Below are 144,179 nucleotides of genomic sequence, written 5' to 3'. Positions count from 1 at the left end.
CACACATTGATACGCCTTCTCATGTTTTTGTTTCCCTTTCCCTCCCCTAAGATTTTAACACTGATTTTTACATCATATTTCAAACATCCACCAGATAATTTTGTATGGCCCATCTAGAATGCTGGAGACTTTCTCTCATCTTCTGCAAATTTTCCCAGCACAAGTCCATGAACAAGGGAGACCACTATTTATAAAAAAAGAATGTCTCCCAAGCAGGGTGCCAGTGGCTCAGGCCTGTTATCCTAGCTACTCAGGAGACTGGGATCTGAGAGTCACAATTTGAAGCCAGCCCAGGCAGAAAAGTCCATGAAGACTCTTATCTCCAATTAACCACCAGAAGTGGCGCTGTGGCGCAAAGCCTTGAGGGGAAAAACGAACTCAGGGACAGTAACCAAACCCTGAGTTCAAGCTCCACAACTGACAAAAAAGGGGGAAAAAATGTCTCCCTTACCTCGGCATAGACATGCAAGCAGAGAGGAGGGAGACAGGCATGCAATTTAGGATTCTACATTTTTTTCTGTCTGAGATCAGGACTTGAGCTTGATAGCTGACATTTTCATTCATTGGCTGGCATTCTACCACCTGAGCCACACTTACTACCTTGAATGCCCTCTTTTTGTTATTTGTTTTTGTGTCAGTACTAGGGCTTTAACTCACAGCTTAGGTGCTATTCTTTAATGTTTTCACTCAAGACTGAAGTTATACAACACTTGGGATACAGCTCTACTTTCTGTATTTTGTTAGTTAATTGGAGTTAAGACTCTCAAGGACTTTCCTGCTCAGGCTAGTTTTTAACCATATTCCTTAGATCACAGTTTCCTGAGAAGCAAAAATTAAAAGTGTGAGCCACTGATACCTGGCTTTTAAATTTTTTTAATTTTTATTTTAAATTTCTAAATTTTTATAGACACTGGGCTTTGACGTAGGGCCTTGGGCTTGCTCAACTTGCTTGCTCAGCGGGGGCACTCCTACTTTAGTAATAGATCCAGCCCATCATTTTTGTTGGTTATTTTCGAGTTGAAGTCTCTGGAATTTTTCTGCCAAGACTGCGCTTGCATTGTAATCCTTCAGATGCCAGATTCCTAAGTAGCTAGGGTTCCAGGCATGAGCTAGTCTTCCTTCATTCTCTCTATGCTGTCTCTAGTTTCCAATCTGGCCTCATTCTGATGAGGGAATGAAGACTAAATCCTGGTCCTGTCTCTTTGGATGGCTCTGATCCTGGACCCAGAGCCTTTCCCCCTCTCTATTCTTCACCTCTTTTCTCCCCATTTCACAACCTTCCTTGCTCCTGGTGGAGGTAGGGGAGGTCTTGCAGCGCCAATCATGTGTCTGTGGGCAGTTGAGCCTGGAAGTTGCCTTTCACCATTTGGCTCCCTAAGAAAGAAGACCTGCAGAAGAAAACACCAGAGAGAACAGAACAGTGAGCCTCAGTAGGTGAGAGCTAATGGTAGGAGAGGTATGAGTCAGAGTCAGATCAAAAGAAGAAAGCACCTCCCAGGGTAAAAGAAAAAGATTGTCTTTCCTCCTCACTCCTAGTGGGAGAATTGATCCGATGTAATTGCTACTCACAAGAGGAACACATGAAGAGTTGTCCTTCTGCAGGGGCTCAAGGTTTGAGGGCATTGCACTGTGGAACCTGTACTCTGGGCAGAGGGCAGAAAAGGAGCGGTGGAAGAGGAGTAGAAGGGAGGAAGAAGATACTATTGGGTTTTATAGTGCTGCCTAGGCAATGAGCAGGTGGTTCAGCCTTAACAGGGTGTGAAGGATGAGGGGGTTTTGGTTCCATGAAGTTCTGGTGCTTCCTGTGCAAGGGTGTGGGAGCCATTTTGCTAGACAGATAGGAGGAGGGCCTACCTTTGTATTGTGGTTTCCTTCACACTTCTCAGTTACAGAGGCAAAGGCTATAAACATGAAATAGATTTAAATAAGATAAATGATTTTCTTTTTGTGTGTGTGGTACAGGGGATGAATACAGGGTCTCACACATACTATAAGAGCATTCTGCCACAAAGGACAACCTTTTGTCAACAGAACAGGTTAGTGGTGGCACATGGAGTGCCCTCAGCCCTGAAGTACTGTGGAATGGAACACAGTACAATAAAGATAGGGCCACTACTGGCAACGGAAGATCAAGTATTTATACTCTGCCATTTTCTTTCACTCCCATGTTACACTCCTTGAAGCAGGGCTGCAGTAGGCACGGTTGTATACTGTTTCACTCCCATAAGCATATTTGCCACCTGTGCAACTACCGAGGCAGTGCTACGTGAAGTCAGGGACCATGAGAAATCAGAACCAATCCAAATCTCTAAAACACTCGTTGTTTTGAGAGGAGCTAGTGACCATCTCACAAGGAGTAGGATGAATGCCATAACTGTGTCACATGACACAGCTGATGTAAGAGGAGTGGCCCTTCCAGTTACTCCCCAACTAGGAAGTACTTTCCCTTCAGGGAAAATGAACAAACTCAATCTTTCCAGAGAAATCTCAATTTCTCACATTTGAATTTTTTTTTAAATATCACTGAGAAGCAACTTAACCAGTATAATACACTGATGGAAAAATATTGTGTATTTGCATTCCCAAAGTATAAGTTATAGACCTAATTTTAGTCTAATGTGATTTGAAATGAGAAATCGTAGTTGCAAATAGCCCTGTGTGTGATTAAACCCCAATGGGGGTTGGGAGTAATGGAGACATGACAGACCCCCTTCACAATAGCTCACCCTGCACAACAGACTAATGAAATTATGTGCATGATGCACAGCGTTACATTGAAAATGCACTTAACATCTCTGCAGTTGATATGCCAGGTTTCTCCCTATGGAGATCATTAAAGTTTTAAACTATTATATGTATATGTGTGTTTATATATATATTTATATAGTATATATATAGATCCCCCCAGGGAAAACTCTGTGATTTACCAGTACTATTTGCTGAATAATATAGAGCTCTAACAAAGGTTTCCTTTCCTTCCCAGATTCATGTTTGGAAGGAAAAATGATCAATTGGCTGTGATGCTGGAAAGGAGAAATCTTGATATGGCTGGAGTCACAAATTGATGTCTTTAAGAGGAGCTGGACTTGGGCCGGGAATTTGGCCTAGTGGTTAAAGTGCTTGCCTAGCATGCATGAAGACCCGGGTTTGATTCCTCGGTACCACATACATAGAAAAAAGCCAGAAGTGGTGCTGAGGCTCGAGTGGTAGAGCTCTAGCCTTGAGAAAGTCCAAGGACAGTGCTCAGGCCCTGAGCTCAAGGCCAGGACTGGCAAAAAAAAAAAAAAAAAAATAGAGGAGCTGGGCTAAGAAATGTAAGATGGAGATTCTGTCAAGCCATAAGAACTCAATGGTGGACTTCATTTTGGTTCAGTCCTAGCATATTCCCTGTGGCTAGGGGAACGGAATGGAAGAGAGCTACTTGGTGTGAGCAGATGTATTTTGATGACAGTATTTTTCCCCTCCACAAAAGGTCTTTTGGTGGGTTGAGATGCACCTTAGTAGTAGAATGCCTGCCCAAGCACGTCCAAGGCTCAGAATTGGAGAAGAAATTCTTTCTTTGGGGGTGTGGTGGTGGTAGTAGGGGCTGAACCAAGTTCTCACATGTGTCAAACAAAACTTGATTTCTTGAGCCACATGTATACTGTTTTTATTTGTGCTTCTTTTTTGAGACAGGAGCTTGACACTGGCATTGGATTCTTTTCTTTTGTTTGTTTGTTTTAATCTTTTTTTTTCCAGTCCTGGGCTTGAGCTCAGGGCCTGAGCACTGTCCTTGGGTTTTCTCAAGGCTAGAGCTCTACCACTTGAGCCACAGCACCACTTCCAGCCTTTTTCTATGTATGTGGTACGAGGAATCGAACCTGGGTCTTCGTGCATGCTAGGCAAGCACTCTACCACTAGGCCAAACTCCCCGCCCTGGCATTGGATTCTTTTTTGCTCCAAATTGGCACTCTATCACTTAACCAGTGTCTTTGTTTATTTGTTTGTTTGTTTGTTTCTGGTCATGGAGCTTGAACTCTGGGCCCAGGTACTATCCTGAGATACTTTTGCTTAAGGCTAGTACTCTACCCCTTGAACCATAGAGTCACTTCTGGCCTTTTCTGCGATTAATTGGAGATAGGAGTCCCACAGATTTTCGTGGCCTAGCTGGCTCCAAATCACTATCCTCAGATCTTGGCCTCCTGAGTAACTAGGATTTATAGGCATGAGCCACTGGTGCCCAGCTAATCCATATCTCTTGTTCAGGCACTGAACTATTGCTCCTCTTGCCTCTGCCTTCCAAGTAGCTTAGATCACAGGCCTGCATGACCACACTTGGCTAAAAAGGAAAACAAAAACGAACAACAACAACAAACCCGTGTCATGGATCTGCTTTTAACACAAACCCCCAGAAATTCACTATTCCTGCATTCCAATTCAAGCTGTTACCTCCACTTCTGCACAGAAACCATACGTACCAAGATCATCAAAGGCTCATATGTGATAGAATTTGTAATTTTTCAGTCCTCTCTTGCTAGACCTATCGGCTGTGTTGTTGGGTCATGCTGTCTTCCTTGGAATACTTTACTCTAGGGTACCCTACTCTCCTAGTTTTCTTCTTGGGGTTGAAAGCCTCATAGGCATTTTTTTTTGCCAGTCCTGGAGCTTGAACTCAGGGCCTGAGCACCATTGTTGGGGTTTCCTCAAGGCCAGCGCTCTACCACTTGAGCCACAGCACCACTTCCGGCTTTTTTTTTTCAGTGTATGTGGTACTGAGGAATCGAACCTAGAGCGTCGTGCATGCTAAGCAAGCACTCTTCGACTAGGCCAAACTCCCGGCCCCTCATAGGCACGGTTAACTCTACCATCCAAATCTACCCTTTCCATGAGTGCTCAAGCCAAAAATCTTATACTCATTTTTTAAAAATTCTCTCACATTCTGAGTAATTATTTTTCAGCTCTTCCTATAACACATTTAATATTAGAATCTAATCTATGAGCAAATGTCTTTGGAAGATAATACCTGCACTGTTTTCAATTGTCCACTCCTGTCCCCTTGTTGAGTGCCAGAGCCTTCGAACTGCCCAAGTCCACCCGACTCTGCACTTCCTAGACAATTCTCAACATCTTAGTCAGACTTTGCATGTTACCACTGAAGTAGATCATACCATCCAGACTGGCTCTTTTTCTAATATCCTGCAGCTCCCTCCTTCTAAGGAAAGGATACCCACATGTAGGTGGGGTGGGGGGATGGGGTGCTAAGGGAGAAGCAGGAAGAATTAGGACTAGCTAAATCAAATTTGGTAGGATAGGCAAGGGAGAACTTTACACCCTGGGAGATGCTACAGAGAAGGTTCCCAAAGCAGCATGTCTCTTGATGTAAGGGTCTGGGATGTGGGGAGTGGGTCTCTTGGAAAGCTAGATGAGGGTCAGATGGTGGATGGTCAGCGCATGCCATGCTCAGGACTTTGGTCTTTATCCCGCATTTTCTAGTAGGCTTGGCCATGAGGGGAATGGGAACGAGTCTGAAATTCACTTAGCATAGTTATCTCAGCTGCCTGCCAAGTAGTCTATTTAGTCCAATTCACAGGCAGAGCTTTGTTGAGCATTGAGAAGTCACTTGCTCCATGTGAATCCAATCACCACGGCAGGCACACCTCAAAGAGGGAACACACAGCCGCCTCTGAAAAGCCTGCCCCACACTCTGGCAGCTCAATTCATGAATATGCTTTTCCAACGTCTGACGCTGCTGCTTAGCAAAGATATTATGGGACAAATCCTTGATTTGACCTTTTGTATCTCTATCCATCCCACTGTGCTAAAAGCAATTATGTGCATCTTGTGTGTGGCTGTCGGAATAGGGAGTCACTTAGCGACGGGTCCTTTTCACACTCCAACTGTCCTCTCCCCCATTCCTTTTCCTCTCTCACAACGGCCTGCACAGCAGGCTTCTGCCGCTGCTTGGCAGAGTCTAAAATGGCATTAGGAGGAGGCGAGCAGAGATGTAAACAGGTGGAAACAGTGCCTGTCATGGCGATTAGCATTCCCCTTGGGCAGGCACAGCTATGGATGAAAGAATGGGGCTATGAGGGGAGAGGAAGAAGAAAGCCGGCTAGGGAGCAGGAGGCAGAAGAGGGAATGCATTCATTGTTGAAGGCCAGGCAACTTTCTACAAAAACTTCCTGCCACACAAAGCAGCCCCAATGGTGTCAGAGTGGGTGGCAGCGATCTCTACCGGGGAGAGATGATTTATCAGGTCTTCTTTGCCTACAGTAGATTTATGTGTGCAAGGTCCACATGTGCACAAGTGGAATGTGGTTGTGTCTGTGTGTGACTGCACATTGACCACCCCAGAGTGCCTGGCTGGCAGTCTGCATATTGTCTATGTGGATATGCATTAAGATGTATGGATGCCACAGACAACTCATACTGATGTATTGTGTGCATGTGTACAGAGAGCATGGATGCATCCACAGCTGTGTGCATGTCATTTCTGAGGATGGGGTATTTCTCAGTCAGTGTACACGTGTGTGTGTGTGTGTGTGTGTGTGTGTGTGTGTGTGTGTGTGTGTGTGTGTGTGTAGGGGGGGTGCATAGTGGCACCCATAAGGAAAGGGATGAGTGCAAAGCAACTTCCTCCATCTGCTTTAATAGAGTATTTCAGCCTGACCATGGAGGCTGCTACATTCCTTGCCAGAGAGAGGACCTTTGGTCTTGCCAGAGACCTAGTAGGTTTAAGTTTAGAATACTGGAGGCAAGACCCAGGAGGAATTGGGAGGAGAGGATGGAGGATATTTTCCCCTAAGCTTTGGTATGTAAATAATTTACAATGAAAAAATGTGTCTTAGTGGTAGAGAGTTTGCCTAGCATGTATGAAGTTCTGGGTTCAATTTCTCAGTACCACATAAGCAGAAAATGCCAGAAGTGATGCTGTAGTTCAAGTGGTAGAGTGATAGCCTTGAGCAAAAAGAAGCTCAGGGACACTTCCTGGTTCCTGAGTTCAAGCCCCAGAGCTGGTAAAAAAAAAATCAGTTGGAATAAGTGCAGCACTATGTCGAAAATGAACTACAGAACTTGTGGGTGAGGACAGAGGTTTAAAAAAAAAAGCAAGCAAGCAAGCAAACAAACAAACATAAAAAACATGGGAGAGAGCAAGGGAAGAGGAGATATTGTCCAAAAAGAAATGTACTCTTTACTTGACTTATGTAACTGTAATCCCTCTGAACATCACCTTTACAATAACAGTAATAAAAGAAAAAGAAAACAATTAACTATAGATTAAGATTGAGCAGGAAGCAAATGTAAACAATGAAATAATAGTAACTGATCTGCTGTCAGACCAGGCTTGACTCTGATTGAGCAAAGACTTGGAAGAAGACAGGATGAGTTATCAGAAATGACTTTTCTGTGAGTCAACTTCCTATTTTGTGAGAAAATAAACTTACAGAGGAAGAAAAACTGATTCTGGCTCATGGTTTCAAAGATTTCAGCTCATGGTCACGTGGCGCCATTGTTTCTGGGTCTGTGATGAAGTAAAACATCATGGCAGGAGCATACAGCAAAGCTGCCCACTTATGATAGCCAGGATGAAGAGAGAGAAGGGGGGAGAGAGGGGAGGAAGCAGAGATGGGGTGGGGGGGAGAGAGAATGTGTCAGTCCCAAGGCTCATTAAACTATCTATCCATAAGTGGACTGACCTATGTATGAAATCAGAGCTCTGATGATTCAGTCACCTCTTACAGATCTCATCTCTCAACACTGCATTGGAGACCAAGCCCTGAACACATGAACTTGGAGAGATATTTCAAATGATGATTAAACCATCTCTGGCTGAAGAGCTGAAGTTGACTGGTCTCAGGTAAATTCATTTGATGAGGTAGCATTAACTCTGGAAACTATGCTAGAAAGGAGAAAAGGAACCATGTCTGAAATCAGTGCTATACCTCATTACCCCTAAATCTTCCCACACAGGGTGGATTTTGCTTCAAATGGCAGCTCACTGCTACACCAACTTCAAATTAACCACCTGTGACCTGGTGTGGTCTTCTTACCCTTTGCAGATCACCTTTGGGGCTCTGAGATGATTTTTAAGGTAAGAAGGAGGTGGTAAAACCCCAGGGTCAGGCCATATGCTTTTAAAATCATTTAAGAGATTCATTCAGGCAGACCTTTAATGATTACTGGTTGATTGCACATTGTATGCAAATTAATAGAGATAGAAAATAAAAATTACCTATGAGAATACAACTTAAAAATAACCAACATTTAACATTTTGTTATACATGTGTCCAGGCTTTAAAAAAATGTCTTCCCTGTCTCTGTATGTAACTATCCACACACTTGTAGATATCTGTAAGTTATCTTATAACTTAATTCTTTACCTATTACTATGTCTTACATGTCATTTCATCAGTGAAAATCTGCACTTTTTTCTCTTACTTTGTGGCAATGGCTAATATATTTATTGAATTCCATTGTGGTGATGCTATTAAAACATTAAAGGACATAAGGATACAATATGAGGTAGGAAAAGTTTCTTTTTGCTAGTCCTGGGCCTTGAACTCAGGGCCTAGGCACTGTCCTTGGGCTTTCTCAAGGCTACCATTCTACCACTTGAGCCACAGCACCACTTCGAGCTTTTTTTCTTCGCTATGTATGTGGTACTGAGGAATTGAACCTGGGTCTTTGTACATGCTAGGCAAGCATTCTACCACTAGGCCAAACTCTGGGCCTTAAAGATTTTTTTTTAAATCACACATAGAATAGACAATGAAGTAGTACCTAGAACAAAATAGAATTTCTACAGAACAATGAAAAGTCAACCTACCACCAGGAAGAACTTTGGGAATGAAGAGGATATCTAATAAGGGGTTAGGGACTCAACTCAGCATCCCAATAACCTCCCATCCAAGGTCCCCGAAACTCATGATGGGAAGCATTTTGAGGGTTTTCATCAAAAAGGAAGCTCACAAGGCAGAAAGTTAGCAAAGTAGAAATGTATTTAGCAAAGCCAGGAGGAATAGAAATGCAGAAGGTAGGAGCAAGAGGCTCCGAATGGCAGTTCTTGATCTAGGCTTGTCTATGCCTCCTGAGCCCTAGGGGTCTCCAACCTGAATCCTTGCCTGGAAGTGGGGTCTTCAGCCCTGACCATCTTTGCTAAGTTTCCAAGAATGGATGCACCATGCTCAGGTGAATCTGTTATGTCTCTAATCATGGAAATAATGTATGTACGCTTTGGGGGCATTCTTTTTCTGTCAAGGAATTCCATCAGATTTGCCAACCATTCTGTGTTCTCACTACTCATCCAAAGAGATTGAAATGTACAATGTTGAAAAGAAGGAAGAATGACAAAGAATACAGGCTTATGACTGCTTTAATTTCTCATGGTTCTTCATTCCTGATTCTATCTTCTAAGATTTTTTTTTTGATATTTTATAACTTTGTGGCACTTAATAGCTCTCTCTACACTGCTGTAAATTCAAATGGTATACACCAACAGAGGCCATCCAAATAGCCAACAAATGTGAGCAGTGAGCACAATCACTGAAGCTGCTATTTTATATGGCCACCAAATGCCCATTGCATGGCCATTATAATTTATTTAACTTTTTTGATGTTTAGAAGGTTTTTTCCTTTCTTTTCTTTTGGTCTTCATTTTTTAATTTGGAGGCTGGGATGTAGATCAGATGAGTGTTCCCCCAGCCTGGGAAATCCAACTGAAATCTACTCTACTCTTGTTTAACTTAGAGGACAGAATGCCTGAAGGTCCAAAGCCCCCTATTCAGGCTGGGCAAAACTGGTTGGGGCTAAGATGGCACCTTTAGTGCCAAGATAGTTGATAATTGCTATGGGAACAACTGGGAAAATGCATAAAAAGAGTAATGCTCAAATTCCTGGACAATCATCACCTATTCCCAGAAAAGACATGGATATCACTCCCCTTTCATAGCTTCTCCTTTCCTCTTTATTTTTATTCTATGTCTATAACCTTCTCACCTCCAAGTAGTGAGAAGTTGATTTGCATGTTTATCTTCCTCCCACTTCTACTTTTGGCCAAGAAAGAAATTCTGTTTCACTGCTCAATTTGTACCATCTTGTATAGATTTTGTGATTCTAAAAGAGGGGAAAAAAGAGCAAGAGCACATTTTAGAAAAACAACAACAACAACAAAGCAAAACAAACTAAACTGGTTAACAGTAGTTTGTATGAGGCCTTGAATTCAAAACCAGCACTGAAAAAAAATGAGAATAATGACCACAAATGAGCCCTTCCCCTCCCCTCACAACCCCTTCCTTCCTTTTCCCTTGGGGGAGATTGAGCTGGACTTGGGGACCAGGAGCAGAAGGCACAGATAGGAACTGTAGCTCCCAGGCCCTAATTCTAGGTTCTGCAGTCAGCTGGATTGGAAACAAAGCCCTCATGTCGCCTCTTACTGGTTAAATAAAATTACTTCCCTCCTCTGAGTCTCAGATCTCTTCAGCTTTAAACCAAGACTACAAAAAAATTCAACTAACTTGGGAAGCAATGGAGCCTAGACCCTAGGCTACAGAGGTTAAGTGCAAGGATTCAGGCAGCACTGGTCTCAGGTGACACTCAGCAAGTGCTGTGAACTAACCTCTGGTAAAGATTATTGTAGCTAACACAAGTGAAGGACACTCAGCTGGCCATAAGGTGGTTGAGTACATTGAGAGATTTCTCTGTTCTCTTACTGCTACAGGGTTCAAGTCTAGAGACTTTGCCCTGTTGCCCAGTAGGCACGCAGAGGCTGCCTTTAGCAAAGCACATGATCTCCCCTAAGATGAAGCAACACGGGAGCATCTGCCAAGCACCACAGATCTTCCAGAAGTAGACATCACAGCCAGAACATAGCCTTCAAGCTGATGTTTTAGTGCTACTATGAGTTTCAGGGAAGAGAACCAACTGGCCTAATGAAGCAGCAAGACAGGGGCTAAAGGTGAAGGCTTCTGTGAGGGTGTGTCTGAGCAATGCCAAGTAACGGGCAGAAATAGAGGAGTTTATACCCAGATTCATAAAGGTGTGTTGACCTAGAGGAGCCGAGAAATCAATATCAGTGTCTAGTGGAAAGTTTTCCTATGGATTAACATCTAAAGTGCAAAAGGGCTGGTTGATGTTTCCAATGACAAGACAGCCCATTGATGTGGAGGCTTAGTTCTAATTTTGTGTTGCCTCCTAGGGCAAAGATTATAACAAGGAAATTTGAAAGCAGAATCATGTTCTGTTTCCTAGGGGACTGCATTAAATCTGGCTAACTTAGAGAAAGGATGTCACATGGGAAATGGAAAACATAATCTCCCTCCCTCTGCCTCCCCCACTCCTAGTTGCAGTCCCAGCTCAGCCTCCCTCTTCGCTTTGCCTCATTCCCAGGCTGCACACCCCCCATTCTGGCTTCCTCTATTTCCTTAACTGCCAGCTTCCACCTCCTACCTGAAAAGAATCTCTTTCATTAACATATTTGTTTATCTTTGTTTGCTTTTATCCTAAATTGTTGTGTGCCTTCTAATGTGCCAATGTTATATCCACTTTTCACACTCTGCTGGGGAAGGCAAACACATGCAAGGTAATATTTACAAGTGATAATTGTTTTAGTAGAGAAATGCTCATAGAGTAACAAGGAGAGAAGAGGCTCCAATGAATAGTCCCACGTACAGTGCCAATACCCACTGCCTGTGTCTGTCCCGAAGCCAATACTGGAAGGCAAAGCAAGGGACGACACCGCCAACACATCCCTCCAGAAGGATTTCGGGGCACTGTGATCACCAGACTCAGTGACAAAGCCTAGTCTGAATGTCTCAATGAGGGTTAAGAAAACACGTAGGCTGCCCTTTAGGAGTTTATAATGTAACCAAGGAGGTAAAAGTTGACATTGGCTGGGCTGGGTGCTGTAATCATAGCTACTTAGGAAGCTGAGATCAGAGGATTGTGGTTTGAAGCAAGCTGGGACAGAAGACTCTTTTATCTCCAATACATTTTTTTAAAAGTCAGAAGGGGAGCTGTGGCTCAAATGGTAAAGCATTAGCAAAAAAGTTCAGGAGCATCTAGTCCCTGAGTTCAAGTCCCAGGACCAGCGCGCACGCGTGCACACACACACACACACACACCCCTAAGTACATATCATCTATGCATACTTCTTAATACAGCCTTTTTATGAAGGCTATACTGTTTACAAAAATTATCTTGTCTCCTTCTCACATGAAATACCAGAAGGAGTGGCAGAGAACGGCTGGGCCAGTGTCAGGAGGGTGTCCAGTGGCAGAGCCCTCTCACTGTACATCCCAAACTATTTCAGCACATCAAAGCTATCTCACACATGCAGGTGATGATGCAGTCTTCTAATTCTAACACTGGGCAGATTAAGGCATGAAGATTGCAATTTTGAGTTTGAGGCCAGCTGGGATACATAATCAGTTCAATACCAACGTGGACTAAATAGTAAGACTGTCTCAAAGAAAGAGAGAGGAAAACAGAGAAGGGGGGAAAGAAGACTGCAATTATATTCATGATATGAGTTGAATTCCCAATGCTACAAAAAAACCTATTTATAGTAAGATTTTCATCTGAATGAAATCATATTTATATGTATACACATATGAATGGAAAACGGGAAGGATCTAAAACATGGAAATGGATAAATGGGATGGGTGGATCATGTACAAGGACGTGGGTTCAATTCTTAGCACCTAAACGAACTAATAAGAGTTGAAAACAAAAAAAAAAATGAAAGCTGTATGTTTTTAGTCATAGTCAGAGGCTAAATGTGGATTTGTCGTAGGCTATAGAGCCATGTTTGCTTGGTGGTTGTGAATGCGTGTGCTTGCGTGTGTGTGTGTGTGTGTGTGTGTGTGTGTGTGTGTGTGTGTGTGGTGTGTGTATGTGTGTGTGTGTGAACTTTGCTCAGGAGTAGAATTGGAGGACTTTCACAAGGGACCATTTATTTGGTAATCCCATTCTTGCCTTTTGACCCTGATCCTTGCCCTGTGGAGGGAAGAGCCAAATTGCATCATGGCTCTTTGTTCCTGGCACATAGCATACCAAGTGTTTGCCTATATTTAGCTGACATGAAGTCACTGAGACTCAGGGCCTGCCAGACGCAATCCCTGCTTTGTTACTTGTCATTCACACAGCTGCTGCTGTGACTTCTCTGCAGCTTCTGTCCTTGGATGAATTTAAAAGGACTGAAAATGTTTTCTGATTGGGATAACTGTGCCTGGGGTAGAGAAACTGAAATCTCAGATCAATGAGTCGCAGGGACAGGGCCCTGAGGTGAACACTGGATGGCTCCTGCCAGCCTAGGAGACTTCAATTATCATCGCCTTTGATGGAAGGAGGAAGACCACAGTGGGCAGGCTGAGGAGGAGTGGGAGGTGGCCCATATTCTGCATCTGATTCCTGGGGCCCAAGTATGCTCTCAGCTCTTCTCCTTCTAACAACCTGATCTAACACTTGGTCACAGAAATCCAGGGACAGCAAGCAGGACCGGCATTTCCAAAACACAAGGGAGAATGGCACTGCGATTGAGATGCGGTTTCAGAAGTTCAACTTGTTGACCAGTGTTCTGAATTTTATACTTGAAGTCTCCTTCGTTTAGCTGAAGGATCTGGGGGTAGGAATATTGAGAGTACCAGCTGGGAGTCTCAGTTCTCCATTTTTTCATTTCTCACTTTGGATGGCAATCACAGTAGTGATTTATCCCTATCAGAGAAATCCAGTTTCGTTCAGTTTAACAAACAAAATAACTTTTAGGCTCTAGGCAAAGAATTAAGACAAATACTATTTCTGAAAATAATTTTGAAGTTGGTGTGGTTTAGCTTGTGGCTCATGCCTGTAAGCCTAGCTACTCAGGAGGCTGAGATCTGAGGAGGGAGGTTCAAAGCCAGCCTGGGCACTTAAGTCCATGACACTCTTTTTTTTTTTTTTTTTGCCAGTCCTGGGCTTGAGCTCAAGGCCTGAGCACTGTCTTTGGACTTGCATGCTAGGTAAGCACTTTAACCACTAGGCCAAACTCCCGGCCCCCCATGACACTCATCTCCAATTAACCACCAGAAAATCAGAAGTGGCACGGTGGCTCAAGTGGTAGAGTGCCAGCTTTGAACTGAAGAGCTCAGGGACAGCACCAGAGTGCCAGCTTTGAACTGAAGAGCTCAGGGACAGCACCCAGGGCCAGAGTTCAAGCCCACCTCCAAAAATGTTGGTATGGTTTGATAACAGAATTGTACATTCTATGTAAAATTTAAAGGATAGTTGAAGCTTTTTTTTTTTTTTTTTTTTTTTTTTTGCCAGTCCTGGGCTTGAGCTCAGGGCCTGAGCACTGACCTTGGACTTTCTCAAGGTTAGAACTCTACCACTTGAGGCTCAGCACCACTTGTGGCTTTTTTCTATGTATGTGGCACTAAGGAATTGAACCCAGGTCTTCATGCATGCTAGGCAAGCACTCTACCACTTGGCCAAACTTCCGGCCTAAACTTTTTTTTTGCCAATCCTGGGACTTGAACTCAGGGCCTGAGCACTGTCCTTGTGCTTTCTCAACGCTAGAGCTCTACCACTTGAGCCACAGCACCACTTCTGGCTTTTTCTATGTATGTGGTACCAGTTGCCACTTTTTCCGTCCCTCTAACATTATCATTAACTTGTTCTTCAGGCCACATTTTGTCACTATAACACATGTTCTCCTCCTAAGACTAATTTTATGATTAAAAGTAAAGATAACTTGGGCCAGGAGTTTGGCTTGGTGGTAGAGTGTACGCCTAGCATGCACAAAAACCCGGGTTTGACTCCTCGGTAGCAAAAGCTGAAGATGGTGCTGTGGCTCAAGTGGTAGAGCTGTAGCTTTGGAAAAAGCCCCAAGACATTGCCCAGGCCCTGAGTTCAAGCTCCAGGACTAGCAGCAAAAAAAAAAAATAGTAATAAAAAATAACGATAACTTAAAAATAATACTAGTTTATACCAGTAATTCCAGCTACTCAAGGAAGCAGAAATTGAGAGAACCATAGTTTGAACCAACATAGGCAAAAAAAAGTTTGCAGGACTTATCCCAATTAATAAACAGGGTGTGGTGGATTACATTTATAATCTCAATTACATGGGAGGCACAAGTAGAAGGATTGTGGCCCTGGGGAAGATTTGAGATTATGCCAGAAAAATAAATTAGAGCAAAAAGTGTTGGAGGTATGGATAAAGTGGTATAGCACCTACCTTAGTAAGTGCAAGGTCTTGAGTAATGTGAGGATTTATGAATACTATAGTACCCCAAATACTTCTTGAAGTAAGAACAATTAAAATGTACTCTCAGTACTTTCAATTCATTACAATTGTTGCAGTTTTACTACAAATGTGTTTCCAGCATCCCCTCTTTTTTTTCCCCCTCAGCAGCAATTTTTGCTGGTAGCAAGGTTTGAATTTAGAGCTTCATTTTTGCTAATCTTGCTTGAAGCAAGACTCATCCATACCTCCAGCCTGGATTTCTGCTTTTTATTTTATTTTTAAATTTTGAGATGTAGTATGAGCATTATAAGCATGAGCCAACAGTGTCTGGTTTGCAATGCAGATTTTTATTAAAAATGTATCCTTTGCCAGACACTGGTGGCTTGCTCCTGTAATCTGAACTGCTCAGAAGGCTGAGATCGGATGACTGAGGTTCAAAGGTAGCCCAGTCAGGAGAGTCTGTAAAACTTACTTTTAATTAACCACTAAAAACCCAAAAGTGAAGTTGTGGTTCAAGTGCTAGCTAATCTTGATAAAAAAAAAAATGTTCAGGGACAGCGCCCAGGCCCTGAGTTCAGGATTGGACACTTCTCTCCCCCCGCCCCTCTCTCTCTCATGAAAGCAACCCTATGAGTTACTTACCATGTGGTCCAAAGTGGCTCTGTCTTTTTCTCTCCCCCAAAAAACATGCAAATAAAAGTCAGGCAAATTGGTGGGCGTGGTGGCTCACGCCTGTAATCCTAGCTACTCAGGAGACTGATCTTTGAGGATCACCATTCAAAGCCAGTCCAGTCACTAAAGAATGTGAGACTTTTATCTCCAATTAATCACTAGAAAACGGGAAGTGGTTCTGTGGCTCCAGGGTAGACCCTTGAGCTGAGGAGCTCAGGGACAATGCCCAAGGCCGAGTTCAAGCCCCATGACTTACCCCGCCCCCCCCAAAATAAAAAGTTAGGTGAATTAATTTCAGGAGGAATACTGAGTTAACTCAGCTCTATGAAAAAGTAAGTTTGTTCCAACTTCACACTATTATTTGTAGCCAGGTAATTTCCATGTCTCTCACCCTCTAAGAAGGGCTGTATTGGACAGTAACCTGTCATCAATACCTCACTGTGAATGAATTGCAGGGAAGAAGCAATGAGACATGAAAGATGAGACAGGGAGGAGAAGGGAACAGTTAGTACTTGGCAAGGAGCCAACAACCTGGGGAAAATGTCTCTATCCTTTTCAGTGCAAGAACATTGATCACGGGAAGAAATTCCTTAGGTCCTTGTTCAATTTGCCTCAAAAATCACAGAAGTTAGTCAGAGCCTGGTGGCTCCTGCTTATAATTCTGACTGACTACCAAGGAAGCTGGGACATGGAGAATCATGGTTCAAAGCCATCCAGGCAGATAAGTTTGTTAGATTCAGCAAAAAGCTAGGCTGGAGGTTTTAAGTGGTAGGGCATCAGCTGGGTAAGTAAGCCAAGTGACTATGAGGCCCTGAGTTTAAACCCTAGTAATGGGATGCGGGAGTGGGGGGAGGAAATTACACAGTTCTTATAATGGTGATTCAATTCACAGTAAACATTGTATGGAAATTGGACTAAGCAATCACTTGTGGGCAACACTGGGGGAAAGCGAAGGAAGAAATGATATTGTCTTGACTTATGAAATGAAAGGGATGACACTGCCTGACTTATGAAATGGTAACCCCTCTAACATAACACACTAATAACAGTAAAATTATATTAAAATATCATTCATATTTTACTTCAACTAAATGCTAGGATTATCATGACTAATTATGATTGAAAGGGGAGGTCTGTTTTATCAGAAGCTTTTATATATTAATAATTATTACAATGGTCACTTTAATAGTTGTGATAAAATTGGGAATAAATATTCTCTCTACTTGTTTTAAGATATATATACAAAATGCTAATTCCATTAGTACAACAGGGAGAATATACAGCTCTATACCTTGTCAATAATTTTACCATGATAAATATATAACACGATGATTTAAAAAATTTCAAAGAGCTTGGAACCAGTAGCTCATACCTGCAATCCTAGCTATTCAAAAGGCTGACATCTGAAGATTATGGGTTCAAAGCCAGCCTAGGAAGGAGTCTTTGAGACTCCTATCTCTAATTAGCCACCAAAATTTGTCAGAAATAGAGATGTGGCTCAAGTCATAAGCACTAGCCTTAAGCAAAAAAGCTCAGGGACAGTGAGAGATAAACTGGAGGGATTATCCTGATTAAAGAAGTTAAAGTGTTTTGAGGATCATAAGAAGTCATTCAAAAAGATTTTGTTTGATTTTTTGTATGTGTCGATATCTTAATACCTAATGGTTTTTGTTGGTGCTCTATCACTTGAACCATACTTCTAACTTCTCTTCTTCCTCCTCTTCTTGTGTTGCTAGTTAATTGGAGATAACAGTGTTGCAGATGTCTGCTTGGCCTGACTTTGAAATGTGATTCTCATATCTCCTGAGTCCATAGGATATTAGGTTGTGACCCATGGGTATCAGTCTCAGTCAAGAATTTTGTGGAGGAAAATGTACCTTTGAATGGATAACTGCCAACTTTTAGCTTCACATGCTTTGCAAGTTGGATCTCTGGGTCATTATTGGCCCTGTGACATGCAGGGCCAGTACTATTAGATCTTCTACTCATGACCCTAAGACTTTGGTGAGAAATCAGTGAGGGAAACCTGGCAAATACCACTTCAGAATATTGACACTTTTTTTGTATGATGTGTGATATGGGGTTTGGTCTCAGGGCTCCATGCTTGCTAGCCCAGCATTGTACTGCTTGAGCCATTCTTCCAGCCTGTTATGTTACTACTCTAACAAGTAAAAGTTGTTCTCAGGTCTCTACTCCATGCCCTGGTATAGAATTATATATCCTTGGGGCCAGGAGCGTGGTCCAGTGGTAGAGTGTTTGCCTAGCATGCATGAAGTCCTGGGTTCGATTCACCGGAACCACATACACAGAAAAAGCTGGAAGTGACTCTGTGGCTCAAGTGGTAGAGTTCTAGCCTTGAGCAAAAAGTGTCCAAGGACAGTGCCCAGGCCCTGAGTTCAAGCCCCAGGACTGGCAAAAAAAAAGAAAGAAAGAAGGAAAGAAAGAAAGAAAGAAAAAAAGAAAGAAAGCAAGCAAGCAAGCAAGCAAGCAAGCATTATGCATCATTCTCTGCTGTGGAATTTTGTAATAGCTTTTGCTAGGCCAGGCAGAGAATATACCATTTCTCCCACCCTCAGTGAAATTGGGCTTGTGATTTGCCTTAGCCAGTGGAATGAATATTAGCCAATATGACACAAACAGAAGATTCTTGGCCCGGGTAGCCATTGTGCCTTTATGGCTTTTTTTTTTCCAGGCATGGAACTAGTTGGCATAGACCTGGGTCTGCAGTCTAGTCTAGCAGCCAGTCCATCAGAGTCCCCAGGAAGGTCAGGCCAAGGCCCACCTGCACAGGCCCACTGGCACAAAAGAAGAAATGTGGTACTCAGGCTCCGAGACTTTGAGTTTTTTGAGAAATGCTGAGAAAACTGACCGATGCAAAAGTCAGGTAGATTTTTTTGTTTATATAAGTTAGGAAAAAAAATCCTCCCTTCACTCTTATTTTATGGACCATCTATCTACTCAGGGCAAATCATGCATCGTTCACCTTCTCCTAGCCCAGGCACATTTCTGGGGCATTTCCCAGCATGTGGGTTGTGTAATGCAGAAAGCTGTGCAGCCTCACTCTCAAGTTAGCCTGACAGGAAAGTAAATTAGACCATGACTCGCCCTCCCCCAACCGGAGTCCCACTGAAGCCTGAAGCTGAACACAAAACTCGCCGGCCTTGGCTATTAGCCCAGCCAGGCCTCAGCTTCTCCTCTAGACTCTGGAATTGTTTGGAGGAAGGGATGGCCAGGCCTTGAGGATCCTATCTCCACCCAGTTTTCGCCAAAATGTTTTCCAACTAGAGTTCACGACTCCTTTTAGTAAAGGAATGTTCCCGGGAGGAGGCCAGCAGGGACAAGCCATCACATCCGATGGCCTGGATGACTGTGCTTTCCTCTAGCTGAGGTCACAGGGAAGTCTCTTTCTCCTGGGCTCTATCCTTCCCCCAGCCCCGTTCTGTCTTCTTTCCCTCACTTTTCCTAGTGCCTGCTCTTTCCTGCTTTCCCCTTCCAGCGCCCCTAAACTCCGTTTCCCGGCCCCACCGAGCCGCCGCATCATTGCGGACATTGTCCTCGAGGTGGCAGTAGAGAGCCGCTCCCTGTTCAGCACACTGACGTCATCTTGTTTACTGGGCTGCGGGTCATTTTTAGATCTAAGATCACAGGATGTATGTGAATTGGGCCAATGATTCCCCATTTGTTTGGCCAGAGGCCCTTCTGGTGGGCATCTGGACAAGTAGAATGTCCTTCTTGACAAAGAAATTTTACCGGGACAAGTATTTCCTTGCAACCACTTGGAATTTCGTCTTTAGGAAATGGGGAGGGAAGAGTAGAGTTCAGGCTGCAGACTTTGGGGGCCAACTTTAGTTTTAGAGCTCTCGTGAGAATGGTTTTGACTGCACAGAGAAGGTGTGGGGAGGGGAGTGCTAGACATATTTACCCTGGTTTCGTCCAGCCAGCTGAGAGTCCTCCCATTTATTTTATTTACAGAATAACTTCTTGTGGACTTGAACTTGGAAGGAAAAAAGAAACAGTTGATTTGGCTAGCTGTATCCAGAGTTGTTGAGGAGAGACACATTAAAACTTAGAGAGGCTGAGGAACCCCCGCTTTGCATGCTCTCATGCAGAAATTAGATTGGAACCTTTCAGAGTCATTAACTATCTGTTTTCCAACCCCCAAAATTCCTAGCCCAAAGCAGTTAAGCACTCACTCTTGATTCTTCATTACCCCAGCTCCCACAGCCACAGAGGATGGCAGGGGAGCCCCAGAGCTTACTGAGTGTCATTTGGTGTGGGGGGATGAAAGGGGTTTGGGAATTTGTCAAAATAAACAAATTTGCTTAGCTATTGCTGTCCTTTCAAGGAAAGGATAACACCATAGCATGATAAAAAGAAAAAAAAAACTATAGATGAATGTTAAAAATAAAGTAGCCTAGATGAACGAAGTACCTGATCCTCCCTCTTCACCTCCCATCTCACATGCAGACATACTGCTGCGCTGGTGCTGAGACCCCCAAGGAAAACCAACTTCCAGAGAGGACAAAGCCCCTCTCCTTCAAGTATATACTCCACTAGAATGATGTCATCAAGGAGAGGATGGACAAGGAAAGTTCAATCACAGGAGCCATTGCCCATTTCTTGAGCTCCTAATCTCTGTTAACTCCATGGTCAGACAATGTAGCTTATAAAAACAGGAGTTTTATGTATGTGGAGTTTATAAATACAAGATGTTTTCATTTCTTTTGTATGTACCAAATGAAAGAAGGGTCGGGGGGGACACTGCAACAGAAGGGGAGAATGTGGGGTAAATGGTTCAGAAAAGCATTCCTCCACTTTGCTTTTTGTGTCTGCCCAAGAGTTATGCTCTGGGTCAGGGCCTGGAAACACTGGCAGAACTGTTGGCAGGGAGCAAGAGCCCTGTACTGCAGGAAGCAGGCAATGGGGAGACTAAGAGAAGGTTGAAGGACAGAAGCCCCTTGCTTAAAGGTCACAACTATCCAGTGAAGAAAGAAGTTGAAATCTAGTCAACAAGGACTGCTGAACATTGCAAAGAAAGCACAGACCTGCATCAGGAATAGTCCTTCTAACTGTCCAAAGAGAAGTCTCTAGACCCTGCTTGAGTTATTTGCATCTGTGAATAGAAAGGCATACACAGTCATAGGTCTGATTATCAGTGGTAATCTTCACATGCCCGTGGTCAAGAACCTGCCAATACTTTCTTCTCATTTTCAGCACAAGAAAGAACAAAAGGAGAAAAGGCAAACAGTGAAAAAATATGTTTTATGTCTAATTTTTTCCCCTGAAAAACCTTTTTTTAATCTGTTGTGGTGCTTGAACTCAGAGCCTGGGTGTTATCTTTGAGCTTTTGTGTTCAAGACTAATTCTGTACCATTTTGAGCCACAGCACCACTTCCAGAATTGAAGGTAAGAGTTACATGGACTTTTTCCTGCCCTATCCTCCTAAGTAACTAGGATTACAGATGTGAGCTACTGGTACTCAGCTTCTGAAAAACTTAAATTGAGACATAGCTTAAGTTGAGTATAGCTAAGTGGTGAAGTGTATATTTATCTAGGTTTGATCTGTAGCTCCAGTAAACAAAACTCCCAATCAAAAACAGTACAATCTTTCTAAAATTGTTCAATATAATACAACAACAGGCAAGAAATATTTACTTAATAAAGCATTAAGGCAAGTACTCTAGCCACCTTGCACATAGCCATGACAGAACCATGCCAACAACCCAGCAAGAGCTTTCTTTTTTTTTTTTTTTTTTTTTTTTTTTTTTTTGCCAGTCCTGGGCTTGAGCTCAGGGCCTATAATTTTTTTATATATGTTTTATTTATTTATTTATTTATTTATTGCTAGTCCTGGGCTTAAGCTCAGGGCCTGAGCACTGTCCTTGGACTTTCTCAAGGCTAGAGCTCTACCACTTGAGCCTCAGCACCACTTCTGGCTTTTTTCTATGTATATGGTACCGAGGAATCGAACCCGGGTCTTCATGCATGCTAGGCAAGCACTTTAACCACTAGGCCAAACTCCCGGCCCTCAGCAAGAGCTTTCTAAACCGCAGTTAGTTTTGCAGGCTCCAAGGGTATACCAGATGTTCCAAATTCTCCAAGAAAGCAAAAGGCTCTCAACCACACACCAAGCAATATTAACCCAGTGTTTACAATAGTGTCAACTCTAAAACACAGCATTCCATCCCTAGAATATCAGCTAGACAGTACATTTCATCCTTCTAGATGCTCTCTCTCCTTCTTCATCCTGATGTAGGCCACAAATTATATCAGTGAACTCCGTTACTCCTTGACTTCTGTTTGGGTTTACTTGATGGAAATCCTAGGCAAGAGATAAGAGAAGCATGAGGGAAACCTAAGAGGTCACCTCTGGCCGTCTGCCTCTGTGGCTTGTGGTCACAGCACTTGGCAGGTAGCCTAAGCATTCAGGACACTGTTGGTTCTGGAGAGTGTGATCTCCTCACACTGGCAGGCTTAGGGTGGTCAGCAGCTGTTCCTATTGCACTATCCCTGTGGTTTCACTACATTCTGCCCACACCTTGAAAACCAGTCCTTTATTCAACTCTCCTCAAATTACCAAATTTGAGTGTGTGCCATCTGTTTCCTGCCCAGGTCTGAGTTGATATAAATAGAAAGTCAGGAAAGCAGGAGCTCAAAGGCCTTATTCCCTGTTTGCAGGGGTGAGGGAGATGAAGGGGGGAGTAACAGGAAGTCACAGGTGGATCAGGATGACCTCTTATTTGAAGGACTTCATGAAAACCCTTTGTGTGTGGTGTGTGTGTGTGTGTGTGTGTGTGTGTGTGAGAGAGAGAGAGAGAGAGAGAGAGAGAGAGAGAGAGAGAGAGAAGAATAAGTAACCCTCCTCAGATGTAAGGTTTCCTAAATTCAGCTACACCACAAATGCTTCTTTTATTGAACTTATCTAAGAAGACTTAAATGGAAAAAAAGTAGATAGACTGTGGGGGAGGTTCAATATATGGGCTCCAGACCCATTGCTTGGATTCAAATCCCTATCCCCTCACTTACCAGGTATACCATAGGACATTTAACCTTGTCGTACTTCAATTTCCTTATCTATAAGGTGGAGTGATGCCAATAAATGCAGTTCCTGGTCCATTCTGTGTATGAGGCTATACTAGGATTTGAACTCAGGCTCTTATACTTGATCTATCATTTAAGCCATGCCTCTAGAGCTTTTGCTTTATTTTTCAGGAAGGTTTAGTGGTTTTGGTCTGGCCCCAATCGTCTTTCCTCCTATGTTCCTCAGATATAGCTGTGAGTTATCATGACTGCCTTATTTGTTTCATTTTATTGTCTGAGCTGGTTTCAAATTGTAATCCGAATCTCCTTCTCCAGAGTAGCTTGGATAATAGGCCACCACAGTTGGCCCCAAGTGCTGTATTACTGAGAGAGCTCAGACACAATGTTTGACTTCTGAAAACCAAAGGGCAGATGAATCTTGGGAAATTGAGAAGCTCTTGGGAAATAAGGCATGTGCTGGTACAGATTTTACATAGCTTAGACAAGTATAGAAAGCTAAGGGAAACTCAAAGCATAGAATCTGGCTAGTACCACTGGGCCCCAGTGAGACCAAGTAGCCACTTGGGGACCAATGGAACAGATGTCTGTCTGAATATGAAATTAAATAAACTGTATGAAGAGTGCACATTGGGGGTTAGGGAAGTAGCCCAATGGCAGAGCACTTGCTTAGAACATATGATTTTCAGCACAAGAATGAAATATCCCTGTCCTCTCTCCCGAAGTCCCCCACCCATTCATAAATACTTTTCCCTTCAGCATGATCAATTTCTCCTTTTCTACAGGAATGGGTTCATCTACATCTAATGAGTCGTTAACATCTCCGATCTTTAATTCTCTGGCTCACTTATTTGTATTTCTCCAAACCCTGGCCTAGCAAGATTTCTTGAAAGAATTGTCTGTAAATGGTTCTTCCCTCTTATCTCTCCTCAACATTTCAGGCCCTACCACATCCCAGACCACTCTTTCACCATCACTGACATCTCCTTGTTACTTCATCTAGTGATCTTCTTCCTATCTGTCTCAACAGGATAGCTGCTTTGGGCTGAGTGTGTATTGGCATGTTTTCCTTCTTAGGCTTCTTATAGATCTCATGGACCCAGAATCTTGTGGATTCTCCCAGGTCTCCATCCTATTATTTCAGGCTTGTCAGCATGTCATTCTGGGGTAGGTAGAACACAGAAATGAGCTCACAGATAAGTTCTTCACAGTGTCTCAGGAAATGAAGAAACTTCTGTCTTTGGGTGACCAGTAGATATAGGAAGTTGATGGCTGGTGAAATGAGGGGCTGGATTCAGGGGGAAACACTGGAGCTGGTGCTAGCATGTTCTCTAGTCTGTCTCACCACATGATCCCAGATGCTCAGGGCAACCAGAAGCTACCATGCATCTCAGGCTTTTATGGTCAATAGTCCCTTAAACTTCTGTTTACAATAAGGGGAGAGCCTGGGGTTCATTTATTTCACTGCCTGGGGTCACCCAAGGACAGGCAATGTCTGGATGGGCACCTCCACCCTTTTCCATCTGTATCCCTCAGGGTCTCCAGAAAACACAACTCAGTCTCCAACACCTTCCATGACTTCACTAGAACCAGTTCTCTTTTAAGCAAAACAGAGTCCAAATGGTTCAGAGCTTATTCTCAAGAGATTATCTCTATTTTTATTCTCCCTCTTTACTAGTTGCCATGTTTTGTACTGGGAGGAGAAGTATTGGGAAGGCAGGTAGGGAGTGGGGAAGACACCAGCTAACACAGAAAGCCATGCTCTTTTTGATTTAGTCTGCAGAGACTCTTATGAATGTGCGAGTGAGGACTTCTCTGTCTTTGGCCTTAACAATTTTAAGATGCCATGAATAGGATTTTAGGAGCACCTAAAGTAAAAAAATGTCTAAAGGTATTTCCTACTACTGTCTGCATAGAAAAAGAATCCAGGATCTCTGTTAATGGCTGTTTTGGACTAAGACAATGGATTCATTGCCCAGTAGGCCATTTCACTGGATAGGAGTTTTGTTCCTTTATTCCCTTCATCCCACACCATCAACTCTAGATGCTACTTGACTAATGATGGGGTTTTGTTCCTAAAATTCAATGGAAATTGAAAATATTGTGAACTGAAAATGCACTTAATTCACCTAAAGTATGCAGCTGGATAACACAGTATAGCGTAGGCAGTTGTTTTCATGGAACTCACTGCCTGGTTAATAGACAGGATCTCCCAGCCATGGGGTGGGGTTGGGGGAGGAGAGGATGTGGCAATCAACAAGCTGAAGAGGTAAAGCAGGAGGACCTTGAGTTCAAGGATAGCTTGGACTGTACTCTGGGGTTGGAGGCTATGGTGGAACACCTACCTAATACCTGTGAAGTGCTTGGTTTGATGCTCAGCACTAGAGAAAGACAGAAAGAAGCACAGTGCCTATTACCAGCCTAGGGGAAAAAAATCAAAATTCAAAATTGAAGTAAAGAACCATTATAAAGTTAAAAAAGTCATTGATCAAATCATCATATACTAAAGACTGTCTTCCATTTTCCTCTTTAGACTTATCCTGTGTCTTCCATTATGTCCTTGGAAAGGTACTGGGCACTGTCCTTGGGCTTTCACAAGGCTAGCACTCTACCACTTGAGCCTCAGCACCATTTCTGCCTTTTTCTGTGAATGTGTTATGGAGGAATTGAACCCAGGGCTTCATGCATGCGAGGCAAGCCCTCTACCACTAGGCCAAACTCCTGGCTCCTGATTTATACAAATTTGTTTTTGTTCACAAAGCCTTAATTTCCCCACCTGTAAAATGCAAATAATGGATACCACTTTATAGTTATTGGGAGAATTAAAGTCAAAATTGAAAGTCAATATTTTTATGGTCCTGGAACATACATTAGGAATGCAGTAAGCAATAACTGTTAAAATATATTGTCCACTGAAGTCTTTTACTTGATTCCCTTATATACAAAGGAGTTATTAATTATTCAAATTAGAGTTATTTTAGCTATAAGAAACAGAAAATCCAACTGAGAATGGTTTTACAATAAGAAATTAACCAGGTGCTTGTGGCTCATGCCTGTAATCCTAGCTAACATGGAAGGCTATATTTTGAAAATTGAAATTCAAATCCAGTCTGGGCAAAAAAAAAGAGTCCATCAGACAGACACATCTCCAAATAACCAACAAAAAGCTACAAGTGGAGCTATGGTACAAATAGTAAAGAAGCAGCTTTGCACAACATAGCCAAGAGAGATCTCAAGTGCAAGGTGCAAGGTTCTCAATTTAAGCCCAGTGTCAGAGTGCACACACGTGCACCCCCCCCACACACACAGAAAAATGAGTATCAACTAGTTAGTAGTAAATCTGGAGATTCAGGATTGGCTGGCCTACAACTTAGCAATGTTGTGAAGGCTACACGTTGTCCCATCTCTCTGCCTGCATCCTCCTCTATCTGCTTTGCCACCAGGTAGTGTCTTATGGTGAGCTGTCTAGCTGGCATGTGGAAACACAGCATACAGTAGCAAAAGTGTGGGGCTTTTTGTTTGTTTGTACTAGTCCTGGTGTTAGAACTCAGAGGCCTGGGTATTGTCCCTGAGGTTTTTCACTCAGGGCTAGCACTCTATTTTGAGCCACAGCACCATCTCTAGCTTTTTGGTGATTAATTGGAGATAAGAGTCTCACAGACTTCCTTCCCAGGCTGGCTTTGAACTATGATCCTCAGACCTCAACCTCCTGAGTAACTAGAATTACAAACATGAGCCATTGACACCTAGCTTTATGTTTAGCTTACTTCTCTCCTTTCTTCCTTCTTTCCTTCCTTCCTTCCAGTTCTTCCTTCCTTTCCTGTTCATTCTGTGTGTGGGGGGGGGGGGGGTCCTGAGGCTTGAACTCAGGATCTGAACATTGCTTCTGAGCTTCTTTTGTTCAAGGCTAGCATTCTACCACTGGAGTCACAGCTCCACTTCTGGCTTTTTTTAGTAGTCTATTAGCAATAAGAGTCTTATGGACTTTCCTGCATGAGCTGGCCTTGACCAATGATCCTCAGATCTCAGTCTAGGATTACAGGGATTACAGGTGTAAGCCACCAGCACCTGGGCCTACCGTTTAAAGAAAGGAATCTTTCAGAGAATTATTCTAGTAATCCACACGAGAATAATTTTAAGGGCTTATGTTTAACTAAAACGGACTGTCTCAATCAAGTTTTATTCTGGAAGTGGGGAGGATTAGTTATTGAATAGGCAACCAACTAATGAGCTGCTCTACCATTTAGCCATATTCAGAAAGCATTATTGAACACTATTCTTTGTTTAAGCTTTTTAGGCACTGACACCAAATTTAGGACCTAAATATGGAACATCTTGACTTACAGCATGGTGCCCAGAAGTGTCCTCTGAAGCAAGGAATGCTAAGGGCAAGGCGAAGATACCTGGCCCAGGTTCAGAAGCATGCATGGCCAGGAAGCAGCAGTTTTAGAAGAAAAGTTGCCAAGAAGGTGAGAAGCTCCCCATATTTCAAGCTGGCACTCAGCTCCCAATTATGATTCCAGAATTATTAGCTTTGATTCTGTGAGAAAGGAACACATCAAAGCCAGAATCCTATGAATTAAAACGTTGACTAATAGAGCTAATTATAGTTCAGTCATCTGAATTTTCACACAATGAACTGGGTTCTCATGAAAGCCTTCTCTTGGGCAGGTGGCTTTGATGATGAAGCAGCTATTTATGTCCTAAACACAGTAGTTCTTACTCTGGCCAGGAATTCCTCACTGGAGTGCCTTCTACCCACTCAAACCCCTCATGCATTCAGCCTCAATTTCTTAAAAAGCTAACCCAAGCTCCATTGAGACACAGATTAAGAAGATATTGGGGGCAAAGTCCCCTCCTTAAAGGAAATACCTAACCAACATGTCAGGATGTCATGATGGAATTCTTCTCATTTTCCATTTTATTCTGGATTTTCAAATACTGAGGTAATTTACATAGCCTAATTATACTTTAGGGAGAACCTTCTCACTCAACATGTCTCAGTTATCAGATGCCAAGTGGTGTAATAAATTTTAATCACTGTTTAGATGTTCTTTGCTGCAGTTAGTAATGCAGATGAAGCCTACATTTTTTTTTGGCCAGTCCTGGGGCCTGAACTCAGGGCTTGAGCACTGTCCTTGGGCTTTCTCAAGGCTACAGCTCTACCACTTGAGCAACGACACCACTTACTGCTTTTTCTGTGTATGTGGTACTGAGGAATTGAACCCAGGTATCTGTGCATGCTAGGCAAGCACTCTACCACTAGGCTAAACTCCTGGCCCCAGGCATTTCTTTCAAGTGATAATTCGTTCTTTGTGTGTAGCAGTTGGCACCAGGAAATTGTTGTAATGGGGAATGGTTCTTAACTGGAGGGAATTCTTGCTCCCTCTCCCCCACCCTGCCAGCAACATTTGTAAGTGTTGTTTAGACTGTTTGGTTGCTACCACTGAAGAAGTAAAGACAGGCACTGCAGGCATCTGGTGTGTAGAGGGAGCGTGCTACTAAACATACTACAATGCCCAGTTCAGATCCCCACCAAAGGAAGTATTTAACCAATATGATAATGTCAAGGTTGAGGTGATAGAGTCTTTACTTAACAGGGTCACCTGCTACCAAAATACCTATTTGTGCAGACTCCTCATTTTGCATTTCTAAAAGAAGTAAGTAGAACAACGTAATTCACAGTCTCTAGGCTTGCTTTTCAGGCATTGGATGAACATAGTGATAGCTAGTAATGGATACACCGATGGCTATTTCTGGATACACAGGCCTACTAGTGAATAGTCATGGGTGGACAATTAAAAAAGTGGGTAGCTAGGGGAGTAGTTCGAGTAGTAGGTTGTCTGCCTAGTGTGTGACAGGAGCTGGGCTCAATTCTCAACACCACAAAGAAAAAAGAGAAGGAAGGAAGGAAGGAAGGGAGGGAGGGAGGGAGGGAGGGAAAGAGGATGGGAGGAACGGAGGGAGGGAAGGAGGGAGGGAGGGAAAAGAAAAGCTGGTATTGGTAGCTCATGCTTACAATTCTAGCTATGGAGGCTGAAATCTGAGAATCTTGTTTTGAAGCTAGCCTGGGCAGAAATGTCCATGAGACTCTTATCTCCAATTAACCAGCAAAAATCCAGAAATACAGGTGTGGTTTGGGTTGTAAAGTACCAGCATTGAGCAAGAAAGCCAAAAGAAAACACAGGCCTTGAATTCATGCCCTAGTACTCGTGCACAAGCACATACACACACACCCCACAAAAAAAGGGGACAAAAGAGAGTAAAAGGTAGTTACATAGAACAATATGATCAGCTCAGCATGTTTCTGCCATAGATAGATAGACAGATATCCTTATTCAAGAACTTTGGGTTCATTTCTATCATAAATATTATATAAGAAACACAAATGTTTCAAAATAATGCAAGACCCAGGTATGAATGAACTACTATTGTGGTTAAATTTAACTGTTATTAACCTGCTTAAGTCAGCTATAAAATCCTTAGGTCTTATTCTTAGTTCTGACTCTGTATTTGGAACTTAAAGTTAATTTTCCCCTATCCCTACAGTTACAAAAGGTGTTCCATCTTGCCCTTTAAAAGAAAGGTCATTTTGAAAATGTTTTATGGCCAGGAGTTTGGCCTGGTGGTAGAGTGCTTGCCTAGCATGCATGAAGGCCTGGGTCCAATTCCTTTGTACCACATACACAGAAAAAGCTGCAAGTGGTGTTCTGGCTCAAGTGGTAGAGCTCTAGACTTGAGAAAGCCCAAGGACAGTGCTCAGGCCCTGAGTTCAAGCTCCAGAACTGACAAAAGAAAAAAAAAAGGAGAAAAGAAAATGTTTTAATGAATATATGTACATAATTTAAGTCAATAGATTAAAAGCCTAATGAAGGCAAGGATAGTAGTACATGCTCATAATCTCAGCTCTTAGAAAGCTGGCGCAGTTACTGTGATTTCAAGACCTGCCTGTACTGCAGAGTAAGATGTTGTCTTAAAAAGAAAAAAAGAGGGGCCAGGAGTTTGGCCTAGTGGTTAAAGTGCTTGCCTAGCGTGCATGAAGACCCGGGTTCGATTCCTCGGTACCACATACATAGAAAAAAAGCCAGAAGTGGTGCTGAGGCTCAAGTGGTAGAGCTATAGCCTTGAGAAAGTCCAACGACAGTGCTCAGGCCCTGAGCTCAAGCCCAGGACTGGCAAAAAAAAAAAAGCAAAAAAGAGCCGGATGCTGGTGGCTCACACCTGTAATCCTAGCTACTTAGGAGGCTGAGATCTGAGGATCGCAATTCAAAGCCAGCCCGGGCACCAAAAGTCCATGAGACTCTTATCTTCAATTAACCACTGGAAAAACCGGAAGTGACTCTGTGGCTCAAATGGTGGAGTGATAGCCTTGACCTGAAGAACTCATGGACAGTGCCCAGGCCCAGAGTTCAAGCTCCACGACTAACCAAAAAAAAAAAGAGAGAGAGAGAGAGAGAGAGAGAGAGAGAGAAAAGAAAAGAAAGTCAGGCACTTGTGACTTATGCCTTTAATTCTAGCTACTCAGGAAGCTGAGATCTGAGGATTTGTGGTTCAAAGACAGTTGGGGTGGGAAAGTTCATGAGACTTTTCTCTCCAATTAGTTACCCAAAAAAAAAGCCAGAAATGTAGCTGTGGCTCAAGTAGTAGAATGCTAACCTTGAGCAAAAAAATTCATTATGTGGTATTTTCATAGGTAAACAAAGTAGATCATAGTATCGTATTATGATTAAATTGGTTACATTTTTATTTATTGTCTTGTTTTTCATTAGTAGCTTTAAATTTCTTTCCTTGCAGTCACTTTTGGAGAAAAAAAAAGTACTTGTGACCTAATTTCTCTTTGCAGAGGCCAAATTTAGCTGACATTCTGAGTTTTTAGCCCATGAATGCCATCTACCTTGCAACTTACTGAAAAGTAAGTCTCTAACCCAGAGGCATAGCCTATTTCCCATAATGGCTTTTATTTTCTCAAAACAGGTCATTCTCCATCAAAAGTTTCATCTCCACTTAAACACTTAGCCTAGCCATTTATGGTGACACACACTTGAGGGAAAGCTATGAGGGAGACTGAGGTAGGAGGATGGCTTAAGCCCATGAATTTGGGCCAACCTTAATTATAAAGGGAAATCAAGTCTCTTAAAAATAAATAAGTAGTCAAGCATGTTGGCTCACATCATGAGGGAGGCTGAGATCTGAGGATCACAGTTCAAAGCCAGCCCAGGCAAAAAACACCTTGAGACTCTTATCTCCAATTAAATACTAGAAAACAGGAAGTGGTACTGTGTTTCAAAGGCTAGGGTGGTAGCCTTGAGCTGAAGAGCTCAGGGACAGGGCCCAGGCCCGGAGTTCAAGTCCCCAACCTCAAAAAAAAAAAAAAAAAAAAAAAGTAAAGCTGGGTACTGGTGGCTCATGCCTGTAATCCTAGCTATTCAGGAGGCTCAAATCTGAGAATCAAGGTATAAAGGCAGCCCAGATAGGAAAGCCCATAAGACTGACTTAGCACCAGGACTGGCAAGTGTGCATGAGTGTGCACATGCACATGGAATAAATTAGGCACATAAAGAATAAATTAGGCATGATAGTATAAGTCTGTAATTCTAGGACTTGGAAGGTGAGGCAGGAGAATCAAAAGTTGGTGGCTAGCTGTCCCACATAGTGAGATCCAAACCAACCTGGAATATATATCAAAATCCTCTTTTCACAGATAGAGACACCATCACACATACGCGAATAAATGAAATCTATGAGGAAAAACAGCGCCTTCCTGAAAGGATGCTGACCTCTCAAGGTACTAGTAACAGCTAGTTTTGTTCTTATCTGACTACTTTTTATGTTGTTGTTGGGCATAGGGCTTTGAACTCTGGACTTGGATGCTGTCCTGAGTGCTGTCCCTGAACTCTTCAGATCGAGGCTAGTACTCTATGACTTTAAGCCACAGCACTACTTTCAGTTTTCTGATGGTTAATTAGAGATGAGTCTCATGGACGTTTATTTTTATTTTATTTTCTGTGAGTCATGGGGCTTGAACTCTGGGCCTGGGCATTATCCCTGAATTCTTCAGCTCCAGGCTACCGCCCTACCCCTGGAACCACAGCACCATTTCCAGTTTCCTAATTGTTAAGTGGAGATAAGAGTCTCACGGACTTTAGTGCCCGGGCTGGCTTTGAATTGTGATCCTTGGATCTCAGCCTCTTGAGTAGCTAGGATTACAGGTGTGAGCCACCTCGCCTGGCTTCTCACGGACTTTGCGTACAGGCTGGTTTTGAATCACAATCCTCAGATCTCAGCCTCCTGAACAACTAGGATTACAGGCGTGAGCCACCAGCACCCAGCTGATCTGTCTACTTTTGAAGGGTATTCAATTATGTCAGCTTCCATGTGGTAAGCAGCCATTGCCTGCCAAGTCTGTGTCTTGTCTTATGGAATTGCTTCCCATCCAAAATTCAGCTTAGGAGAAGGGGAGCTTTACAATCTACACTCAACAAAATCCTGAAGCATCCAGATCTTTCCCCAAACTCAATGACTCTGTCTTCTCACCAATAGACAAAAACACCTGCAGATATGGGAACACGGCCATAGTACCATTTCCTCAAGTTCAGCCTCAGCTTTCTGTGTCTGCCTGCACTCACTCATCATCACAAACAAAGGGGATTGTGTATGGGCAGACACACCCGACATCCCTAGTTTACAGAATTTATTTTTAGCCTGAACTACGTTTAGAACTATATGAGTCACTATGCTAGTAATAAATAGGAGGAAGCAGAGTGTGTGTGGATTCATCTTCCCAGATATGAGTTGCTCACATCAATATTTAAAATGGTCTCAGGTTTTCTGAGCACACCCTGACTATCTGATGGGGGAGGTGATGAAAGGAGGCACTAAGAAAGCTCACTTAGGATTACAAATTAATTGTGCTTGATTTTCAAATTAGATCATGATAGGCAAATGGCTGTGAATTTTAATATGATTTCATATTTAACTTTTTTCCAGGAGATTTAAATTAGGCAGTTTGTGAACTCACATTGCAGTTTTAATTCCACCTCGTCACAAGTCGAATTACAGGGCTAGAAAGTTCCACCAATAATCTTCTGGTGGAAAAAAACCACACCCAAAGCCAAGCAAAGCAACAGGGATCCCTAGCATATTTTTCTAAAAAAGACTTCTAATTTAAAGTCAGTCAGTTTCCCTTGGGAGAGAATTTTGGTCTTCCACTGTTGCATGCATTCAGCTTCAGCTGGTGTTTCCTTATTTCTTGTTCCATGCAGCTGGATAGACAGAGATGCTCTCTACCTCCCAACTTCCCATGCATGGCTTCCACTTCAGCCTTGACATAGACCTAGGGCTTTCCACGCTACCACTGGACTACGTTCCTGGCCCCATGTCCTCCATTTTTATGTCCAAAGAAGCCTATTCATTTCTCTCCCTGCCCCTCTTCTTCCTATAGAGTTTTTTGATCTTAAGGAATGGAGTCATTGTTAACTTCCTTCTCATCTACTGCATTTGGTCTTCCTTCAAACCCAGTTTTGTTAGCTTGCCATGGCTCTTGATTCTCTCCCCTCCCTGCCATTTTGCTCCTGTCTTAGTTCCAGTCACCATTATCTCAGGCATGAACTACCATGTCAGCTACAAGCCCTTATTTTTACCCACTGATACAGTAAAGATTGAGAATCACTGGAATTTAGTACAGACGCAGGAGGGAAATACTGTATCTCAGAGGCCACATGGGTAACAGTGGGTCTCTCCAATTCAAATATCTGAAATCTGAAATACTACAAAATTAGAAACTTTTAAAGCATTGACATAATGTCATAGTGAACCAGACTCTATGTGACAAGTCAGAGTTAAAAACACGGGTAAAGGCACTGGGTGGCTCACATTTGTAATCCTAGCTGCTGAATAAGTTGAGATCTGAGGCTACTGTTCACAGGAAAGTCATCACACACACAGACGCACACACACGCCATGGGGCTTGAATTCAGGGATGGACACTGTTCCTGAGCTTATTTGCTCAAGGCTAGCATTCTCCCACTTTGAGATACAGCACTACTTCCAGTTTTCTGGTGGTAAATTGGAGAAAAAAATCACAGACTTTCCTGCCTTGGCTGATTTTGAACCGTGATCCCAGCCTCTTGAGTAACTAGGATTACAAGTGTGAGCCACCAATGCTTGGCAAAGTTACGATATTCTTATCTCCAAATAACCACCAAAAGGCCAGAAGTGGAGTTATGGCCCAAGTGACAGAGCACCAGCCATGAGCAAAAAGCTATAGGAGGGAACCCTGGCCCTGAGTCCAAGCCTCAGTACTAGTACAAAAACAAAAACAAAACAACAACAAAAACCCAATATGGGTACATTAAAAAGTACTGCATGAAAATACTTTCAGGCTACATGTGAAGGTCATAGAAAACATGAATGAATTTTGTGCTTGGTTTTGGATTTTATCTCAAAGATATATTCATATGTGCAAATATTCCAAAACTTGAAATACTGTGTTTAAGCAATTTGGATACTGAGGCTGTACCAGGTATGGTTCCAGGCCTCCAGACTCTTTTGGCTGGACATAATACAGGGGATGATTGATGGTGGATAGCTGTTACTCTCCCACTTATTCTAAAGAAAACTCACTTAACACAGGATAGACCCATCCATGGTCAGGAGCAGGGAAAGACAGTAGACAAATAAAGCTGAGCTGGACATGCATCCATCCGGCTCTCAAACTCCCCAGGCCACTATCCAAGCCCCTTTCAGCTGATGTTGGAGTGGGGAGACGTCCTTTGAGACCTCTACACCTTTTCTTTCGTGTCTCCAGTGGCAGAAGGGACACCATAGAGGAGCTACTTTCACTTCCCTGGGAAGAAAAATTTAGAGACAGAAGCTTAGCACTTAAGGCCAATCTAAGAATTTAAGGAATTTTTTAAGATTAAAAAAAATGATTCCTCAGTCAACTATAATGGGGGAAAAAAAAGAAAGAAAGCAGCCCTGGCTGCAACAGTGACGGTGAGGGGTGAGGGGAGGGGAGAAGGGCAAGTGTAGCTCAGGGGGATAGTAGTTGCCTAGCATATAGGAGGTGCCCAGCACACATATATCCTTGCCAAAACAGAATCAACTGACATGTGTTTGAAAAATGCTGATGGACTTCTACACTCTGTATGTCTACTCTTTAACAATGCAGGCTGGGGATATGGCTTAGTGGTAGAATGCATGTATAGCACGCCTAAAGCCCTGGGTTCAATTCCTCAGTACCTCATAAATTAAAAAAGCCAGAAATGGCACTGTGGCTCAAGTAGTAGAGTAGTAGAGTGCTAGCCTTGAGCGAAAGAGGCTCAGGAACAGTGACCTGAGTTTGAGCCCTAGGACTGGCACACACATGCATACACACAAATGCAATCAGGATTAGTACACTTAAAGTTCACAAGGAGTGGACCCACCAAGAAGTGGACTATCACTACACCCTGAAAATGTTTGATCATGTAAACATGAGAAAAAACAAGAAACAAAAAACTGATCTTTTGGGGAGCCAATGACTCACACCTGTAATCCTAGCTACTGACAGGGTTCAGATCTAGAATCATAGTCCAAAGCCTGACCCAGGCAGGAAAGTCGGTGAGCTTCTTATTTACCATTTTTCCAATTAACCACCAAAAAGCTGGAAGTGGAGCTGTGGCCGAAGTGAGATAGCACCAGCCTTGAGTGAAAAAGCTAAGGGATGGCACCCAGATCCTGAATTCAAGCTCTTGTACTGGCACACACACAAGAACTGATCTTTGCAAAACAAATTGCCTCCTTCTCAGACATAGCCTAGAAGGGAATTAAAAAAAAATGGCCATGAGTCAGGAAAAAGTGTAAATGGCATCTCTTCCCACCAACTCCCATTGCAGAGGCAAGAGGTCTATGTGTTCTTTTTCTTTTTCCAGCTCTGAGAGTTGAACTCAGGGCCTGGGCACTGTCCTTGGACACTTTTTGCTCAAGGTTAGCACTCTGCCACTTGAGCCGTAGCACCACTTCTGGCTTTTTCTGTGTATGTGGTTTCAGGGAATTGAACCCAGGGCTTTGTGCATGCTAGGTGAGCACTCTACCACTAGGCTATACTCCTGGCCTCTGTGTTTTTGACTTTTCTATTTCTGGCCATCTTACACTAACGGTAATTTTTTAAAAAACAAAACAAAGGCTTTATGTCATCAGAACATTTTCTTCCCTTCCACAAATTAGCAAATTTTAGAAAGTGGCTCATGAGCTTCCTGAAACTTACCTAATTGAAAGAAGACCCAAAACTAAAGGGACTTCCATTCCCTGTGGGCAGAGAAGTAAGAGACTATTTTAGTTCAATCATCTCTTCCTTTTTGGAAATTAACAGTTCAAGTCTCTATTGATTTCACATGCTGTCCCTGGGATACAGTGGGGGTTTCACACAAGTAATGAGGACAGGCTGTTCCCTAACTATTTAACCCTGCTGCTCTTTTGTTTCTGTATTTTTTCTAACTGATCATGATCCCTATACAAGGAAGAATCTGCAAGAAAGAAACATCTGCATTTCCTCTTCTACTTTACAGACCTATTGAGGACTGAGGGGTATGTGGCTCAGGGTTAGAGCCTTTAAGATCAAGCTACTGGGAGGCCCTGAGTTGCATTCAGAGCACCAAACAAACAACACAAAACAACAACAAAAAACATCGAAATATGCTCCAGACCTAAAGGCATTTGACTCCATTTCTTTACAGTCTGAATCTTAACTTAGATCCTCTTATGAAAGAGCAGGCTGTAGCAGGACACTCTGTCAGGACAAAAAATAAGTGACTGGTGAGGAAGGAATAGAGGTCTTAATTTTCTCTGCTGGGCTTCTGGCTCCTTTGTCTTGAAGAATTTTAGGGCTGTGCTCGTGTGCTTTCAATGATATCAGTTTGCTGTGGGCAGAGATGTTGAGGTCGCCTAAATTAGGTACCATGACTTCAGTGCTGGGCTAAGGAGGAGGAGGGAAGAAGGGTCCAGAGCTGCTGTTTAAAGAACAGTAAATGGAATGTCAGCATCAATCAATTACTTAATACCGATATTGAGCTTTCAGGAAGAATTTTTGTCCTTTTGTTGAGGGAAGAATCAAAGTATTCTATTTATTTCCCTTTGAAGGACAAGGGCAAACCATCTAAATTATGAGAAGGGAGAATTACAAAGAAAAGATTTATTTAGTACCCAAGTCACTTAGCAAGTGTGCAATACCACCTACTATGTGTATGGTCTGAACTCGCAAAGTGAGAAGAGCTGGGTGCCTGCTGTGGACTGGAGAGTGCATAGGGGATATCCTAGCTCATGCCATGCTTTGATAATGTTCCAGTGTCAACCACAATTACAAGTTAGTTAAGTCTGCTTCCCTACAATTGCTGTAGGTCAGCCCTGTATGGTCCTAGAGGTTCCTCACTTACACTTCTCATGTTCCCTTCATTCCTTCTCTTGCTTACACTCTGAATGGTGGTAGTGAAAGAGCACATGTCTGCCCTTCTAGACAGCTATAAACATCCTAGTTTGTTTTTTCTTTCAAAATGGTAATGATGACAGGGGCTGGTGGCTCACATCTATAGTCCTAGCTACTCAAGAAGCTGAGATCTGAGAATCCCAGTTCAAAACCAGCAAAACAGTCTATGAGACTCTTATCTCCAGTAAACCAGCAAAAAGCTGGAAATGGAGCTGTGGCACTGAGGGTAGAGTGCCATCCCCAAGCAAAACAAGCCAAGGCGGAGCTGAAGGCCCTGAATTTAAAGTCCAGTTCTGCCACATGAAAAAATAATGGTAATGACACTTATCATGAAAATTAACATAACAGAGGCACAATTCCTTATAGCTAATTTTAGGGTGACTGACACACACCCACATTTTGCTGAATGTTCTACATACATTTCATTCCCCAACAGCCAGTACATAGGCTTCACATCCCTATTTTACATGGAGGGAACAGACCTAAAGACACAACTTGCTCAAGTCGGTCACACAGCTAGTTTGTGGAAGGGTCAGGATTTGAATCTGGCTTTGTCTTACTACAAACTGCATGATGGTGATCACAATATCTTACTGCCTCTATAAATCGTCCTATAAGATGCTATGTCACAGAAAAGGGTTTTCATACGCTCACAGCTAATGCACAATATCATTTTCTCTGACAGGTTAAAATGGACCAAAGATCATACCACAAGGAATGAAAGAGAGAGGAATTCTGCTTTCACTTTCTAAGAGGGAATGATGTACAATCCAGATTTTCAAGAGTTTTCTGTCAAATGAGTACAAATAAAATATAATGCTCTTGAGGAAAACTAAACAGCTTCCTTTTTCCCTGGATAAATAAGAATCTGGGCCAACATTCAGTTGCTAAAATCTAAACTGAAGATCTGTGAGTGCTAGGCTGACCAGGGTGCTATCGCTGCACACAGGCAAACCAGAATGACTGGTCTGACTCATGCAGGGATAATTGAGACCCTTCTAGTTAGGATGCTGATTTATTCTTAGTGCTAGTTATTACTCTGTAACCGTCATTTCTCTTATCCCTATTTGCAGCTCAGGCTGTGACTCTAGCAGGGTCTGAACTTTCAGTGTTTCTTTCTTAGCCTGCAGCTTTCAGATGCAATGTTATTTATTTCTGAGAAACTCCTTAATAGGCCTTGTGTGCCTGCCTGCGTCCCTTCCTTCCCTCCTTTTCTTCCTCCCTCTCTCCCTTCCTTCTTGGTACTAGGCCTGAACTCAGGACTATAAGCTTTGACTAGCTGTTTTGCCCATAGCTGAAATTCTACCACTTGAGTCATGCTGTTCTATCCCAGGTACTCAGGTGGAATTCAAACTTGCTACAGTAAAATCACCAGGACTCAGCAAATCGAGCTAGGAGTCATTTTAATAGCTGTATAGTAACTACTCTCCACCTTTGGACTCGTAGAAAACAGCCTCAAACGTCAGTGGGGCTGAGCTTTTACAGGTAAACACCACACACAGATGGTAGTCACTGTGTGATGTTACCATCTGATATCCTAAAGTTAACAACCACAAGGAGGAAACTACTCGCAGGTGGTTGAGTAGGTTAAGCATTTTTTTACAAAAACAAAATTTGGCAGCTAAATCTGATAGGTTATTATAATACCTACAAGTCCGTTTTGCTGATTAATTAGAGAGAAAAATGTGGTGGACTTTTCTGCTTGGTTTGGCTTCGAACCTTGATCCTCAGAGCTCAGGCTCCTGAGTAGCTAGAATAGTAAGTATGAGCCACTGGTATCCACTTTTCACAATTTAAATTTTTTTAAATTTTATTTTATTTTTTGTCAGTCCTGGGGCTTGAGCTCAAGGACTGTCTGGGTTTTCTCAAGGCCAGAGTTCTACCACTTGAGCCACAGTACCACTTCCAGCTTTTTCTATGTATGTGGCACTGAGGAATCAAACTTGGGTCTTTGTGCATGTTAGGCAAGCACTCTACCACTAGGCCAAACTCTTGACATCTCTCACTTCTTATTAGTGTATATTAATTGTACAAAAGGATTTCAATATGATACTTCCATGCACATATATAATATCCAATTTACACTGTTACTTTCCTGTCGCTTTCTCTTCCATTAATAGATAGAACCCCTAGTTTTAAGCCAAGGACATAGCCCCACAAAATATAACTTGCATTTTCAGCCTCCTTCACAATTCACCTTGGCTCTGGCTAATGGGATGTGAAGATGATGTAAAGACAATTCTACAAAGCCATGTTAAATAAAGAGAAGAATGCTCTTCTGTTTTCTGTCTTGTAGACCACAGAGAAGAGAAGTCATTTCTCGCTAGAGAAGTCATTTGGGGATATAGTGTTATACTGAAGACTGAGAATGTTAAGGCAACAAAACTAGGAAGTTTGGTTCCTGATGAGCTCCAGAGTTTTCCATAAAAGCTCTAGATTGTGTTTGCTTGACAGACAAATAGACCTCAATCTATGGTTGCTTCAGGGGAGGTTGTTACCATTCACAACTGAGGTTAATCCTATCTACTACAAACTAATACTAACTTGTAAAACCTCCAGCTGTTTTTGAAGTTTTAATGTGGAGAGGCTTATGTGACAAGGAATAAAAACAATGTAGGAGACAAAATTATGTATGCAAACTGTGGGGGTGGGTAGGGGCTCAAATGATGAGTATCCCAAGTACAAAGCCTTGAGTTCAAACCCCAGTGCTGCCATCCCCATGAAATACACCCAAGTGTTAACTTGTTTAAGATGATAGAGTTTTTTTTCCCCCCTAATTTCATGTTTATTTCTTCCCAAATTTTTAGTGAAAAAGTTGTATCCTTTTAAAGAATTATTCCAGTCTTTAAGTAGTTATACAGAAGAGTTGTTATTCAGCAAAGTGGTTTATGAAAACAGTGCATACTGATCATTTCCACCCCTTTCAACATTCTCATCCATCCCTCTCAACCCACCTTTTCCCGCATTCTAAGTAAATTTACACTTTATTGGTAGTAATCACTGTACAAACTTTGTATCTTGCTGGAATTGCAGGTGTGAATCACTCGCAGCTCACAATCACGTTCTTTGAAAAACAAGTGCTTTTTTCCTTTTCTCTCACAAAAACTATTTTGATTTACAGAAAATTTGTAAATATTTACTAGAACACCATGCCCTTTGTTTATAACCACTTGTTAAATTGTTACCAATAAAGAATGTCCCAGATTTTCTAATCAGTCCTGATTTTTAAATGCTGTTTTTTAAATTGTTCAGACCATAGGTAGTATTTAAGAGCCTTCCCTCTTAAATATTTTGAGTCAATCTCAGGTGCTAAAGGAAAAACAAAGCAGCATCTATTTCTGCTGCTAAGGGCATAGCTACTATAAAATACTGACGTGATGTGGCTAATGACAGTGCCCAAAAGGATGTGCTAGCAACACATAGATAGAACAATATTATGTAGCATTAATGACGGTTTACTACATATGTGACATATGGATGGGTATGTTAAAAAAGATAGAAAAGAGGGCCAGGAGTGTGGCCATAGTGATACCATCCTCGCCTAGCATGCATGAAGCCCTGGAACTACATACACAGAAAAGGCCAGAAGTGGCACTGTGGCTTGAGTGCTAGCCTTGAGCAAAACGTGTCCAAGGACAGTGCCAAAACCCTGAATTCAAGCTCCAGGAATGGCAAAAAAAAAAAAAAAGGAAGTGACTCTGTGGCTCAAGTTGTAGGGCTTGTAGCCTTGAGCTGAAGAGCTCAGGGGCAGCCAAATAGGCCCAGAGTTTAAGTCTCACAACCAGAAAAAAAAAAAGAAAAGAAAGGAAGGAAGGAAGGAAGGAAGAAAACGAAAGAAGGAAGGAAGGTAAATGCAACAGACACACAAGTGTGGAGGTTTGGTAGAAGTTTGGTAGAAGGGGTGGCCATTTATTGAGGATGGCCTTGAGCTCTAATCTGAGGATTTAGGATTATAAAAGTGTTCTGAAAAAAAAAAAACCACAAATAGAATCAATGGGTTATTGTTTTAGTTTTTTTCTAATGTCCCCTCAGGGTAGTCAAGCATTTGTTTTCATTGGAAATTATATTCTAACAGTCCGGAAAGTCATACATGCTCAATGATGTAAGTAAAACCATCAGAGAGCTTTCAAGAGGGCTTAAACACAAGGAAAAGAATCAGCATGCATTTTTGTTAACAATAGAAAAAATTCTGGTTTGTTTTTAAATACTAATTTTTAAAAATCTTGCTTCCCACAAAGGAATAAATAGATCTGTTACTATTCTTATTAAGAGACAGTCTGGCTAATAGAGATAAGAGTCTCAGGTCCTTTTGTGCCCGGGCTGGTTTTGAACCTTGGTCCTCAGATCTCAGCCTCCTGAGTAGCTAGGATTACAGGTGTGAGCCACCGTGCCCAGTACTTCTCTGTGTGGTACTGAGGAATCAAACCCCGGTCTTTGTGCATGCTAGGCAAGCACTGTACCACTAGGCCAAACTCCTGGCCCTTTAGCTATGTTCTTGTTGCCTTCACTTTCTGTCCTTCTTCTTACAGAGACATGTCATATTGGATTAGAGGTTCATGGCAACAGATTTATTTTAATTTATTCCCTTTGTTTAAAAAAGTGATCTTCTGGGCTGGGAGTTTTGTCTAGTGATAAGAATGCTTGCCTAAGTTGGACACAGTGGCTCATGCCTGTAATCCTAGCTACTCAGAAGGCTGAGATCTGAGGATCGAAGTTCAAAGCCATCCTGGGCATAAAAGGACCTGAGACTCATCCCCAATTAACCTCTAGAAAACGTGAAATGGGACTTGGCTCAAGGATAGGGCGGTAGCATTGAGGTGAAGAGCTCTGGGACAACACCCAAGCCAAGTTCAAGCCCCAAGACCCACACAAAAAAAGTGCTTGCCTAGCATGCACAAAGACCTGAGTTTGATTCCTTGGTACCACATACACAGAAAAAGATGGAAGTGGTGCTGTGGCTCAAATGGTAGAGCTCTAGCTTTGAGAAAGCCCAAAGACAGTACTCAGGTATTGAGTTCAAGCCCTGGGACTGGCAAAAAAAAAAGTCATCTCCAAATTTGAATGCATTTTGAGAAATGGTATGATTTTAACGTATGTGTTTAGGGGGTAGAGGTCACTCAAAATTTGGGGCTTGTTTTTATACTGTTATGGCATATGAATCTTGAGCTATACAGTTTTCTTATGGGTGACAGGACTCAAGATGTGCTTGTTTTCAGCATATGAGTTATGTATATATGTGAAGATGTGTGTGTGTGTGTGTGTGTGTGTGTGTGCGCGCGCGTGTGCATACAGCTTGTGTTTGAGAATGTGCTAGGATGTCAAGCCCTGTGAATAAGTTACAGGGTGCCAGGATATTGTTCTCCTTATCCCTTGGGACAGGTAGGAAGGTTCTGGAGATTGGGAACCTCTGGATGGTTCAACTCAAGTTATAGGTGGCCTCCTCTCTTCAGTTACTGTGTTATACAATTTCCTGTGTGTGTAATGGTTTAACAAATGTTAAAGAAGACAGCAGCTGTAATCAGAGCTACTCAGGAGCCTCAGTTCTGAGATTCAAAGAGAACCCTGGGCAAATAAATCTGAGAGACTCATCTCCAATTAATTAGCAAAAACCTGGAAGTGGAGCTATGGCTCAAGTGATAGATCTCTAGCCTTAAGCAAAATAAAAAACCCTATGGGATGGTGTCTAGACCTTGAGTTCAAGCCCTAGCACAAAAATATTTTATTATATACATGTATACATGTTTAATATATAATCAGTAGATTATCTTATCTGCTTCTATATTCAAGTTGTTAGAATATGATGTTATGACTGATGAAGTATTTAGCAAAATGAATCCCAGAAGTAGAAACATGTGTGGGGAGAGCTATGAGTGGGGATGACATATGGAGATAAAAGGGGTGAACAAATACATCATTAGATTCAATGTACATTATATAAAAATTGAACTAAGTAACTTGAGAGTAGGGATGGGAGGGAGAAAATGGGCGGGGGGAGAATCTGAAAGTGGTGACATCATTCAAGATGCATTATACTCATAAAACTGACCTGGAGGTTGAAACCTCTATTTTGTTTTTATTTTATTGTTTTGTTTTATTTTGTTAAACTTTAATTTTGCCTTTCTAAGGAGCTACATCATTTAAGTTCTCCCTTGAATCTATCATATTTCAATTAAGACATATGTACACACTTGCATACCACCCGATGTATTTGCTTATAAGTTTACAGGCTAAATCTAGCTTCAACATATAAGGGAAAATATGCATCCTGTGGGTCTCTGGGTCTGACTCAGTATAATTTTTCCAGATCTTTTTATTCCTTTACAAATGGTACAATATCATTTTAATGGATGAGTAAAACTCCATTGTGTATAATACCACATTTTTGACCTATTCATCCATTGAGGAGCATCTGAACTGATTCCATACCTTGGTGATGGTGAATAGTGCTGCAATGAACATGGCTGTTCTGGTGGCTTTACTGTATCCTGGTTTGTTAATATTTTGAACAAATGCCCCCAACTAGAATTGCTAGATCATAGAGTAATTGTATGTTTAATAGGTAAGGAGCCTCCATACTGCTTTCCAGAGTGGTTGAACAGCTATGTATATTCCCACCAACAATGTATTAGGGTTCCATTTTGGTCACATCCTTACCAGCACCTGTTATTGGTTGTTTTCTAACTGTGGTTACATGGAATCTCATTGCATTTCCTTTATGACCAGAGATGTTGAACAATTCTTCAGGTTTCTATTGGCCAGTTTTACTTCTGTGGAGAAGAGTCTCTTTAGCTTATTAGTCCATTTACTAATTGGGTTTTGTGCTGGGAGGGGAGTTTATGGTGTAATATTTTTTTTAAGTTTTCTGTTTATTTTAGCCATTCTCTGAGGTGTAGCTGGCAAAATTCATCTTCAAGTCTGTCTTTTTAGCTTATTGACTGTGTCCATTGCGGTTCAGAAACATTTTTGTTTGAGGCAGTCCCATTTATCAAGTCTTTCTTTGATTTATTGGGCCTCTGTTTCTTTACTTAGAAAGTTCTGTCTTATGCCAAGGTGTACTAATGTTTCTCCCATTCCTTCCTGTAATCGTTTCATGGTTTTACATTAGGACTTGACACATTTTAAATTGATGATGCTACAAGGTGATTAAGAGTTCAGTTTCAGTTTTCTGTATGTGGATATCCAATTTTCCCAGCACCATTTGTTAAAGAGACTGTCTCTTTTTTTGTCTGTGGTGGGACGTGAACTCTGGGCCTGGGCACTGTCCCTGAGCTCTTTACCCCTTGAGCCATGGCACCACTTCCAATTTTCTGGTGGCTAATCAGAGCTGAGTCTCATGGACTTTCATGCCTGGGCTGGTTTTGAATTGTGATCCTTAGATCTTAGCCTCCTGAGTAGGAAGGATTACAGGCATAAGCCACCAACACCTGGCAAGAGGCTTTTTTATAGCTTGTTTTTTGGTTCGCTTATCAAATATTTGATGGCTGTAGGTCTATGGGTTTATTTCTAGATCTTCTGTTCTATTCTTCCATTGATCCTTGGCCTATGTGTGTGCCAGTACAAAGCTGTTTTCATTACTATATTTATGTAGTACAGTTTCTACAGTTTCAGGTTTGTTATTGTACATTCAGCACTGCTTTTTCTGCTAGGGATCACTTTTGTGACCTGGAACCTCTAATGATTCCATATGAATTTGGAGGTTGTTTCTCTATTTCATTGAAAAATGATGTTGGGATTTCAATGGGTATTGCATTGAAGTTGTAGATTATTTTTATCAGCACTGCAATTTTTCACTATATTAATTGTGCCAATTCAGAAGCAGAGGTTTTTCCACCTTCCTATATCTTCTTTGATTTCCTTTAAGTTTTTATAGTTTTTACATTAGAGGCCTTCATGTTGGTTAATTGCTAGGGGTTGTTGATATTGTTTTAATGAGATGATTAAAACGATCTCAAATTGGTAGTAGCAATGCTATATATGTGATTATACTTTAAAACTTTGAATTTTATAGTTTAAACTGGAAAATTGTTGGGGCGGGTAGAGTGCTTGCCTAGCATGCACGATGACCTGGGTTCGATTCCTCAGTATCACAAACATAGAAAAAAAAGGTGGAAGTGATGCTGAGGCTCAAGTGGTAGAGCTCTAGCCTTGTGAAAGTTCAAGGACAGTACTCAGGCCCAAACTCAAGCCCAGGACTGGCAAAAAATAAATAAAGTAAAATAAATAAACTGGAAAATTGTTTATAAATTATATTTCAATAAAGCTGTTAAAAATCATTATAGAAGAAATCAGCAGTGATGATTGGGTGTGTTTCAGTGGTAGAGCATTTATTTGGCATTTGCTCCAGCCTGTCTTTCATCCCCAACACCCTTCTCCAATCCTCTGTGTGTGTGTGTGTGTGTGTGTGTGTGTGTGTGTGTGTGAAAGAGAAATCATCTTATGGATAGGAAGACTAGAGCCTCATAGAGTTGACAATAGCAACTTCAAGTCACAGCATATTGGGACAAGAACCAGGCACCTGGTTCCTTGAGGAGAGTTCATTTTGTCTTCAGAACAGTAGTTCAGTGTTTCTTCCATGTTTGAGAAGAAAACTCCCATGATCAAACTTCATGCATTCAATCTGCACTGAGCTTTCACAGAGGTGAAAGCAAAGCACCTAAGAAGCAACTGCTCTAACAGTTCTGTTCTGAACAATGGCCTGCTTTGTGGAAAGAAATGGGAAACTGCAGAAAAGCTGGGCAGAATAAGGTAGTAGAAATAGAAGTTTTTTTCCAGTTGAGAGGCTTGAACTCAGGGCCTAAGCACTGTCTTTGGACTTTTCTCAAGGCTACAGCTCTACCACTTGAACCACAGCACCACTTCCAGTTTTTTTTTTCTATGTATGTGGTACCGAGGAATTGAACCTGGGTCTTCGTGCATGCTAGGCAAGCATTCTACCCGGCCCCAGAATTCACCTTCTTGCTACACCACTGACGCACAGGTTCATACATGTAATCACACCAGTGGAGTCGATTTTTGCCAATTCCTTTAAAAATAGTTATGTACAGAAATATGTATGCATACTATACATTTTTATAGGTATATGAGACTATCACATCTACTCATGATCAGATATGTTGTTAATGCACAATGTACGATTTTCCACAAAAGCTTAATTCCCAAAGCTGCTTGGACAGGGACTATAACTCTGATTTGCATCATACTATTTGAGTGTTTTTGTGTACTACCATGTCTGGTACTTAAAACAGCCCTATGAAATCAAGAGGGCAGGTATTATTGGCTCCATTTTGCAGATAGAACACTATTTTTAGTAAGTAGGGCAAGGAATTTTATGAATGAGAATTATTTTGTACAAGGAGGGTACTAGAAATGATTACAGGAGGCAATGAAAACCTGTAGCTGATACATAAAATTTGGACAACTATTCAAAAGTGGAGATCAAGAGAATAGAGTATATGCTGGAATGATTATGGAAATGACAGGCTTTTTAGGGCCTTATATTTATTACATAAATATTGCATAAGGTGTGTTAAGGCCAAACACCAGATCTCCATGTCTTGGAATGCTAGGGGATGAGTGACAGGCTGTCTCTTGCACAACTCCAGGGGACACCATTCACACGGAGATGACACCACTGCCATAACATTTGTTTTCAGTGGCATCATTCCTTGGAGTTGACAAAGCAGTCTAGATCCTGAATCAGAGACTCTGTGGAAATATCATACCTGTGAATCAGGGCAAATCTCAAGATTCCTATCAAGTTTTATCTCCTTCATATAATTTTCTCCAAGAAGTACTCACAGTCTTACAGATCTTTCTAGGCATCATGTATTTTGAAAAGTGTTTATGTTCCATTTAAACTATTATCTTTTTATATTATTCTATGCTTTGGCTTTTCTTTGTAGAAGTTTATCTCCTTGAAAAGACTTTTGAATATTTTTCTGTTCTTTTATGCTTCACACAACAATACATACTATATATTTGAATCATTAGTTTGCCTTCAACAAATGGGAATCATTTAGTATAAGAATACTGAGGAAAGATAAATAAATGTAGAAATATATCAGTTAATCTGTGAAAGAGAATTTTTCCCTTTAGAGTTACGAATTTACTTTCATATTTATTTATAGAATTTTTTTTGGCCAGTCCTGGGCTTGAGTTCAAGGCCTGAACAGTGTCCTTGGACTTTCTCAAAGTTAGAGCGCTACCATTTGAGCCTCAGCACCACTTCCAGCTTTTTTCTATGTATGTAGTACCAAGAAATCAAACTTGGGTCTTTGTGCACACTAGGCAAGCACTCTACCACCAGGCCAAACTCCCGGCCCCTATTTATAGCTTTTTGATGCAAAAATTATTATCTTATTTGGTGAGTTACATGGGCAAATTTGAGCTCTAGTTACTAAGGCTGTTAATTTCAGGAACCAACTACTGGTAGAACCTTCAGTCATTCCAAACTGTATCTGGATTGTACTTCCTGAGAGAGAAGGTATTACATAGTGTATAACTGCAAGTGGTTTATCTAAAAGTCAGGACTCTGTGGGGACAAAAATCCGCTAATTTAAAACAAACAATTATTTTTAAGAAGCGTGTCAGAGGGCCGGGAGTTTGGCCTAGTGGTTAAAGTGCTTGCCTAGCATGCATGAAGACCCGGGTTCAATTCCTCGGTACCACATGTAGAAAAAAGCCGGAAGTGGTGCTGAGGCTCAAGTGGTAGAGCTCTAGCCTTGAGAAAGTCCAAGGACAGTGCTCAGGCCCTGAGCTCAAGGCCAGAACTGGCAAAAAAAAAAAAAAAAAAAAAAAGAAGAAGAAGCCTGTCAGAGCTGCATGTAATAGACACTTGAAGCCAGATGCGGTGGCTCATGCCTATAATCCTAGCTACTCAGGAGGCTGAGATCTGAGGATCAAGGTTCAAAGCCAGCCCAGGCACAAAAGAACCTGAGACTCTTGTCTCCAATTAAGAAAACAGGAAGTGGGACTTGGCTCAAGGGTAGGGGATTAGGCTTGAGCTGAAGAGCTCATGGACAGTGCCTAGACCGAGTTCAAGACCCATGACGCACACAAAAAAAAAAAAAAAAAAAAAAGACACTTGACTACAGAAGTAGCTTAACCAAACAGGGTGATCTTGCACTCAGGATCCTCTTGTCTTAGCCTTCCCAGTGCGAGGATTACAGATCTGAGCCCTTTTTTCTGGATTTTTAGAAACAGTCCAAATATTAAAAAAAATAAAATAAACCCCAAATTATGCCCTTCAATATACAAATGGATCAAGAAAATGTGGTGTATATATACACAATAGAATTCTATGCTTCCATCAGAAAGAATGACATTCATTGCCCCATTCATAAGGAAATGGAAAAGCTTCAAAAAAATTGCATTGGCTGGGAGTTTGGCCTAGTGGTAGAGTGCTTGCCTAGCATGCACAAAAACCCGGGTTCAATTCCTTGGTACCATATACTTAGAAAAAGCCAGAAGTGGTGCTGAGATTCAAATGGTAGAGCTCTAGCCTTGAGAAAAATCCAAGGACAGTGTTCAGGCCCTGAGCTTAAGCCTAGGACTGGCAAAAAAAAAATGCATTAAGTGAAGTAAGCAAGAGACAAAGAAACATAGATTGCATGATATCCCTCATTTTTTGTAACTACCGTGTGCCTATAAACTATAAATAAACACACAGTTTGACAAAACACAAAAAAATACATTTGGACATGATCAATTAATTATACAGAACTGTGTACATTCACATGGTGAGACCAAAGAAGGATATTCTTAGGAGAGGATCACAAGGGCTCAAACTATGTGCATATGATCATACAAAGTAATATTTATTGAACTCCAAAGAATAGAAGCAAGGGATTTTTCTGGTTAATTTTTTCTCTTTGGTTGCTGTTACTGGTCTCTACTTTCTACATTTTATTTTGTTGTAGAGGTGATGTACAGAGAGGTTACAGTTATATAAGTAAGATACTGAGTATATTTCTTGTTGAACATGGTTACCCCTCCTCCATTTTTCTCCCACTACCCTTCCCCCCCACCCCCCAGCTGCCCCAAATTCTAAAGTTCATTTCCAACCTAGTGTCTTGTGAGTATCCCTGTTGCATTGGTTCTCTTGGGGAGGGCAAGGAGGAGCACAGAAATGGAGAGAAAGAATGGAAAGACAATGGAGACACAGAATGGAGAGACAAATGCAGCAGATACTCACTGGATACCATGTTGAAAATGGGCTACACAACTTGTGGGAGTAGTTGGGAGAAGACTGAAAGTGAGGGAAGAAGTGATATTGTTCAAAAAGAAATGTGCTCATTATCTGACTTATGTAACTCTAACCCTTCTGTATATTACCCTTACAATCATAATAAAAAATAAAAATCTAGAGCAGATAGGGTTGCAAATAAAAATACAAGGTATTTAGTTAAATTTGAATTTCAGATAATGAATATTTTAGCTTAAGTATTTTTTGTGTGCAAAAATTCACCTGAATAACCAGCATTTTATTAGTCACAGAGGCATAGAAGCTATGCAATTGCTTTTTAGGATGTCTGTGATTTCCTTTTTTTGAGCCTATTCTAACCTTTCTTTGTTATTGTTGTTGTTGTTGTTGGAAGGGGAGCCAGTCCATACTCTACCCCATTTGAGCAATTTCTTCTGTACTCTTAGCCACTTTTGTCTATATGTTTGCAAAATGAATGTTCTACCATGAGGCCTCAAATCCATATTTTATGTGGGATAAGTGGGAAGAGCAATGGCATTAAACCAGCTTTATTGGACCCATGATAACAGTTGCTATCCTGTAAACTCCATCCAGTAAATTTCCATTTATATTTTTATCCACCAGAACTGGATAGTATGGCCAGACCAGCTGCAAAAGTGACCAGAGGAGGCTATTCCGCCACATTGAGAAAATCAGGTTTATACCAAAGGTACTAGGCAGCTTGTAATATATGTAATAAAAGGAAGTTTAGTTTTCAGTATCTATTTTGAATTTCATAATTGATCACAAAAATATGAATTATTGATTTGGAAGGTGAAGAAGTACACACACACACACACACACACACACACATACACACACATACAGAGCTATTTCTTTTAGCTAATCTTTTTTTTTTTTTTGTACCAGTCCTGGGGCTTGAACTCAGGGCTTAGGCATTGTCTTTGTGTCATTTTGTTCAAGACTAACACTCTACCACTTGATTCACAGCTCCATTTTCAGCTTTGGTGCATGCACATGCATGCACCCGCGCAAGCATGTGTTTGTGTGTGTGTGTATGTGTGTGTGTGTGTAGTTAACTGGAGATAAAAATCTTACTGACTTTTCTGCCCAAACTGGCTTTGAACCACATCCACAGATCTCAGCTTCCTAAATAGCTAGGATTATAGGTGTGAGCCACCAACCACCTGGCCCCTTTGTTAACCTTAACTCCCTTAGAACCATTATTGTCCATAGTTTAAAGAACATGAATGATCTTAGAAAACTTGTGGGGAAACATAAAGATCTTGTTTGTAGATACATTAAAAAAAAAGTTGAAGCCATAAACGGAGTGGTTCATGCCTGTAATCTTAGCTACTCTGGAGGCTAAGATCTGAGGATCAGGTTCAAAACCAGCTCATGCAATAAAGTCCATGAGACTCTTATTTCTAATTAATCACTAGAAAAGGGGAAATGGAGCTCTGGCTCAGGGACAGTGCCCAGGCCTAGAGTTCAAGTTCCACAACTGACCAAAAAAATGTTAAAAAGTTGAAATAACTTAGAGGTTATTGCCAGGAAGATGTGTTTTTCAGAAAATTCATGACTATTAATTAAACAACTTCATCTAAAATAACACTGTGAATCTCATCCATAATCCCAAACTGATAGACCTGATTGTGTTATAAAGCCTTTTTGCTACACATTGCTATAATATAACTTTGTTACTGGGTATGATTTTTCTTACAAAGAGAAAGTACCAATGGCTCAAAAATCAAGAGGCTGAGCTCTGAAGGATTGCAGTACAAGGCTAGCCTGTGCAGAAAAGTCTGTGAGATTCCATCTCTAAAATAGCCAGCAAAAAGCCAACCATGGCTCAAATGGTAGAGGGCTAACTAGGTTCAAGCAAGCCGCACAAACACTAGGCCCCAAGTTCAAACTCTAGCACTGCCAAAACAATAAAGAAACACATAGAGACAATTGATAAACAACCTTAGCACCTCTCTCAACTGCTTTAAATAATTAGCAGCAAATTGTTTCTTTCTTGTGGAAATTAAAAAGAAAATTAACAAATAGTACCCAATTGTAGGATTCCCCTATCTCCCTCTTTTCAGAGTGGTTTTGTAAGCACTATGAGTTCTTTTCTGGTTAAACCAGCAGGAGTTTCACAATTTTGAAGGGATATTTTCTAGCAAAAGCAAAACTAGTTGATCATCTAATTTGACATGATCAAAAGTAAAGGCATGTGATGGCCTTAGTCTGTTTCATAAGTAAAATAGGGATATAATTTTCACAAAACAATATTTCACCATGAGTAATGGAATAATGTTTCCACTATCATTACAAAAAGCGAAATATTGAAATAAAGATTAAAATTTAGATTTTTCTTAAATAAGTTTTTGTTTCATTTTGTTTTGTTGTTATAACTTGACTACCTGTCTGACTTTATTAAAGCAATACTTATTTAATCTCTAGTTAATATAAAAGATTCATGTCTAACTGAATAAGCAGCATAATTATTTTGTCAGGGGAATGTAAATGAGTGATTCCTCAATTCTTTGGAGTTGTGTAGTTTTTATAAGCTCTGTAGAAGTCATTATTCAGATAAGGTCACACCAAATAGAAGTTTTGCTCATTGGATTAAAAATAGATCAGCTCAGTGACTCAGCAGGTAGCTTATTGCAGTTGCCTGCTGAGAACATCCTAATTCTCCCTTGTGCTACATCACAGTGGAACATGTGTGGCTTTATAAGGATTAGCTAATTTAGCTATTAGAAATAAGATCACAGTATATCTAGGACATTCTGTGAGATACAATGATACCGGGAGTTAAGTATATATAAGTATGTGTTCAGCATACCTACTTAAGTTTTTCTTTCAACTGAGAGTCTAATAGATCAAATTCTAGTTAAAGATAAGTAATAACATAACCAAAATAATGTTTTGTTTTAATAATTTTACAATAATATGATGGGTAAATTGAAAGTGAACAGTAGAATCAGGTTACAGAGAATATTTAACTGAACTCTCATTTCTACATCAAAACCTGCTTTTTTCCCCCCATCTGGCTCCTGGTATAAAGAAAAACTAACCCTGAACAAAAGTAGTTCAGGGGCTGGGAGTTTGGCCTAGTGGTAGAGTGCTTGCCAAGTATATATGAAGACCAGGGTTCAATTCCTCAGTACCACATACATAGAAAAAGCCGGAAGTGGTGCTGTGACTCAAGTGGCAGAGCTCTAGCCTTGAGAAAACTCAAGGACAGTGTTCAAGGCCCTGAGTTCAAGCCCAGGACTGGCACACACACACACACACACACACACACACACACACACACACACACACACACACACAAGCAGCTTAGGGACAGCACCCAGGACATGAGTTAAAGCCCCAGGACAACAACAATAATTAACAACAACAAATAAAAATTTTTAAAAATAAATTCATAAAATTTCTAAGCATATTCTAATAGGAAGACATTATGATGCTTCATAAGTAAAAAACTTTTCAATATCATAAGGCTGTTACAGCAGTAATATAGTAATAATGTTTTACATGCTTATCTTGCTCTTTTCTGACAAGATTTCTATGTAGATAGATGGGTTAAATGCTACAGTGATGACTTTACTCTTATGCCTGCAATCCTGGCTTTGCTAGAGGCTGAGATTTGAGGATACAGGTTTGAAGTCATCCTGGCAGACAAATCTAAGAGACTCTTCTCTCCAGTTAACCTGCAAAAAGTTGGAATTGGAGGTATAGTTCAAGTGTTAGAGTGCCAGCTTTGAAAAAGCTTGAGGCCCTGACTTCAAGCCTCTGTTACCAACACAGAAAAGAACAGATGAGATCTGAGAGCAGAGTTTTGGGAGCTGATAAAGAAATGCAAAAGTTTATTACTATAAAACAGCAACTTCTAGGGGGCAGGAGTTTGGCCTAGTGGTAGCATGCTTGCCTAGCATGCACCAAGACCCGGGTTCTATTCCTCGGTACCACATACATAGAAAAAAGCCGAAAATGGTGCTGAGGCTCGAGTGGTAGAGCTCTAGCCTTGAGAAAGTCCAAGGACAGTGCTCAGGCTCTGAGTTTAAGCCCAGGACTGGCAAAACAAAAAACAAAAAAAAAAACCCAGCAACTTCTATAAATTCTATAAAATTGTATAAATTTTCAGAATATTTCTTCACTTTAACAGTTAATTTACCCCTTATAAATCCACCACATTAATTAGACCACATCGAAGTGAGTCTGGGAACTGGCCTGAATGTTTGCTAAAGCCATATGAAAGAGCCTCTTGTTCTTTTGTTTTTTAAAACCACTATTTTATGAAATCCTAAAATCCTTTTAAAAATCCCAAACATTCTCAAATTTGGCTTTACAGTACAGTTTTTCATAAGCATTTTTTCCTTTCATTCTGCGCCTATCTTCAGCATTTAAGAATTATTTAGAAATTATTGTCGAGGTCAGCCTGGTGCAAAATCTGAAAGTAGGTTACTAGATTCCAGAACATTGCAAGCCTGCGGCTATTTTCCTTCTTCATAGAGAAAAGCTGTATGTGCAGGGAGGGTTTTGTTTTTTTGTTTGTTTTTTGTTTTTATCTTGGGCCTGAGCACATCACTAGAAATCTGTGTGAACCTTGGTAATTTACTTTTCTTTGCCTTTCTTTTCTCTTCTTTTCCTTTTTTTTTTTTTTTAATGTTTTGGCATTGCTGGAATTTGAACTCAAGATCATGCACTTGCTAGGCAAGCACTCTACCACTTAAACCATACCTCCAGCCCTTTGATGGTTTTCTTCTCACTTTTTACCCCCAAATTTTCATTGAATTTAGTTAGGCTGAAGGTATATCTCAGTGGTATAGTGCTTGTCTAATATGTACAAGACTTTGAGTTCAGTAACCAATACTACAAAAAAAAGTGTTGAATTTACAACACCTAACACAGCCACAAATAATGTGTTTGTTGAAAACATTTAATATGGTGGTTGTCATTGAGTGAGCAGTAAAATTCACTCCCCCATGTGTTTGATGTAAATTTCTAGTGCAATCAGAAGCATTATAGACTTCCTAAATTTCCCAAAGGTTTTTCTTTTTGTGATGCTGGGGATTGAACCCAGGGCTTTATGCTTGCCAGGGAAGCATCTGACTACTGAGCTGCTACATTACTAGCCTCCCACATTTTCTGAAGTCTTTATTTTCAAAAATATCAAGCCTATAAAAACTTGAAAAAAATAGTACAACAAACCCCATATCCTTCACGTAGACATAACTTCTGTAACTTTTTCTTCCTGTCTGTTTCCCTAACTTTTTATTACTAAATGCTTCAAGAGAAAGTGTTAGGTATTGTGAAATTTTACTCCCTAATACTTAATATGTAACTCTTAAGAGCAAGAATATTCTGCTATATGACTATAATGTTAATAACTCACATAGAAATTTAGTGCTGATATTGTATTTAATACATGTGCAATTTTTAAAAATTATTCTTCAAATGACCTTTAATGTTGTTCTTTCCCCTCCAGCTTAGGACTTAATCAAAATCCATGTCTTTCTCATCTTATTTAATTTAGAAGAGTTTTTGGGGGGTTATCTCTCTCTGTCCCTCCTTCCTCCCCCCCACCCTGCCTCCCTGTTATAAGGGTTTGAACACAGGCCTGGAACTCTATCACTTGAACCATGCCTCCAACCCTGCTTTGTGCTTGGTATTTTATGCTTTTGTTTTTGTTTTTTGGGTTTTTTTTGTGCCAGTCCTGGGCTTCAGCTCAGGGCATGAGCACTGTCCTTGGGCTTTCTCAAGGCCAGAGCTCTACCACTTGAGCCACAACATCATTTCTGGCTTTTTTTTATGTATGTGGGCCTGAGGAATCGAACCTGGGTCTTCGTGCATGCTAGGCAAGCACTTTACCACTAGGCCAAACTCCCTGCCCCTGTGCTAGGTATTTTAGAAGTGGATGAAGTCTCATGGACTCTTCTGCCCATGCTGGACAATTGCTTCAAACTACAATCCTCCAGATCTCAGCCTCCTGAGAAGCTAGAATTACACAGATGTGAGCCACTATTACACAAAAGCACTTTTACCACGTTTTAAATGCTCCTTTTAGAGGTGTTTTAGGCATCATTTACCAGTCACCTAATTGTGAAGTATGTCATCAACTTTTTGAAGGACTGTGCGCAGCGATGTGCAAGTATGAAAGTTATCTTGCTCCTCATCACCAGTTTCAGTTAAACATCTCTCTGTGTGTGAAATGTCCATTCTATTCAGTTATTCCCAGATAACCAAAGTCTTCTGAACTGGTCCAAACAAGAAAGGGTAGATTTCCAGAAGCATGCTTAGGAGAAAAGTGATACAGCTTTGGTGAAAAGCCAGAAAGCTTTAAGATGGGTCTAGTAAATCCTCACTTGGGATTTTACCTGTCATAAACTATTAAGAAAAGATTTGTTAATGTCTTGCTGTGTGGCATGTTCCTAGGAAATCTAGTGAGGCTAACATGAAAAGAAACAGCAATCAAAAAGTGAGTTTTGAAGATAGCTTAGCTCTAAGTTTTCTGAAGAACTTTAGAAACCTTGAGCTTCTGTTTTGATGGCTGCACAGAGGTTGGAAGATTAAAACAAAACAAAACAAAACCAATGTCCTACCCAATAGAGAGCCTACTAACATTCTTACAAAGCTTAGACTGCCAAAGATTACAAAAGGAAATATATTTATTACTCCCTAGTAGACAGAAATCAATCTTGCCTGTCTTGAACTTAACTCTGAGAAAGAAAAGCAAGGTAGAAAAATCTCCTTAGAGATTTTATCACAAACACAAGCTGGCCTCTACAATGTTATCCAGGCCCAAAACATGCTTCCTATGGGTCTGGTTATTTGTTTTGCAGTGTGAAGATATAACTCAAGGCACTGAGCTTACCCGACAGGTATTTTATCACTTTAACCACATCTCCAAAAAGACCAAAGTTTCAATATGGACCTCTATAAAATCAGATCCACTGAGAACATATCAAGGCCAGTGATTCAACTCACAATAAAAATCAAATCAATCAAATTATCAATCAATCTAACCACACAAGAAAGACAAGAACTAACAAAAATAAAACAATAGAATAAGATCTACAAAGACTTCATATACTGCATTTTTCAGACATAACAAGATTACTTTCTTTAGCACTAGAGACAGAACTCAATGGATAAAGTACTTGAGTTCAATCCCCAGTAATTAAGAAAATATATATATATATTATATATTAAGAAAACTGGAAGTGGAGCCATGGCTCAAAGTAGCAGAGTGCTAACCTTAAACAGAAAAGCTCAGTGATAGTGCCTAGGCCCTAAGTTCAAGCCCACAACTGGCAGGAAAAACAGTGCAATAAGGGGGCAAACATTTTTTTTGCCAGTTCTTGGCCTTGAACTCAGGGCCTGGGTACTGTTCTTGGACTTTCTCAAGACTGGAGCTCTACCACTTGAGCCACAGCACCATTTCTGGCTTTTTTCTATGTATGTGGTACCAAGGAATTGAACCTGGGTCTTTGTGCATGCTAGGCAAGCACTGTACCACTAGGCTAAACTCCTGGCCCCAAACAGATTTTTTAGAGATAAAAACTTTAATAATTGAATAGAAAACTCAATAGATAAATCAAGTGTCAGAATAGAAACAGTTAAGGAGAGTATTTGTAGATAAATCCAGTGTAGGCTTCTATTCACATAGCTCCAGTCATGCTAAGGGCAGTTTCAAAATTCCAGACATGTTCAGAGTTAAGCCTTCTCTTTTTCCAGCTCAGGCCTTCTGGGCCTACAATCCTGAAGTGGCTCAGACAGCTTGTCACCTGCTTCTCCCCTCCCACTCTTCCCCCAACCTGCTGACTGCCGATTCTGATCTCTCTGCTATGTGCCAAGGAAAAAGGGGATAAGAGAAAAGGAGAAACTGATTTGTATGCCAGGTACTGTGTCATCTGACAAAAGAGGCCCTTGGGAATAGAGAACATCCAAAGCTGAGTTTTTTCTCCTAAGGTATTTTTTTTCAGAAGTTGCTCTTCTCCCTCCATCTACCCAGATTACAATACACATGCTGGCAATACATAGCTGTCTGCTTTTGATGGCTCTCTTATTCTGGATATTTGGTGGTTCTTTTACCCACAAGATTCCTTTTCCAATGACCAACGCTTTAGGGATTCCACTTTGTTCCCTGGGGCACATAATCCCTTTTCTCCATTGTACATACAGCTTTAGCCATACTACAAGGGAGCAAATTCTGGAAAGTCTCCTTGAGGCATCTTCCTTTTGGTTTGAGGTGAGGAGAGTGATACCCTCCTACCTGTTCCCATTTAAAGCTAGTGTCCAAGTACATCATCACTCTGTCTTTTCTACTTCAATTTCCTTATATTTTAAAGTCAAATTTGGGTCCACAAAAGGCATAAACATTATATATTCTTAGCAGGTCCAGAGTAACTGAGTATGTTGGTCACTCATATTGGTCTTAGCTTTTGTGGCCCAATGCAAATAGACAGTGTAGAGCCATTTCAGTGTCGTGTTTCATTGGGTTTTATCCCAAATTATTGACATCATTATTTTTTTAAAGAAGCAGGAAGAGATTACAATTTCTTCAATCAGACATTTAAGGCTGAAAATGAAAACTACAGAAATGCAGATTACAAAAGGCTCATACTCAGAGTTTATGAATCCCTACGAACCAATAGACAAATGGACAATTCAGTGCCTCGAACCTCAAGTCATGGCTACTCAGGTGTCTGAGAGTCCTCCGGAGGACTGAAGCTCAAAGTCAGCCTGAGCCAAAAAGACTTCTTTGCCAAAATAACTAGCAGAAGTATGGCTGGTAGTGTGGCTCAAGTGGTACAGCATTAGTTAAGTAAGCAAGTCAAGCAAGCAAGTGGAGCAAGCATGAAATCTTGAGCTCAAACTAGCAGAAAGAAAGAAAGAAGGAAGGAAGAATGGAAGGAAGGAAGGGAAGGAAGGAAAGAAGCAGGGAGAAAGGAAAGAAAGAAAAGGAAGGAAGACAGAGAGAGAGAAAGAAAGAAAGAAAGAAAGAAAGAAAGAAAGAAAGAAAGACAGAGAGAGAGAGAGAGAGAGAGAGAGAGGGAGGGAGGGAGGGAGGGAGGAAGGATTCGATTAAAATGGAGTGGTTGGACTTTTCTATATCAATGAGGTGAAAGTGTAATTTGATTTAAAAAATAAAGAACTGAAAAATAGCCTAGCAGAAGCTAATGATTCTGAACTTTTGAATTTGGAGTTTATGTCAATGGTAGAGCATTTGCCTAGCATGTATGAGTCTCTGGGTTTCATTCTTGCTCTGTAACAATAACTACAAACAAACAAATCCTGAACTGTTTGTATGATACAATGTCTTGTTATGTAGCCCTGGTTGACTATAAATTTTCCTGTCTCACATTCTCCCCATCAATTTCATGCCAAGTACTTAAATAATAGAGCAAATAGGCAGTCCACTATATTAATGATATATTAATGATATCACCAATCATAGCTAACACAATCCAGCTAAATGTCTAAAGAAAACAGAATATATGCAAATTGCGTTGTATTCTTAAAAGGGAATAACATACAGAAAGAAAAATGAAGATACTACTTTTACAACCATGTGGATGAATCTGGTAAAAAGTTGGAGATAAACATGCCCATGCTAATATTCCTTTTACATAGTTTGTAAATAAACAAATATATAGTATTAATATAAATTTCTCCAGGGTATAGGGAGAAGATGATACTAAATAAATCCCTAATATCTCTGAGCCTCAGTTTCTTCATTTATGAGGAGAGAATATAAGTATAACAAGCATCCATTACAACAACAAATATACTAAACAACAATAAAAATTCAAAGCACATTTTCCTTTATAAATTGTCCTTTTTTAAGAAAGCATCCAACTTCCACGTGAGAAATAGAAAATGGAGGCCTCTCGTACTTTCTAATCCTCATGAGTCATCAACAGATGTACACTATAGCCTCACAAGCATGTGCTTCCACAAGATAAATTTAGAAGCTTTTCATGGCAATAAAACACTGGCATCATAATACAAACAACTTGCTCCAATAGACAAGTATAGGATGGCTCTTTCTTACTTTAATCTGGATGTCTCAGTTATACCTAGATTTGTTGCAAATAGGAACCAATGCAAGCTCATTTAAGCAAAAAAGAACACTGAAATGTCTAATAGCATTCAAAGCAGGAAAGTAGCTGGGCTTCAGAAATCAGAAGCATCTCGGTCTTGAAGCATTCGGAGCTTGCTTCTGTTTCTTATTCCTGCTTTTCTTGGGATCTCTGGTTCATTCTGCACTCATGTCAGATTAGTTCTCTCTACCTCCTAGAGCACAACTTGGGGAACTGTAACTGTTCCTGTAACAGCTCCAATTTGACAGAATTTCCTCTGAAAAGATTTGTCCAGCCTGATTTCAGGCTGTCATTGTTTTGACCTCAATTCAACTATCACAGGAGAAAAGTAGTTTGACATGGCTTGGGAAGAGTACCTCCCCTGGCCTGGGCAAATAACCAGATGTGCAGTGTCATTTAGTGACTATGAGAGGTGCCTGTCATTAGGCAAGGGGTAAACTCCGGGAAAGTAGGTTATGATGGATTTGATTTCCAGCACCAAAAAAAAGAAAGTAGATTTTAAAAATACACACACAAAAAAACCTGGTTATATTCTGTGTATCAGGAAGATACCATAAAAACTATTATTTTAATATTCTATAGTTTATATATTATATATAGGTAACTTTATAAATATTTATTAATTCTTTATCTTATGAATATTGCTATGTTAGAATTGTATAACCTATAATTTATGGTGATAGATTAGATGCACCATATATACATATATATGTGTGTATATATATATACATATATAGATATATATCAGACATTAGACAGAGCCTGTGTTACCCAGGTGGGCCCAAACTTCTGGAGTCCAGTGTTCTTCCTGTCTCAGCTTCCCAAGTATCTGGGACTACAGGTAAAAACCTCCATACTCAGTTTATTACTACTGATTTTTAACTGCAGAGTTGCATCAATAAAGTTCTTTTTTTTTAATTTTTGCCAGTCCTGGGGCTTGAACTCAGGTCTAAGCACTGTCCTGGGACACTTCTTCCTCAAAGCTAACACTCTGCCACTTGAGCCACAGCACCACTTTTGGCTTTTTCTGAGTATGTGGTACCAAGGAATTGAACCCAGGGCTTCATGCACACTAGGAGAGCACTCTGCCACTAGGCTACGCTCCCAGCCTCATTTTTTTTTTTTTGAGAGTTGTTTCCAAAAGTCTGTCAGAATAATATCACGCCATGTGGTCCTTGTTATCCAGATGGCAGTCGATTCATACCAACCTATCTTGGGTCAATCATCTTTCTTAGGCCAGATGTTTAGAAAAGGGATCTAAAGACTGGATCGCTTCCCCATAGATATCAGGACATGGAAGGTTGATGCTAGAGTACAGACAAGTATCTGCATAGTGAAATAGAAGCAGCTGAACAAAAACAGAGAAAAGATGGACTGTGCCACTTTTAGAAAAGACAGTGACTAGTTTCTAACTTTCCAATTCAGTTTTAGATCATGTGGTTTTTAACCACCAACCTACAGCTAGGTTCCATGAAATCCTCCTGTGTGCTTATTATAGATGCCGATCTAGCTAAACCTACTTAAATGGATTTATGTTCACTGTAACCAGAGAATTTAAATGCATTGAAAACACTAGTGTCCAATGAGGCTTTTTTCCTATTGTACACAGACATGAAGTCATTCGCCTTGAGTTCTGGCTACAGTTGCATCAAACCAAGTGTTCTTTATGGACTTGCCTATAAATAAAGGTGACATGACTATGCCTATCAAGTTTATCATAAAAGGAATACCCAAAATATTATACTAAATCTTAGCTCTGGGACTGCAGTCTATTTGAAAATACATAGCATGCCTAAAACAAAGACTAACATAAAACAGTGTATAATTATTATATTACACAGCACAGAAACATTCCTACTGTAGTTTAAGAGTGAAGTCCTTGAGATTGAAATGGGCAGAATGAGACAGGAGGAGTGGATTCCATAGTGAACAAACGAGCAGACTGGAAAAAAAGGTTCAACTGCTAATTAGGTGGAAATTTGCTTTAAAATAGCTTTTGGGCTAGAAATAGAGCTCAGTGGCACAGTGCTCGAGTAGCATATTCAAAGCTCAGAGTTCTATCTCCAACACTACAGAAAAAACAAACAAATGAAAATAGTTCTCTCATTTCTGATTACTATTCTAGTTAGTTTTGAGTCATGTATAAGGTTGGGAAAGAATGAAACCGCACTTGTTTTAATAGAAGTTGTTCTCTACAATCTCATAGCATTTTCAGTGCAGTCTAGTTTCACTAGCTTAGATTTACGTGATAACAATTGTATATATACCTCATCTTGGGTCTTCTTTTTTTTACTCATAATAGCTAACAAGCCAAACATCTAAATATGAACACATGTGCTGATTCATTTTTGAAACTGAAATTCAAAAACTGCTTGACACTTATAAAGGGACTGGCATTATAAAGGTACAGTAAAAGAAAATTGTTAAATTAGGTATAAATAGTGGGGTGAAGTAGCTACTCAGGAGGCTGAGATCTGAGGATCAAGATTTAAAGCCAGCCTGGGCACAAAAGGACTTGAGACCCTTATCTCCAATTAACTTCTAGATAATGGGAAGTGGAGCTTGACTGAAGGGTAGGGCAGTAGCCTTGAGCTGAAGAGCTCAGGGACAGCGCCCAGGCCAAGTTCAAGCCCTATGACCCACACACACACAAAAAAAGTAGGTATACATCATTATTTTTGAGTTCAGAGCCAGGACACTGTCTTTTTGCTGTTTTGCTCTACTCTAGTATTCTACCACTTGAGCTACAGCTTCATGTCTGGCTTTTTGGTGGGTAATTGGAGATGGGAGCCTCATACTTTCTTGCTGTGGCTATCTTCAAACCATGACCCTCAGATCTCAGCCTTTTGAGTAGCTAGGATTACAACATGGACCACCAACATCTGGCTGTATAAACTCTTTTAAAACATAAAAAGATAGCAAGAAGAAACAATATATATTTGTCTATGACTAAGTATAAAATTTTTATATTCTATAATTGATCTATATAAATTATGAATATATAGTGACCTTTTTGATGTTATCTTGACAGATATGAACTAGCTGTTAAGAAAATCACCAATGTATTGACTGGGAGTTTGGCCTGGTGGTAGAGTACTTGTCTAGCATGCACAAAGACCCAGATTTGATTCCTCGGTACCACATACATAGAAAAAGCTGGAAGTGGTACTGTGACTCAAGTGGTAGAGTGCTAGTCTTGAGGAAAGCCCAAGGACAACATTCAGGCCCTGAGTTCAAGCTCCAGGACTGGCAAAAAAAAAAAAAGGCAAAACAGAAATCAAGGCCAAAGCTAATGCGAAGTATGAACTTGGCAGGTCTAACCCTGAGTGGTGGCACTAAAGGATGTGGAAAACACCTAACAAACTACTTCAGATCTTCCAAATGAAATTCAGTTAAATCTTATTTTAAGTCTCTACTGTGTACCATGTAGAACAAAAGGAACAATGTCTTTACTGAATTAGAGATTAAAGATTACTGTCTGCCGCAGAAATGCTGCCCTCTCATGCTGTTCTCTTTGGGCAAAGGGTTCCTCTGGTAAATCCTGTGGATTCTTTTACAGATTATGGTATTGAAGACAAGGGAAAACAACTATTATATAGTGAAACAATCATCAGCCATTAAACAGATTTGTGATACAGCAATATTATGTATGTGTATATATACATATATGTGTGTATGTATATATGTATTTGTGCTGAGTCTTCACATGCTCTTGGTAAGAGCTTTACTACCTATCACTGACTTACATGTCCAGTCCTATGTTGTTATTTCTTCTCTCCTTCCTTTTCCTCCTCATTTTCCCCCTCTTCATCTTCCTGCTCTACATTGGTACTGGGACTTGAAATTTGGGTTCCAGGCCTGGAATTTGGCCTAGTGGTAGAGTGCTTGCCTAGCATGCATGAGGACCCACGTTCAATTCCTTGGTAACATATACCTAGAAAAGTGGAAGTGGTGCTGTGCCTCATGTGGCAAAAAAGAAAGGAAGGAAGGGAGGAAGGAAGGAAGGAAGGAAGGAATATATGTTAGGATTCCTTGCTGCTTTTTTCTTTTTTCCTCAATTAAGGCTGGCACTGTATTTCTTGAGCCACATCTGGCTTTTTTTTTTTTGCCAGTCCTGGGGCTTGGGCACTGTCCTTGAGCTTTCTCAAGGCTAGCACTCTACCACTGAACCACAGCATTACTTCTGGCTTTTTCTGTGTATGAGGTAAGAAAGGATTTGTTTGTTTATTTTTTGCCAGTCCTGGGCCTGAGCACTGTCCTTGGACTTTCTCAAGGCTAGAACTCTACCACTTGAGCCTCAGCACCAGTTCCAGCTTTTTTGTATGTATGTGGTACCAAGGAATCGAACCCAGGTCTTTGTGCATGCTAGGCAAGCACTTTAACCACTAGGCCAAACTCCCGGCCTAAGGTAAGAAAGGATTTGAACTCAGGGCTTCATGAATGTTAGGCAAACACTCTATCACTAGACCACACCCTTGGCCCAACATACCTTGTTTCTTGCTGGTTAACTGTAGATAAAAGTCTCTAGCATATGTCTGCCTCTGCTTGTTTCCATCCCTGAGCCTCAGATCTCAGTCTCAGAGATACACTACAGGAGTGAGCCCTGGACATCATAGTTCCTATACTTTTTTTTGGTGGGGGCAGGGTGGGGGGAGGTCATGGGGCTTGAATTCTGGGCCTGGGTGCTGTCTCTGAGCTCTTCAGCTCAAGGCTACTACCCTATCCTTGAGCCAAGGCCCTACTTCCCATTTTCTAGTGATTAACTGGAGATGAGAGTCTCTTGGCTTTGTATTCTCCGGGCTGGTTTTGAACCACGATCTTCAGATCTCAGCCTTCTAAGTAGCTAGGTTTACAGGTGTGAGCCACCTCACCCGGCTTAATGGTTCCTATACTTCTTTACCAAAGCTTTAAGCAGCAAGATCTAGTGGCAGATCTTATAAATTTCATAATTTCAAGTGATGCATGTGAGAGATCTTTCTAAAGTCTTGGACCAATGTAACCAGAGTCCTGGTCCAGAGGCATAATTCCAGGCTTCAGGTCTAGCCATTTGCCCCAATACATCAAATGAAAGAGAGGAGTGGTGAAGGGTAGAGAAAGGAGATTTAATATGCACCAGGTCCTTCCCACAAACACTCCTGGTCAAATTATGTATTTTATTCCCTTCTGGGTACAGACAGGACCTTTAGGCTTAGAGGAAGAAATGGGAGGAGAAAGAGAAAGCATAATTAAATGGTTCTAGTCATAGTGTGACTTTGCAAAGGGATACAAAGAGGTTATCACTGTCATCAGGAGTAGACTAATCTTGTTCCCATGAGATGATTACTTTGGCTCCTCAGTGCAGCCTCATTATTATAGGTAATTGCCTTCATTTGAGGGGGGGGGGGACGGGATTTGTTCTGCAAGGCTCTTCTGTCAGGGGTAGTCTTGGTCTCTTGTCATAAAGATGTCATCAGTCTTATCCTTCTTGGATCTCAAAGTAAGAGAAAAGGAGACATACAATATGGAAGGTAGAATGCCAAGTTGTTCTCCTGCTTCTGTGTCACTTCTGGGCCTAAGTAAGAAATCAGTGCTTTTTAGTAAAAAGCAGTTTCTGAAGGACCTACTATAACAATTCTGACACAATATGAAAATATAAGATATTTCTGTTGGGGTAATGCCCAGGAACTTCTCCAACTTACTGTGGGCTTTTTTTGGTCTACATTTGTAATAGAAAAAAAAAGCTAAATAGTAAGTAAAGGGTTACAAAAGAAGATATATACTGTTTTCTTGTTCAAATTCTTCTGCATTCTTTTGACAGTTCCTTGGAACTGGTGTGTGTGTGTGTGTGTGTGTGTGATCAAATATGTCTTTCAGCTGTGGTAGATGGTTGGGAAAATGAAATTGCCTAATAATTAAAATATGACCTAGCATAGGAAAAGTTCTCTACCGTTGTAGAGTGCTTGTAAGGATTCAAGGAAGGCAACCAAAGGAATTCAGAAAAGCTTAAAATGAAATAAAAAGGAAACAAAGAGACTAGGGATAGGATCAATCCTCTTCCATTCTTTAAACTGAAAGTTGGCTTTACTTTCAGAGCTAGCTTGTGGTAGATGATTTAGAAAACTTTTCAGGATGGCTTTGCACTTTTATTTTCTGCTGGCGTCAGTACTGGGATTGAACTCCAGGCATCAGGGACTTTTGCTCAAGGCTGCTACTTTACTGTGATGCACACTTGTATTTCCATATCTGTGCTGTTTAATTGGATTTAAGAGTCACTTGGACTGACCAGAGTTGGCTTTGAACCTTGATCCTCTGTTCTCAGCCTCCTTATTAGCTAGGATACACAGGCATGAGCCACCAGCACTGGGCTCCTCATAAACGCATTAAGAAAAACCAAAACCGGGCCGGGAGTTTGGCCTTGTGGTTAAAGTGCTTGCCTAGCATGCATGAAGACCCGGGTTCGATTCCTCGGTACCACATATAGAAAAAAAAGCCAGAAGTGGTGCTGAGGCTCAAGTGGTAGAGCTCTAGCCTTGAGAAAGTCCAAGGACAGTGCTCAGGCCCTGAGCTCAAGCCCAGGACTTGCAAGAAAAAAAAAAAAAAAAAACCAAAACCAAAACAAAACAAAAACCAAAATACAACTATATTTCTCTCTCTCCATATATATAGTGAATAGACATTTTTTAAATTTTTGCAAATCTTTTTGATAGCTAACAGAAGACACCTACATTCTCACAAATGCTTTTTCATTCATGTTACATAATCATGTTATATACTGTCTAGGAAACTTTATACTATAGCTGTGAGAGAAGAACAGGAAATGGGCAGACTATGTTTTAGTATTATCACTAAGGTAGTTTTTACCTTAGGTATGCTTAGGAGGTTCCTATACATTGAGAACTCTGTTAGAAATTTCTTTTAAATATTTCTCTTATTGTTACAACAGGAATAGTTAGGAATAAATGACTAAAGAAATCCAAATATGGTGGAAGTTTGGCCTAGTGGTAGTGTTTGCTGAGCATGCCTAAAGACCTAGGTTTGATTCCTCAGTACCACATACATAGAAAAAGGTGGAAATAGTGCTGTGGCTCAAGTGGTAGAGCTCTAGCCTTGAGAAAGCCCAAGGACAGTGCTCAGGCTCTGCTGTGAGTTCAAGCCCCAAGACTGCCCCCCTCAAAAAATCCAAATATGGGTTTGTATATGGCTCAAAGTACCTGTCTAGCAAACATGAGGCTGTCCCCCTATCCCCATAAATCAAATATGTATGTGCTAGGTATCTCTTGTTCCTTTAAATGTCATACTGCTCTTCCATCTTTCTCCCTGGAGTGCTGTGATTTGTACAGTTAATAGTAAGACACCTTCTGATCTGTTGATTTCCAGCTGGTCAATGGGTTATGCTAGCAAGACACTTGCTGGTCAAGTGTGTTAACCCCTTCTTTCCCTCATCTCTCTGGACATGAAGATAGGACAACATTCCATGATTCCCAGTAACTGGTCCTTGGGTACCAGAACTATGATTCATCTCCACCTTGCTTGTACTTTATCAAACTCTACTTAACTTTGCAAATTTAAGTGTATCACTCATTTCATGATGACAGAATTAACTTAAGAATATATTTCAGTTGAAGTAGTAGGCATTGCATTTGTCCCATTAATTTTAATGGAGGCTAGAAAGCATAACGCCTTGGTATCTCAGAGCCTAAGTTCCTTAAGAGCTCTAGAAAGAGAGCTGGGTGCTGTGAAGCCCTACTTCTTGTCTATCAAGGTGTCTTTGATTCTGCTTGGTTTTCTTCTCACCTATATATAGATAAGTCAGAAGCTTAGCTGTGAAAGTGTTTAAAAATGCTAATATGGCCATGGGTACTACATACCAATGCCAGGCTCATGATTAGCCTCAGCAACTGTCTCTTTCCTCTCTTCTCTTCACCTTTCCGTCTTTCCTTTTCTGTTTTTTCATGATGTTGGGTGGAACCCAGGACCTTGTGAATGCTACGTTTTCTAGACTGTGCTGCATCTGCAGCCCCAGCCAGTGGTTCTTAAAACGTGGTCCCCCCACCAGAGCACTATTACCACCTGAGAACATGTTAGAAATGTAAACTCTCAGGCAGCAACTGAACCCTACAGAATAAGAAATTGTGGAGAGTTTGCAATGTGGGATTTAAGGAGTCCTTCAGGTACTGCCGAGGCTCGGTGAATTTCTGCTCTAAGGATTGCATGACACATTTCCTGATCTCCCTTGAAGCTGAGGGTGGTCATGTGATTTGTCATTCATAGTGCTTGAACCTAGAGCAACAACATAATTGTGGAGGCACTGATCCAGCACCTACTTCCCAACCTTCTATTAGGCAAGAAAATACCACTCCCATGATAAGGCACTTTTAGTTTTTTTTTTTTTCTTTCTTTCTTTTTTTTTTTGTGGGTCTTGGGGCTTGAACTCTGGGCCTGGGTGCTGTCCCTGAGCAATTTTGCTCAAGGCTACTGCTCTACCCCTTGAGCCACAGCCCCACTTCCTTTAGTAGTGATTAATTGGAGATAAGAGTCTCACAGACTTTAGGGCCAGTCTGGCTTTGAACTGTGATTTTCAGATCTCAGCCTACTGAGTAGCTGGGATTACAGGTGTGAGCCACCGTGCCCGGTGTACTTTTAGTTTTTAACTTAAGGTTTTCTCTTTACATTGTCAAACATACTTCTGATATGACAAGGTTAAAAAATTCAAAAGACTATACTCTTCAGTACGGTAAAAATTTTAAACACTATTTTAATGATCAAATTAGTATTACATACAGAGCAGTCTCTCTATATATTTATTTTTCTTTCAGTAATGGACCTTGTATTTGCTAGGTATGTGCTATACCATTTGAATCATGTTTACAGCCCTGTTACTTCTTTGGAAATGTTGAGTAAATTTTTTAAATTTTATTTTAATGTATAGAGGGGTTACAGTTACATTTGCCAGACAGGTGTATTATTTCTCACATACTGATACCTCTTCTGGTAGGTCGTGGGGCTTGAAGGAAGAGTGCATGGGCACAGTCTCGAAGTTCTTCAGCTCAAGGTTAGCACTCTACCACTTTTTTTTTTTTTGATTGGTCATGGGGCTTGAACTCTGGACCTAGGTGGGCGCTATTCCTGAGCTCTTCAGCTCCCTATGAACTTTGAGCCACAGCGCCACTTCTGGTCTTCTGGTAGTTAATTGGAGATAAGAGTTGGGGTTGGTTTTGCACCAGAGTCTTCATATCTCAGCGTTCTGAGTAGCTATGATTATAGGCATGAGCCACTGGCACTTGGCCTGGAAAATTTTTTTAGGAAATTATGTTGTGGTTTTATGAATGTGTGAGATTTAAATAAATCGGCAATGCTTGTTCTATAGGAAGTTATGATTCCCATTTTACAGGACAAACCAAACTCAGAGCTTAGTTGTTTGAAGAACAACTGGTTAGTAGCAGATCCTATTATGATGATATTCAATGTTTATGGCATATTATATACTTAGATAAGTTCCAGTTTTCCTTTTTTTTAAATTGCATTTTATTGTCGGGGTAATAGAGGGGTTACAGTTACATTTGTCAGGTAGTGGGTACATTATTTCTCCAACATTGACACCCCTTCTCATGATTTTGTCCCCATTTCCCTGCTCCCACCCCCTCCCAATCATCTTATTTTCCCCCTCTTCCCTATTTCAAATAAACAAATAAATGTATATACAATACATTAGGTTACAAAGTCAGATACAGTAGTTTTCTTTTTAACTTGTACATCTTGTTAGGCCTTATTTCATGGTTTTATTTTTTTCCTGCCACTCATGGGACTTGGATTCTGGTCCCGGGCACTGTCCTCAAGCACTTGTCAACCACTTGAGCACAAGAAGCTCTACTTCTGGGTTTTTGTACTTTTGTGGAGATAGAGTCTCATGGACTTTCCTGCCTGGACTGACTTTGAACTGCGTTGCTGTCACAGCCTCGTGAGTAGCTGGTATTACGGGAGTGACCCATTGGTGTTTGTATTGGTTTAGTGTTCTACTCAAGTAAAATATACCACAAACTTAGTCTCGTGATCTACTTCAGATGTGTGTGTGTGTGTGTGTGTGTGAGAGAGAGAGAGAGATGGGGCTTGAACTAGGCATGGGCGCTGTCCCTGAGCTCTTCAGCTCAAATATTTTCCCCTTATATAAAGTATGCCAGGCAAAAGCTGTGTGATTTAAGGATCTACTATATTATTTATTTATCTGCCAGTCCTGCGGCTTGAACTTCAGTGCCTGGGCACTGTCCCTGAACTTCTGTGGCTCAAGGCTAGCACACTACCACTTGAGCCACAGCACCACTTCTGGCTTTTCCAATTTATGTGGTATTGAGGAATTGAACCCAGGGCTTCATGCATGCTCTACAAGCACTCTACCACTAAGCCAAATTCTCAGTCCTACTATATCATTTAAATAATGCTTTCTGAGAATGATATGATTCCCAAATGATAGTAAAGAAGACAAAGGAATGGTAAGGCCTAAATATGTATACTTCCTTTTCTTTATTGACCTGCCTTCCCAACATGCTGGAACAGAGAGAAAAAAATTAGTTTTTGGCTGTATCCATTACCTGTCACACAAAAGGGTCTCAAACATTGATGTGCATAAAAATTACATTGGGAAATAGTTTTAAATTTTACTTTCTTCTTGGGTTCAATCACCAGCACAATCCATCCATCCATTCATCCACCACACTCACATACTCAACAAAACAAATAAAACTTCATTTGTCTGAGCTTTGTCCTGAGTTCTGATTTTTCAGGCATGCTTGGAGCTAGGAATCTGTATCCCTGTGATTCTGAAGATGGTTGATTATTCACCTCACTGGAAGGAACTCTAACCAAATCAAACTTTAGTAGGTTAAAAAAGGAAACAAAGGGGCCAGGAGCATGGCTGAGAGTGCTTGCCTACCTAGCATGCACGAAAGCCCTGGGTTCAATTCCTCGGTACCACATACATAGAAGAGGCCAGAAGTGGTGCTGTGACTCAAGTGGTAGAGTGCTAGCCTTCAGAAAGTCCAAGGACAGTGCCCAGGTCCAGAATTCAAGCCCCACAGCTGGCAAAAAAAAAAAAAAATTAACATCAGAAGTTATATTACTTTTTGTTTTGCTTTGGGGAACTAGCCTGATAACACCTTCTAGCTTAATCGAACTGCTATATTCTCGTTTATCTTCCTGTTGGGCGCCTACCATCTATTCTGGAATCATCTTGCTGGTTGGTTTTGTGAAGCATTTCTTGCTAAACTTATTCCCAGAGAGAGATTCTTCCTATCACCATCCCCACATAAGTCTGAACGATCACTTACCATCTTGAACACTAAACCTGAGTAGCCTAATTTGCACCTGGAATTTGTACCTCCAGCTTCACATAGCAGCCGTCGCTCACGGACGGTGGGACGAACGGGTGAATGTCAGAACCAAAGCCGCAGTTTTAAAAAAAAAACCCACACTGACTGAGAAACAAAACACGGAAAAGCCAAGGGCTGAACATCGGGTGGCGGTGGGGGGAGGAGCGGACAAGGAATTAACATAATCTCCCACGTCACAGAAACCTTCTGAAAAGGATTACCTGACCCTTTTTCTCAAGTGAGCCTTTCTGCTTCTTCGGACACCCCAATTTCCCGCCCACTCTATCCCCTCCAGGAGACAGTCCGGCAGGTATCCCAGAGCGGCGATTCTGATTGGTCAGCGATGATTTCATTGTTATGAAACATCCGGGCCTTTCACCTCCCGAAACACCTCCTAGAGAGCCCGGCCAACCTCCCAGTTTCCCTCTCCCGCGTGCACTCTTCGTGTGCCCCGCCCGTGGCTAAAGCAAAACAACCACTTGTCTTGCCAGTTCGATTCTTGTCCGGGGCTGCGTTATCCCTCCGCGTCTCTACACCGAAGAGAGGCATTTATTTCCTCCAATGAGGGGCTAAGGAGTACTTTGTAAGCCAATCAGTAGGCAGACCCCTGCAGTTCCGGGTGGGACTAAGCCTGCACACGTACGACTGGACGTCCCATTGGCTCCACTCAGGCGCTTGTTTTACTCAAGGCTTAGCGGTCGCAGATAAGAGAGCCCGGTTCTCGAAGAATAGAACGGATCTGAACAGTCTGTTTGGGTTTGGTCCTCTCCGAAAATTATCCAGTTGTTTTCCAGATGCTTCCCCGCCTTTTGCGCGTTTTATTTAGAAAAAACAAACACAAAAAAAGCCAGTTTGGCGGACTTGGAAATTGGTTCTTTGACGGACACGTACAGAAAGCCAATGACCGTGCGTTCAAACCACCATTTGAGCCAATAAGACCGGGGAACGGCTGGGGCTGGGTCTCTGCGAGGCGGAGCGCAGGTGGGCGTAATTTGACTGACGGAGGGCTCTACTTATGGCTGGTAGGGTGGGCTGGTCCGTGACGTCCGGGAGATAGAACACAGCGGAGGCGGGCTGAATCAAGTAAATGGTAATAAAAGGTTGGGTCTCACTCAGTGGGCGGTGTTTGATGGACAGCTGACTTTGCCAATTGAAGGTGGTTACTGATGCCCAATGGGAAACTAGACACGCGGAGGCGGGGCCTTGTGGGCGGGCAAAGCGAAGTCCAGAGGCACCTGGGGAACCGAACTGGGCGGGAGACCGGCCTTGACAGGCCTTTCAGCAAATCGCAGGTGCCGAGCGGACGCGCGACGCCCCAACGGGTGTGCTCTGGGGGCGGAGCTTCTGGGGGGCGGGGAAAGGCCGGGGTACCGGGACGGGGTTGCAGAAGGAGCCGTGCGGCTGCTGCTCAATGGCGGAAAAGCCGCCGGTCTTCTGACTGTGTGGTCCCCCCTGGCAGTTGCGGGGGAGTTTCCTGCCGGTGCGGCTGGAGTCTCTGTTTCTCAGTGTTCGGTGGCTGGAAGATGCTCCAGAGAGACCAGGCTGCGGTGGAGGAGGTGGCGGCGGCCGAGTCGGCAGCGGCGCTGGGGTGGAGAGAAGGCGGCAGCGGTGGCGGCGGCGGTGTGAGGGGCCGGGCGGTGTAAACAGCCCCGGAGCCCGCGGAGGCGGTGGCCGAGATCCCGAGGGCGAAGCGGCCGCTTGAGGCAGGGTCGCGCCTCGGGTGGAAGCCCGGGCTGAGCGCAGCGGGGGGCTCAGCGCGGGCGCGAGCGAGACGCCCTAAACGTCGCCCCTCTCCCTCGTCCCAGGTAAGGCCGCTGGGCGCCCGTCGGAGGCGCCCCGCCGAGGCCCGGGACCGTTTTCGGACGCCGTCGGGCCGCTCTGCCCTGCCTGGGTCGCGGAGCCGGCGAGCGGGACCCCGGGCCTGGCTGCGGGACAGGCCCCTCGCCTGTCCGCCGCCTGGAAGTCGACCGCTTCCCCTTCCCCTGCTTGAACCCGCCAGCATCTCTCCCCTCCGGGTGCTTGCCTTATTTGAAAAGGCCACCTTTCCGCGTTTGTTCTGCGCTCCGCCTCACTTCCTTGTTCAAGTCTTTCTCGATTTTCTGCCCATTACTCTCACCATCTCTTGCCTCCTTAACGTCGTTTTTCTTCCTCGTAAGCCGATTCCCCGCTTTTCTCCCATCGGTCCGGGATGGCATTCTTAGCAGTGAAGTTATTAATTGAAAGTGCTATATCATCACTCAGTACCCCCAAATCTACAAGAGACCCATTAATTAAGAACACGGCCAGCTCTATGTGAGTCTCTTTTCATGTAACTTAACAGATAAGATTGTATTATTAAGCGTCGTAGGGTATCATTTTTTTTTTCTTTAATTAAACGCTCAGTGAAAGTTAGAATTGTTTCTTTGTCTTGTTGAAGTTTTGTGACCCTCTAATGTCAGTTTAATAGGATCTAGAACGTTTGTTCATCTTCTTGGCAAAAAAAAAAAAAACTTCCGAAAGCTTCTCGAGCTCTTCTAAAAACAATACGAAAACTTAAAAGAGAAAAAGAAATATGAACCACTGGGGAAGCTGTTTTGATAAGTCACAGTTAAAGAACTTTCAAAACAAGCTTCACATGTTTAATGTATCAAAATAAAGTTGGCAGGAGGCTTGTAAAAGGATTATTAGGGAATTTATCTTAGAGTTATGTAGCTATTTTGGGGGAAAAAGCCTTTTTCTGTTAGCAACGGTTTACAACTACTGTGATGTGAGAATTACTAAGGTTTATTGTGAGATTAACACAGGAATTTATTTTTTCTTTAAGCTACTGCATGAATGGAGAAGTAGTAAATTGTTCAGGAAAGGCAGTGTTAAGTCACAGTATGTTCTAGGAGATGAGAGAAACATGCCATGGACACTGAATGTTAATAGATATTATTTCATTTACTTTCTCTGTTGTGCAATAGCGGAGTTCTTATTGTTGGCCTACTTTTAAATAGAGCATTTCTAAATAAATAGGCTAGTTATTCTCATTATAGTATACTTTAGAGTATCACCTTAAAAATACATAGTTGAAGTAATATTAACATGGTAATCTTAAATCATAGTCTTCCCGAGTGTATTTTGTGTTATTTAATAAAAAAAATTTAAAGTTAGTATTTAGGACAGATTTTTTTCAGGGATATTTTTCAAGGGTATTTTATTGGCTTGTCAATCATTGCCTTTATCCTTTTTGTTTCTTTTTCAAAAGTTGTGTTTTTCCTTTATTTTCTTTCATAAAATCGTATAGCAGTTTCTGCATAGTTCTTTATGTTGTGTTAGCATAGTGTTTTTTTTTAAATTTTCATACCTTTTAGTTAATATTTCCCCAGTTACTTGTATATATCTTTTCAATTTGTTGATGAGGTTATTATTATTTTGAAGTGATCAGCAGAGATTTCAACACCTACAGTCAAACATTTGGTGTTTGATTATTATTTGTTTATTTATTTATTTTTTGCCATTCATGGGGCTTGAAGTGAGGGCCTGGGCACTGTCCCTGAGCACTGTCCTTGGACTTTCTCAAGGCTAGCACTCTACCACTTGAACCACAGCACTACTTCTGTTTTTTTCTGTGTATGTAGTACCCAGGAATCGAACCCAGGGCTTCATGCATGCTAGGCAAGCACTCTACCACTCCCAGCCCGTTGGTGCCTGATATTTATGGAGACTTCAGAGGTAGGTGAGGAAAGCCTATTTAAAAGCATGTCAGGAGGTACTGTTTTATGTGAGTAAGTCACATAATTACTAAATTCTTTAAGATTACATCAGATAAAGGAATGGTAGAGTATCTAAATAGCTGTGCTTCTAAGAATAGCTGATTTACAAGTTGATAAGGTCAGAAATATAGTTCTCATTGGAAATTAGTTTCCTGTAATGTACATTTTTTATGGAAACTTTATTTGTCTTGCAGATTGTCTTTTGGCACTCTTGAAAGAGTACAGTTTATCATAGTATCATCGAGAGATTATGGGAATTCAGTGCAACTGATTGAGCATGTGCCCTTTTCCATTGATTGGTAAACATTAATTGTGTTACTTGGTATGAATGGTTACATATTTTCAAGTTCATTAGTATTAGTTGCATATATAATCTTTATTTCATGAACATTTATCTATCGTATCTAATTGTTAGAGTATTTTGTGATATTTGCCTAATAATGGAATATAATAATGGGTTTTTCTTCTCTAGCACTGTGGATATTGAGGCAGGGGTAGGAGATGACGAGGTTGAGTGAGGCCAGCCTAGCTACATAGTGAAAAAGTAAAATTAGAAATTCTTAAGTGTCTTTACATTTTCTGAAAGCCAGTGACATCAGACTAATAAAAGTATGTGTGTGCATGTGTGCTTGCTTGTGTTTGTACATGTTTGTTCGTGCCTGTCCTGGGGCCTGAATTCAGCGCTTGGGTGCTGTCCCTAAGCTTTTTTGTTCAAGGCTAACTGTACCACTTGAGCCACAGCTCCACTTCAGCTTTTGGCTGGTTAACTGGAGATAAGTGTTTCTCAGTTTTTTCTGCCCAGGCTGGGTTTGAACTGAGGGCCTCATATATCAGCCTCCTAAGGATTATACTTGTGACCACTGGTGTTCATCAGGTTGGTTGGTTGGTTTGTTTTAATTCCAAAATTTTAATAGCAGAATTTACTCAGAGAATTTAGAGGATTCTGGGTTTTCAGTGATTCTCTTTTCCCTTGACTTTTTTTTTTTTTTTAAACTAGTCCTGGACTTGGGCTTAAGGCTTGAGCACTGTCTTTGGGCTTTCTCAAGATTAGAGCTCTACCAGTTGAGCCACAGCACCATTTCTGGCTTTTTTTCTATGTATGTGATACCGAGGAATTGAACCTGGGTCTTTGTGCATGTTAGGCAAGCACTCTACCACTAGGCAGAACTCCCGGCCCTGATTTTTTTCTTTAGTAAACTAATTTCAGATTTGGAATGAAGCTAAATAGGCTATTTAAATAGTAGCAGCTTTAATGTAGAATGGATCTGAGAAGCAGTAGAATTATTGCTAAGAGGATTGAAAGTTGAGGGTATGTATAAGATTCTTGGAAATTTGTATAGCCACCAGACACGTAATTTAGACCATATTTTACCTCATTATACTGTACTAAAACAGTAAAAGAGTAGATTGTGATTTTTGTGACAAATACTTGGCGGTATAAGATCTATAAAATAACTTGTAATTAGCTTTTAGTAGTCAACCTAGCAAGTACAGGTGGAGAGTTATATGAGTGTCATAATCTGTATTTTTTTAATCGAGATGTTCACGTTGATTTAAAATAATACATTTTGGGGTTTTTGTTTTGTTTTTGTTTTTGGTCGATCATGGTGCTGAAACTCTGGGCCTGGGCATTGTCCCTGAGCTCTTTGGCTCAAGGCTACCACCCTACCCCTTGAGCCACAGCGCTACTTCCGGTTTTCTCATGTTTAACTGGAGATAAGTCTCACAGACTTTAATCCTCAGGATGGCTTTGAACTGTGATCTTCAGATTTGAGCCTCCTGAGTAATTAGGATTACAGGCTTGAGCCACCTTGCCCGGCTGAGAGATTTTTTTCTTTTATATTCCATCCCAACTTAGTGATGTGACCAGTGATGTCAGTCGATGTTATGATGAAAAGAACTTTTTAAAACATTTTGACCATGTTAGAAAGTTTTTCAAAAATATATTGTAGCTGGGCGTAGTGGCTCAATGCCTGTAATCCTAGCTACTCAGGAGGCCGAGATCTGAGGATCATAGTTCAAAGCCAGCCCAGGCACAAAAGTCCCTGAGACTCTCCAATTAACCACCAGAATATCAGAAGTGGCATTATGGTTTAAGGGGTAGGGCAGTACCCTTGAGCTGAGGAGCTCAGGGACAATGCCCAGGCCCAGAGTTCAAGCCCTATGACCAACCAAAAAAAAAAAAAATACATTGTTCCTCTTTCTCAGGCCATTAAAATTGATTTTTTTTGGTGGGTCTTTGAACTTTGGGCCTGGGCACTGCTGCTGAGCTCTTCAGCTCAAGGCTACCACCCTATCCCTTGAGCCACAGCCCCACTTCCCCTTTTCTAGTGATTAATTGAAGATAACAGTCTCACAGCTGGCTTTGAACTTTGATCCTCAGATCTCAGCCCCTGGAGTAGCTAGGATTACTGGCGGGAGCCACAGTGCCTGGCTGGGTTTTATTTATATTTGTTTATTTATATTTCTTTATTTCTCTTCAGTTCGTCTTTTTTTTTTTTTTTTTTTTGTGGCAGATCTGGGGCTTCAACTCAGGGCCTGTTCACTGTCCCTGAGCTTCCTTTGCTCAAGGCTAGTGCACTACCATTTGAGCCACAGCTCCACTTCTGGCTTTTTCTGTATATGTTGTACTGAGGAATCATGCATGCTAGGCGAGCACTCTATCAGTAGGCCACACACCCAGCCATCATCAATTTTAATAGCAGACAGAAACATTTTGCTTCTCAAAAATGCTGTCATAAGAATTCTCAAGTAAATTTCTAACTTTTGTTAGCTAAAGTTTTGGCCATATATAATTACTTGCTATTGCTTGGCATAACATAAACCTTGTAATGATTTCCTTTGTGGTGATTTGTTTAAATTCACAAATTCAGTAGTTTAATCAGCTGTTATGATTTAGTATTAGTTTGTATAGTAAACCTAATTTAACATTGTATAGTTTATGCCCAGCACTGGTAGCTCATGCATATAGCCCAAGCTATTCAGAAAGCTAAGATCTGAGGATCCCAGTTTGAAGCCAACCTGGACAAAATAGTCCAGGAGAGTCTTTTCTCTAGTAGCCAGCAGAAAGCCAGAACTGGAGCTGTTGGCCAAATAGTACAGTGCTGGCCTTGAGTGAAAAAGCTGAGTGAGAACAGGAAGCCCTGAGTTAAGGCCCAGTACTGACATATACACAAAAGTACAACTTTAAGTACAGTTTAAATTTACCAAATAGATATTTGGGGTGAGCTCTACAGAATTCCTTGCCTCCTACCATTGGGTTATATCAACTCCAGCTTACTAAATACTTTTATTAGTTTAACTTGCTAATTTTTTTTTTTTTTTTTTTTTTTGTCAGTCCCAGGCTTTAGCTCAGGGCCTGTGCACTGTCCTTGGGCTTTCTCAAGGCCAGAGCTCTACCACTTGAGCCTCAGCACCATTTCCGGCTTTTTTCTATGTATGTGGTACTGAGGAATTGAACCCGGTGCATGCTAGGCAAGCACTCTACCACTAGGCCACACTCACGGCCCCTAAAGTTTTTTTTAAAGAAAATACTGAAATGTCATTAAGTACTTAGTAGGTACTTTTGAGGCTAGCCTCGACAAGACAAAAACAGGCAAAAAGAAATACAAAGATTGTATTTATTTTTTTGTCAGTCCTGGGGACTGAACTCAGGGCTTGAGCTTTCCTCAAGGCTAGAGCTCTACCACTTAAGCCACAGCACCAATTCCAGCTTTTTTCTATATATATGTGGTACTAAGGAATCGGACCTGGGTCTTCATGAATGCTAGGCAAGCACTCTGCTACTAGGCCAAATTTCCAGCACCTGTAAAGATTTAATTTACTTGTATTTTGCTATTTTTTAACTTTATTGTTATCTTAGAGAGTATGTACAGAGGTATAAGTACATTTCCTTCATACAACGTCATGTGTTCTCTGATTCTCTCCCTCCCATCTTCACCCACAAGTTGTGTAGTTCACTTTCATCAATGTCAGTGCACTCCACTGTTGCATTTTTACCCTTTTTCCTTGGATTCTGTGCCATCAATGATTATTTCTTGATGGATTGATGGGAATGGGAGGATCTCACTAACTTTTTACCTTTAACCATTTTTTTTTTAACTCAGGGTCTCCCACTTCAGTCAGATGCTTTACTCCTGAGCCATTCCTTTATATCCTCTTTTTTGTGCATTATTCTTGAGATAAGATCTTGCTTTCTGCCTGGCTGCATGCCTGGACTGTAATCCAGTCTGTTAGGCTTTCCATTATTACCATATGATGGGCATCTGCAACCAAGACCAGCATCTTTCCAGGAAGGTGGAGTCTCATGGACTTTTCTGCCTGTGCTGTCGTGGAACCTTGGTCCTCACAGTCTAAACCTCTCATGAAGCTAGAATGACAGGCATGTTTCCCTGTGCCCAGTTGTCTGCTGGGTTGGCTTCAAACTGTGATCCTCTTGTTACCACTTCCCAAATATGCCATTCTTAATGGCTCAGTAAAACTCCATTGTACTATATAGACAAATTTTCTTTGTCTATTTCTTATTCCTTCCGTCCTCCTTTCTCTCTCCCTCCTTTTGACTGGGGTGATGAACCCAGATCTTAGTCATTGCTAGGCAAGCAATCACTACACCCCTAACCCTTTTGTATTTTGTTTTTGAGAAAGGATCTCCTTAACTTTGCCTGTGCTGACCTGGAATTCAGGATCCTTCTGCCTTCTAGTAGCCTACTTCTCCCCAAACTGAGAATATGGACATGCATGTCCAACTTTGTTTTCTGGTAGATAGCCATTCTACTAGGGTAAGGTGGAATATTACTGTAGTTTTGATTTTCATTTCCCTTGTGGCTAAGAACATTAAACTATTCTGGGTGCAGTGGCTTATGCCCATAATCCTAGCTATTCAGGAAGCTGAGATCTGAGGATCATGGTTCAAAGCCAGCCTGGGCACTAAAGTCCATGAGACTCTTACCTCTAATTAACCACCAGAAAACCAGAAGTGGCGCTATGGCTCAAGGGGTAGAGTGGTAGCTTTGAGCTGAAGAACTTAGGGACAACGCCCAGAATTCAAGCCCCAGACTGACAAAAAAAAAAAAAAAGTTAAATTATTTCTCATTAGATATTTTTACTTCACTTGAAAATGACATTATTTGCTTATTTATTGATTGCATTTTTTTCTTTTTTAAAAAATATTCTATTGTCAGGGTGATGTACAGAGGGGTTACAGTTACATTCCTAAGGTAATGAATGTATTCTCGAACATTGTTACCCCCTTCCCATATTTTTTCTTCCACTATCCCTTGCCCCTGTTGGGCAAATATCTGACAAGGATTTTCTCCCATTGTGAGGATGTTTTATTTCTTCTTTTTAATACAATGTCATTTGTCAATTCTTGCTTGATTTATTGAGCTGTTGCCCTATTCACAAAATCCTTGCCTATGTCTGTACCTTGAATTGTTTCCCTTGTATTTTTCTCTAGTACTTTCAAAGTTTCAGGTGTGATCTATTTCAAGTTTATTTTTGTACAGATTGAGATAGGGATCTAGTTTCAGTCTTTATGTGGATAATCCAGTTTTCCCAGAACTATTTGTTAAAGATGCTGTCTTTTTTCCAACATATGTTTTTTCACTTTTGTCAAGAATCACTTGGCAGTATTTGTTTTTGTATCTCTAGCATACTTCTTTTGCGCACGTGTGTGTGTGTGTGTGTGTGTGTGTGTGTGTGTGTGTGTGTGTGTGTATGTGTACTGGCTTTAAAACCCAGGGCCTCTATATCTTCATGTAGGCAATCTCTAACTTGATCTACAAGCCCAACCCAGTTTTTGTTATTGTGACTCAGTAATATAATTTGAAATTAGGTATTCTGATAACCTTTAAGCATTGCTTCGCCTCCCTCTTTCTCTCCCTCCCTTTTCTCTTTCCCTCCCTTCCTCTCTCCCTCCCTTTCCACTTTCTTTTTCTTTTATGGGGTGGGAGTTTCAGGTCCCAGGGCTTGAACGCAGGGGATGGGCTCTGCCTGTGAGCTTTTTTTGATCAAGGTTGGTGTTCTACCATTCGATCCACAGGGTCACTTTTGGCATTTTTGATAGTTAATGATGATTTTCTCCTACTTTATTTCCTCAGACCTCAGTTCCATGAGCATTAGGAATGCAGGCGTGAGCCATTAGCAGGCTCTAGCTTCAGCTCTTTTTGCTTAGGATTAGTTTGGCTATTTGGGAGTCTCCTGCGTTTTCATATGAGTTTGAAGATGTGAAAAAAATTTAAGTAAAAAAACTATTGAAATGTGATTAATTATCAACTAGAATGAGGCTTGTAATAGAAAGAAAATAAAACAAGCCTGACCATGGTGGCTCATCACCTCCAGCTTAGTTCTAAAGTGCTTACTTAGCTTGTGCAAGGAAGGCCCTAGCACTGCAAAAATAGTTGGGGATATGCATGTAAAATATGTTATTTTTCTTTGAAAAAAACTTTGTTGCTGTTTCTGTGAGGTATACCTGGAAAATTAGAGGCTGGCAATAGTGTCTCGTAATAGTGTTCATGACTGTGGTTACTGGTTTTGTTGTCTGGATAGTTGAGTTTTACTAAAAGATAACTTGTAGAGTCAATTTGTCTCTTAGTTTATTGTGCTCAATTGTACATTTAACACTGCTTCCCCTAGTTTTATAACTGTAGTATGCAGTTTTTCCTGCAGTTTAAATTTCTTCATATTGAATTCTTATGTGAAACAGGTGTTTCTTGCTGTGTTCTGTTCTGTAGTCTCCTAGTGATGGAACAGTTTGGTTAAGATGCCTTTTCCTGAGTTTGTCAGACTTAGGCATTGAAGATAGCTTGTGAATCGTTGACCTTTCGTTTTAATTATTAATGATCTCTTTTGCTTTTCTGAGAGAGTTACATGCAATCTTGATTGCTTCAGTAGATCAAGATTGGTTTTTACTTTAAAACAAATTAGCTAGTATTTATTTTAGTATTTCAATATAAAAATGAATAATAGCTTCATTCATAACCTAAAAGACCTTTTTATTGAACCCGAGTAAGCCTTCAGATACATTTTGTGTATGTGGGGGAAGTGGTTATTGGGGATTGAATCCAGGGCCTTGACTATACTAACTATGGTATTAATACTAAGCTTCTGTCCCATAGCCCCTTTTGGTTTATTTGATAGGTATTACTTATGTTTTTATTAAGGTTTTTGATGATTTTTGATACTAACTGTAAGGAAACTTGTGTTTGTTTCTCTTCAACCATTTGGGAGTAATTTAAACCATAATGTAAAGGTAAAATAATTTTTGTTTTCTTTATTATATATTTTTGTGCCCATCCTGTGGCTTGAACTCAGGGCTTGGGTGCTGTCCTTGAACTTCTTTTGCTCAAGGCTAATGCTCTATCCACTTGAATCAGAGCACCACTTCTGGCTTTTTCTAATGATTTACCAGACAGCCTTCCAGCTCCTATCAGCCTCCTGAGTAGCTAGGATTACAGGTATGAGCCACCAATGCCATCAATATTCATTTTAGTACATTGCAGTTTTCAGGTAGTACTTACCTGCCCCCCCACTTTTTTTTTTGGCCAGTCCTAGGGACTGAACTCAGGGCCTGAGCACTGTCTTTGGGCTTTCTCAAGGCTAGTGCTCTACCATATGAGCCACAGCACCCCTTCCAGCTTTTTCTATGTATGTGGTGCCAAGGAATCAAACCCAGGTCTTTGTGCATTCTAGGCAAGCACTCTACCACTAGGCCAAACTCCCGGCCCTACTCACCACTTTTTTTTTGTTTATAAACTAATTTGTAAGGGTAGTAGAGGTTTGGAAGGATTAAGCATGATTTAGATTGCATCAGTGAGCTTGCCTAATATCTTGACTTCCTTGGTGATAGCTTTATATGTTTAGGTTATTTGTTCTGCTCCTTTGCTTTATATTGGATTTTCTGTCTGTATTCTTTCTTACTTGACTTTAAGTATAGAATGATCACCAAATTTGGAAATATAGATGAATATATATGTTAGAATACCTATTTTAGATTTGTGTGTGTGTGTGTGTGTGTGTGTGTGTGTGTGTGTGTGTGTGTGTGTTGGGAGCAGTGGATCATGGGGCTTGAACTCTGGGCCTGGGCACTGTCCTTGAGTTCTTCAACTCAAGGTTACTTCTGGACCTGGGGGTTGTCACTGAGCTCTTTAGCTTGGCTACTCTCCTTGCCTTGAGCCACAGCCTCACTCCCTGTTTTCTAGTGATTGATTGGAGATAAGTTGAAGATAAGAGGTCTCATGTTTTTTTGTGCCTGTGCTGGCTTTGGACTGGCTTTGAACCATGATCCTCAGATTTCAGCTTCCTGAGTAGTTAGTACAGTAGTTAGTAGCCACACACCCAGCCTGTGGGTCCTTTCTTTCTTAGTCCCAAGTGTTCTTGAACAAGTTGTCTCCCAAAGGCCCCAGATCTTCTTCTCTTGGAATTAGAATTTCAGTATATGAAAGAGGGTGGGGCAGGAAGGGGTTACATTCAGTCTATTACATTTTTTTATATTAGCTTAATATCTGCTTTAATAACCTTACTCTTAACATAATGACTTTTTTCCCTCACTGGGCATGGAAGGTAGGTAGGGTAGACTTGGGGGAACTACTCTACCACAGAGCTGCATCCTAGCTCACGAATTTCTCTGTTGTGCAAAGAATTGGATACCTTATAAAATGTTCTTCATTCAAAATTCTGTTTTGTGTCTGATTCTTTGTTTTGTTAAAAACAACCTTTGGGGTTATAAATGCAGCTCAGCAGTGAAGTTGTCTAGCCTGTGTTAGGCCTGGATTTGATACCCAGCACTGCCAAAAAATGTGTTTGTGTGTGTGTGTGATATGTATATATATATATACATATATATATGCATGCAAATATATACTAATATATGTATATATACAAATATATATATAATATATGATATTCCTTCTGTATATTATTATGATAGATTTGAACTGATCTGTCTGTTAATCCAGGTAAAAACTTTTTGTGGATAATATTGTTTCATATATCACTTCAGGCTGCATATAATGAATGGCTGACTAGTACTATTAACAGTGCTAGTTTGATTACTGGATTACTGTTGGTGATAACTAAATGTCTCCAGGGAGAAGGAAAATTTTCTGTTGTGATTAGCTAGTTAATCTGTGGCATATTCTCTTATTCTACTAATCCATCTCCTTTTAGAGTTCTTTTTTTTGGCTAGTCCTGGGCTTGAGCTCAGGGCCTGAGCACTGCACTGTTTTTGGGTTTTCTCAAGGCTAAAGCTCTACCACTTGAGCCACAGAACCACTTCTGGCTTTTTGTATGTATGAGGTACTGAGGAATGGAACCTGGGTCTTTGTGCATGCTAGGCGTACACTCCACCACTAGGCCAAACTCCCAGCCTAGACTTTTTTTTTTGCCAGTCCCGGGGCCTGAACTCAGGCCCTGAGCACTCTCCTTGGACACTTTTTGCTCAAGGCTAGAGCGCTGCCACTTGAGCTACAGCACCACTTCCGGTTTTGTGTGTGTGTGTGTGTGTGTGTGTGTGTGTGTGTGTGTGTGTGTTACTGAGAAATTGAATCTGGGTCTTCGTGCATACTAGGTATGCACTCTATCACTACCCAAACTCCCAGCCTAGACTTTTTTTTTTTATAAATATACAAATCCTTAGTTTAACGGATCCTCTCCCCTTGCCTCCCTTCTTCTTCCCCTCCCTTTCTCTCCCCTTCCCTCAACTCTCTTGTGTCCTGATCTAGGTCTTGAACTCAGGGCCTAAATACTCTTGCTGAGTTTTTTGTATTTAAGGGCAGGCTCTACCTCTTGAGCCACAGTTCCACTTTCAGCATTTTTTTCTTCTTTTTTTGATGGTTAATTGGAGATAAGAAGGAGTCTCAGGGACGTTCTTTTCCTGGGTTGGTTTTGAACTTCAGATCTCAGCCTCCAGAGTATTTAGTTTTAGAGATGTGAACCCCTGGTGCTTTCAAGTTTTTGTTCTAGTACCAGACTTAGTTCAAGTCCTAGTTCAAGTCCTAGTACATGGCAAGTGTGTGTGCATACACACACACACACACACACACTGATTTGCTCTATATCAGTGCAGTCCTATATAAGCATAAGGTACTTTAAAATTTTATGGTAGCCATATTTGCAAAAAGAAATGGTTAATTAATTTTAATAACTTTTATCATTTAGGTCCCAAACATTTTGATTTGTAAACAGTAAATTTTTATTTTAATTCTGTTTATTAAGTATTGAAGATCTATTTGTATTTTCCACTTATTGCAAATCTCAAATTTTTAATTTAAATTTTTTTTAATTGGTCGTGGAGTTTATACTCCTAAGGGTTCTGTCTGCCTGAGCTTTTTTGCTCAAGACTAGCACTCTAGCCACAGGTCCACTTCCAGATTTTCTGGTGGTTAATTGTCAATAAGAATCTCAAGGACTTTCCTGCCCAGGGTAGCTTTGAGCAGTGATTCATAGATCTCAGCCTCTTAAGTAGCTGTGATTACAGTCATGAGCCACCAGTATTCAGATGCAAACTTCAATTTATTAGACACATTTCGATTTTTGTATTACGTATTTTATTATATAGTCTTTTTAAGGTAGTTGTATGTAGTTATTATTCAACCTATTAGTTTAAAAGTACAATGTATCTTGATCAATGTCACCCCTTTTGTCATTCTATTCCATCCTTCCCAACTCAACCCCTCCTCTCAGTTTTCTATTTATGTATGTATGTATGTATGTATGTATTTATTTATTTATTTATTTATTTATTTATTTGTCAGTCCCAGAGTTTGAGCTCAGGGCCTGAGCACTGTCTTTGGGCTTTCTTTTGTAGGTATTATCATGTTCTGTCCCATTTCACTAATTGCTTATAAACACATTACTAACATAGCTATACAGTCAAGCCTACAAATACAAATTTCTCTTTAAAACTCTCAAAATTGACTTGAGAATGTGGCTTAATAGTATAGTGTTTGCCTAGCATGCATGAAACTCTAGGTTTGATTCCTCAGTACCATATAAACAGAAAAAGCTGGAAGTAGTACTGTTACTCAAGTGATAGGGTGTTATCCTTGAGGAAAAGAAGCTCAGGGGCAATGTCCAGGCACTGAGTTCAAGCCCCTGGACTGGAGCTGTCCAGGATGCATACACACACACACACACACACACACACACACACACACACACACACACACACACACACACACACACACTGAAACCTGTGCTTTTCCCTCCCTCCCCCCTTTCTTTTCCTTCCTTCCTCCCCCTCCCTCCTTCTCTTTCCCCATCTCCCTCTCTTTCCTCATCTCCCTCCTCCCCCTTTAAATAATCTGGACTTTGTTTTTTTAATCTGAAAAGTAAGAGAATACAAACAATAGCTAGAGGTCAACCTATGTACTCCTGAACTTGGTTCTCATTTCTTCATTGAGTAACTATAGGGAATAGGAAGAACTTTCTCATTACAGGGCTTCTTTGCTGAAATTATAAAAAGATCTTCTGTTAGTGTTTGAAATCAGTTTTGTAGAAAAATAACTAAGTATAAATCATAATAAAGTCCAATAGCTGTAATTTTTGTTTTATCATTCAGGTAGTTAAATACAAATAGAAATATGAACGCCCTCTGGTTTCAGTGAATTGTTTTCTGTGAGCCAAATGTTGATTTTTTTTTTCTTTCTGAAAATCTCATATTAATGTTCTTTATTTTTAAAAAGTAGTTGTACATAGGAATTTCAGTGCCACAGATCAGATTTGAGTGTAGTGTATCTTGATCAGAGCTACTTTTTTCATTGCTCTCCCCCATCTTTCTCTATCCCATCCATGCCCTCAAGTTACGTAGTTCAGCTCTTACATAATGCACAGTGAATATAAATAATGATTTATTTGCTCACCTTTTTTTTACATGTATGCTCTTCCCCAAAACAAAAAAAGTTTCAGCTTCCTTCATTTTATTAAATTATTATTTTTTTAGTTGTTCAGATGAATTACACCATTGGATGCCTCCCCTTAGTATAACATCCTTTAGTAGTAAAATGGTAAGCTTTAAAATGACATGGGCATGCAGGTAGCTCTTATAGGCTTTCTCTAAGTCCATTTAAAACTCAAGGTTGTTTTAAAGAGCAAATAAAAGGGGCGAAATAAAATAACACCAAAAAGAAGACAAATGCAACATGCATGGACCACAGAGATATTGTACAAAGTGAAAGAAACCAGGCACAAAAGAATATAACATGTATGAGGCAAAACTCCTGCAGACTGAAAGCAGACCAGTGACTGCCATAAATCTGAAAGACATGGAGAGATTCACTTCAGTGGGTTAAGAAGTTATTTTTGAAGTGATAGAAATGCTTTGTCTTTATTGAGTGGTTATACATTTGCAAGAAGTCATTAACCTGTATACATAGAATAGATTAATTTTATTATATGCTGAATCAAATTAAAGGATCTTCAGCAGGGTCTTCTGCTGGACAGCAGAATGGAGCTTTATGGATTGGATTCACACCTATGAATCTTAAATTTTCATAGTTAATGGATTTTTGACGGTAAAGCAGTTATGCTAGTGATAAATTCTTTTTGTTGGATAGGGAAGTGTTTCTACTTGAATGTGTAAAGCATTTCTTAAGGTATACCTATAGACTCCCACAATGGTCAATAAATGCTGATTAATCTTTCCTAATCTGATTTTGTTCAGTAACAGTGTAGGTTTAAATCACTGTAGTGTAGCAATATTATTTAACCTGTTCTCTTTGTAAAACAAATCAGTGTCATAGTTGTAGTCTCAAAATGCTTTTAAATTCGTTTCAATTTTTATTACTTTATTAGACTAGTCATTAAATGTTATTGTTGAGTTTCATAGTAATGCTAATTATTGTGTGCATTTTGTGCTTTCCTGAATTCCTATCTCATATACTAGTTTTGCCTTTTTATATTTCAGTTAAATCAAATCATACAAAAGGTACAGAACTGAGATTTGAACTCAGGGTTTGTGCTTACTACTATGGTAATCTACCACTCAAACTACCACTCTTCAGCCTTTTAGTTGTGTTTTGGGAACAGAATCTCCTACCTTTGCCTGGGCTGGCCCTGAATTCGTGATCCTTGTACCTCCATCTCTGAATAACTGGGATTATAGGTGTGTGCCGTCATGCTTATAGTGCCACCATCTCAGGCTTGAATATATTTGATTTTGAGAAAAATACTGAAACTTAAGATCTCATTATTTTCTGTATCATTTTTTTAGTGTTTTTGAGACTAGGTCTCTCTATGTAGCCTAGGCAGGCCTACAACTTCCCCAAATTCTTGATCTTCTTGCCTTAGCTTCTCAAGTGCTGTGATTACAGGTGTGTGTGACCAACTCAGCTCTTGCCATTTCTTTTAAATATAAAGAACTGTCAAAATATAGTAAGCAAACAAATTTAAATGAATGAATGTTAACTGTTAGACCAGGCCTCTGTTAAGACCAGGAGTAACATTTATTTTAGCTAGTTTCTTGTTCTACATATGTGTTTATATGGTGCTTTCACACTTCATAATTTAACAGAACAAGTACCTTGTTTTGGAGTGGTAAAAAGAAAGGACAGATTTGGAAAGAAAATAGGTATTAATGACCATTCATTGTTAAAGGATACTGTATTGAAGTGAAATTGTACCGAAACTTCCAGTGGATGTACAAGGGAGATGTCATTTAACAAAGTAGCATAGGAATACAATGTATCTTGATCTGTATCATACCCCCTTCGGCAATATCATCCCCTTTTGACCCACCTGCCTTTATACATCTCAGTTTTGTGGTTTACTCAATGAATTCTTGATTGCATTCTCTGGCTCCTTTTCCCCTTGGCCCTGCCACCATTATGCAAGTACCCATTTCTTAGTGCTTGTTTTGTTGGGCTTTGATTTAGTCTTTCTAAAAAATTGTACTATTTGAGGTACCGGGAGTTTGGCCTAGTGGTAAAGTGCTTGCCTAGCATGCACGAAGACCCGTGTTCGATTCCTCAGTACCACATACATAGAAAAAAGCTGGAAGTGGTTCTGTGGCTCAAGTGGTAGAGCACTAGCCTTGAGAAACATCCAAGGACAGTGCTCAGGCCCTGAGTTCAAGCCCCACGACTGGCAAAAAAAAAAATTGTACTATTTGAGAACTCCATAGCATTTATTATAATTCATTTGGAGCTGCTTGCATACCACACAGTGTATTTACTTATAGATTTATAGGCACATTCTGTTTACCACTAATGAGAGAAACCATGCAACCTTTATTTCTCTGTGTCTGTCTTACTTTACTTAATATAATTCTTTCCAAGTCTTTCTATTTCCTTATAAATGGTGTAATATCATTGTGTAAATTCCATTGTGGATATATATTACATTTTCTTGATTCGTTCATCCATCGAGGGGCCTCTGGGCTGATTGTGTATTTTCGCTGTGATGAGTAATGCTGCAATGAACTTGATTGTGCTTGTGGTTTTACTGTAGCCTTGTTTGTGTTCTGTTAGATCCCCAGGAGTAGAATTGCTGCATCATAGGTAGTTCTCGATTTAGGGCTTTTTTTTCTTTTTTTTTTGAGGAACCTCTACTGCTTTTCCCAGTGGTTGAATCAATAGTGTATTTGAGTTCCCTTTTGGCTGCATCCTCACAAGCATTTGTTATTGTTTGGTTTCTTGATAACGGTCATTATAACTCAGATGAGGTAGAATCTCTGTTTTTTATTTTGGTATGTTCAGCTGTTATAGTTAGTTTTATAGCATTCTTTTTGTTTTGTTTTGTTTTTTGGTTATAAATTGTGAACTCGGGGCCCAGGTGCAGTCCCTGAGCTTTGTGCTTAAGGCTAGTACTGGACTACATTGAGCCACAGTGTCTCTTCAGGTTTTCTGATAGTTAGAGATAATAGTCTCACAGACTTTCCTGCCAGGGTTGGCTTTGAACTATAATCCTCAGATCCCAGTATCCCAAATATCTCCAATGCTCAGATTAGCATGAAAATTTAAGTTGATTCTGTTATCAAGTTTTAACATTAATGTTTTAATATTTTCTTCAAACTTTTTTTTTTGGTGGATCATGGGCCTTGAACTTTGGGCCTGAGTGTTGTCCCTGAGCTCTTCAGCCCAAGGCTACCGCCACTTCTGGTTTTCTGGTCGTATATTGGAGGTAAGAGTCTCAACCATCTTTAGTGCCCAGGCTGGCTTTGAACTGCAATCCTCAGATCTAGGATTATAGGCATGAGCCACTGCACCCAGCATAAACTTATTGTTTTCATAAATTGTTAAATAATTGTACAAAGAAGTTACAATTCCATAAGTCAGGATATGAGTGTAGTGCATTTTGGTCTGTGTCATCCCTTTCACTGTTTTCTATTATCCTTCCTCCCATCCCTACACTCAACTTTTGTAGTTCAATTTTTATATACTATACAATGAATATAATGACTGCATCTGTACACACTCCATTCATGTGCCCCCTTTTTCTGTCTCCCCCAATAAAACATACTGCTACTTCTTGATACTTATTTCAAAAAAGGGAAAGGAAACATCACTAGATTTTATCAGCATATTACTACTATCATCACTTTCCTTTACAGTAATAACTACTCTTAAGATTCTCTTAATTATTTTGGTTTTTATATTATTCAAATCATATTTCGAATACTTTTGCTATATAGCTCACATATCTCAATTGATCTGTTAATTTTATAATTTTATGTCATTATACTATATCCAGCTAACTTTGTTTCAGATTTTTATTAATGTTGACACATTTAAATGTCATCCATGCTTTTAATTTCTATAGAATATTAATATCTTTGTTTTTCCATATGTATATGTACATATGAGATTTTATCTACCAACAGGTTTTTCGGGGGGAATTATATGCAAATCTAGTTCATTAGATGTTTGTGGAAATTTCTGGTGTGGTTTTGGTTTCTGGTTTATTTTTTCTCTCCAGGAATTATTAGGACTTTTATCAGTATTTTGAAATTTCAGTTGTTTTTTTTAATACTAGTGTTGTTCAGTTCTGGGAAACCTTTGTGAACAATTGCTTTATTTTTCTTTTCTGTAATATCTGTTAGTTTTATCCTGTCCATATTTGAGAAAGAGGCGTGGGAAATTCTGCTTTGGGAATGGTTATCTAATTTAATTTTCTATTTTTAAAATGTATTATAAAGGTGTTTCAGTTATATAAGTCAGGTAAAGAGTTTATTTCTTTTTTTGTTGGTCTTGGGGCTTGATTTCAGGGCTCAAATGCCATTTGTGAGCTTTTTCTGTTCAACGCTAGCTCTACCACTCTGAACCACTGTACCACTTCCAAAAGTACATTGCTTTTTGGATAGTGTCTCCCCTTCTCTCATTATTGCCCAGTTTTTCTCTCCCATCATCCACACCTACAAATTATATCGTTCATTTTCAAAATAGTGTCCAGTGAGTATTATTGCTGCATTTGTTCACCTTTTGTTTCTGATTTTCTACTTCTTTACTGAAGTTTTGTCATTTTCTTTTCTTTCTTTCTTTTTTTTGTGGCGGAACTTGGCCTGGACTCTGTCTCTGACCTCTTCAGTTCAAGGCTACCACCCTACCCTTGAGCCAAGCCCCACTTCCCATTTTCTTGAGGCTAATTGGAGATGAGTCTCAGGTCCTTTTGTGCCCGGGCTGGCTTTGAACCTTGATCCTCAGATCTCAGCCTCCTGAGTAGCTAGGGTTACAGGTGTGAGCCACCACGACTCGGCATTTTAATTTCTTTAAAGTGTAAATATGTTTAATTGTAATTGTATATATGAGATACACGGTGATACAATATAATGTGGAATGACCGAAAATATTCATTATTTAAAACCCTTCCTTTGTCAGACTCCTGAGTATGTACCACCACATCCAATTTAAGCACCTATAACTGTATAATTGCACAATTGCTTCATTTCACCAGCGTCTTTCTATATGTAGTATGTGTACTGTGTAAACTCCCTCCCCCATGCTCCACCCCTCTTCTAAGCACCATTCTGCTCTCCACAGTTTGATTACTTTATATAGCTCATATAGTTTGCCCTCTGCATTTGTGGGCTCTGTATCTGTGAATGCGGTCAGCTTTGAAAGGAAAATATTTGGAGCAAGGAAATCCAGGCAATTCCAAAAAGCCAAACTGAATTTTCTATGCACCAGGTACTATGCTCAATCCAAATAGATTCATGATACCTGGGCACACCCTGGTTTAACCACTTTTATGTATTAATCTTCTGTGTTGAGTATTGTTTGCTTTGAACATTTTTTTCCTTTCCGTGCAAGTGTGCACACACCATTACTAGAGCTTGAACTCAGTGCCTCAAGCTCTTGGTTAGTCTTTCTCACTCAGGCCAGATTCTGTAGCCACACCTCCACTTCTGGCTTTTTGCTAATTATTTGGAGATAAAAGTCTCAGATTTGTTTGCCTAGGCTGGCTTCCAACTTCAGTCCGTAGAGCTTAGTCTCCTGGAATTATAGTGTAGGCCACTTGACTTTATTTGACTAGTTTATATATAGTTATAAGGCTTGAACTCAGAGTCTTATTCTCTTACTTGATTGGTTGGCACTATACTGCTTGAGCCATGCCTCCAGTCTGGCTTTTTGATGGTTAACTGGAGATAGAGTCTCTTGAGTCTCTTGTACTTTTTTTTTTTTTTTTTTGCCAGGGCTGGCTTCGTACCTCGATCCTCCAGATCTCAGTCTCCTGAGTAGCTGGGATTACAAGAGTGAGTCATACAGGTCTTGTTCTTGTACTTCATTTTTAGGTCTGTGATGATCACATCTATACCAAATGTGTGCCTATTTTTTCTTGCCTTGAAACAGTATACTATATTTATATAGTACTAACATTGTAATTTTAAATCTAAATATTTAAAGCATATGGTAGAATGTGAGTGGGCTATATGCAATATTATACTTTTTTTGTTGGTGGTCATGGGGCTCGAACTCAGGCCTGCACAGTGTTCTTGAGCTTTTGTACTCAAAGCTAGCCCTTTACCATTTTGGGTTCTACTTCCAGTTTTTAGGGGGCTAATTGAAGAGTCTCATGGACTTTGCTAGCCAGGCTGCCTGGGAGCAATAGTCCTCAGATCTCAGTCTCCTGAGTAGCAAGGGTTACAGAAATGAGCCACCTGTGCCTGGCTTATTACCATTTTTGTAAGATTCTTGAGCATCGATGAAAATTAGGTGGTGAGATTTGGAGTCAATACTCCGTATAGAGAGAGATTACTGTATAGTATAAGTGACAGCATGTGTTAATTTATCTTTCTGTATGTGACACATTTCACTTAGCATATGGTTTTTCTATGTTTTCATAAACATCAATTTCCTTTTTGTTAAACGCTGAATGGTATTCTAATGTGTGTATATATACACCACATTTGTTTTCTCTGTTCATAATAGAAACTTGTTTAACTTGGTATTATAAGTATTCCTGTATTGAACAAATATGAGGTAAGTCATCAGCATACTGCTTTTAGTTCCTTAGACTATATATCCAGATTAGTACTGGATCATACTTTATTTTATTTTTTTTATTTTTTGTGAGGAACCTCCATATGGCTTTCCATTATGCCTATATGTATTTACATTCTCACCTATGTTGTACAGTATTCTCTTTCCTCCATAACTGTTACTTTGTCTTTTCAATAATGGCCATTTGAGGCTGGGAGTTGGGTTTATTTGTAGAGTACTTGCCTAATCTGTTTTGAGGCCCCAGGTTTTATCCTCATCACTACAAAAACAAGATTTAACAGTTATGAAGGGATATGTGACTGTGATTTAAACTTTCATTTCTATAATAGTGGTGATGAGCTTTTTTCATATAATTGACCACTTCTATGCTGTTTTAATTTCATTTTTCCCCCTTTGTTTGGGTAGTACTGGGATTAAACTCACAGGTCTTTGTGATTGCTGGGCAGTGGCCCTGCCATTTGAGCCATACTGCTAGTTCTTTTGCTTGTAGTTTTTCATATAGAGTCTCTTGCTTGTTCCAAGGCCAGTTATAGGCCATGATCCTCCTACCTCCACCTTCTGAGTGGCTAGGTCAACAGGCCCATCTTGGTTTCTGTTATTTGGAGGGATTTTTGGTGCCAGTATTTGGACTTGTGCTCTCACTTAGCTTTTTTTTGCTCAAGATTGGCATTCTCCTACTTAATATTGGGCTTTGTTACTGGTTAATTAGATATAAGAATCTCTCAGAATTCTCCCTGCCCTGGCTGGTTTGGAACTGTGTTCCTTAGATCTCGGTCTCTTGAGTAGCTAGAATTATACAGTGAGCTGCAGGTACCCACCTATCTTGATTTTTGAGATTGGGTCTTAATAACTTGCCTAGATTGTTCTTGAATTGTCCTCTACTTGAATAGCAGGGATTAGCCATTTTCTAAAAGTATTTTCTGTGAAAAAAATTTTAATAAAAATCTTAATCTTATCTTTGTTCAACCATTAGCCCATTTCCATAATCCTAGCTATTGTGGACATGGAGATTGGAAGTTGTTTGAGGCCAGTCTGTGCAAAAAAGTTAATGAGATCCCTCATCTCAACCAACAGGCCAGGTTGGTGGAGCATGCCAAGAGTGGTGATAACTTCTCAGAAATAGAATCACTAGGTCAGAGTTTTCAGTTTTTAGGATACCTTTCTAAGCCCACCCTTATATGACATTGGTAAAAATCACAGGTGTGGGAGTATTTTCCATCTCTATAACTCTGTTTATCCATCATATTGGTTGAAATAACTAAAGCTTACATTTTACATTCTACCAAAAAAACGAATGTTCAATGTTAAAATCTTTGGATTTTACAGAAAATTAACAAAGATAGTCTAGAGAATTTTCCCTCATACCACCTCCCCAGTTTTCTCTAATATTAGCATCTTACTGTGGTGCATTTGCCAAAACTAAAAATCTTATTAACTAAACTCCAGATCTTACTTGGATTTTACCAGTTTTTCTTTTAAGTCTATTTGTATTTCATGTTTTTCAGTCTTTAGACGAATATTAAGATTGCTAAACTTACTAGATTATTAGGGTGTGTGTGTGTATGTGTGTGTGTGTTGTGTGTGTGTGTGTGTGTGTGTGTGTGTGTGTGTGTGTGTGTTTTGGTGGGTCATGGGGCTTGAACTCTGGGCCTGGGCACTGTCCCTGAGCTCTTCAGCTCAAGGGTACCACCCTACTCCTGGAGCCACAGCCCCACTTCTCATTTAGTAGTGATTAATTGGAGATGGGTCTTAAGTTCTTGTGAAGTGCCCCCTGACTGGCTTTGAACCATGATCCTTAGATCTCAGCCTCCAGAGTACCTAGGATTACAGGTGTGAGCCACTGTGCAGGCTAGATTATTAGTTTTTATTTCATTTCATTCTATTTATTTATTTATTTATTTATTTTTGCTAATCCTGGAGCTTGAACTCAGGGCCTGAGTACTGTCCTTGGGCTTTCTCAAGGTTAGGGCTCTACCACTTGAGCTCTAAGGAATGGAACCCAGGTCTTCAGGTAAGCTAGGCCAAACTCCCAGCTCCACTAGATTATTAGTTTTAATATTATATTATACACCACTATCTAAATAGGGTGCCTTGTAGCATGAACAGAAGAGCATTATTGCTACTTTTTTTTTTTTTTTTTTTTGCCAGTCCTGGGCTTGAGCTCAGGGCCTGAGCACTGTCCTTGGACTTTCTCAAGGCTAGAGCTCTACCACTTGAGCCTCAGCACCACTTCTGGCTTTTTTCTATGTATGTGGTACCTAGGAATCGAACCCGGGTCTTCATGCATTCTAGGCAAGCACTTTAACCACTAGGCCAAACTCCCGGCCCCTATTGCTACTTTTTTTATGTTACTGTTTTTAGTCAAAAGAACAAAATGCTAGTGTTCAGAAATCTATTGGAAAAATGAGCTGTGAGGCACCCCTGACATAACCTATCTTTATGATGGGAAGTAGATGGGATCAACAGATTGTGCTGTTCTTAAGCAAAGCCTATCAGTGTCCATTTGCCCTTTTACTGTAAGTGTGCCGACTTCAAGAAGGAGAATTTTGCAGTATGTGAATATTGGAGTGAATGTTCTTTGTTGAAGCTTTGCATTTTATTTTGTCTAAAGATCGTTGGTTGAAGTTCTCTTTATTCACTTACTTTTTTTATACTTATTTTTTGGTACCTGTTTTTAGTAAAAGATAGAATTTAGATGAATTAAATGTTTGGGAAGCATTTAAAGCACTGTCTGAACAGGGTGCTAGTGCATCTTGTTTATAATCCTTTTCAGAAGCTGAGATTGCTAGGTCACAGTTTTTGAGGTCACTTGGGGGAAAAAAACTGTTCATGAGACTTCCTCCTTTTCAATGAAGAGCTTTGCCTAGATTCCTTCCCTTTTTTTCCTCTTTCCTTTCCTTTTCTTTCCTCCTCTTCTTCTTCCTCCTCGTCCTCCTCCTCCTCCTCCTTCTTTTTTTTTTTTTTTGCCAGTACTGGGATTAAACTCAGGACCCGAGTGCTGTCCTTAGCTTTTTCATTTAAGTTGGCGTTCTATCATTTGACCTATAGCTCCACATTCAGCTTTTTGCTGGTTAATTGGAGATAAGAGTCTCACTGGTGCCTGGCTTCCATAGGTTTCTTGAGTCAAGAGTTTGATCCCCAGGACTAATGCTGATTGTTGATAGATGAGTAGGTAGATAAGATAAATAGATAAAGAAAAAAAAATCTTACTGTTAACCAGATATCTCCTTAATATTTTATCTATTGATCCTGGATCTTCTGCTTTCCAGAACAAATGAGGAATCCTTTTCTTTACAAGAATTTAATGTTTTCCATCAGTTTTTTTTTTTTTTTTAAATTAAAACTGAGTTTTGGGTTGGGGGTTTGGCCTAGTGGTAGAGTGCTTGCCTAGCATGCACGAGGACCTGGTTCAGTTCCTTGATACCACATACATAGAAAAGCCAGAAATAGTGCTTGGCTCAAGTGGTAGAGCTCTAGCATTGAGGGAAGCCCAAGGATAGTCCTCAGGCTCTGAGTTCAGTCTCCAGGACTGGCTAAAGAAATAAATAAATTTTAAAAACTGAGTTTTTTCATCATATTTCAAGTGTCATGTTCTACAAATAAGTATTTAAATAAAAAAATCCCTATGTGCAATTATTGGCATATAAACTTAACATAATTAAAATTAAGCTGTCTTTGTATGTCATAGATGTATTTCAATCTATGTATCAATATATGTCTAAAGAATATATATCCTATCTTAGACCTATATGTCTATATAGATACATTTGTATCTCCAAAATCATGTCAGTGACCTGGAATACCTGAGTATTGAGTCATCGCTATTACATTGTTTAGATCTAATATCCACATATCAAAGAGACCATATGCCTTTGTTCCTTTGGTCTTGACTTATCTCACTCAACATGATTTGCTCTAGTTCCATCCACTTCCCAGTGAATGCCATTATTTTATCTTGTCTGTTGGCTATGTAGAATTCCATTGTATATATGTACCACATTTTTTGTATCCTTTCATCTGTAGTGGGGCATCCGGGTTGTTTCCATCATTTGCCTATTGTGAATAGTGCAACAATGAACATGGCTGAGCAGAAGTCCTTATCATATCCTGGGCTATGATGCTCAGGATAGATGCCAAGGAGTGGCATGGCTGGGTCTTAGGGAAGGTTTAGTTTTTTGAGAAATCTCCAGGCTGTTTTATAAGAGTGGCTGTACTAGTTTACATTCCTTCCAGCAGTCAGTAGAGTCCCTCTTTCTCCATATCCCCATCAGCACTCGATGTTGTCTGAATTCAGAATATTGTCCATTCTGATTGGGTTATCAATCAAAGTGATATCTTAGGGTTGTTTTTATTTGCGTTTCTTTTATGACCCTGGATAATGAGCATTTTCTCATATATTGCTTTTCCATTTTTACCTCTTCCTCTGATAAGTCTCTCTGTAGTTTCCTTGCCAATTTAGCAATTGGTTTGGTGGGTTTGGTTGGGGGGGGAGGTATTAGTTTCTTAAGTTTACCATCAGTTTTGTTAGGACTTAATACTTCCCTTTACACTAACTTGGTCTCAACTCTTTCTCACAAATTGTGTTTTTTGTCTTTCTGTTTTTCTTTTTCTATAGCTTAAGTCATGTTAGTTTCATTCATGTCCTTGTTAAAATGTGGTTCTCTGAACTAAATGTTGTGCTTTCTGTATTTTGCAGGTCAGGGCACTTGAACTTAATTTGCACTTCTGTATTTATATTTTCCAGCTTCATTAAGCTTGAATTGAGAGTCTTAGTGCACCCACTTTGGTTCCAGCGGGCCCTCATAATGTGAGCATTATGAAATGGCACATTTTAATAGCAAGCCACCCTTTGGTGCTTTCACACTAATTCATCCGTTCCACAAATATTTATGGAATGCATACTGTGTGCCATAAGTAATTTTGTTAGTAAATAAGACATATGGATTCCTCTTTCCATGGAGCTTACTTTCTAGTTAGGAAACACACGCATGCACGCGCGCGCGCACACACACACACACACACACACACACACACACACAGTTTAATGAAAAAATAGTTTTGGCAAGTTATGAGCAAAATGAAAGGAAAAATGAAATGTGATGGTATCTGGGGGGAATTTTAAGACTACAACATTTCTTTGAGTTATATTTGACCTGAGCTATAGTGATGAAGAGTTTAAGATGATTGTAGGCAAAGATGGGGAACAGCTTGTAGGAATAGAAAGAAGGCCACTGTGGACATAAATGGTAGTATAAGAGTTATAGGAAAAGTAAGGTTGAAGTAATAAGGGGTTAGATTCTAGAAAGCAGCAATAAACTTGAATCTTCTTCTGAATTGACTGGGAACTCTATAGAGAAACATAATTCCATTACATTTATGTGAAGAAACAGATTTATCTCAACTTTAGAGAAAAAGGCTGTCATGCTTTTATTACCTAATATAGCATTTTTAGGAGGTCATTTAGAGCATGAACTCTAGAGTCAGACAGTTCTACTTTGTTCTTGGACTAAGCTCCTCAACATTTCTAGAACACATTACTTTATAAAATGAAGGCAGCAACATATAGCTGTTGCAAAATTAAATGAGTTGAACTAGATCAAATTAATATAGGAGGCTCTAGTGTTTTCTCATATTAGAGACTATATAACTTATTAGCTTTTTTTTTTGCTAGAGATTTAAGACTCAGGCCATATGGAAAGATTGTTGCTGTCTGTTGCTAATTAAGATCTGCAGTCTGCATTTATGTACTGCAGTATTGTAGACTGAAGAAATGTTCTGAAAGATTTTCCAGATACGTTGAAAATTTTTATAGACATGCTTTATGAAGTATTTTTATTGTTGTAAAAAAAAAACTATCTGTTACTTCTCTAGCTGTTAAATTACAAGATGTAGAAAAGAATTTTGTTCACTTAAGACTTGCAAATTGAGCCAGGCATAGTGGCTCATGCTTATAATCTTAGCTACTCAGGAGATCTGAGGATCGTAGTTCAAAGCCAGCCTGGGCATTAAAGTCTTATCTCCAATTAACCACTGTGGCTCATGGGGTAGGGGGGTAGCCTTGAGCTGAAGAGCTCAGGGACAGCGCCTAGGCCCAGACTGACAAAAAAAAAAAAAAAAAAAAGACTTACAAATCGGGTAAAATTTGATTCTTGCTTTTAGTGTAGAAGCACTAAATAGAATAAATTCTTGCTAGGAACTTGCTGTTATTAATGACTTTTGGGCAGCTGGCAAAACGGGAACTACTCATGAGCCTTCAGTAGAGAATGTCAAGAATGGTAGCAGAACTGGCTTTTTATTTTAATTAATTAATTATTTTATTTATTTATTTTTTGCCAGTCTTGGGCCTTGAGCTCAGGGCCAGAGCACTGCCACTTGAGCCACAGCACCACTTCTCTTTTTTTCCTGTATATATGGTACTGAGAAATTGAACCTGGGTCTTTGTGCATGCTAGGCAAACACTCTACAAGTAGGCCAAACTCATGGCCCCAGAACTGGCTTTTTAAAATTGATGAATATACATGTAATTTTACAGATCTCAGAAATGGGATGGACAGAAGTGGCTCAACCGCAGTGGGAGTTACAAGTTTACCTACACATATTTACTTTATCAGCAGCAATGATTCATGTGCTGTTCTGTATAGGCATGCCTGGTAACTGAAAAATGAACTGTACTGTCATGTAATGCACTGTAGTGAATAGACTTTTAACTACATAAGTAGTTGAATCTAGAAGTATACTGTTGATCAAGTAAAAAAGTGAAGTGATTTGATGCTATATATAGGTGTAAAATGCTAAACATTTACACATGAATATGTGTAAATGGTTAATCCACAAGAATTCTAATTACAAATTTAAGGTGGTTCCATATTGAGAAGGAGTCCAGAAATTAAATAGAAGGCCTTAGGGCCGGGAGTTTGGCCTAGTGGTAGAGTGCTTGCCTAGCATGCACAAAGACCCAGGTTCAATTCCTTGGTAACATACTTAGAAAAACCCAGAAGTGGTGCTGAGGCTCAAGTGGTAGAGTGCTTGCCTTGAGCAAAAAGTGTTAAAAGGACAGTGCCCAGGCCCTGAGTTCAAGTCCCAGGATTGGCAAAATAAATAAATAAATGTTAACATTATTATGATAGGGTTACAAATCTTACGTCAGTCATAAGTACAATGCTTCTTGGACATAGTTCCCTTCCTTTGCTTTCTCCCACTTTCTCCCTCCCATCCCTGACTACAAGTTGAATAGTTCTTTTTACATGGTGTAAATTGAATGAAAGGACTGCATTCTTTCACCTTTTCTTTTGTTGCTGTACCTCCTCTTTTCCCTCCCCCTCCCCACTGAAAAGACAAGACTAGTGTGCTGTTTGTGAGCAAGCAAGCCAAGTGAGAGCTCAAGGACTTGAGTTTAAGCCCTGGGACTGTAAAATAAAATGCTGATATCTATACTCCATCTCCAGGAAATTGATTTAATTAGTCTGGTTTTAACTATTCTAAGAGTAGGAAGAGAATTCTTTTTTTTGTTTGTTCTTGTTTTTTTTTTAATTCCAGTGAAGTGGGGTAATACTGAAAAATAGTTAAGGTAAGAGCTGCTTGAGGAGAAGTAAAATATTGTAGACAAGTTATCTAAGACATTTACAGGTTTAATACCTATACTTTTTTTTTTCCCCTTCCAGGTTCATTACTAAACATGGGTGCATTTTTGGATAAACCCAAAACTGATAAACATAATGCTCATGGTGCTGGGAATGGTTTACGTTATGGCCTGAGCAGCATGCAAGGATGGAGAGTGGAAATGGAAGATGCACACACAGCTGTTGTAGGTATTCCACATGGCTTGGAAGACTGGTCATTTTTTGCAGTTTATGATGGTCATGCTGGATCCCGAGTGGCAAATTATTGCTCAACACATTTGTTAGAACATATCACTACTAATGAAGACTTTCAGGCAGCAGGCAAAACAGGATCTGCTCAGGAGCCTTCAGTGGAAAATGTCAAGAATGGTATCAGAACTGGCTTTTTGAAAATTGATGAATATATGCGTAACTTTTCTGATCTCAGAAACGGGATGGACAGAAGTGGTTCAACTGCAGTGGGAGTTATGATTTCACCTAAACATATCTACTTTATCAACTGTGGTGATTCACGTGCTGTTCTGTATAGGAATGGACAAGTCTGCTTTTCTACGCAGGATCACAAGCCTTGTAATCCAAGAGAAAAGGAGCGAATCCAGAATGCAGGAGGCAGCGTAATGATACAGCGTGTTAATGGTTCTTTAGCCGTGTCTCGTGCTCTGGGGGACTATGATTACAAGTGTGTTGATGGCAAAGGCCCAACAGAGCAGCTTGTTTCTCCAGAGCCTGAGGTTTATGAAATTTTGAGAGAAGAGGATGAATTTATCATCTTGGCTTGTGATGGGATCTGGGACGTTATGAGTAATGAGGAGCTCTGTGAATTTGTTAAGTCTAGGCTTGAGGTATCTGATGACCTGGAAAATGTGTGCAATTGGGTAGTGGACACTTGTTTACATAAGGTATGTAAGCTTTGTTCTTATGATTAAAAAGTATTTTGAAAAGGTATGGTAAGTAAATTTAAGCAAACAAAATTTTAAAACTATATTTTTAAATGACTTTCTTCATCAAAACGAAAACTACTTAATCTTTTCACTACTTCCATCAGCCCTAGTCTTCTAATTTGAATTTTAAGTTCAGTAAATTTGAGACATATGTCATTTGATTACTCTCTTGCTTGTTGCTGAGTCAGAGGCATCGATACAGAATTGTGACTTTTGATTAAAATTCTTGGTGTTGGAAGTGGGCATCCTATGCATAAGTTAGTAGTAGTTTAATATGTATATAGTGGAGTATTACATATACTAAAAGATCTTGAGTGTTTTAGATCAAAAGTATATAGTATATATGTAGTACCTCTTATAATATATATCATCCTACATATACCAGAAGCCAAGCTTAATTAAAATGAACTTCTGATTCTTCTAGCATTATCTATTGTCTAGAAAGCTTTTCATATCAATAAAAATTTAAATGGAATTGTCATATAACTTAATATATGACTGGTGGTTGGTATCTCACTTTTGTAGAAGATTGACATCTTTCATAGATATTGGTAGTCTTTAAAACTCAATAATTTTCTATGACTCGACATAATATAATAGCAAAATACTAGAATAAGAGATGATTGGCTGGTGTTTTCCAGAATGTCTTTAAAATATTTATTTCAAATAGGTGTTTGACAATACCAACATACAAAAAAAAAAAACAAATAAAATCTGAATGAATTTGGCAAGTGCCTGGAGGGTGCATGTATGTATTCTGTGGTCCTGACTAGAAAGATCCCAAAATTAACTGAAACAGAGTTTGACTTATCCTGTCTAGATTAGAACCATGCTGACTCTTCATCATGTAACTTGCTGTGGTAAGCAGAGACATAGCCAGGTGTGTGTGTGCGTGTGCGTCCCCTATCAGTTCTGGGATTTGAACTAAGGACCTTGGCAGGTTCAGGTTCTTTACCATATGAACCACACTCCCAGCCCTTTTTTGCTTTGGTTATTTTTCAAATAATGCCTTGTGCTTTATGGTGTGCTTCATTCTTAGTCCACTCACCTGTGTCTCAGAGTAGCTGAGATTACAACCTTTTACCACCGTAGTCAACTTGTTTGTTGAGATTAGGATCTTGCTAACTTTGACTAGCTTCAAACTGAGAGCCTTATGATCCTTACCTGCTAAATATGTAGAATTGCAGGTATGAGCTCAGTGTGTGTTCATTTAAAAAAAAATAAGGAAATAAGGTACACAGGACTAGGAGCATGGCTGTCAAGTGGTAGAGTGCTTGCGAGGCCCCCTATTGGTACCTCCATCAAAAAGGAGAAAAATTGGGCTGGGAGTTTGGCCTTAGTGGTAGAGTGATTGCCTAGCATGCTTGAAGCCTGAGTTTGATTCCAGAAGTGGTTGCTGTGGCTCAAATGGAAGAGCACTAGCCTTGAAGAAAGCCCAAGGTCTGGGTTCAAGCCCTACATTCAAGCCCTAGGACTAAGGGAAAAAATTGGAAGAGAGAGAGAGAAAGTGAGGCTGGGAGTTTAGCCTAGAGGTAGAGTGCTTGCCTAGCATGCACAAAAACCCCGGTTTGATTCCTTGGTACCACATAGAAAAAGCCAGAAGTGGTGCTGTGGCTCAAGTGATAAGAGCTTTGACCTTGAGAAAGCCCAAGAACAGTGCTCAGGACCTCAGTTCAAGCCCCAGGGCTGGCCAAAAAATAAAAAAGGAGAGAAAAAAGTTAAAAAAAAATAAATTTAGGGACCGGGAGTTTGGCCTAGTGGTTAAAGTGCTTGCCTAGCATGCATGAAGACCCGGGTTCGATTCCTTGGTACCACATACATAGAAAAAAGCCGGAAGTGGTGCTGAGGCTCAAGTGGTAGAGCTCTAGCCTTGAGAAAGTCCAAGGTCAGTGCTCAGGCCCTGAGCTCAAGCCCAGGACTGGCAAAAAATAATAATAATAATAATAATAAATAAATAAATTTAGGGCCAGGAGTTTGGCCTAAAGGTAGAGTGCTTGCCTAGCTTGGACGAAGACCCGGGTTCGATTCCTTGGTACCACATACATAGAAAAAAAACAGAAATGGTGCTGTGGCTCAAGTGGCAGAGTGCTAGCCTTGAGGAAAAAGCCCAAGGACAGAGCTTAGGCCCTGAGTTCATGCCCCAGGACTGGCAAAAAAATAATAAATAAAATAGATTTATTATACTTGGTCTTCTACCACCTACTTTTTCTTTTTTTGAACAATATATTATAGAATGATAACCTTTGTGAAAGTATTGATCTTGAGCCAGGAATTGGGCCTAGTTAGCAGAGTGCTTGCCTAGCATGTATGAAGCCCTGGGTTTTAATCTTTGGTACCTCATATACAGAAAAAGCCAGAAGTGATACTATGGCTCAAGTGATAGAGTGCTAGCCTTGAGAAAACTCAAGGACAGTGCGCAGACTCTGTGTTCAAGCCCCAGGACTGCCAAAAGAAAGTATTGAGCTACATATTTCATAGTTTCATTTTTCATTTTCTATATGTTGATTCAAATTTTCCCATCCTTAAAAGAATCAATGATGGAACCTTTTTTCCTGCCAAGGGCCATTTAGATATTTATAACACTATTCAAAATACTGCCATATGAAATTATGAATTCAGGAAAATACAGAAATTGTCAGTACGGGCTAAAGAGCTGATGGCATACATTGCTGTTCCATGATATAGCAAATAATTTGTCTGGTCTTAAACTTTGTGAAGGGTTCTCTACCCCAGGAAAGGATACTAGGTGTCAAAACTATGACTGACCCTTAGATTGATGCTGAACTGTATCTGGTAGTTTTTATCAGATTAAGGTGATTAATCTTGCTAGTGTTCTGCCCAGTCTAAAATCTCTGAAATGAGGAATGATAGTAGCACATAAGAGGTTGGGGAAAGCATTCAATTCAGTTTTTGTGAAAGCTGACCATTATAGTTCATTTAAATAAAGATACATTCAAATTGAAATAGATTTTGAAAAATTTATTTGAAAAGTTAACAGGCTTTTGAGTTTCTCCTAATCATTGAAAATATTCTTTTGTAGAAACTAGGACTTGAACTCCAGTCTTTTTGCTCTTCTTTGGCTTTTTTGCCCACAGCTGGTGGGCAAGCTGCCACTTGACTCATACCTCCATTTCTGGCTTTTGTTAGTTTATTGAAGATAAGAGTCTGCCTTGGGGCGGGGAATTGGGCCTAGTGGTAAAGTGCTTGCCCTAGCATGCAAGAATACCTGGGTTTGATTCCTCGGTACCACATACGTAGAAAAAGCCAGAAGTGGTGCGGAGGCTCAAGTGGTAGAATTCTAGCCTTGAGAAAATCCAAGGACAGTGCTCAAGCCCCTGAGCATAAGCATAAGCCCAGGGCTGGCAAAAAAAAAAAAAAAAACCAAAAAAGCGTCTTCCTGGACTGATTCATATAGCAATTCTCAGATCTTATCCTTCTGAATAGCTAGGATTATGGATGTGAACCACTGATGCCTGGTGCTGTGTGTTTTAATATTAATACAAAGATGGAAGCATAAAAATAAGTATATATCTAAGTCTGTAATCTTAGCACTCAGAAGGCTGAGGCAAGAGGATTGGAAGTTACAGGATAGTTATAGCAAGACCCTATCTCACACTAACAAATACTTTTATTTTGTTTTTATTTTATTTTTTGCCAGTCTTGGGGCATAAACTCAGTCTGAGCCATGTCCTTGGTTTTTCTCAAGGCTAGAGCTCTGCTGCTTGAGTCACGGCACCACTTCCAGCATTTTCTGTGTATGTGGTACCAAGGAATCAAACTCAGGTCTTCATGCATGCTAGGCAAGCACTCTACCACTAGGCCAAACTCCCGGCCTATAACAAATATTTAACAATAACAATCAACCTAAAAATTTTAACTATACAAATAGTCCCCCGCATCCCCAATTTTACAGAAATGAACCATCACATTTGTGTGCTGCATTACCAGCTATTTTATTTTGGTTGTATCATCAAAGTCAGTAGTATTTCTTAGCCAGGCATGGGGTTTGGGGGGGGGGGTGGTACATCCCTATAATCCTAACAACTCAGACTGAGATCCTGTTGAACTTAGTTCAAAGCTAGCCCAAGTAAAAAAAGTCTACAAAATGACCAGCAAAAAGCTACACTTGAAGCTACACCTCAGGGAGAGAGCACTAGCTGAGGAAGCAAGTTCAATGCCCTGATTTAAAACTCCTGTATTAGTTAGGCACTTGTGGCTCATACCTGTAATTGTAGCTACTCTGGAGGCTGAGATCTGAAAGTCACAGTTAAAAGACAATCCAGGTGGGATAATCTATAAACTTACCTCCAACTGCCCCCTAGAAAATCTAAGGTGGCACAGTGGCTTAAACTGGTAGAGTACTGGCCTTGAGCAAAAGGGCTCAGGGACAGTGCCCAGGCCTTGATTCCAATCCCCACAACTGACAAAAATGTAGTGCAATAGGTTCTGATTATTGGATAAAATTCAAAGAGATACCTTACTAAGGCCCTATCACTCTTGATTATTTACACACATCAAGAATGTAGTTGTGTAGTCTCAGTAGCAATTTTTTTTTTTTTTTTTTTGTCAGTCCTGGGCTTGAGCTCAGGGCCTGAGCTCTGTCCTTGGATTTTTCTCAAGGCTAGAGCTCTACCACTTGAGCCTCAGCACCACTTCTGGCTTTTTCTAAGTATGTGGTACCAAGGAATTGAACCCTGGTCTTCGTGCATGCTAGGCAAGCACTCTACCACTAAGCCAAACTCCCGGCCCCTCAGTAGCAAAACTTTCCCCTTCTAGATTTCAGAATTATCACTACAAATAATGCAGAAGTGGCCAAAGATCATATTAGAGTAGGGTGTGTTAGGCTGTTTGGAGATGGGGAGGAGAGGAGGACTGATTGTGTTTAGTATGTATGAAGAATTGTCGTTTAAGAGGTGGCTCATGCCTATAATCCTAGCTACTCTGAAGATCTGAGGATTGAGATTAAAAGCCAGCCCAGGCACTAAAGAACATGAGACTCTTACCTCCATTAATTACTAGAAAATGGAAAGTGGGGCTGTGGCTCCAGGGATAGGGCTGTGGCCTTAAGCTGAAGAGCTCAGGGATAGCTCCCCTGCCCAGAGTTCAAGCCCCATGACCCACAAAAAAAAATAAGGAAAAAGAATTGTAATTGAGGGCCAGGAGCAAAGCCTGGTGGAGTGCTCACCTACCATGCAGGAAGCCCTAGCTTCAATTCCTCAGTATCACATACTCAAAAAAGCTGGAAACGGTGCTGTGGCTCAAGTGGCAGAGCACTAGTCTTGAGCAAAAAGTGTCCAAGAACAATGCCCAGGCTCTGAGTTAAAGCTCCAGGACTGGCAGAAGAAAAAAAGTATTGTAATTTAATGTAGAAATTTTCGTTTCTTGGCCATATCCCCTAGTATTCCAGCATTATTGACTCTATATATCCTAACCAAATAATATTATATACTTTTTTTTTTTTTTGCCAGTCCTGGGGCTTGAACTCAGGGCCTGAGCACTATCCTTGGACTTTCTCAAGGCTAGAGCTCTACCACTTGAGCCTCAGCACCATTTCTAGCTTTTTTCTATGTATGTGGTATCGAGGAATCAAACCCGGGTCTTCATGCATGCTAGGCAAGCATTTTAACCACTAGGCTAAACTCCCGGGCCCCCAAGGAAATGATTCTTTAGAAATGATTCTTTAGAAAGACAAAGGTATAGTGTCTTGTACTTGGTAGACTGAGATCATAGCTTAAAGCTAGTATGGGTAAAAAGTTTATGAGATTCCATCTTAAGTCAATAAAAGCTGAGAGTGGCATGTGTTGACCTATGCCAATAGAGATACGTAAGGAGAAAGTAAGAGCATATCTAAATAGGCCAAGGCATACATGTAAAAAAACGGGTGGGGGGCGGGAGTTTGGCCTAGTGGTAGAGTGCTTGCCTAGCATGCACGAAGACCTGGGTTCGATTCCTTGGTACCCCATACTTAGAAAAAAAAGCCAGAAGTGGTGCTGAGGCTCAAGTGGTAGAGCTCTAGCCTTGAGAAAAATCCAAGGACAGTGCTCAGGCATCCTTCTCCCAAGAAAGGTACTTATAATCAGTTCTTAAATATCGAGCTAATTACTTTAGATGCCTAAGCTGCGTTTTTTTGTTGTTGTTTTTGTTTGTTTTAACAAACATGGCTCAGTTCTGGATGTAATAAAAAGGTTATACTGATTAAACAAGGATTAGTTGTCTCTAGAAAATTGAAAAGGCATAAAAAAGTTAATATTGGGCTGGGAGTTTTTGGCCTAGTGGTAGAGTGTTTGCCTAGCATGCACAAAGACCTACGTTCAATTCCTTGGTACCACATACATAGAAAAAGAAGCCAAAAGTGGTGCTAAGGCTCAAATGGTAGAGCTCTGGCCTTGAGAAAGTCTAAGGACAGTGCTCAGGCCCTGAGCTCAAGTTAGTATCTGTCAGTTGCTGTATCAAAACTTTGTGTTTAGGAAAAAGTCATCTTACACAGAAATAGCAGCGTCATTGAAATAATACACATGTGAAGGAAGTGTAATTGTAACTATGTCCTTTTGTGTGTATGTCAATCCTGGGACTTAAATTCAGGGCCTGGATACTGTCCCTGAGCTTTTGTTTTTCCTTTTCTTTCTCAAGGCTAGCACTCTACCACTTTGAGCTACAGCTCAACTTCTTTGGTGCTTACTTAGAGATGGGAGTTTCATGTACTTCCCATCCTGGGCTGACTTCAAACTATGGTCTTCAGATCTCAACTTCCTAAGTAGCTAGGGTTACAGGCGTGAGTCACCAGTGCCCAACTTGTAAATTATAGCCTTTAAATATCTTTGAAGGGTTATTAACTTCTTGAAACCATTTTTCACTTCATTTTCCAAATGATAGGTATACATTTTATAACTTACTGAAATCAAATAAAAATTTTATGCCCAGCATATTGATTAAAAGTAGCTAAACTATACAATTACTGAAGTAGGAAATGGTTAGAAAACATTAGCTTTCTAAATACATTAGTTATTCACTCCATTTATATAGTTTATATAATTTAAATTTTAGGTTTTGGAATTTCTACTTGACCTGCATTCACATTCATTTGATGTTTTTTTTTGTTGTTGTTGTTGTTTTGTTGTTGGTAGTGGTAATGATGCCTGGGGCTTGAACTCAGGGCCTCATACTTGATAGCAGGTAATCTGCCATTTCAGACATGTCATAATTGGCATGTACAGTATTTGTAATAGGAAGTTATAAAAGTTTATGTGGATTGTATTATGAATAAAACTACTTTGGCCTATGTAGAAATCCTGACTTTCCAGATATCAAGCGATTGGTTTATATGCTCATGATGGGTCTTTCAGAAAAAGGGTAGAGAATCTGTACAGTGAGTTTTTTAAAATCTTGTAAACATCTGGCTTTCAATGTTTTTAAACCCTATTCTCTTAATTTTCAAAGTGAGGCATAAGTTCTTCAAATCCTGCCTGTCATTTTGACCATGTTATATAGCTTCTGTGAAGGTCACAGATCTGATTTAAGCACGCCACCATAATGACTGAAAAGTCTATAATCTTCCACTTGTGTTGGAAAACTTCACTATCAGACAAAATAATTTACCACTTTCATTTATTTTTTTAAGTCATTATTTGCCGACTATGGTGGCACATGCTAATTATCCAAATTTTGGGACACAAAGGCAAGAGAAGGACCAGCCTGGCTACATAGCAAAGCTGTCTTTAAAAATTTATTATTTTGCCGGGTGCCGATGGCTTACGCCTGTAATTGTAGCTACTCAGGAGGCTGAGATCTGAGGATTGCAGTTCACTGCCAGCCTAGACCCCAAAAATCCTTGAGACTCTTATTTCTAATTAACTACCAGAAAACCTGAAGTGGTGCTGTGGCTCAAGTGGTAGAGCATTAGCCTTAAGCTGAAGAGCTAAGAGACACCGCGTTCAGGCCCAGAGTTCAAGCCCCACGACCAATCAAAAAGAAATTATTGGGCCGGGAATTTAGCCTATTGGTTGAGTGCTTGCACGAAGACTTGGATTCTATTCCTTGGTACCACATACATAGAAAAAAGCCAGAAATGGTGTTGTGGCTCAAGTGTTAGCGCTCTAGCCTTGAGAAAGCTCAAGGACAGTGCCCAGACCCCTGAGTTCAAGGCCCACGACTGGCAAACAAACAAAAAAATAGTTGAACAACACTGATCTACCCAGTGGTGGCTCATGCCTATAATCCTAGCTACCTAGCAGGCTGAGATCTGATGATCAAGGTTCAAAGCCAGCCCGGGCACAAAAGAACCTGAGACTCTTATCTCCTTTTAACCTCTAGAAAATGGGAAGTAGGCCTTGGCTCAAGGGTAGGGCAGTAGACTTGAGCTGAAGAGTTCAGGGACAGTGCCCAGGCTGAGTTAAAGCCCCATGACCCACCAAAAAAAAAAAAAAAAAACCCAATAGTTTGATCTGTTGTAGAGAAACAATTATCTACATACAAATGGGAGATATGTTGCTTGTAATCATAATAGTAGTGTCCTTTTTAATATAATTTATAATATGATTGACATTAGTAAAATTTATATTAACCATTTTAATTGTTCTCTAAAGACCCTGAAACTATTTGTGATTCTATAAAACAGTACGACCTGTTAGCTTTTCTTTTAAATTTGCCACAGTGAGCTCTGGGCTTAGTGATACATGCCTTGTAATCTCAGCACTTAGGAGGATAAGACAGAAAGATCTTGAGTTAAGGCCAGCCTGGGGCTAGTCTCAATAAAGTTAACCTGCCTATTAGCCTATGTGTTAACCATCTAAGTTTGTTCCACTGTTTGACACTATGTCCTCAGACAGTTCAGACTTTTTAAGGTATCCTACCAAGCTTATGTTCTGTTCAAGTAGAGTTGCAATGTTAAATCATTCTTAGGAATATATAACCTTGAGTGAGAAACAGTTTAGAAGATTCAGTAGGGATGAAGACATTCTCATTTCTAAGGCTATGAAATCATCATTAAGAATAGTTAGAATTGTAGTTTAAAAGTAACTATAGATCTACCTATACCTAGACATTTTAGATGTTACTTTGGAATAAAAATAATTGTATTGAATAAATTGTGGAGGATTAATTAGACTTTAATGCTTAAAAGTAACTTCAGAAGTTATAGAAATTTGGTAAGACTATAGAAAAAGGTTTTTTTCTTAATTTTTTTACAGGGGAGTCGAGATAACATGAGTATTGTATTAGTTTGCTTTCCAAATGCTCCTAAGGTCTCAGATGAAGCAGTGAAAAGAGATTCAGAATTGGATAAGCACTTGGAATCAAGGGTTGAAGGTAAGATTTTTTGTTACTTTTTTTTGTTTATTTTTCTTCCTCGATAATCATATGCTTCTTTTAAAATCTCCCTAGGAACAATTATTTGAAAACAAAAGGGATAGGTACAGCATCTGTGTCTTGAAGTGTCAGAAAGAGATTGTACTCAGATTGTACTCAGATTTTAACAGGGACAAGTGGGGATTTATGACCAAGAACAAGGTGGTAGTGAGTTTATAGAAAGTTACTAGGAGGAAACATCAAGGATGAAAAGTTTGTGGCTAAACTGATAGGACTGTATTGCTGAAAGCCAGCTAGGGTGATAAAATCAGAGTAGATATCAAGGGTGGTTGATTTTTTTTCCCTAAATTGACTTTAATTTTCTTGTTCAAACTGTATTTTATCAGTATACATTGTGGTATAAGGGTGGCTTCATTTGGATATTTCCATACAAGTATACAGTGTATACTGATCAGCCTCACCTCATCTGCTCTGGCACTTTCCCTTTCCCTCCTCTCTTCTTCTTACAACAGTCTCAGCAGGCTTCACTGTTCTGTTGTCATGCATTTATACAAAACACTTGATTGTATTCATCCTCAGGCCATATTCTTCAAGGACTGAGAAGGAAGCCCAAAGTGGGCCTAGTTAGAACTCCATCCTTATAAAATGTTGATCAAAGCAGAAAAATAAGATTTTTAAGCAATTAGCATGATAACTAGCATATAAATCTATAAGTTTTCACCAGAGTATTTTTTATTAACCTTTTAACTTCTGTAAAAGCTTAATTTTAATTTCTCTAAGCATTTCAGTCTAACATAGATAAGTAATAATAATTTTCTCTTACATAGTCTGTAACTTTGCAAAACATATCTATATAGCAGAAATGGTAAGTGTGTGATGTCTTAAACTTCCATGGCATGTGGTTAACACTTGATTGTAATCATTCAGTCAAAAAAGTATAAAATCCTTAGCAAACAGCCACTACAAATCGATTTGCATTGGTACTTAAGGGTAACTTCTTTTTAATATATAGTGATCTTAAAGAGCATTACATTTCTATTAGAATTTTAAATTATATAATCTGACACTAAATTTTTGAAGTAAAAGCATTCTGGGGTATTGAGCAAAGGCTATAATGTGTGATTTTTGTTTTGTAAACTGGGAGCCAAACCCAGGATTTCACAGATAAGCTAAGTGTTTACCACTGAGTAAATCCCTATCCTAGTACATGTGTTTTCAGTGAGAAGGGGCAAATGGGAAAATATAGTGTTAATAAACAAGAAATTTAACCTTAAATAAATAAGTATTTAATATAGGTTGATGACTTAGTGTAGGCTTTTTAACCTATATTCATTTGTTGTTTATTGAGTGCATGTGTTTCCAAGGTTACAGCAAAAAATAAATAACAACTAGACAAGCCTATGGGCTTTATCCAGAAAGTAATAAATGTTGTTTAGAAAGTCACTGTGAGGAAGGACATTTAAGCAAAGACTTTTATCTTGAAATCAAACATATGAAGAAGAGCATGCAGAACATACCAGTCAGAGAGCAACATTGCTTGAGAATGAAAAGTGGAAGAAGATTGAGACGTGGCTAGACAAGCTCAAAGAGACCAGTGGCACATTTTGCCTCTCATATATATATATACACCAGAACATGATAAATTACACAGGATTAGAGCTATTTACACACAGTGAGACCAAAGGAGGAGACTTTCTTTTTTTTTTGTAATTAATAAAAGGGTTACATGATAATTTGCCATATAGAAGGTACATTAATTCACATACATTGATACCCTTTCACATGTCTTGGTACCCTTTACCCTCCCCCCCCCATCTTGGTTTTCCCCCCTTCCCTATCAAATTTCAAATAACCAAATACAAATAAATTCAGTATATCAGATAACAAAGTGAGGTACTGTAACAATATGAGATACCCAAGGGACAGCAAAGGAGATGAGAGATAACATAGTACATTAAGGACAACAATCATTCGTGATATGGCTTTTGTTTCAATAAGGAAGAGACTATTCTTAGGAGAGGAGCAGAAAGGCGCAATGTCTTTGGTGCATCTGATCATATTAAATAACGTTTATTGAAATGAACTCCAGGGCATAGAAACAAGAGGTTTTCTTTGTTGTTGTTTTCTTTTTATCTTGTTGGTTCATTTATCTGGTCTTCTGAGGACGTGGGATGGGGGGCAGTGCACAGAAATGGAGGACTAAGAGTGACCAAATACAGCAGAAGTACTCAAAAGATACTGTGTTGAAAATGAATTGTACAACTTGTGGTTAGGGACAAGAGGAAAGAACTGGAGAGAGTGAGAGAAGGGGTGACATTGTCCAAAAAGAAATGTACTCATCATCATCTGGTAAATATAATGTAACCCTTCTATTAATTACAATTAAAAATATATGAAAAAAAGAAATATACTCATCACCTGCCTTAAGTAACTGTAACCCCTCTGTATGTCATGTATATAAAAAGAGAGGAAGAATGAAGACTTTGACTCTAAATCAAATTGTGATGGGAATGTATTGGAAACTTTTAAGCACAAACTGACTTGATTTTACTGGTTTTCAAAGTATTTCTTGTGAGGAGAGGGGACTAGAAAGGCAGCAATGAAATACCTGTTAGAAGCCATGCATTAATACATGGCTTCTGGTGCTGGTAAATGCGATTGGGATGACAGCTTCTGAAAATTGGTTGGTAATGTACTAGACCGTAGTGATTCTTATTTTGGGGTGATTTCGTCTCTAGATGTCATGTGATAGTATCAGTACATGTTTTTGATACTGATTATGTCCAGTGAATGGTAGTGAGGGGTGCTGCCTTACATCTTAACAGTGTACAGGACAGCCTCATCGGAATATTGTTTTGTCCAAAATGCCAGCAGTTCCAAGGTTGAGAAGCCTTGTGCTATAAAAGTACAAGTCTAAGAAAAATTGTAGTCTTACTTTTGTGAAGCTTAATGTGTTTTAGTTTTCATCACTTGCTCAAGACTAGCATTTTACCACTTGAACCACAGTGCCACTTCTGGCTTTTTCTGTTTATGTGGTACTGAGAAATCAAATCCAGGGCTTCATGCATGCTAGGCAAGCACTTTTACCACTAAGCCACATTCCTAGCCTAGTTATACTTTTCAAGGGCACATTCCTAGTCTGTTTCTGCCAACTAGATGCCACCTCCTCATAAGCCCATTCAACTATGGTTTGATTCATTGATGAAGTTACCATCCTCATGACCCAATCACACTTCAGTAGCAACATAATCACAGTAAACATCTTGTAAATGGGCCTCAACAATGTGCCTACTCTGGGATTGGATCAAAAGAGATCTGAGAAAGAAACAGAGCTGTTGAAGTTGAAACTGAGGGTGCATGTGATTACACAAAAGGAAATGATTGGATTGATACAAAAGTACAGGTGGAAGAATACACAGTACATGCAAAACCTAACTGTAGAGGAGTATTTGTCTCTGACTCTCCTTCCTGTTCCCTGTCTCCCTTCTTCCCTCCTTTTTTCCTTCCCTCTCATACTGGGATTTGAATTCAGTCAGGGCTTGTGCTTGCTAGACTCTACCACTTGAGCAACACTCCCAGTCTTTCCCTTAGTTTTTTTGGGGGGTAGGATCTCATATTTATGCCTAGACTAGCCTTGAACCATGATTCCTTCCTTCCATCTCCCAGGAGGCTGAACCTGAGCCATGGAGCCTGGCTGCAGAGTAAGTCTTTGATTAGAACCTTTGGAGGTGAGAGAGTTGGGCAGAGTAGAAAATAACTTTGTGGTGAAAGCCAGGGTTATTGTGAAGTATGGTAAACGTTTTGAAGTTTCCTTCTTCAGAGCTGCACCTTTATTGTTTTCTTACCAATAAATTGCCACTTGTCATAGTGGCAAGAGGATTGGGAATTTAGACCCAGACTATAGTATATAGCAAGATCTAGTCTCTACCCTATCCTGTCCCACCCCCAAGTAGTTAGTTGCTGTTGCTTGATTTTGATTTTTTAGAGTTTTATCTTCCTGTTGTTCAATTTTTTGTTAAAACCATAGAGAATGGAACATTTTCATTTTTTTGTTCTAAGCATTAACAAGTACTATTATTTATTTTAATTTAAATTCTTATACAACACACATATTTAGGCTATCAAAAACCTATAGAAGTTGGAGCTGTGGCTTAAGTGATCTAGTGTTAGCCTTGAGCAAAAGCAGCTTTGGAACAGTGCCCAGGCCCTGAGTTTAGGACCCAGGTATGGCAAAAACAAAAACAAACCCAAAACTATAGAGCTGGTCACTGATGGCTCATGCCTGTAATCCTAACTACTCAGGAGGCTGAGATAGGAGGATTGTGGTTCAAAGCCAGCCTGGGCAGAAAAGTCCCTATGAGACTCTTATCTCCAGGTAACCACTCAAAAACCAGAAGTGTTTTTTCTTGTGAATATCACTAGTTCATCCTGAAGGGGTAACAATGTTTGAGAAGTCATGTGCTCACTACCTTACAAAAAACAAAAATAACAGAAGTGGAACTGCTCAGGGACAGTTCCCAGGCCCTTAATTCAGGTGTCAGGAATAGAGTAACAAAGACAACAAAACAAAAACCTACAGAGGGGAAGTGATTTTTTAATTTTATTTTACTATTTATTTGTTTGTTTGTTTTGCCAGTCCTGGGCTTGAGCTCAGGGCCTGAGCACTGTCCTTGGACTTTCTCAAGGCTAGAGCTCTGCCACTTGAGCCACAGCACCACTTCTGGCTTTTTTTTCTATGTATGTGGTACTAAGGAATCACATACTAGGCAAGCACTCTACCACTAGGCCGAACTCCCGGCCCCTGAAGTGATTTTTAAAAAATTTTTTTTCTCTCTCTCCCGCTCTCTTCCTTCTCTCTCTCCTTGAACCCTGGGCCTGGGGTACTGGCCCTAAACTCCTTTTACTCAAGGCTAGCGCTCAACCAACTGAGCTATAGCACCACTTCAGCTTTTTCTTTTTTTTTTTCCCTGAGATTAATTGAAGATAAGAATCTTATGGACTTCTCTTCCTAGGCTGGCTTTGAATCCTGGTCCTTAGATCTCAACATCCTAAGAAGCTAGAATTACAGTCATGAGCTGCTGGTGCCTAGACCCTCTTTCTCTTTATAGCTTCTAAGCATTACTTTTGTTTTCTTGTAATTGTGGCATTAATGGTTTTATATATTTTTCTTACATAAAATAGATAAATACTATTTTCCATGTAGCAGTTACTATGTACACAGGGTTGGTTTTTAGTGAATATTAATTATGTCTCTCCATGACTATGCCAGTTTTCTTCACCATCCCCTTATTGTTTGACATTTAGTCTGCTTTATGTTTTTGTGAATAATGCTCCAGTGAACATATGATGCACATAACTGTAGCTTGTAGTTAGTAGTGAGTTTTTTCCTTTGTATTTAAAAATTGGTACAGTTGAATAGTGCCTCTTATTTCACTAATTTTTTTGTATTCAAATACTGGATTATCTGTCAACATTAATTAAGGAACTTTTCAAAAAAACTTACAGAAATTATGGAGAAGTCTGGTGAGGAAGGAATGCCTGATCTTGCCCATGTCATGCGCATTTTGTCTGCAGAAAATATCCCAAATTTACCTCCTGGGGGAGGTCTTGCTTGCAAGTAAGTACAACATAAAAAGCTAATTATGACTTCATTTGTAAATAGTAATTAAATGATTTTAGGTTAGAAAACAAATTAAAAGTATAACAGTTATCTAGAAACTGAAATGATGTTCCTTAGAGAAGAACTTTAAAATTAAAAAAAATTTTTTTAAACAATAAACCATCTTTGGGAAGAAAAGTCATCTTGCTAACTAAGAACAAACACATTGTGCAAGATCAAATTCTGAGTGAAATGTGGAAACTTCCTTGGAGATTATTGAGTATGACTCTTTAGGTATTATTTGAAATAAGAGATTCAATTTTTCATAGTTTAATAAAACTAAAGCCCCCTCCCTTTTTTTAGGCGCAATGTTATCGAAGCTGTTTATAGTAGACTGAATCCCAATACAGAAAGTGATGGGGTAAGTGTCTTTTCATTTCTTAAGCATTTGCAGCAATTTTACAGTATAAAAGATATGAATGAGTTCACATGAGATGTGTACATATAACAAATTACTATTCTCTTTCACTTTTAAAGAATCAAAGATTTAGAAATATATTGAAGGATAAAATTCTGTTTTATGACTAGCTTTATTGTTCACTTACCTGACCATTAGGTGACCTTTTTTTGTTTGTTTGTTTGTTTGTGTAGGCTATGTTTCTTCACTATCTGTATGTCTGTCTTTCCTTCTTCCTTATACTTTAAGAACATGATTTTAAATAATTTCTTACTTCTCCAGCATCAGAGGTTAGTAAGTTATTAACTGAAGAAGCAGTTGTTTCAGTTCCCCTCTGTACCCAGTTGTAGTACCATGGTCTTGACTATAGGAATAGTGAGCTTTGAGATAGATAGTCATGTCTGTGTGTTGTGCTATGCTTCCTAACATGATTATTTATTTCTTTACCTCTTAATATTATGCTATCCTCCAAATAGTGATGAGCTGCAGTTATCCTTCTCCTCATTCCAGGACTTAATCTCACAGTAATTCAAATACAAGTTTTTTTTCACATAGAATTTTCAGGCTTATAACATCTAAAAATAAGTGGTTCAGTTTTTAATATGTATGTTTCAAAGATTTAAGAGTGACAAACTTAATAATGAATATCCAGAGAAGAAATTTACCTACTCTACCAGATTTCACCCCCTCTTGGCAGGTCTGAGAGAAGCAGGAGCCATTGGGAGAAATGATCTCAATTGTATTGTTTTTCAGAGTTTGTTATCACATAGCAATAAACACATTTTCTCTTTCTTTTATCTTTTTTTAGAATTGTCCTGGTAAAAGGAAAATTTTACTATTAGTAAGAATTTACTGAGTTAAATAAAAGTGATATTGCCAGCAACTAAGTTGGTATGAGTCTAGAGCAGTGATTGAATCCTTTTGTGGCTGGTACTTAAAAGTCGTAAGAATTGTGTTGTCTGGAGGTATGGCTCAAATGGTAGAATATCTGCTTTGCAAGTACAAAGCACTTCCAACCCCAGCATTACCAAAAACAAAAGTTGTGAACATTAATTTAAAAAACTTAAAAATCCAGGCACTGGTGGCTCATCCCTATAATCCTAGCTACTCAGGAGGCTGAGATTTGAGGGTTGGGGTTTGAAACCAGCCCAGGCAGGAAAGTCTGTGAGACTCTTATCTCCAGTTAACCACCAGAAAACTAGAAGTGGCACTGTGGCTCAAAGTGATAGAATGCTAGCCTTGAGCTAAAGAGCTCAAGGACAAGGTAGAATAGTAGTCTTGAATGAAAAAGCTTGGAGATGGCTCCCATGACCAACAAATAAACAATAAAAAGAAATATATGCCATATGATAAATTCAGAGGGACCTCATACAGTAAATTTAGGAAAGTTGGCACAACTAAAAAGGTGGTGATAATCTCTTAAGTGATGAGGAGCAGAAAACTTCTTCAGTTAGATTATATATTCCCCATGATATCTATTCCCTTGGTTAGAGGAAATAAGCCTTCAGAAGATAGTGATTTATCATTAGCTGTAGATGACTCTCATTTCCTTCAGAATTAGAACCCTGGGGGCTAATCTTAAAGAACTTCGGTTTACTCCAAACAAGATTTTTTTTTAAATATTTTTTATTGTGTAATTAATAAAAGGGTTACATGATATTTGCCAGATAGAAGGTGCATTAATTCACATATATTGATACCCTTTCACATGTCTTGGTCCCCATTACCCCCCCTCCCCCCCCCCCCCCGGTCTTGGTCCAAACAAGATTTTTTTTTTTTTTTTTGCCAGTCCTGGGCTTGGGCTCAGGGCCTGAGCACTGTCCTTGGGTTTTCTCAAGGCCAGCACTCTACCACTTAAGCCATAGCACCACTACTGGCTTTTTTCTCTGTATGTGGTACCGAGGAATCGAACCCGGGTCCTCATGCATGCTAGGCAAACACTCTACCACTAGGCCAAACTCCCGGCCCCCAAACAAGATTTTAAACATATTTATTAATGCTTCATTTTTAATGTGTACCAAGAATGACTTCTGAACTTGTTTTCAGTACTCAAGTCTTTATGCCTGATTATTAAGCACTTGAGCCAATCTAGCTGCCTCTCCCCCTTTTTTGTTGGTCATAGGACTTGAACTCTAGGCCTGGGAGTTGTCCCTAAGCTCTTCAGCTCAAGGCTACCACCTTACCCCTTGAGCCACAGTGTTACTTCGTAGCAGCCCCATTTTGCATTGTCTATTTATTTTTGTCAGTCATAGGACTTGAACTCTTTGCCTGGGCGTTGTCCATGAGCTCTTCAGCTCAGGACTAGTGCTCTACCACGTTGAGCCACAGCGCCACTTCCAGTTTTCTGGTAGTTAGAGATAAGAGTCTCACAGTCTTTAGTGCCAAGCTGGCTTTGAACTGAGATCCTCGGATCTCAGCCTCTTGAATAGCTAGGATTGCAGGTGTGAGCCAAAGGCGCCTGGGTGCATTGGTTATTTTTAAGATAGGTTCTTCACTTATTCTCTGACTGGCCTGGACTATAATCTTCCCTTTGTCCCTAGATGCCAGATTTTATACCTTAGGCATTTGTTCTAAATTTCATTGTTATGTAGTTATGTTTTCTTTTTTGAAGTTCACAACTTGCCGGGCACAGTGGCTTACACTTGTAATTATATCTATTTGGGAGGCAGATACTGGGGGAATGTTGGTTTGAGAACACCCAAGCACTAAAATAATTAACACTCCCATTTCAACCAGTGGCTAGGCTCAGTCATCCTTAGCCTTTGGGGGGGGAAATGCTGTGTGCTGGTGCTCATTCCTTCTTACTCAGGAAGCTGAGATCTATGGATGGAGGTTTGGAGCCAGCCAAGGCAGGAGAGTCTGTGAGAGTCTTACCTCTAATCAACCAGTAAAAACCTGGAAATAGAGTTGTGGCTCAAGTGGTAGAACATCACCCTTGAGTGAAAAAGCTGAAGGACAAGTCACCAGGCCCAGAGTTTATTCAAGCTCCAGTACCTGCACCACCTTCCCTCCAAGTTAAGTGTCATGTGAATTATAGGGATGACTGTGCAAGTTCAATGAAGAAGTAAAAGTCAAATTCTAAAAGGAAAGTTGGGATTTGAAGATTAGTGTGAATGGCAGAAATAAGATGAAAAAGATAACCTTTCAAGTGAAGTGCACAGGCAAGAACAAAATCTATCTTAGAAAGAAAAGGCTTGTTTTTAAGAGTAGAGAATTGCTATGGTGAAAATTTAAAAAAACAAAAAACTTTGGTTGCAGAACTACTTGCTGAGAGACTAGTGTTTAGAACTTGAGAATGAAGAACTGTATATGTTTGGAATTTCTGTGACAGTTAATTGGAAGCATTGGCAGTAGTGGATTAGACATGCTCAAAGTCAGGTAGCTGTGAAGTGATCAGAGACTAAATAGTAGATATAGACTAGAGAATCTTAACCATTTACTAAAACTGGCTTATATACCAAAATCTTCTTTGATGTAACATTCCTTAATATTACTCTTTCAAAATAATTACTACCTTAGAAATAGTGAACAAAAAACACACATCGTTGAAATGTATTGAAAATATCAAAGAAACAAAAAGTGAAAAAAAATTATCTATTACTCCTTAATTGATCGATTACAACAAGCAGCTAGTCATAATCGCTTGTGCTCCAAAAATTTTCCTGTTACAAATCCTCAGAATTGGTAGGACCAAAAGTCCAACCCAAGTGTCAGAATCTGGTAGTTATCTTGTAGAAGTTTAGTACAAATGCAGAAGATCAGAATGTTGGAAGAGGGCTGGGAGTTTAGCCTAGTGCTTGCCTAGCATGCACAAAGACCTGAGTTTGATTCCTCAGTACTACATATATATATAAAGCTGGAAATGGTACTGTGGCTCAAGTGGTAGAGCTCTGTCCTTGAGAAAGACCAAGGACAGTGATCAGACCCTGAGTTTAAGCCCCAGGACTAGGAAAAAAAAAATGTTGGAAGTTTGTTTTTTAATACATAAAAATTGTGCTCAGAATTGAATCCGTTTTTTTAAACATTTCAGTTGTTATATATTAATTGCAAAAAAGGGTTTCATTGTGATATTTATGTACATTCATATATGTTGATCAAATTCTTTTACACTCTTAAAATAGCTGCTTTTAGCCCAGCGTCAGTGACTCACACCTCTGATCCTAGCTACTCAAGAGGCTGAGATCTGAGGGTTGCAGTTTGAAGTCAACCTCTGGCAAGGTAGTTCATGAGACTTTTATCTCCAATAAACTACCAAAAGAGCTGGATATACCATTGTGCATAAAGGTTTATCAAATTTTTATATATTAAAAGTATTTTTAGCGGCTGGGAGTTTGGCCCAGGGGTTGAGTGCTTGCCTAGGTAAAGTGCTTCCCTAGCATGCATGAAGACCCGGGTTCAATTCCTTGGTAACACATACCTAGAAAAAGCCAGAAGTGGTGCTGAGGCTCAAGTGTAGAGCTCTAGCCTTGAGAAAGTCCAAGGACAGTGCTCAGGCCCTGAGCTCAAGCCCAGGACTGGCAAAAAAAATAAAAAAGTATCTTTAATCCAATAAAGAGCTTCTTTTATGAGACTGAGAATCACAGAATAGTGTTGACTAATGCTTATCCTCCTTTAATCCCAAAAGAATCTATATTGTTTTCATATTTTAAAACTATTTACACTCATGGGGCCCGGAGTTTGGCTTAGTGGTAGAGTGCTTGCCTAGCATGCACGAATATCCGGGTTCGATTCCTCGGTACCACATACATAGAAAAAAGCTGGAAGTGGTGCTGAAGCTCAAATGGTAGAGCCTTGAGAAAGTCCAAGGACAGTGCTCAGGCCCTGAGCCCAAGCCCAGGACTGGCAAAAAAACCCCCAAAAACTATATAGACTCTTTCCCATTTTATCCCAAATGTATAAATGTAATAGTACAGCTTCTTTTGCATATTTGAGAATTTTTAGTTCTAAAACATGTTTCAGAATTTAAGGCATGGCTCAAATAGTAGAGTGACAGCTATGAGCAAAAAAGCTGAGCAAGCTGGGCACTGGTGACTCATGTCTGTAATGCTTGCTACCCAATAGGCTGAGATCTGAGAATCATGGTTCAAAGCTAATCTGGGTACAAAACATCTGTGAGATTCTTATATCCAGTTAACCACCAGAAAACTGGAAGTAGCACTGTGGCTCACGTGGCAGAGCACTAGCCTTGAGCTGAAGAGCTCAGGGACAGCGCCCAGGCCCACAGTACAAGGCCTGTGACTGACAAAGAACAACAAAAAAGTGAGTAAGAGTCATAAACTTAAAGTTTGAGCCCTAGTACCAGCTTTAAAACAGTGTGGGGAGGGGCATAAAATGTGTTTTTCAGTAGCATTCTTTATACTTTTCGGATTTGAAGAATTGTGAGTTGTGAGTTGTTTTTTTTTTTTAAACCAGTCCTGGGACCTGAACTTAGGGCCTGGGCACAGCCCAGGCACTGTCCCTGAGCCTCTTTGTACTCAAGGCTAGAGCTCTACCACTTAAGCCACAGTGCCACCTCTGGCCTTTTCTTTGTATGTGGTACTGAGGAATCCAACATAGGATTTCATGCATGCTAGGCAAGCACTCTATCACTAAGCCGCATTCCCAACCCTGTTTTGTTTTTTTGTTGTTGTCTTGTTTTGTTCTTTCCAGTCCTGGGTCTTGAACTCAGAGCCTGAGCACTGTCCTTGGGCTCTACCACTTGAGCCACGGCAGCACTCTGGCTTTTTTTTTCCATGTATGTGGTACCAAGGAACTGAACCTGGGTCTTTGTGCATGGTAGGCAAGCACTCTACCACTAGACTAAACTCCCGGCCTGGGGTTTGTTTTTAAGAAAGGAGATGAAATAATTTATAGCAGAGAGATAAGCACTGTTCACAACAGTGCAGAGAGAAGAATTTCCAAGAAGTCTATCAACCGATGAAGAAATCATGCCATATAATAATAAATACAAAGACTAAAAAAGAAGAAAATGTGGTATGTGCAGTGGAATATTTTTCATTCAAAAAAAAAAAAGAATGAAATCCTTATTTAAGGTGATAACAGATGAAACTGGAGAACAGGCAGTAAACTTAATGTCATGCTACACAATGTCCTACATTTGTGAAAACTGAAAACATTGATCTTATAGAAAAAAGTGGAAAACTGTTGACTAGAGACAAGAAGAGGCTGGAGGAGGGAGGAAAAGGTAGACAACAGATAGGAAAATACAGTTAGACAAGAGGAATCAGGTCTGGTATCCTATAGCATAGTGTGTTAGTTATAGTCTGCCATTTATGTTTCAAAATAACTTTAAGAGATTTCAAGGAGATGGAAACGATAGTTATCCTGATCTGACCATTACACATTATACGCATGTATCAAATATTGTACCCCACAAATCTATACAAATATGTCCATTTTAATATGTATTTTAAAAAAATACATATTGCTACAAATATTAGTTTAAAAAATTCTAATGTGTTAAAATCCCTCTTCCCCTATTTGCTCTCTGCTTGATTTATCTATATTCTTATGTCTTGTTTGCTGTAAGGCCATATTTTCATAGTAAGAGATTTTATATCTTAAATCATGTTCGTTTAGCTGGCAAGAGAAATACTAGAGGGAGAGTACTAAATTCTCATCTTAATAACATGTCTTGCATTTATTTTACTGAATAATTTCCATCATCCCATCTGATGTAGTTTTTTAAAAAGGGGCCAGGAGCTAGTCCTAGTGGTAGAGTTCTTGCTAGCATGCACACAACCTTAGGTTCGATTCCTTGGTACCACATACACAGAAAAAACTGGAAGGGGTGCTGTGGTTCATGAGGTAGAGTGCTAGCATTGAGAAAGCCCAAGAACAGTGCTCAGGCCTTGAGTTCAAGATCCATGACTGCTCCCCCCTCCCCCCCAAAAAAAAGGTCAGCATAATTGACAGGGCTGTGGTCCTGGAATACCTATGTTTCCAGCAGTTGAGAGGCAGAGGCAGGAAGATCTTGAGTTAGAGGGCCACTAGAACTACATGATGAGGTCTTATCTCAAAAAATACAGAAGAATTAGCATAATTAGCTGCTTTCTTTTTTTTTTTTCCCCCTCAAGGCTAGAGTTCTACCACTTGAGCCACAGCACACTTCCAGCTTTTTTCTATGTTGGTGGTACTGAGGAATTGTGCATGCTAGGCAAGCACTCTTACCACTAAGCCAAACTCCTGGCCTCATAATTATCTTTTCTACAAGTTTTTAAACCACTTTATTTTACATTTTTGGGAGATACTAAGATTTGAACTTAGACCCTTGTGCTTGCTGACCAAGTACTCATTACTTGAATCAAAGCTCAAGCCATCCTCCCTCCTTCAAATTGCCTCAACTTGAGCTTTTGCTTTCTGGGTTTGAACTCAGATCTTTGAGCTTACTAGGCATGTGCTCTGCCACTGAGCTATACATCCAACTTTTTGCGCATACCATGATTTTCTCCCGCTTCTCCTCCTCCCCCTCCCCCGGCCTCCCCCGTATCTCTAGATTCTTAGCATTGCGTTGCTCTTTACTGTGTCATGAAACTACGTTATATATAGGCTTCAGTCTGCTGAACCATTAAGGATAGTTCTACAGAAGTTATAAAGTAGTTGCAAATCTGAGTTTCCTAACATTAAAGTCAGAAGTGCTTATTTCATAGCATTCCTATGAGATTATATATATTTACCAAAAATTATATATGTATATTTCCATATCATGTACACATACACACATATGTATATATAAAAATAAGATTTTAGTATAAACATTGATTTTCCTTTCTTGGCCATGGGAGAATATACAAAGGAATTTGTAATTATTGCAGAGTTTACAGTCCAGTTGGAAAGACTGAACAGTTTCACAATGGTTAATTGCTATAATAAATATATCAAAGTAAATGTACGTGGCCAAGTGCCAGTGTCTCACATCTGTAATCCTAGCTACTAGGGAGGCTGTGATCTGAATTACAGTTCAAAGCCAAACAGGCAAGGAAATCTGTAAGACTTTTAGTAAGCAAAGAAGCTGGAGGTTGAACTGTAGCTCAAGTGGTAGAACACTAGCCTTGAGCATAAAAACTGAGGGATAGGGCCAGGAGTTTGGCCTAGTGGTAGAGTGCTTGCCTAGCATGCATGAAGACCCGGGTTCGATTCCTCAGTACCACATACATAGAAAAAAGCTGGAAGTGGTGCTGAGGCTCAAGTGGTAGAGCTCTAGCCTTGAGAAAGTCCAAGGACAGTGCTCAGGCCCTGAGCTCAAGCCCAGGACTGGCAAAAAAAAAAAAAACAAAAACAAAAAAACTGAGGGATAGTGTCTAAATCCTAAGTTCAAGATTCAAGACTAGAAAAAAAAAATCTACTTTATGAACTTCATGAGTTAAGGTAAAGTTCAGGAACCACTCAGACAGTAGTAGCTCAGTAATCCTAGTTACTGTGGAGGCTGAAATCTGGAAGACCAGGTTTTGAATCACACACAGGCATCAAAGTCCATGAGGCATCTCCAAAAGTAACAGAAGAAAGCAGTCTGAAGATGTTGCTTAAATGACAGAGTGCCAGTTGATGAGTGAGTTAGGGCCTGAGTTCAGTCTTCAGAACTTTAAAAAAAAAAAAAAAGTATAAGAAGAACCTAAATAATAATACCTTTCTGATACTGATATGATTCATGAGGAAGTTACATAACAATATTTTAAAAAATCAAATACAGTACTCCAGGAAGATGTTTCAGACACCTTAGTGTCTATCCAACACAGTGAGGAAATGTAATTTGCTGTCAGATAGCATGACTTTGAAATGCAATTTATAATTTCTTAAGTCTTTTTTTGTTGAACCCACCAAAATCAAATGTAACAGCCTTTGATCTATTTGTATCACAGTATCACTCCAAGTAGAGTTCATTCTCTACTGTTAGAGATTCTCAACTGTTAGAATTACAAATTGTCAATACTTAAGGAGGCAGAGACAGGAGCATCTTGAGTTAGAGGCCAGCCAGTAAATAAGCAGAGAACAACTATCTGGCTTTAAAAACCAGGAGTATGACCCTGTGGTAGAGTGCTTATCTAGCATCCATGAAGCCCTGAGTTCTATTCCTTGGTACCACATATACCGAAAAAGCCAAAGTGGTACTGTGGCTCAAGTGGTAGACCTCTGTCTAGCCTTGAGAAAGCTCAAGGATAGTTCCCAGCCTGCCCCCCCCCACCCAATACACACACACGAAAATAAACCCATATCCTCTAGAATTAGAACTTTGGGATCTTACTAGTTTTTGTTTTTAAAAAAGAAAGGAACATTCAATTTGCTAGCTATAGAAAACAGGGAAGTTCAATGAAAACAAAGCATCTATAATAACTCTACTATCCATTACCATTGTTTTGATAAATTTCCTTTCCAGGCATTTTATATAGCTAAACTGAATAAATAGCCAAAAATGCATTCCCAGAACATTTGCAAGATACACATAAAATTACCTTTTGCTTTTTGGTATTAAAGAATGTCTTTCAAAAAGGAAATTATCAAGTGTTTTCATTGTTCTAAAAATAACAATAAGTATAATAAAAAAACTAAAAAGATTAAAATTTTTGCAAAATTATGGAGTAATAACCTCCAGAGATGCTTAAGACTTTGTCTTGGAAAACCTGTACAATATATTTTTGTTTTTTTTATTTTCCCAATAAAAGTTGAAATGATAGGGATCATCATTGTACCTTCTACCTAAATTCAATAGTTACTAACTTCTGCTATGGTTGCTTTAATTCTGTATGCATGTATATTTGTATATGTATGTGAGTACAGCTTTTTAATGTCTTCTAGATGACAAATTTTCTACCTTTAGAAGCATATGATAGATACCGCAATATTTAATCTGCAGACATTTTAGATTGCAGCTTTTAAAAATGAGGACATTGTCCTCCGTACTCAAAATACCATTAGTAAAAACAAACTTATAATCTGATGGCTAGCTTTTCTGTCCTTTGCTTTAATGACTAAGTCATTGTAAGCAATATTTTTTTTAAATGTAAGTCATTTTTAGGAAATGGTTGTGATACTGTTGAATTCTAAAAGCAGAGTAAAATTCATATTTGACTTCAAATGGCATTTGAAATAAGACAAACTAATGGTCATTTGTGAAAAATAATTTTTGAGATATTACAATTAGTTTTACATTGAGCATTTAATTCAGGTAAGAGTTGATATTAATAAAATGTTCTCATGCTTCTATTATATTGCTTTTGACAAAAACATTAGTATTTCATGTGATTTGTTATGAAATACGTGTGATATCCTAGTTTGTCTACTGACACTGGGGTCTTGAATCTTAAAAAAAGGCCTCCGATGAAGCAGAGGGAAGTGGATCACAGGGAAAATTGGTGGAAGCTCTCAGGCAAATGAGAATTAATCATAGGGGAAACTACCGACAACTTCTGGAGGAGATGCTGACTAGTTACAGGCTAGCTAAAATAGAGGGAGAAGAAAGCCCGGCTGAACCAGCTGCTGCAGCTACTTCTTCGAAAAGTGATGCTGGAAACCCAGTGACAATTCAGGAAAGCCATACTGAATCAGAGAGTGGTCTTGCTGAATTAGACAGCTCTAATGAAGATGCAGGGACAAAAATGAATGCTGAAAAACTATGACTTTTTTGGTAATATTTTTGTGATCTTTGATTTGATGATTTTTAATTAGAAGGTATAATGTGTGCATTTATATAATTTTGTTATTTGAATCTTGGAAAACTATAGTTTTATTATATTCAAAAAGCCTTGTTTTTTTTTTTAAAAAAAAGGCCTTTGCATATACCTTTATGAAATAGCTTAAAATTGATTACAATACTTGGATTTAATGAAACTATATGTCATTTCACATTGTATGCCAGATTAGGCTTCTAGTTTAAAGGCAGTAGATTCATACTTGAAATGACTGGAAATTACTGATTAGAGAAATTACTATACATTGTGGAAAAAATTTGTTCAATGTAGAATTATACTGCTTCACATCGTATCTACTAGTACACTCATAGTTAGCTTTGTAATAAATTTGTGTTTTCTTTAATAATTTGTGTTTTTCAAAGAATAGATGATGGTGGCTTATGATTTATTTCTCTTTCAGGGTTGATAAATTTGTGTATTGTTTGATTTGTTTATGTTTTACATCTCTGTAGTTTTTAGAAGTTGTGAGATACTGGATGTGTGGTTATTTTTCATTTTTCTGTATTCCTTATGAAACATAATTTTTGAAAAAACCTATGTATTCATACACCTTTGGTTTGTATGTTCTGTATAGCCTAACTACACACATCAAAATGTATGTCAATCAAGTGTTTAGAATGAAATTATAAGTGTTTAAGCCCAAATAAAGCATGTGATGTGGAATAATCTATGCATGTTGTACTTATTTTTTAAACAACCAGGTTTGTGATATTTGAAAGGTACTCATTAGAAACCCATATATATGTTAAATTTAGCACACTTTTGACCTAGCATTTTTTTTCACTAACAGAAAAGGAAAATTTAATGTAAAAATACATCCAGCCAGGCACCAGAGGCTCATGCCTGTAATCCTTGCTACTCAAGAGACTGAGATCTGAGGATCATGGCTTAAAGCCAGCTCCAGCACAAAAAAGTCTGTGAGACTCTTATCTCCAATCAACCACCAGAAAACTGAAAGTGGCGCTATGGCTCAGGTGATAGAGTGCTAACCTTGAGCTAAAGAGCTCAGAGACAGCACCCAGGTCCAGAGTTCAAGCCCCACGACCAGCAAAAAAAAAAACAAAAACAAAAAGGTCCATTATTTATTCAAAGTAAATCTTGTTATTCCTCTTGGTGTACAGAATACTCATTTTGGATAGTGTGGACACACCAGTAGATGTGTAAGAAAATTATCAAGAATTCAAAGATTGAAACATTATTTACAAGTAATAATATAAGATTTATTGCTTAAAACAATTAGGTTTTTACTAGAAAATTTTAACTTTTATTTTTCCTGTTTATATTTTATATATCATATGTTTGAACTTGTGTAAGATACTGTAACTTGAAACTTTGGAATCCTCAGATGCTGTAGTTGATGTTTGGATATATTTTTTCAATGTTGGAATATTTTGAACTGTTGTGAAAGGTGGAGGGAGGGGGAGAAAATCCCAACCAGTTATCTGTCCCTGTTAAATAGATTCATGGTTGTACACACAATATGCATTACACACCTCTCTCTGTGAGTACTTTTTCAGGCAAAGAAAGGAAGGTAATTTGTTCATCTAATTATGTTTTCTTTTGAAATTCAATCCAACTTACAAGTGACATAGGTAAATAATAACAATATTCTTCCTTTTCTCTTCCTGTAGGGTGCTGGAGATCTAGAAGACTCATGGTAGCCTTATAAACCTTCTAAATGCTTTTGATTCTGAAAATTTGGGGGAAAACTTTTAATCACAATTTTCTTCAATACAAGGGGAAAATATTCTGTGGATTCCCAACGATTTATGATATGAGCAGAAAATCATTAGCATTTCCCATCATTTGTTCATATTTGTGTTTCTGATAATTGCCACTTGTAGCATTGCCTGTACCTACAGTATTTTTTACTAATCTCAGGCATACTGGTTAAACTTGTATTGAACTCTTGGCCCTAAAAAAAACTCTTTAACCACAAATCAACATGTGCCTGAGGTACATGAGAATATAGTTAGCTACATTTTGACAATAACATAACGGTTTTTATATTATTTTTTGTTTTCTACAAAAACAACAACACAACATATTAGCATGTAAGAGTAAAGAATTGTATGATGTGTTCCTTTTTTAATTCACCAAGTTGAAAGCCGTTTGCAGTTCTGTGACTTGGAATTTCATTTGAACAATTTACTACTATAGGATATGTATTTATTCATTGTTATTTAATTCTCCCCAATTTTACCTGTATTACCAAATTGGGTTTTCCAATAATGTCCAAATTTTAATGTTGCCTTGCTTAAAGATAAAGTAAATGTATTTGGCAATAATATAAACCCTTAGAAATTTTAAGCATGTGTCTACTACATACTTCAGTTCTTTCTAGAAAATCTTTTGAAACCAGATGGATTAATTTATGGCTATTTATAATATACTTTGACATCTCCCTGCTGAGAATTCTTTTAAATGATGAGATTTGACTTTATAATGTAAATTGTGATTTTAGTTTTACATGTGGGTTTCTATAGTTTTAATTTTTTCAGCTTTTAAGATACAAGTTTTATGTAATTTGGTATAATTTTTAACTATTTATGTTATTTTAAAAGCTCAGAATATCACATTGAAATTACTATAAATACATTTAAGATAATCTATTTTAGATCTAAGGAAATATTACAGAGATATTTTCATGGGCTCAGTAATCTTTCATTTTATAACATTGGGCACGGGACAGAGTGGCTGTCACATAAGGTACTTGAAGATTATTTAGTTTAATTCTATTTTTACAATAACCTTGAATTCTTGAACTCTCTTGTCCACTTAATGCTGAACATGGAAGAGTATTTAAAAGAAGTTAAAGGATAGGGAAAGTTATGAATGTATTCATTTGTACATGATTTACATGTTGTGAATGCTTTGTAAACATTTTCATATGTTTAAATTGTGTTTCAGCAGGTTGTAATTGCCCTTGTGCGTAGTTAAAATGAGTCATCACCTGGTCCTGTGTGAAATGGAATTCATGGTATTTTCTGTAACATTTTCCTGAAGCTGTTCTGGAGAGCCACACTTTTGAGTACAGACAGCTTTCCTGATCACTTGATTTATTGTGCACCTGATTTTTGGTTTAAAAGGAATTACTGCCACAATATATTTTATTTATTCTTTAGATTTTAGCTTTGTAAGTTAAAGTACTTTACATGATGGTGTTAAAAGCTATTTGTCCCTTTCTCTGGTTTGAAGGGTTGTTAGAAGATAGGGAATGAGTAACGCAAATGGTTTATTGTTCAAGCTGTCCAGTCTGATCCAACCCTGTACTGATAATACCTTTCCAGTATGATATTGTGATGTTTCATACAATGCAGTGAACATAACCAACTTATTACCTAATAAAAGAATTGATTTAAAAACAGTGTGACATATTACTACTCAGTTGTGCTTGTAAAAAATAAAAATGCAGTTTCAAATACTATTTTTAAATATTGTTAATATACTTGTGCAAATTGCATACAAAACAATGTAGATGAATTCTAACTGGAGAGAAATTAACTAAACCACATAGGATAATATTAAGCCTGTTTGATATCCCCAAAATAATTTTTATACTACTTTGGTGGGTATCCTTTGTTTCAGGGAGAGTTCATGGCCCTTGAAATACAAATAATATATATATATCATCAAAAGAAGAGCCCATGTTTAATGTTTCCTCAGTGAATTTTTTTCATCTTCCCGTTTATTCATTTTTATTTCAAGTTTTACTTATACTTTTAAAATTTTAATATCCCAAGAAACTTTTACTTTCTTGTGTAATACCTAATGACTCCTAAACTGTGCTCAGAGTTGAAAATAACTTTTTATATGCTATTATGAACCCATTACATGTTAACACAGGTAACATTGTCTCAAATGAGTTCTCCATGTCTAAAGTGTAGTAAAATATTTTTGTAAACCCTTTAAATGACCTGCTTTATGTTCAGTCTATTGGAATGCCACACATTTATTTGGAAGTGTGTGAAGAAATCTGGCTTTACCCAGATACTTAAATAGAAAGAAATATTTTAGGGGCCGGGAGTTTGGCCTAGTGGTTAAAGTGCTTGCCTAGCATGCATGAAGACCCAGGTTCGATTCCTTGGTACCACATACATAGAAAAAAGCCGGAAGTGGTGCTGAGGCTCAAGTGGTAGAGCTCTAGCCTTGAGAAAGTCCAAGGACAGTGCTCAGGCCCTGAGCTCAAGCCCAGGACTGGTAAAAAAAAAAAAAAGAAAAGAAAAGAAATATTTTAATAGCATTAGGTAATATGGGATTAAAACTTGAAAACTGGTTGGCTGGCTTGTGATATCAAAAGACTTTATACCCTGTTAATATGAGTATATTTGGATAAAATGTACATTGATTGAGTCTGCTTATGCAGCACTTTTGTAATGTCATGAGTTGATCATTAGAAAACTGATTGGCTGAATTGTGAGATTCTTCCTTGTGTTGACCCATTACTTCACAGTGATTAAAATTTCTTTGTTAATATAACTGATCTAAAAAATCTTAAATATTGGGAAGCTGTCAAGTTAATGGTGGTAAAAATTCTAATTTTCTTTTAAAAGGTGGAATTTTATTACTGGCAACAAATACTGTTAGTTCTTTTCCTTGAGTGACAATTTACCAGCCATTTAAGTTAACATTGGTTGTTTATGGAAAGTAGCTAGTTCAGTACACAACTTTTAATAGCTCAAGAGAGAATTCTTTATACATGGATATGTTTTAGAAGCAGGATTAATGATTTCATTATACAGGATATCATATATAGATTCATGGTATTTTATTGGTGTTTATTTTAAAAGACAACATTTCAGTATATGACTAGGTTTCACTTTGACTATGCAATTAAAGCTGGCCTTAACCACTGGGCTGGGCTCAGTGGCTCATGCCTATAAGCCTAGCTACTCAGGAGGCTGAGATCTGAGGATTAAGGTTCAAAGCCAGTAGGGCACAAAAGGACCATCTCCAATTAACCAGTAGAAAACTGGAAGTGGTGCTGTGGCTCAAGGAGTAGGGCGGTAGTCTTGAGCTGAAGAGCTCAGGGAGAATGCCCAGGCACAGAGTCCAAGTCCCACTAAACCCCCCCCCCAAAAAAAAAGAAAGTGCTGGAATGATAGGCATGTAGGTGCCACTGGGCCCTGATAGAAGTTTAATAAAAATTTATATTCTACTGTTTCATCAACAACATTGTTGACTGAATTGTGTTTTTTTCCTCCTTGTGGCAGTGATGAAACAATAATTATTTTGATGCTACTATCCTGATTTCTGCTAGGACATCTGCAGTTTACCCACTTTTTCTTTTGCATAATCAGTGCAACTTTCAGTATCCTAAAATGTATTGGTTATTAGGAAAATTGTTTTCCTGAACCCCTCAAGAGTCTTTGAGGCTTTCCCCTGAGTTTGACAGCTTGTCTTTTTGGATGGCTTTCAATTATCCTTCTACACATATAATAGTTTTAACAGTTACACATAGTAACTTACACATAGTCTTGTGTAAGTTGATTTAAAAGTTAAGTCTGGATAGTACTATAATATTAGAATTTTGAAGGCAATATAATTTTATTTTTTAGATTTTATTTTCTTGTCAGAGTGAGAGGGGTTAAAGTTACATATGTAAGGTTGTATGTTTTTTGTTGAACATTGTTACTTCTCATATTTTTCTCCCGCTTTTCCCTCCCCTAATCCCCCCCCAGTTGTAAAGCTCATTTCCAACATAATGTCTTGTGAGTATTGCTGTTAAACTGGTTCACCCTTTGTCCTTTTTCTCACCATTTTGTTGTACCCCTTCCCTTCCCTAATTCCAATAAAAAATGTACGATACAAAATCAGATACAGTGACAACGGGATAAACTAAAGAAGGAGGAGTGGGTAAACTAAAGGAAAAAAAACCACTTCACATAGTACATTAAAAACAAAAACCACAAAGGAAAACCTCTTTTCATATCCTAGAATCATTTTGCTTAGCATCAGCTTATTTGGTCATGTATATATAGCTGTTGATCTATTGTGATCCTCTGCTAGGAAAATCCTAGCCATATATTGGCTTACTTCACCTAATATGATTTTCCATGTTTCCACTTTCTTACGAACTTGTCAATGTCATTATTTCATGTACCATGTTTTCTTAATCCATTCTTTCTTCTGAGCATCTGTGTTGCTTCCATATCAGCACTGAACATGGTTGTGCTGATAGCTTTAGTATATTGTTGTTTGTGGACATTTGGGTAAATGCCCAGAATTGGAATTGCTGGGTTAAAGGGAAGCTCTATACTGTTTGAAAGCAGTATTAACAAGATGGAATCATTTTAGATTTGTGAAACTTCTAACTCTTGGTTAAGTTTCAAAATAGAGCTTCATATCTGTATTATGTGCCTTTTTCACATGGCATGTGTATCCAGAACAGGTTTCATTTTTGAGATTTTATTTTGTGCTTTGTCTGTGGATTTGTGTCCTTTGGGCAACACTATTGAATGTTTTAGTTCACTTACTACAACTGAAATGTTGCCACAGGTTGGCCAGTAGGCTTGTGACTTGTTTTTGTGACAACAAAGTGGGTCAGATTTTCCTTTTTTGTTGTTATTTCAGTTTTCAAGATGAAAATTGTCAACAGTGTTGAGCAAAGATTCCATGGCCATATAAACATAGAAAAAATTAAAATTCTTGCTCCACAGTTATTTGTAATACTAAATCTGTGGCATTGTAATGTTTACAAAGGTCTTGATTAAGTTTTATTTTCATATTATTGGATTTGTTTGGGTTTTACTATCTGTAATTTTAATCTGCTTATTAGCCCTCATAAGAAACAAACTTTAGAAATAATGAAGGGTGTGTAAGGTATGAGACTTTTTTGTTGCCAGTCCTCAAGCTTGAACTCAGGGCCTGAGCACTGTCCTTGAGCTTTCTCAAGGCTAGAGCTCTACCATTTGAACCACAGCACCTCTTCTGGCTTTTTCTATGTATGTGATACCAAGGTATTGAACCCCAGTCTTAATGCATGCTAGGCAAGCACTCTACCTCTAGGCCAAACTCCCAGCCTTCCTTTTAAATGTCAAGTTGTACATTTTTCTTAGATTTTTTACATATAAAATACCATAGTAAAGGAGAAACAAAAAAAATTCTACAAGATATGTGCTTCGAAGTTTCTGTACCAGTAGTCAATGAACCTGAGTACAGTTTATTGCCTAGACTCATTCCTTGGAAATTCCTTAGAAATCACACTCATTGGTACAAAATTATATGAAAAGATGGTAATGCCATGCCCTTTGAGGTTCTTTTTTTTATGGGGAATTAAAAATAGCTTGTTAAGAACAGAAAATAACCATATGAGGAAAATGGTTTGTAACATTTGAGCTAGAAATGGGAACTTCACTAGTTCCCATTCTCAAGTACCTGAAATACTGAATGCAATGAGACTAGGTATGAACAAATAAGTATTATGGCACAAGTCAAGTTTTTTTTCCTGTTTGTTTAATGTTGACATGAGGTTTTTTTTAAAAACAAAACAAAACAATGTTATTATTAAGTGTTTTACAGAGGAGTTGCCAGTTGTTGGATTTGGACTCAGGGCCTGAACACTGTCCCTGAGTTCTTTCTGCTCAAGGCTAGCTAGCACTTGACTACTTTGAGCCACAGCTCTGTTTCTGGTTTTGTGGTAGCTTTATTTTGAAGTCTCACAGACTTTTCCTATCCAGGCTAGCTTTGAACCAGGATCCTCCTCATAGATCTCAGCCTCCTGAGTAGTTGAGATAACAGGCATGAGCCAACAATTACCGGCTTACATTTTTTTTTTTTTTGCGGGGTCGGGAGATGGGATCAGTGTGACCACTTTTTTTGCTTTCCCCCAGTTTCCCACTCACATCCCTGACCACAAGTTACATGTCATTTTCCACATAAGGTATACTGACTAACATGATCTGTTTACCCTTCCCTCCCTACAAGTCAAGTTTTTGTTGCAAATTATAAATTAGTAACACAAGTCAAATGTATTTTCTCGTTTGTGTGTGTGTGTACTTCTTGCTCTTCTGGTGATTAGAACTGAGTCACTTGCCTGCTGGGCCTGCTTCAAACCATCCTCAGATCTCAGCCTTCTGAATAGCTAGGATTACAGTCATGAGCCACTAACACCCAGTTTTCAGTTATATTTCTAAAACCTGGGAAATATATGCAGAGTAATCTTTGTTTCCTGATTTTTTTTTTTTTTTTTTTGCCAGTCCTGGACTTGAGCTCAAGGCCTGAGCACTGTCCTTGGACTTTCTCAAAGCTAGAGCTGTACCACTTGAGCCTCAGCACCACTTTGGCTTTTTTTGTTTGTTTGTTTGTTTTTTGTTTTTTGCCAGTCCTGGACTTGAGCTCAGGGCCTGAGCACTGTCCTTGGACTTTCTCAAGGCTAGCGCTCTACCACTTGAGCCTCAGCACCACTTCCGGTTTTTTGTATGTATGTGGTACCAAGGAATCGAACCCGGATCTTTGTGCATGCTACGCAAGCACTTTAACCACTAGGCCAAACTCCCAGCCCACTTTGGCTTTTTTTCTATGTATGTGGTACCAAGGAATTGAACCCGGGTCTTAGTGCATGCTCGACAAGCACTCTACCACTAAGCCAAACTCCCGGCCCTGTTTCCTGGTTTTTTTATAGTCAGGTATCATTGAAATTGAGCTGAAGATGTCTTGGCTAGAGGTGTGGCTAGTGATAATAGCACCTGTCTCTCAAGCACAAGGCTTTTAAATTCAAACCCATTAACCTCCCCCCCAAAAAGTCTGGACAATATAAATTTTTATTTTCAAAAGGATACTTCAAAGTCCACATTTTCTGACTAAATGGTTAGAATTACTTGTTTTTCCTTTGACTAATACATGCTTTGTCAGTGGAAAACGGTGTTTTCATGACTGCATCTTACAGTTGTCTGTACCATTTTAATATTCTTTCCAGATCACATTCATCTATATTATATGTGGGTATACATTTGGGAAGGGGAGCAGTATTATCCAAGAGTTGTCCTAGTACATGAACCTGTTACCCTCTTGCCTTCTCTTGAGTTATTTTCACTTATTTTTACTGGGTGTTCACTATGGAAGAGGTGATTTTATTTCATCCTAACTTGAAGCCATGAAACATTTAATGACAAAATTCTACGGTAATGTAGACTTAATATTTTGGTGGTAAATGGATGCATAGAACTATGAAAATTGACCTCAGGCAAGACAAGTTATTTTTATAGCAATCTGACATCAAGTACACCATTGAATTTAGAGTTACTAGATGCCACTAATTCTTAGTGGTAAAAGTCACTTAAATGGGGGTGGGAAAAGGGAAACAGACAAAAACATAAAAAGGGGTATCCATGTGCTAGAAGTAATGCACCTACTACCTGACAAATGAAAATGAAACCCCTCTATACATTATCCTGACAATAAAATTTTTAAAAAGTTTCTTAGGAACCTATAAAACTTGTCATGAGACTTGATGTTTTGAAGTGGTTTTACTCAAAAGGAAAGGCTCTTAAAAATGATCATCAAATAATTTAAAGTCTTCCCAGAATGTTACTTTCCACAGGAAATCACAGTATTACTTGGGTAGTAATCAAGAAATACTTGGATACTAGTTCTCTCAATTTACAGAACAATTATGGTTTTTTACTTATTTGCTCTTTGTATGATTGTTGTTGGGTTTCCATTAAGGTTTCTTTTGAAAGAGTACTTTTTAAAAGCTTTTGAAAGGTATAGGCTTTGTGTATGTATGTGTAAGTGTATATGTGATTTGACCAATGAAACTAGACCATTCTTTTTACAAGAAAGAAAACTTGGAAAGAGCACATGCCTGAGTGGTATTCATAGTTTTTGATTTGCTCATCTACCCACTACTGACATATATAGAAGGAGAGGAGGGAAAAGTTAGATACTAATAAAAAGCCAAACCAGGGGGCCGGGAGTTTGGCCTAGTGGTAGAGTGCTTGCCTAGCATTCACGAAGACCTGGGTTCGATTCCTCCACACCACATGTATAGAAAAAAAAGGCCAGAAGTGGTGCTGAAGCTCAAGTGGCAGAGCTGTAGCCTTGAGAAAGTCCAAGGACAGTGCTCAGGCCCTGAGTTCAAGCCCAGGACTGACAAAAATAAATAATAAAAAGCCAAACCCTGTTGGATGTACATATGTGTAATCTCAACACTTGAAAAGCTGAGGCAAGAATTGCGTGTTTGAGGCCAGCCTGGACTATGTACTTAGGCCTTGTCTCTAACCATCTCATTACTCTCCCGTCACCTACTGCATTTAGTACCTGGAAGTATTATGGAAAGAATGCTCTTTCCAACCTCTTGTTTAAATTTAACTTGCTCTTACTAGCACCTCTTCCTTTTGTATATAAACTTTTTGCCCAGACAGGCCTTGAACTATGAACCCTCCCTCCTATCTCTAGCCTCTATGTACTTGGGATTCCAGGCATGAGCCACCTTGTGCAGCTAACATATTTGCTTTGTGATACAGAGGATAGTGGAATTTTAAAGTTATGGGTACATAATCTTCAAAAACATTGAAACACTAACACCTGTAAAAGTTGGGTAGTAGATAACAGTGAATGTCATTTTTCCCATAGGAAGGGGTTTTTTAAATAAAATTTTAAGTGGAAAAGTAAAAGTCAGTTTGGTGGTCCTAACTTATTTTCTGTAAAAAAAAAAAAAAAGGTACCAATTTGTAATTGTCTCTATAGTGTACAAGAATGGCTGCATTTTACACTTGCACCCATGTTGCAGATTTTTTTTTTCCAAATTCATTTCTAAAAATTTTTTATTGTGGGGTCGGGAGTTTGGCCTACTGGTAGAGTGCTTGCCTAGCATGCACGAAGACCCGGGTACGATTCCTCGGTACCACATACATAGGAAAAAAAAAAGCTGGAAGTGGTGCTGTAGCTCAGGTGGTAGTGCTCTAGCCTTGAGAAAAAAATCCAAGGACAGTGCTCAGGCCTTGAGTTCAAGCCCCACAACTGGAAAAAAAAAAAAGTAATTAAAGAAGGGTTACAGTTACATTCACCAGATAGAAGATGGATTACTGCACACACATTGATACCCCTTCTCATGTTTTTGTCCCCATTTCCCTCTTCCCAGCCCCTCTCCTGATCTTGTTTCCCCCTTTCCCTTTCCTATTTCAAATAAATAATCATATGTACAATATACCAGATAACAAGGTAAGATACTGTAACAATATGAGAATAACCAAGGGACAACAAAAGGGATGACAAATAACATAGTACATTAAGAATAACAATCACGGGGCCGGGAGTTTGGCCTAGTGGTTAAAGTGCTTGCCTAGCATGCATGAAGACCCGGGTTCGATTCCTCGGTACCACATATAGAAAAAAAGCCAGAAGTGGTGCTGAGGCTCAAGTGGTAGAGCTCTAGCTTTGAGAAAGTCCAAGGACAGTGCTCAGGCCCTGAGCTCAAGCCCAGGACTGGCAAAAAAAAAAAAAGAATAACAATCACATTATATGGCTCCTGTTTCCATATCCTGGAGGTGCTTTGATTTAGCCTCATCCTATATGGCCTTATGAATGGAGGTTTTGAGCTATTGTAATCCTCTGCTAGGAGAGTCCAAGGTCCAAGGTTTGTACTAATTATTACAAGTGAGGGAAACCACTGAGTCTATGTTCTTTTGGGTCTGGCTTAATATTATTTTTTTCCCAAGTCTTTCCATTTCCTTAGAAATAGGGCGATATTGTTCTTTCTGATGGCAGCATAGAATTGAATTGTGTATAAATATCACATCTTGTTGATCCACTCATCAACTGAGGGGCATCTGGGTTGGTTCCATATCTTTGCTATGGTAAATAGTGCTGCAGTGAACATCGTGCTACTGGGTTTAGTATGTTCTTGTTTCTGAACCATTGGGTAAATGCCAAGTCGTGGAATTGCTGGGTCATAGGGGAGCTCTATGTTTATTGGTCTTTTGAAGAACTGCCATACTGCTTTCCACAGTGGTTGACCATGTTGCAGATTTCTATCCTGGTGGGTAAACATTGTGATACAATTGTCTTTTCTTGATTTAATTCTCACTGTTTGATTATAAGCTTTCTAGAAGAGGGTGATACCAGGGATTGACACGGCCCCATGCTTGTTAGACAAGGTGCTCTGCCACTTAAGCATGCCACTAGCCTCTTTTGCTTTAGTTTGCTTTTCAGAGTCTTGATTTTTATCCAGAGAAAGTCTTGGATTATAGTCCTATCTCTACATGTGGCGTAACTGGCATTACGGGCTTGGGCCACCACACCTGACCCTAATTGTATATCTTTTATTAAAGTTTGTTCATGTATATTAATCCTTAGCACATTCTTCCTATAGAATTGTGTGTGCATGCGTGTGTATGCACATGTGTGTGTATGTGTGTGTGTGCATGCACACATGCCTGTATGCTGTCCTGAGGCTTGAAATCAGGATCTGAGTGCTGTCCTTGAGCTTCATTTTGCTCAAGACTAGTGCTCTACCACTTGAACCATAGTTCTTTGAGTTTTTGTTTTGTTTGGGTGCTTAGTCCCATGGACTTTCCTACCTTTGCTGGCTTCAAACCATTATCCTCACATATTAGCTTTCTGAGAAGCCAGGTTACAGGTGTGAGCCACCAGCATCTGGCTTCTTGTTAATTTTTGAGAGCTATTTATATTTAGGAACTTACAACATCATGAATTATTCCAGCTTACCATCTGCCTTTCCATACTAAAATATTATTGATGTGTGTTTTAAAAAGGATATTGAGAGATGAAACTAAGAATAAAGAGTACCTGTCTATAGCAGAATGACTTTTTTCCTAAAAAAAAAAAATTCTCAACATTATGATACTCCCCTCCCCTAAGTCTTACATTTTGGTGCTTCATTCTGGTGATGTTTTTCTTACATCATTTTTTCCCCTACAAACCAAATAAGGTTTCTTAGCTTTTATGCTTGGAGAGGCAATTGAGAGAGCTAAGACACTCAGATCTGAAGAGTTCTTGGTCATAGCACTTGTTTGCCCCATGTGCCCTTTTAAATCAAATAGAGTAGTGTGGAGGTGGGTGGGGGTGTGTTTTGATTCACTATTTCAACACAATTTTGAAATAAGATTACATATAGTATATTGCAGTAATCTTAGGTGTTTGATGAATTTTGAGAAGTTTTTTGTTCAAAAGTTTCAGAATTTTATTATTTTCTTTAACAGTTTCATCAACCTTCAGTTGCATATACTGACAATGTTTTCATATTATGAGTAAGTATATTTTTTCTTTCATGACTTTGGCCTTTGTATTTTTAAGTTTAATAAAAGTAAAATTATTATTGGCCAAAAGTTACCATTTTTCCAATAACTTTTCCATTATCCCCTTTAGCTGTTTACATAAGCTGCCTCTTATTAAATGTGTGTGTGTGTGTATATATATATATATATATATATATATATATATATATATATATATAGCACTACTGGGGATTGAACTCAGGGTCTTGTGTTCACTAAACAAAAACTCTACCACTTGAACCCTGCCTCCAGCCCCATAGATATGCTCGTGTTTGATGGGCAGTTTATTTCACTTCTTTATATTCTATGTCAATACCATGCATCTTAAATATCATAGTTTTGCCATATACTTTAATTCATGATAGGAAAAGTGCCCCTTATTTGATTTTGAGCCAAAAAAAAATTTACTTCTTCAGATGAACTTTTGAATAATATAGCCTATAGTTCCTTGCACAATTCAAACCCTGTTAATAAGCTGATAGTGTTATTTGGATAGATTAATTTGAAAGGCATTGATAAAGCAGAGGTGAATTCCATTCCAGAAACATGCTATATCTTTCTAATTATAGAGGTGTTTAAGGCTGGCTGTCGTGGCCCATGCCTGTAATCCTAACTATTCAGGAGGCTGAGATCTGAGGATCAAGGTTCAAAGCCAGCCTGGGCACTAAGGATCATGAGACTCTTATCTCCAGTTAACCACTAGAAAACCAGAAGTGGTGCTATGGCTCAAGGGGTAGGGCGGTAGCCTTGAGCTGAAGAGCTCAGGGATAACACCTAGGCCCAGAGTCCAAGCCACACAGCCTACCAAAAAAAAAAGTGTGTTATAGTTTTATCCATCTGGTCTGATTTTTAAAACCTTATTCTACATTTCTTAGTGCAATAGTGAATGATCTATATGTCCTTATTCCCAACATAGTTCACACCTTAGTTAAGTAGCTTTATTCACTTACCCACCACCCCCCAAAAAAAATCACTTTGATTTCTGTCATTTCCACCAGATGGCAGTGTTGGGCACATCCTCTTGCAAACCTGCTGCGAATTCTGGTGACGAGGCAATGACTGACCAACCTACCAAGAGCCCAGAAGCACAAGGAGAAAACAAAAAAATTGTAAACCTGAAAGAAAAATGAGTTCAGCATTAAGTAATTATAGTATTTATGCTGCTATTAACCTTTAAATCTTCTAGCCCATTAATGGAGGCAGAGAAGAGCTGTCATCATGCCCTTTCCACTGTTCATGTGATAAACACTTGGGGCTTCTTGGGCAATTCTTATAGTTTTATTATGTGGACTCTTGTCCCAGAGGAGCTGTGTACATCCCTTTTCTGAGAAATGATATTCCCACTTGGATATTGAAAAGCGCAATGAGGTATGTCAGAGAATAGAGTTTATTAGGTCCTGGAGCAGAGTTCTAAGTATAGCACACACTTCTCCAAAGAAAATTTATATAAATACTTTAGGGAATTGCATAGCACGTGATATGATAGATATCTCAATATCAATAGATACTGATATATCATCTCTCTTCCTTCCCCTTCCTCCTCTTTTCCCATCCTTCCCTTTCTCATCATTTTGGCAGCAGGATCTTATTATGTAGCCCAGACTGGTCTTGAACTTGTAATCCTTCTCAGCCTGGTATTACAGGCATGCACCATCATGACCAGATTAAATTGTGGTCCTTTTAACTCTGCTTCTGAGATGACAATGGCAGGAGCCAATAGGCCTGCCCTCAAACTTTTGTTGGTCCACAAGGGGATTTGAACTAAAGGCCTTAATGCTTGCTGTGCAGACACTCTTATCACTTTGGCCACACTTGGCTATTTTTTACTTTTAGTTATTTTCTAGGCAGCCTCTCAGAAGTTTTGCCAAGACCAATCTCAGTCTTCCATCCTCCTACTTAAGCCTCCTGTGTAGCTAGGATAAAAGCTGGTGTAGTTACTTGGACATATGTTAAATGGAGTTTCTCTGTGTTGGAAGGATACATACAAGATGTGAGTAGATAAGTATTTGAGAGACAAACCAAAATATATCTTACATGTTCTATTAAAGAAATTACTTTTTTCGAAGTGCTGGTGGCTCACACCTGTAATCCTAGCTACTCACAGGTTGAATCTGAGGATCCATGCTCAAAGCCAGTCTGGGCACCAAAGTTTGGGAAACTCATCTCCAATTAATCACCAGAAAAACCAGAAGTGGGGCCGGGAGTTTGGCCTAGTGGTAGAGTGCTTGCCTAGCCTGCACGCGGACACAGGTTTGATTCCTCATTACCACATACATAGAAAAGGGTCAGAAGTGGTGCTGAGGCTCAAATGGTAGAGCTCTAGACTTGAGAAAGTCCAAGGACAGTGCTCAGGCCCTGAGCTCACTTGAGCTCAAGCCAGGACTGGCAAAACAAACAAAAAACAACAAAAAAAACAGAAGTGGCACTGTGTCTCTGGAGGTCAAGTGGAGCCTTGAGCTGAAGAGCTCAAGGGTAGGTCCAGACCTATGGTTCAAGCCCCATGACCAATCAAAAGAAAAATTACTTTTTGCAGACACCTTAAAGGGATCGACAGCTAACCTGCTGTTGTAGGAAACAGAGGAATGGAACCTGTAATGATGAAACATCATACAGTTTCTTGCTGCTGTGTGTTTTAGGCTGTGCAGGTCATCGCTACTTACCTCTTCCACATGGTATCTCAGACGTAAATTTTGGCTGTCTGTGGTATGTCTGCTCCCAGAGCCTTATTGCCATCTGTATCCAAGCAGCTGATGGGAAGGAAAGAGAAAGGTCCTCCGCTTCTTGCAGCCTCAGCCTGAAGGTGGTGCACTGGTTCTGTCCATAATTCATTGGTGAACACTAACCATATGGCCACTCTTCCCCATGTGTGCAATGTGTAAGGCTGAGAAATTAATATCCCTGGTTGAGTGTCCTAACTACCACTAAATTATTGTGAAGTCACGTCTGAGAAAACCCGTCAGTGGTTGCCACTGTAGCCATTCCCCAGAGCAGAAAAAAACATTCCACACTGCCCTCTGGAGAGAGATGTACATTTTAAGGCACTGAGGGTAACAGATAACTGTTCAAATACAAGCTTTAAAAAATGAGATACTGGGGCCGGGAGTTTGGCCTAGTGGTAGAGTGCTTGCCTAGCATGCACGAAGACCCAGGTTC

General features: G+C 39.6%; 1 protein-coding gene and 2 long non-coding RNA genes across 8 annotated transcripts; 2 read left to right on the top strand and 1 right to left on the bottom strand.

The window, feature by feature from the left end:
* The first annotated feature begins 7,749 nt into the window (after positions 1-7,749).
* Positions 7,750-38,120, top strand: LOC150060807 (uncharacterized). The gene is made up of 4 exons (XR_016536165.1): positions 7,750-7,837; positions 7,951-8,071; positions 27,255-27,377; positions 38,055-38,120. It is a non-coding gene; the product is annotated as an uncharacterized LOC150060807 (long non-coding RNA).
* A 32,040-nt stretch (positions 38,121-70,160) lies between these two features.
* On the bottom strand, positions 70,161-71,364 carry LOC150060806 (uncharacterized). The gene is made up of 3 exons (XR_016536264.1): positions 71,238-71,364; positions 70,581-70,725; positions 70,161-70,195 (listed from the first exon to the last, which is right to left on the bottom strand). It is a non-coding gene; the product is annotated as an uncharacterized LOC150060806 (long non-coding RNA).
* A 91-nt stretch (positions 71,365-71,455) lies between these two features.
* Positions 71,456-142,403, top strand: Ppm1b (protein phosphatase, Mg2+/Mn2+ dependent 1B). 6 transcript variants are annotated; one of them, XM_090337022.1, is made up of 7 exons: positions 71,811-71,997; positions 100,846-101,702; positions 110,930-111,047; positions 116,553-116,664; positions 117,010-117,067; positions 140,952-140,999; positions 142,025-142,403. In XM_090337022.1, exons 1-6 carry the CDS (start codon positions 71,811-71,813, stop codon positions 140,997-140,999), a joined length of 1,380 nt encoding a protein of 459 aa, XP_090193148.1. In that variant the 3' UTR covers positions 142,025-142,403. The 6 variants fall into 6 exon arrangements, with proteins under 6 accessions (XP_090193147.1, XP_090193148.1, XP_090193149.1 ...); XM_090337021.1 differs by lacking the exons at positions 71,811-71,997; positions 140,952-140,999; positions 142,025-142,403 and adding exons at positions 71,456-71,599; positions 127,411-128,454; XM_090337023.1 differs by lacking the exons at positions 140,952-140,999; positions 142,025-142,403 and adding an exon at positions 129,420-131,153.
* The last annotated feature ends 1,776 nt before the right edge of the window (positions 142,404-144,179 follow it).

This window comes from Megascapheus bottae, chromosome 7 (assembly GCF_031878675.1).
Source record: "Megascapheus bottae isolate mThoBot1 chromosome 7, mThoBot2.hap1, whole genome shotgun sequence".
Taxonomy (NCBI): domain Eukaryota; kingdom Metazoa; phylum Chordata; class Mammalia; order Rodentia; family Geomyidae; genus Megascapheus; species Megascapheus bottae.
This window is presented reverse-complemented; position numbering and strand designations above follow the sequence as displayed.

What these genes read in the sequence shown, in the direction of transcription:
- Ppm1b (XM_090337019.1), top strand. Translation starts at nt 71,811, where the DNA reads ATGCTTCCCCGCCTTTTGCGCGTTTTATTTAGAAAAAACAAACACAAA. An exon ending in TGGACACTTGTTTACATAAG is followed by an intron (nt 101,703 to 110,929) that starts GTATGTAAGCTT and finishes ATTTTTTTACAG; the next exon opens with GGGAGTCGAGATAACATGAG. An exon ending in CCAATACAGAAAGTGATGGG is followed by an intron (nt 117,068 to 127,410) that starts GTAAGTGTCTTT and finishes TCTTAAAAAAAG; the next exon opens with GCCTCCGATGAAGCAGAGGG.